At 38.8% G+C, this 121,896-nt stretch overlaps 7 protein-coding genes across 9 annotated transcripts; 5 read left to right on the top strand and 2 right to left on the bottom strand.

The window, feature by feature from the left end:
- Positions 1-286: 286 nt before the first annotated feature.
- On the bottom strand, positions 287-35,278 carry LOC120420670 (myosin-11). Its single transcript, XM_039583768.2, has 7 exons — positions 35,049-35,278; positions 8,313-8,388; positions 7,846-8,252; positions 1,621-5,523; positions 1,489-1,560; positions 1,308-1,430; positions 287-1,133 (listed from the first exon to the last, which is right to left on the bottom strand). Exons 1-7 carry the CDS (start codon positions 35,130-35,132, stop codon positions 1,107-1,109), a joined length of 4,692 nt encoding a protein of 1,563 aa, XP_039439702.1. The 5' UTR covers positions 35,133-35,278; the 3' UTR covers positions 287-1,106.
- LOC120420671 (uncharacterized) lies at positions 24,869-26,187 on the bottom strand. The gene is made up of 2 exons (XM_039583769.2): positions 25,117-26,187; positions 24,869-25,052 (listed from the first exon to the last, which is right to left on the bottom strand). Exon 1 carries the CDS (start codon positions 26,041-26,043, stop codon positions 25,126-25,128), a length of 918 nt encoding a protein of 305 aa, XP_039439703.1. The 5' UTR covers positions 26,044-26,187; the 3' UTR covers positions 24,869-25,052; positions 25,117-25,125.
- Positions 35,279-37,849: 2,571 nt separating the features above from the next.
- LOC120420680 (pre-mRNA-processing-splicing factor 8) lies at positions 37,850-46,329 on the top strand. The gene is made up of 7 exons (XM_039583777.2): positions 37,850-38,006; positions 38,196-39,201; positions 39,267-39,392; positions 39,767-41,453; positions 41,521-41,713; positions 41,982-42,706; positions 42,772-46,329. The coding sequence occupies exons 2-7, from the start codon at positions 38,204-38,206 to the stop codon at positions 46,183-46,185; spliced, it is 7,143 nt and encodes a 2,380-aa protein (XP_039439711.1). The 5' UTR covers positions 37,850-38,006; positions 38,196-38,203; the 3' UTR covers positions 46,186-46,329.
- A 9,464-nt stretch (positions 46,330-55,793) lies between these two features.
- Positions 55,794-56,731, top strand: LOC120420662 (dynein axonemal light chain 4). 3 transcript variants are annotated; one of them, XM_039583757.2, is made up of 4 exons: positions 55,794-56,021; positions 56,095-56,186; positions 56,324-56,407; positions 56,479-56,731. In XM_039583757.2, exons 2-4 carry the CDS (start codon positions 56,118-56,120, stop codon positions 56,641-56,643), a joined length of 318 nt encoding a protein of 105 aa, XP_039439691.1. In that variant the 5' UTR covers positions 55,794-56,021; positions 56,095-56,117; the 3' UTR covers positions 56,644-56,731. The 3 variants fall into 3 exon arrangements, with proteins under 3 accessions (XP_039439691.1, XP_039439690.1, XP_052565568.1); XM_039583756.2 differs by having other exon boundaries at positions 55,795-56,021; positions 56,092-56,186; XM_052709608.1 differs by lacking the exon at positions 55,794-56,021 and having other exon boundaries at positions 56,028-56,186.
- A 4,989-nt stretch (positions 56,732-61,720) lies between these two features.
- Positions 61,721-68,144, top strand: LOC120420674 (uncharacterized). The gene is made up of 7 exons (XM_039583771.2): positions 61,721-62,250; positions 62,323-62,455; positions 66,512-66,661; positions 66,727-66,854; positions 66,910-67,107; positions 67,273-67,349; positions 67,414-68,144. Exons 1-7 carry the CDS (start codon positions 62,188-62,190, stop codon positions 68,039-68,041), a joined length of 1,377 nt encoding a protein of 458 aa, XP_039439705.1. The 5' UTR covers positions 61,721-62,187; the 3' UTR covers positions 68,042-68,144.
- Positions 68,145-70,415: 2,271 nt separating this feature from the next.
- On the top strand, positions 70,416-76,867 carry LOC120420685 (glycine cleavage system H protein). Its single transcript, XM_039583780.2, has 4 exons — positions 70,416-70,747; positions 76,116-76,195; positions 76,262-76,457; positions 76,524-76,867. Exons 1-4 carry the CDS (start codon positions 70,633-70,635, stop codon positions 76,619-76,621), a joined length of 489 nt encoding a protein of 162 aa, XP_039439714.1. The 5' UTR covers positions 70,416-70,632; the 3' UTR covers positions 76,622-76,867.
- A 21,246-nt stretch (positions 76,868-98,113) lies between these two features.
- LOC120420652 (acetyl-coenzyme A synthetase) lies at positions 98,114-121,533 on the top strand. The gene is made up of 7 exons (XM_039583736.2): positions 98,114-98,944; positions 118,526-118,721; positions 118,787-119,020; positions 119,077-119,540; positions 119,597-119,765; positions 119,825-120,014; positions 120,073-121,533. The coding sequence occupies exons 1-7, from the start codon at positions 98,634-98,636 to the stop codon at positions 120,513-120,515; spliced, it is 2,007 nt and encodes a 668-aa protein (XP_039439670.1). The 5' UTR covers positions 98,114-98,633; the 3' UTR covers positions 120,516-121,533.
- Positions 121,534-121,896: the final 363 nt, after the last annotated feature.

Here is a 121,896-nt window from a genome sequence, read left to right as displayed (position 1 = left end):
TAACTCCAAACTCGAAACGATTCTTGCACTGTTTGTCTTCGTCGTCGGCTTCGTTCAAAGCCCAATCGTTGTTGGCGATGTCAATTACAGATTGCAAGAAGTAATAATCGTAACGAAAGCTGGTTTATTTTTTTCTGTTTCGTTGACGAACGTTAAGCGGTGAAAGAAGCACGCATCCTAGCCACAAAAGTTGGACGTTTGTAACTCCATGATAAACGTTACTACAAAGTATGCTTTTCTTTCACTAGAAACTATTTTGATAATCACAACTAAAAGTTTGCCTTCATTTTGTTCTCCAATCTTCTTGCTTTTTATTTGTTACAATACATAGTTCTAATAAAAAATAAATTTCACAATATTATGTTAATAGATACATCCCTTTTTTTTGAAAAAAAGCATTCGATAACAGAAAGTATACATAAAGTTCTTCTTCAAGTCACAGACGGGTAGAAAATGCACAACAGATAATTGCTAAATGTCAACTTAAAAACTACAACATAAAAAAAATAAGTTGGTTGTGTCCGTTTGGGGAACAGCAGCTTAAACTTTTTGTTTTCTGTGGGTGGGGGAATTGCACTACCAAGTTTAAATAAGGTTTTACAGAACGTGTGTTGAGTTTCTTAGAATTTGCCTAGTCTAAAGAAGTAACGCGCGCGTGGTGGTGCCTGAGCATGGCCATTGCAACGGAGGAACGAAGCGCAATAATCTGGGCCGTTTTTTTAGCAATATTTTAGCTAGTAATCGTGCTTTGAGTTTGATTTTGATTGGCTTTGAATTATGCTACGTTTTTTGACGGGGGGTACTTCTGCGTCAACTCTCGGTTGTGAGGGAGGGGTGGGGTCAGATTTTGTATGACTTGGTGAACACATTTGCTATGGGTAATTTAACGAGTTTAAAAATTTCATGAGAGGAAGGAACGCAAAATTCCACTCCGGAGAGATGCTGACGGTTCGCTGCTCAAAGTCAGTCTTCAAGTCACACACAAACACGCAGAATGCACGAACCTTGGCGGGACGACGTTCCTAGTAGAACCGGTAGCGAGTGGTGCTCGCGCTGGTGCGGGGATGAAGCAGCTGCTGCTGGACAGCGGCGTTGGATTTTTCCTGCTATAGAAGATTGTTGATTTGGCCCATCTGGAAGGAGGGAGAAAAATTGTTAGTAGGTCATGCTAACTACCAGCACTGTCAGTACAGTTTATTCCCAGCTACCCAACAAGTCGGACGCATTAAAGCCACAGTCACCTAGCCAACTGTCTTTCTCTGTAACCTAGCAACGGCTCTTCTGAAGACCCGCAAACAAGGACTTACCAATGACCGCCTGTGAGCTTCCTTTTCCAACACGACCTGCGTCTGCTGAGGAGTAAACTTGAGCACGGCGGCTATCACTTTGACCAGCGTGTTGTTGTTACCGTTCACGTTGCCGCTGAGGTACTGCAAGAATATCAAAATTAGTATCTTCATAAGATTTTTTTTTTGTTAAATCCCTCACCTGGAATAAAATGTTCCGGAGATACTCGAACTCGGTGTTGGCTGCGATACCCTCATTGTGATGCATTGAAACCTATCCAAAGAAGAACAAGTTAGCTCTCAGTTTCCAAAATATCTCCAGAAATCAACTCACCAAGGTTTCGTCCAACTGCCGTGACAGCTTGTCGTTCTGCAGCTTCAACCGCTCGTTCGACTGCTCCAGAATCAGATAGTTTTCGCACTTTTGCTCCAGGAACAGGTTCCGGTTGGACACGTCCTGCACCTCATGCATAATCTTCTTCAGCTTGTTCTCCAGCTCCTCCTTCTTGTTCCGCAACTCGTCGACCGCTTTGGTCTGATCCAGCGCAGATTCACTACTCGGCGTTTGTTGTTGCCGCAGCTGTTCAATTTCGGCTTGAAACTGTTGCACGTTCTGTTCCGTCTCTGCGCTGAAGTTCTCCAGCCGGTCCTTGAGCTGCGAGTGCTGCTGCATAAGCTCGAGCTTCTCGGCCATCGCAACGTTGAGTTCGCTCTTCAGCTCGTCCAGGTCGCGGGCGTAGTTGTCGTTTTCCAGCTTGAGTTCGTGCGCCTGCTGGAGTTCCTTGCGTAACCGCTCAACCTCTTCCTGGGCGGTTCCGCCCGTCTTGCTTCGCTGCTCCAGCTCCTCTCTCAGTTCATCCAGCTGGTCCTGCAGGCTCTTCTTCTCGTCCGTAAACAACGCCAGCACGGTCTTGTTTTTGTCAAGCTCGCTCTTCAGTTCTTCCTGCAGTTTTACCGCTTCCGCAAGCCGGCTTTCGAAGTCTTTCTTCTCTTCCGCGTATCGGTTCTGCTCACCCTTCAGCTCCTCACTCAACTTGTCGCATGAAGCCGCTCCGTCAGTCGCGCGCTTCTCCGCTTCCGTCTTGCCGTGGTCCAGCGTCAAAATCTTCGCCTTCATTTCGTTCTCCTTCACCACGAACTCGTTGATCAGCTTCTTAATCTCCTGATCCTTCCCTTCGACGATCGCCTCGCTTTGGCTGACCTTCAGCTTGAGTCCGTTGAGTTCAGTGTCTTTGCCGGTGGCAGCTGTCTGAAGCTTTGTCCGCTCGTCCTTGACCGTGTGAAGCTCTCCTTCCAACTGTTTGATCAACGTGTTGAGGTATTCGTTCTCGATCTTAATTTCCTCGTAGTTCTCCAGCTTCTTCTCAAGGTCGGTGGCGTTCTTGCTGAACGATTGCTTCTCTTCATTAGCCTTCTTGATCAACGACTCTAGCTCCGTCAGCCGGTTCTGGTTGCTGTTCTTCATCGCGTCAATCTCCTTGTGCAGCGTGTCGTTCTGTTCCTGAACGGCGTTCTTCTCCCGCTCCAGCTTGGCCTTCAGCTCGGTCTGCTTGCCCTTGAGGTAGTCGCTCTCCGTTCGCACCTTGTCGATCTCAACCCTCAACGCGTCGCACTCTTCCACCAGTCGCTGTTTCTCCTCCTCCAGTGTCTTGCTGCCGGTCTTGACCGCTTCCAGCTCTTCCGTCAAGCACTTGTTGTTGTCCAACACGCACAGTTTCTCCTTCTCCTTCGCTTCCAGTTCATCCTGCAGCGACCGATGCTGATGGTCGAGCAGTTCCTTCTCGTTGAACAGCTTGGCGTGATCTCCGGCACACTGGCTGAGTCTCTCTTCCAGCTCCTGGCACTTTTTCTTCCACTCCTCAACCTCTTTCCCTTTTTTCTTGTCGTGCTTGACCGCGCTTTCCGCATCCTGCAGTGCCGTCTGAAGCTTCTTGATTTCTTCGGCCGTCCGTCGCTGGCTCTCCTCCAGCAAGCAGTTCTTTTCGGCCAACTGGGAGTTCTCGCACTCGACCTGCTGCAGCTTCGTCTCACCTTCCTTTATCTTCGTCTGCCACCGGTGCGTGCTCTCCTTGTCGGCTTTGCTTTTCGCTTCCACGTGTTGTCGCTGCAGCCGCTCGATCTTCTCTTCCAGCGTTTGCTTCTCACCGAGAATCGCCGAGTGGGATGTTTTCACCTCCTTCAGCTGTTCCTCCAGTCGGCCAATCTCCTGCAGAATGTTTGTCACCTGTGCCTTCAGCTCGGTCTTCTCGCGGATCTCTCGTTCCAGCGTCTTTTCCAGGTCCTTCTTTTCATTCCGCAGCGATTCAACCTTAGACTTGAGCGTACCAGCTTCCGTAGCCAGATCTTCCTTCTCCTTCTGACTACCTTCAAGCTTTTCCGCCAGTTCGTCACGTTCCTCCAGCAGCTTCCGGTTCTCCTCCGACTTGAGTTCAATCACTTGGTTCAAGTCGCGAGTCGTTTCCAGCAACCGCTCTTCAGCTTGCGCCAAGCTCACTCGCATCGACTCCTGCAGCGACTCCAACGCTTCCGATTCCGTGTTTTCACTGATAATTTTGATGTTCCGAATTTCCTCGGCGAGCGCAGCCTTTTGCTGGTGCAAACTGTTTACCTCCTGCTTGCAAGCTTTGATGTCCGCCTGGAGCTGCTCGTTCTGCGACTTTAGACTGCCCTTTTCGTCGGTGATCTTCTTGAACTTGCCGTTCACCTTCTCCAGCTTATCCTTGAACTGTTTCAACTCGGCCGTCAAGTGGTTGTTCTGGTCGAAAACTTCCTTCAAACTGTTTTCATTGCTGGCGCGGTCCTTGTCGTGTATCTCCTTTTGCGCATCGAGAGCTTTGGTCACCTCGACCAGCCGTTCCTGGTCCAGCGTAATGGTTTTCTTCAACTCAGATATCTTATCTTCTTGCTCGATAAGTTTTTTGTTCTTTTCTTCCAGTTCTTTCTGAGTCGACTCTAACCTGACGCTGACCTCTTCGTGTTGACTCTTAAGGTCCTGAACGACCCTTTCCTTATCAGACAATAAGCTTTTCAGCGAGTCAACCTCCTGAACGCCTTGCTCACTCTCCGCAAGCTTCTGGCGATACACGTCAAGGTCCTTGAGCGAATTCATCACCGACTGCTGCAAATCGTCGCGAGTGGCGGTCAGCTCGTCGACTCGCTTCTTCAGCGCGTCGACTTCCGCCGTAGGCGTAAGATCCTTGGACTGGGCGACCAGCTGTGCAAGCTTCACCACAAGACTCTCGTTTTCTTTTGCCGCAGCGGTCAGCTTCACTTCGGATTCTTGCAACTTCTTCGACAGCTCAACCTTTTCCTGCTCGAAGGATTGGCTTGAGCCCTTCATTCGTTGCTTCTCCTTCTCCAATTCGAGTATCTTTCGTTCGAACTCGACAAATTTCGATTCCAGCTTGTTCTTCTGGTCGTTACATGTCGATACCGTAGCTTCCAGTTCCTTCACCCTAGACGCAGTCTTCTCGACTGCCGTGAGTTTCGTTTTCAGCTCGGTCACCTCCTTCCCGAGCGTATCCTTCTCCACCAGCACCTGCTTCATGCTCTTCTCGATGCTCTGCAGTTGTTCCTTCAGCTTCCGGACCTCGGCTTCTTTGCTTTCCAGCTCGGAGTGGATGGCCATTTTGTTTTCCGCGAGGGATATCGAGTGTTCCTCTTCGCGCTTCTTCAGCGCGACAATTTCTTCACTCAACGCATCCTTCACCCGAGCTTCTCCAGCCAGCTTTTCTTCCAACGCCTTGATCTTGGCTTCCCAAGTCGCTGCGCCGTCATCTCCTCCGCTCAACGATATCAAGTCCGGCTCGTCAGGTTTGACCGCATCCTGCTGCTCGCCGTCCACATGGTCACCAACGGCTTCCAGCTTCGTCTTGAGTGTCTTCACCACGCACTGCAGCTCTTCGATTTCCATGCGTAGGGCCGAATCTAGGTGGGCTTTGGCTTGCTGCTCCAGCGAGCACTGCTCGCGGAGTTCGCTAATTCGCCGCAGTGCTTTGTCCTGTGTCTCCACCAGGACCGAGCGAGCCTTGGTGTTGTCCTTTTCCAGCTCACGGTAGCGTCGCGCCAGTTCCGTGTACCGTTCGCGATACTTCTGGTACCGGTCGAGTGCTTTCTTGTACGCCTGAAACAGTTTGTCTTTGCTGACGAGGTCCAGCTGACCGTTGCTGGCGGCTGCACCAGAAACGGATTCCGTCTCGCTGGCCGATACGTCGACGTCGGTCTCCAGGTGGTAGATCTTTGGAGGGAGGGGTTGTGAATTAAGTTTAGGCATGCGCATCAACTAGAGATTGATGTAGGACTACGTTTGGTTAATTTTTTCTTGTAAATGTGAATTATTAAGGTAAAAGGCAAAAACGAATTTATAGTCTGATGGTTGCCATTTTGTTTTGAAAATATTGCCGTACCTATCCCGTTAAAGGATAGTACGGAGCTGGCAAGAAATGAAAAACTCCGTTTAAAGAATAGGGAACTAAAGCCTTAGGTAAATGAAAACCATTTATTATCACTTTTTTTTATGTTAATGCAAACAAAAAAAAATGACGAGACAACATTTTTTCGATGGATCAACTTTGTTCCCCTTGGAACGAGCTGTCAAGTAGGGCCGCGGAGTTAATTTTCAAAAATTGATTTAAAAATCTATTTTAAATCCATTGCGGTCGTACGAAGGGTTATTGTACTCAGAAAAATAAGAAAAATAATATCAAAAATTTAAGCTTAATTTTAGGACCCAATTGTACAATAGAAAAATTTAAGAATTGTGGAATGATATATTTTAAAGAATTTAAGGGGTTACATACATGTAAATCGGCAAAAATGTCAGAAGTTGGTATGAGCACACATTTAAATTTTTTTTAAATATGTTTTCAGGGCATCAAAGTACAAGTTGGTTGTATCATTGCTGAGATATAGCTATTTGACTTTCAAACTTTCAAAAAACGATAGTTCAACACTGCTTTGACCAAATCGGCTCAAAATTTTAGTGAAGACTCGTTAAACTGGTCCCGTGTGCATGACGAAGGCCGATTTTCAAAAAGTTTATATAAAAAAAAAGATAAAAATATTTTTATGTTTATTCATATAAAAAATCGACAGCTTTTGATTCAGAATTTTAGAAATTTATAAATTTAGAAATTTAAAAAATTAAAAAAAATTAGAAATTTAGAAATTAAAAAATTTAGAATTTTAGAATTATAGAATTTTAGAATTTTAGAATTTTAGAATTTTAGAATTTTAGAATTTTTGGAATTTTAGAATTTTAGAATTTTAGAATTTTAGAATTTTAGAATTTTAGAATTTTAGAATTTTAGAATTTTAGAATTTTAGAATTTTAGAATTTTAGAATTTTAGAATTTTAGAATTTTAGAATTTTAGAATTTTAGAATTTTAGAATTTTAGAATTTTAGAATTTTAGAATTTTAGAATTTTAGAATTTTAGAATTTTAGAATTTTAGAATTTTAGAATTTTAGAATTTAAGAATTTTAGAATTTTAGAATTTTAGAATTTCAGAATTTTATAACTTAAGAATTTTTGATTTTTTGAGAATTGGAATTTCAGAATCTTAGATTTTTTGATAATTGGAATTTTAATTTTTTGATAATTGGAATTTTAATTTTTTTGATAAGGCTGGTACAAATATTTTTAAAAGTTTTTGTCACCCCCCCCTTCAAAATTGGCCCGAAAAATCAGGGGGCAAAAAAAATATTTTTACAATAAACTTCAAAATTTCGATGAAAATTCAAGTGCAACCAGCTGAAATCAAATTAAAATACATTCTTCTGCGTTTTAAATCATTTTTAGCATGTTTGGGTTTATTAAAAAATCTTAAGATTTTTTGAAAATTTTCGATGCAAAATCTTTTTTTTCGATACAATTTTTGTTTTTGTCAGATCTTAGATTTTTTGAAAACTAATGATTGCAAAACAACTGAACAAGTGTAAAATGCATTTTAAAACACATTTTTCATTTAAATGTGTAGACTATGGCTTGTTATTTAAACTTTTATATTTTTTTATTTTTTTGCCCCCCCCCCTTGACCTCGGCCAGGGCCGAGGGACAAAAACTTTTTTAAATATTTGCATCGGCCTAATTGGAATTTCATATTTTTTTCCAATTTTTGTTTTCTTTGGACGTTCTATTTGTTAAAAGTACATTTTGATAAAAAACAATTGAGCATCGCAAATTGTACAATACGGGAACAGAATTGAATCGAGCACATAATATTGGCATATCAGACCATTGACGTTCAATAACAGCTTCGAAAAGAGAATTTTAACTAAAATCCAGAAATAAATATCTCAGTAGGAAGTGGGCAAGCAATTTTACATCAGAACATTTTCAAAATATGTTGTTCAAATAGTGAAAAAACAGCAATTTGCATGGAATTAAGTATTGATTTGCCAAATAAGTATTTTTTCCAAAATCAATGAAATTCTCAAATTTAGAAAATATTTTCAAAAGTGTCAATTTTGGAACTGATTTTTGAACAATGATTTTTTGACAATTAATCAACTGTCATAATATCGCACGTAGTCCAACGCCAAAGCAAGGCCCACTTACCGCAGGTGAATCGTACGACGGCAACCGGAACGACACATCGCTCGCCATCGACGAGTTGGACAGCCGGCGGACCCGAGAGGCGACGGTCGGCGACACTCCGTTATTGCTGGAACCATTGGCGGAGGAGCTGGTGTTGGTGGCGGCCGCATTTCCCCCGGCAAAGCTCGAGAAGAACGATCCGCCAAGGTTGATGCTATTGCTACTGGTGTTGTTGTTGTTGTTGTTGCTGCTGCTGGTCGTGGCATTTGCGGTCGAGTTGGAGGCCAGCCCCGAAAACGATGAAATGCTGCTGTTCCCCAAGGTGTTGTTGTTGATTTGATTTGGCGTAGCCGGCGGTTGGACCGGCGTACTGGTGCTGGTGCTGTTTAGGGCTTGCGATTTGCGTAACGGTGAATTTTGGGGGGTGTCTGGAAGCGTGAATTAAGAATTGAAATAATTTCTTAGAATCAAAATAAAGGACAACTTACCATCTTCTGTAATGCTGAAAAAGTTTTCACTTCCGGAAACCTCCGAAGTCGTCGATGAAGCCGAACTGACCGCGGCCTGTGGATGAAAAAAAAGTTAAAAATATATTAGTTTAAAATTCAAACAACGAAAATTGCGATTTAAAAATCATTAGAATAAGTGGAGCGCGAAATTTCTTTTTTTTTAAATAATATTTTTCCACAGGTTCCGCAGCGATACCTGAGCCCGACGAAGCCCCGCTGTTGACCGGTCGACTAGCCGTCGGTCGGGTCACGGTGGCTCCACTGCTGACCACCTCGTCTTCGTAAACGGAAGACGCCGGCGGATAGCGGTAGAAGGAATTCTGATTCGAGAACCGAATCCGACGTTGTTGCTGCTGCTGCGTCGGCTGAGGATCGTCCAGCGATTCCTCGTCGAAGCTTGAAATCGATCGGTGATTTGGTTTGCGGACTCTTTTGTACGTGTCGTACTCCTCTTGGAACGAAGCGTCCTCAATGTTGATCGAGGGCACCATCGCCGGCAGGTCAATCGAGGATTGACGGCGTTGCAGACGCGGCGGCGGGGGTCTTTTGTAGGTCACTCCGTTCATGATTGTAATGGTGTTGGAGTACGGATCCGTTGCCTGGGGGTTGTACATCACGGTGGTGGTGGCCTTCACGATGCCCTGCCTCGCTGGGGCTTGGTACGTCCACTTGCCGGCTCGGTCCGAGTTCTGGATGACCTGCATCAGTTCGTGCTCCTTTTGCTTCATGAACGCGAGCGTTTCCTTGACCTTGGGCTCATCCGAGAGTCCCGGTTCGGTGACGATCACGGTTTCCGCCTTTGTGACAGGTCGTTTGGAGTATGGCGTGAAGAATTCGGAGACGTACTTTGTGATGATGTGTTTTCGCGGGTCGATGACCTGGTTGGCCACGTTGATCTCCACCGTTTCTTGACGGGTGGTGGTCGCAGCCGGTTTGGGGCGAGGTTCCGGAGCTTTCGCAGTAACGGGGCGGTTCATATTCGCTCGTCTAGGTGGATCGTAGAAGGAAGAGTTGCCTGAGGCGGGTTTATGCGGATTGTAGGTCGGATTTGCCGACCGAGGCTCCTGAGGCGGATCGTAGAAGTCACCGCGGGATGTGCGGACACGATGCTGCATTCGCTGACGGAATTCTTGTTCGGCTAGCTGGCGCTTCCGTTCCTCCTGCTTCCGGCGGATGAGCTCCTGCTGGGCGTCGAACCGGGCAAAAGATCGCGCGCAGTCGTTCCACGACATTTTTAGATTTCTAATTATAACACAAAAATTAACAATTTCACAGAACACAATATCTTTTCGACCGGTTAAAGCTATTGTTACGACCGTTTCATCAAGAACACTTTTGTCTTGAAGATCTGTAGAGATTTTAGTACAAGGTACAAAATGGTTGATATCTGCTATAATCTATCAAGACAATACCAGAACACGTAACAAAATGGCACTTACCAACGAACCAGTCGACAGCCGAGATCATCCATTCTAGCGTTTCCCGAATCAGGTTTTTCAAAAACACAACTGATTCCCGGTACAACCCGGCAGCTATCCTCCGGCATCGCGCCCCTTTCGTAACGATCTGTCCAGAACCATCTGGTGTGGAATCTTCGCAATTCTCACCGAGGTCACCGGACTCGCCATCGTCAGGGGACTTGGGTGCTTCCTCGACAGTTCCCACCGAAGGAACTCCAGAAGCTCCCATTGTCTTGAACCAGGAAGTCACGCTACCAAACCATGTTCTCACAGACAGGTCCTCAAAGATCGTCTCATCCTCCACCGCTGAGAAATCGACGCTCGCTTGCTTCTCAACCGGGGGTTCCTTCACCACAATTTCTGCAGATCCAGTTCCATCTGCCACGGAGTTCGACTCACTCGAAGTGACCGCACAGACTTCACCAAACTCTCCCCCGGTAGTCTCCTTAGGAACCTCCTTGGGAATTCCCTCCCGTGGAACTCCGGGAGTTCCCGAACTCACAAGCATCTGCTTCACAGCCTCACTGATGGTGTACTTCTCCTTCTCCCCACCACGTTGCACCGGAATCTCGTTCCGCACGCGACAGTTGATGGCCACCGAACGGAAGGCACCCCCATTACAGCAGTCCCCGGAGAGTCGCATCAGGGCCGAAGTGTCCGCACTCCAGCGGCGCTTGCCGAGGCCGTACTGGCGGCGCACGTAGTCACCGTACTCCCGCCGCACTCGGCTGTGCCGCTCCGCGATCGATTCCGGCCGGTTCGGCAGCACCTCCGCGTACCGAAACTTGGGCCAGTCCATCATCCTTGCACCAGCAGGGGATCAAAAAAGTGGTAAAATTTGGGCGAACATTGAACGTAAAAAAACAAGATTGGACGTGCACTTTGCGGTAGGCGATCAACACATTCTGGATCAACGCGATCAGCAAAATGGAGATAGCGATCGGTTTAGTACACTCTGCAGAACAATGGGTGCAAAGCACCACCAAGTAGATAACCACTACAAACTCAAATAACTTTTATTCTGTTAAACAAGACCAAAACGGCCTTTCCTGGATGGATATTCTTTTTAAATCTTATTTTTTAGTTAGGAGTACTGTACCGCCCAAATCACAGTTTGGGCCCAAATCTGATATGCTCTAGTTTCTCTAAAGAGTCTAGAATACAAATTTTAATGAATATTATTTCATTGCTACGATTCATGCCCAAACTTAATCCATTTCTACGAACTATCTCTGCGGTAATTAATACGTAGTAGGCCTGGCCGCTTCATTGTTTACAACATTTAAATGCATTCATATGCAATGCTGAACTTTCCATAAAAATGATGCAGAATTTAAGCTATATTGTCTTCGGATGAGTTGTTACAAAAGGAAAGGGGCCATTTTTGACTTGGTTGAAATTTAGGATTTTTTGGTCTTCTCAATCTTTTTTTATATATTTTTTTTACTCGTCGTTATTAACTAAAAATTAAATTGTCAATGCACTTCTGCAAAAAAATAAAAGAGATTAAAAAAATCATTTAACATCCATGTTTTTTTCTTATTGTTTTTTTATTATTTTTATATTTTTTAAAATAGTTTTGGACACTTTCAAATAATTTTAAAATTTCAAGCAATGTGGCTTTCAAAGCAGGGTGACCACTCAAATCCCGTTTTTAAATTTCCGACTTTTCCAGAAACTATATTAATAGCTAAATTGATAGCCATTTCTTATCTAAAGAATAATTTCAAACAAAAAAATCTTTATAAAAAAATAAAATGAACCATCATACAGAAATTTTTAATGAATTTAAAAAAAAAAACAAATTGTTAACAATTTTCTTAAAACAGAAACAAATTTTCAAGAATACATCAAAAATAAAAGCACACACACACAATTCGAGCCAAACATTTCATTAGGCCACAAAACCAAAAACCGCGATTCGAGAAAATCGCTGGCAAAAAGTGGACAACTTGTTTCAGTTCCTATTTAAAAAGACAGCTTGACTGGTGGTATTTTTTCTGATGATACGATAAAACACATCATTATCCTGAACTCTGCTTAAATGGTTCTTAATTTATGTTGATTTTCGCAATAAAACTCATATTTAAAAAAAAATCTCGTTATTGAGCCCTTTTAACTTTCCAACTGTTGTTCATAATGGCCACCTGAAAAAAACAATGTTTATTTTAAAATTGGCAAACATATAGTTTTTGATACTTAGTTACTTAAAAAGTTTTTCTTGTTTTTTTTTTTAAATATAGCACGTTCAAATATTCAGGAATTCGATTTAATTTTTTTGCCAAGTTCCTATTTTAATCAGTATTTTATTATTATAACTTTTTTCAATGAAAAATTCAGTATGATAAGATTTCATGTTCTACCACTTAGTTATTTGCAATAACTAAAAATTTCTTTGATAGTTGAGCAGTTCTCTACGAAGTCGACCTTTTTTTGAATTTTAATTTTTGTATTTTTTAATCCGGCTGAAACTTTTTTGGTGCCTTCGGTATGCCCAAAGAAGCCATTTTGCATCATTAGTTTGTCCATATAATTTTCCATACAAATTTGGCAGCTGTCCATACAAAAATGATGTATGAAAATTCAAAAATCTGTATCTTTTGAAGGTAATTTTTGATCGATTTGGTGTCTTCGGCAATGCTGTAGGTATGGATAAGGACCACACTAAAAAAAATGATACACGGTAAAAAAATTGATGATTTTTAATTTAACTTTTTGCCACTAAAACTTGATTTGCAAAAAAAAAACACTATTTTTAATTTTTTTTTTATTTTTTGATATGTTTTAGGGGACATAAAATGCCAACTTGTCAGAAATTTCCAGGTTGTGCAAAAAATCTTATGAATTTTCGAATCAACACTATTTTTTTCAAAAAAATCGCAATATTGGTCGCAAAAATTTTTCAACTTCAATTTTCGATGTAAAATCAAATTTGCAATCAAAAAGTACTTTGGTGAAATTTTGCTAAAGTGCACTGTTTCAAGTTAAATACACTTTTAGGTGGCTTTTTTTGAAAATAGTCGCAGTTTTTCTTGTTTTTAAATTAGTGCCCATGTTTGCCCACTTTTGAAAAAAATATTTTTGAAAAGCTGAGAAAATTCTCTATATTTTGCATTTTTGCAAAAAAAAGGAAAATTGATGTTTTCTAAGTCTCACCCAAACAACCCATCATTTTCTAACGTCGCTATCTCAGCAACTAATGGTCCGATTTTCAATGTTAAAATATGAAACATTCGTGAAATTTTCCGATCTTTCCGGAAACAATACTTTTAAAATTTTCAAATCAAGACTAACATTTCAAAAGGGCCAAACATTCAATATTACGCATTTTTGTTATTGTTAAGTGTTAGTCTTGATTTAAAAAAAATGAAAATATTTTTTTCGGAAAGATCGGAAAATTTCACGAATGTTTCATATTTTAACATTGAAAATCGGACAATTAGTTGTTGAGATATTAACGTTAGAAAATGGTGGGTTGTTTGGGTGAGACTTAGAAAACATCAATGTTCCTGCTTTTTAAACCTTTGCATGGCAATATCTCAGCAACTAAAGGTCGTATCAACAAAGTTCAAAAAAGAACAATATAGAGAATTTTCTCAGCTTTTCAAAAATATTTTTTTCAAAAGTGGGCATGGAAAACTGCGACTATTTTTGAAAAAGTTACCTAAAAATGGCTATAACTTAAAAACGGTGCACTTTATGAAAATTTCACTGAAGTACTTTTTGATTGCAAATTTGATTTTACAGCAAAAAATGAAGTCGAAAATTTTTTTCGACCAAAATTTCGATTTTTTGAAAAAATTAGTGTTGATTCGAAAATTCATAACTCGGTCAAAGATTTTTTGCACAACCTGGAAATTTCTGAAAAGTTGGCATTTTATGTCCCCTAAAACATAAAAAATAGTGTTTTTTTTTGCAAATCAAGTTTTAGTGACAAAAAGTTAAATTAAAAATCACCAATTTTTTTTTACCGTGTATCATTTTTTTTCAGTGTAGTCTTTATCCATACCTACAACTTTGCCGAAGACACCAAATCGATCAAAAAATTCCTTCAAAAGATACAGATTTTTGAATTTTCATACATCATTTTTGTATGGCCAGCTGCCAAATTTGTAATGGAAAATTATATGGACAAACTAATGATGCAAAATGGCTTCTTTGGGCATACCAAAGGCACCAAAAAAGTTTCAGCCGGATTAAAAAATACAAAAAAAATCGAATGACCGAAATCTCAGAGAATTGCTCAGTTTTTAAATTTCATTTTTTTTTTTTCATGTTTTCTAAACGTAAAACAGTTCAGAAGTGGCCACATTTTGTGAAATGGAAATAGTAATTTATGCAAAAAGTTGCATAAAGAATATTTTTTCAGCACAAGTAGTAAATTTATCCAACGAGGTTCACCGAATTGAGTAAATACGACGAGTGCAAAAAAAAAAGTTTAACAACCAGTCGAATACAACATTTTCTGCAATTCCGAAAAACATACTTTGAAAAGAAATGTAAGTCGATTGTCCATGTGTTTAGTCCATTTAACGTTTAAATGAATATAATATTGAAAGATATTGCTTTCCCATACAAGTGATGAAAAGTGAAACTTTTCAGCCCTTGTAAGAAAAAGTATTATTTTTTCGATTCTGTTAGTTTTGGTAGAAAAAAAGAGTTCGATTTGCGATGCCTTTTCGTTGGGTCGCAAAATTTTTCGCGTCCGTCGCAGTGTGTTTTTCGTTTTTTTTCGCGTGCGTGTGTGCGTGTGAAGGTGCGGCTGGCTTTGGCTGTCCCGATGACAGTTAGCCAGTTCGATTTGCGTTGCCTTTTCGTTGGGTCGCAAAATTTTTCGCGTCCGTCGCAGTGTGCTTTTCGTTTTTCCTTTCGCGTGCGTGTGAAGGTGCGGCTGGCTTTGGCTGTCCCGATGACAGCTAGCCAGTTCGATTTGCGATGCCTTTTCGTTGGGTCGCAAAATTTTTCGCGTCCGTCGCAGTGTGCTTTTCGTTTTTTTTCGCGTGCGTGTGTGCGTGTGAAGGTGCGGTTGGCTTTGACTGTCCCGATGACAGTTAGCCAGTTCGATTTGCGATGCCTTTTCGTTGGGTCGCAAAATTTTTCGCGTCCGTCGCAGTGTGTTTTTCGTTTTTTTTTCGCGTGCGTGTGTGCGTGTGAAGGTGCGGCTGGCTTTGGCTGTCCCGATGACAGTTAGCCAGTTCGATTTGCGTTGCCTTTTCGTTGGGTCGCAAAATTTTTCGCGTCCGTCGCAGTGTGTTTTTCGTTTTTTTTCGCGTGCGTGTGTGCGTGTGAAGGTGCGGCTGGCTTTGACTGTCCCGATGACAGTTAGCCAGTTCGATTTGCGATGCCTTTTCGTTGGGTCGCAAAATTTTTCGCGTCCGTCGCAGTGTGTTTTTCGTTTTTTTTCGCGTGCGTGTGTGCGTGTGAAGGTGCGGCTGGCTTTGGCTGTCCCGATGACAGTTAGCCAGTTCGATTTGCGATGCCTTTTCGTTGGGTCGCAAAATTTTTCGCGTCCGTCGCAGTGTGTTTTTCGTTTTTTTTCGCGTGCGTGTGTGCGTGTGAAGGTGCGGCTGGCTTTGGCTGTCCCGATGACAGTTAGCCAGTTCGATTTGCGATGCCTTTTCGTTGGGTCGCAAAATTTTTCGCGTCCGTCGCAGTGTGTTTTTCGTTTTTTTTTCGCGTGCGTGTGTGCGTGTGAAGGTGCGGCTGGCTTTGGCTGTCCCGATGACAGTTAGCCAGTTCGATTTGCGATGCCTTTTCGTTGGGTCGCAAAATTTTTCGCGTCCGTTGTCGATGTGCAACAACAACAAAACCCTATCATACCATTTCATCTCGATACATCGTAACTCGTCGTTCGCAAAGTTAATCAGTACCTCACTAAACATCAATCATTCAAAACTCGTGAAATCATCTCAAGTTAAAAATTACACTGTTTAACCCTTCAGTTTTAATTACAAATGATTTTGGTTCTATCTTTCCACAGCCGGCTGTCTAAGACTAGACCATTTCATTTAAAATTTAACAACAGATAAACGGGAAATGTCTCATCCGCAGCCTCCGATTGCTTGCCTTGAGAATAATACAAAATACCGTTCAACAAACACTATGATTTTGGGTCGCATCATCATCTTCTATGATGAATCCTGACCAAACACCCTATCCTACTAACAAGTTTTCAGGTTCCTGGCGCTCGTGGGGTGTAAGCACAGAGTAAATCAGCTGCCCTAGTAGCAACCTGTGCTAACTAACATTCCCGTCCCTTAAAATCGAGGTCTACAAACTGACATGGCGGGCGCCGTTGGTGGCCAATGACTGTTACCTATTCGCAACTGATCTAGCTTTAGCAATCATGGTGTTTTATCTTTTCAGCGCATTCATACATGCTGTTGATAAGGGAAACACCACTAGATCGTCGAAGCCTATAATCAGTAGTGCTGAAAGGATATTACGGTTCTGTTCAGCAACGGAGGGGCAACCATGGGTGATCTCTCATGCTCATGCTCATGCTCATGCTCTGTTAGTTTTGGTAGAAAAAAAGTAGGTCGCTTCGACGCTCAAGAATGAAAGGAAAAGTCAGTAGTTTCACGACGAAAACTTCGATTTGGCTATGAATGGGAAGGGACTGGACTGAGACGTTTTCGCAGAAATGATCCCCGAGTTTAATACTCACCGAAATTCCTCTGAACTTTAAAATTTAACCGTTCTCTACGAGAACGCAAAATAAAGTCCAAGTGTCGACTCGTGCTTTGACTCCTTGACAAACACGCTGGTCTTGATCATCTCTTCGAAGCTGGCCACCGGCGTGATGCTTATCGCTCCGGAACCGGCCTCGACGATGACGTTCAGGTAAAGATGCGTTTTGGTTTTGGTAGCTTTGGCCCTGGCATCCTTGGTACTTCTCCAGCGAGAAACTACGGGAACCTGCAGCACTACCCACTTGGGTTTGGGAGTTGGATTTTTTGTCAGCATCCGTCCCATCCACGAGAGCATCTTTACTACCAGGAATCTATCGTCGTCGTCGTCGTCATCTTCTTCTTCGTGGGTTATTACGACCTCCTTCGGTTTCTCCGGGCTTTTGGTCTTTTCCGGCTTCGCCGGACTAACCTCTTCCGTGACGAACTTTTTACGGAGTTCTTCAACCTTCAACCGTTTGCAATCGCCGTCTTTTCCGGGCTCACAGCAACCACAGTTCGTTGGGACAGTCCAAATCTGCGACAGAGCTATCTGCGGCGAACCGATGACCTTCAACCCGAAATGACCCCCGCCAGATTTGCGGACATCGTTGACACTTTTCGACAGTTGTCGCTTCAGGACCTTTTTAGCGAGGACCACCGGTGGTGACTTTGGCTTCGCTTCTTCGTCGTCTTTAGATTCTGCAATCTTTGAGATTTCCGGAATCTTGGGCTTTGGATGAAGTTCAACAACCTTACAATCGTCGCGAATCTTCGATAGGTCACACAGCGATTCTGTCTTCGAGCAGCGAACCCCATCCTTGGTGAACATTACTTCGAAATTGTCGTCATTCGCGTGAAGACACATCTGCGACAGAGTCTGCTTTAGTTCCGACTTCCCAGCAACGACCTCCTTAACATCGTTGGCACTTTTCGAAAACTGACGATTCAGGGTTTTGCTCCTCCCGAAGGCAACCGCCCGATGACGATGGCTCCGGATTTGCTGCAGCAGGGATTGTCGGTACTTTTGAGTCACTTCCTGATCTTCGCGCGTCCATGGCTTGCGACGGTGGAGTCCTTTTGTCGTTGGTGGAGGAGGGGGATAGTCTTTTAGCATAATCACTTCGGTATTCGAGGACATTTTTTGAGTCGAGAATTAAAAATTAGAACTAACAAACACTTTGTATCATTCGGACAATTGAACACTAATGAGACAAAAATTGGAAGGTTTACATTTACGAGAACAATAGCGTTTTAGTACAGATTTTTGCTATAAAATGGCACAACGAATGGTTAAACACCATTTTGTAAGCAATACTTAACAACTCACAGTGGTACAGATCGCAAACTTTAGTGGAAAATGGATTTCCTGAAAAATTGAGAAGTTTTGGAGCTTTGGTGTCTTCAGAAGAGTTGTTGTAAATGAGTAATTTTCTACGAAATCGGTTCTTTTTTCTTCAATTTTATTTTTTGTATTTTTTAATCCGACTGAAACTTTTTTGGTGCCTTCAGTATGCCCAAAGAAGCCATTTTGCATCATTAGTTTGTCCATATAACTTTCCATACAAATTTGGCAGCTGTCCATACAAAAATAATTTGTGAAAATTCAAAAATCTGTATCTTTTGAAGACATTTTTTGATCGATTTGGTGTCTTCGGCAAAGTTGTAGGTATGGTACGGAGGTACGGACTACACTGGAAAAAAATGATACACGGTAAAAAAAACTGGTGATTTTTTATTTAACTTTTTGTCACTAAAACTTGATTTGCAAAAAAATACTATTTTTATTTTTTGATATGTTTTAGAGAACATCAAATGCCAACTTTTCAGAAATTTCCAGGTTGTGCAAAAAATCTTTGACCGAGTTATGAATTTTTGAATCAATACTGATTTTTTCAAAAAATCGAAATATTGATCGCAAAAATTTTTCAACTTTATTTTTCGATGTAAAATCAAATTTGCAATCATAAAGTACTCTAGTGAAATTTTGATAAAGTGCACCGTTTCCATATTAAATCCATTTTTAGGTGACTTTTGTTTCAAAATAGTCGCAGTTTTACATTTTTTCAAATTAGTGCACATGTTTGCCTACTTTTGAAAAAAATATTTTTGAAAAGCTGAGAAAAGGGTGTAATATTGGATGTTTGGCCCTTTTGAAATGTTAGTCTCGATTTAAAATTTTGAAAATATTCATTTCGTAGAGATCGGAAAATTTCCTGATTGTTTCATATTTTAACATTGAAAATCGGACCATTAGTTGCTGAGATATCGACATTAGAAAATGGTGAGTTGTTTGTGTGAGACTTAGAAAACATCAATTTTCCTGTTTTTAAACCTTTGCATGGCAATATCTCAGCAACTAAGGGTCGTATCAACAAAAATGAAAAAAGCCAAATATAGAGAATTTTCTCAGCATTTCAAAATATATTTTTTGAAAGTGGGCAAACATGTGCACTAATTTAAAAAAATGAAAAACTGCGACTTTTTTCAAAAAAAGTCACCTAAAAATGGATTTAACTTGAAAACTGTGCAATTTATCAAAATTTCACTAATGTACTTTTCGATTGCAAATATGATTTTAAATCAAAAAATGAAATTAAAAAATTTTTGCGACCAATTTTTCGATTTTTTGAAAAAATTAGTATTGATTAAAAATTCATAACTCGGTCAAAGATTTTTTGCACAACCTGGAAATTTCTGAAAAGTTGGCATTTTATGTCCTCTAAAACATATCAAAAAATAAAAATAGTGTTTTTTTGCTAATCAAGTTTTAGTGACAAAAAGTTAAATAAAAAATCACAATTTTTTTACCGTGTATCATTTTTTTAGTGTAGTCCATATCCATACCTACAACTTTGCCGAAGACACCAAATCGATCAAAAAATGTCTTCAAAAGATACAGATTTGTGAATTTTCACAAATCATTTTTGTATGGACAGCTGCCAAATTTATATGGAAAGTTATATGGACAAACTAATGATGCAAAATGGCTTCTTTGGGCATACTGAAGGCACCAAAAAAGTTTCAGTCGGATTAAAAAATACAAAAAAAATCGAATGACCGAAATCTGAGAGAACTGCTCAAATAAAAAAGTGCAACTTTTGGTTTGGTTGAAAATAAGGGTGATTTTGAGCATCTAACTTTTCAGGAATATTTTTGGGATTTTTTTCGTCTTCTAGAAAGTTGTTAAGCTTACCAATCCAAGCAACTTTGTCGAAGACACCAACATTTTATCTCGTAATCTACGTCTTCTACGACCAAATTTATAGAAAGCATCTGAGTAAACCTTCAAAAATCAGTTTTTTTAACATGGCAATTCAGGGTTAAGTTTCAGAGGAACAGTGACAAACAAATATTTTAATTTTTGCCGAGTCAATTTAGACTTAAGGGTCAAAAGTTACAGCCATTTTAAGGTAAAAGAGATGAAAATTTAAAACTCAAATATCTCGAAAAGGCGCAAAAAGCCGACTTTCGTCTATAGAGAACACCTAAGTACTCTTAACTTTGACATAGTTTCCAGAACATCCATATTAAATGCTCATTGAAATGGTCTTTCAATTAGGTATCGAAGCTCTATGGAAGTGGTCACTAAATTTAAAAAGTTTCTATTATAAAGAAAAATGATAAAAAATAATAAATTCAACGAAAATGTGAAATCACAGTTTAATTTCAATACCTACAATATTTAGAAGGATTTAATAATTTGAAACCACGATACTTAAAATATTGTTATTGTTAGAAATAATTTCCAACCTTTCTAAAAATCTGGTTAAATTCTGTAAACCACATCGGATCTCCCTGCAAATTCTAAAAATTGAATTCAAACCAAATCATCATTTCTGGACATTATAGGTCAAGGGAAAGTTTGATAACACGATGCTCAAAGTTAAATGCACTTAAAATGGATTATTTCTTGAAATCATGAGACTACTTATTTTTTTTAAATATCTCCTTTAACTTAATTTTCACTAGCGAATTAGGATTCTTTCGTACTTTTTAGATGTTAAGAAGAACACAACTGAATCGAATTTAAAATTAAAATAAATTCACCAAAAAAATAGGATAAACAAAACATTTTTTTAGTAGAATTAAGGCCGATGCAAATATTTAAAAAAGTTTTTGTCCCTCGGCCCTGGCCGAGGTCAAGGGGGGGGGGCAAAAAAATAAAAAAAAAATAAAAATTTAAATAACAAGCCATAGTCTTCACATTTAAATGAAAAAAGTGTTTTAAAAGGCATTTTACACTAGTTCAGTTGTTTTGCAATCATTTGTTTTCAAAAAATCTAAAATCTGTCAAAAACAAAAATTGTATCGAAAAAAAAGATTTTGCATCGAAAATTTTCAAAAAATCTTAAGATTTTTTAATAAACCCAAACATGCTAAAAATGATTTTAAACGCAGGAGAATGTATTTTAATTTGATTTCAGCTGGTTGCACTTGAATTTTCATTGAAATTTTGAAGTTTATTGTAAATAGTAGTTTATGCAACAAGTTGCAAAAAGAGGATTTTTTCAGCACGAGTCGTACATTTATCCAACGAGGTTCACCGAGTTGGATAAATACGAAGAGTGCTGAAAAAATCAAGTTTTGCAACGAGTTCCATACAACATTTTTTGCAATTCCAAAAAACACACACTGAGTGAAATTTTATGTCAAATTTTCATGTATTTTGTCAATAAATCGTTTAAATAAAAAAAAATGTTGAAAAGTGTTACTTTTTGAAACAAGTGCTGAAAAGTTCAACTTTTCAGCACCCATTTGAGTGCTGAAAAGTAGAACTTTTCAGCATTTATTTTGAAAAGTGTTGCTATTCGATTCTGTTATGTTTGGTACAGAAAAGTAGGCTATTTCGTCGTTCAAGAATGACAGGAAAAGTAAGTAGTTTCACGACGGAATTGCAAAAAATATTTTTTTGCCCCCTGATTTTTCGGGCCAATTTTGAAGGGGGGGGGATGACAAAAACTTTTAAAAATATTTGTACCAGCCTAAGTTTTGTTTAACAATAAAACATTCGTTAGAAAAACAAATTTATCTTTATTTTCCCGCACGGTGTAGAGTGCATAATTGACAAAGGGAGCGCGTGGTCGTAAAAAAATATTCGGAGTGAAAAGTGATTTCTTTTGTGATTTTTAAAGCCCTTCCTATATTATCGTTGATCGGAAGGCACGGGTGGATTGTGTTTAAATTTTTCGAATAAGGTTTTATTTTTTTGCGGTGAAAAAGCCATTTCTTTATAATAAACGAAAGACGCACTGACAATTTGGATCGTTGAGTTAATAGTGGAGCAAAATAACTGTGTGTGAGTGATTTTGTGTGTTAACCAGAAAGACCGTCCCATAGCATCGTTGCTCGGAAAGCTCGCCGACGGGTCTGTTATGAAAGTCCTCCCCATAGCGTCGTAGCTCGGGAGGCATCGAAAAGCCAATACCTTATCCTACTAACCCAAAAACAAAATTAATCACGTGATGCTTGAAGGAGATGCTGTGGATTCAACGGTCTCAAGCGGTATCAACAAGTATATAGCGAAAAACTATGTGCTTGATGAGTCTGCAACTTCATCTATCGGACTAACATTGAACTGCAGGCTTCTTGGGAGGGCGCCGGTATTGACTAATAAAGTCGGGGTCTTCAGAGGTTAAACAGTGAACGGATGGTAAGCTCCCACTGATCATTTTTGATTCATTGTTTAACTTCAGCTGATCTGACAATAACGGAGTAGCAGCTCATTGGCAGTCAACCATGCTCATGCTCATGCTCATTTTCCCGCACGGTGTATTTTTCTAAGAACAATTCGACAAGTTTGATACTTGGCACCATGAAAAAAGGGCTCTTTCCCGACATTTTGCGGGGTCCGGCGAAATATTTCGTCGGGGGGTCTAGAGCAACTTTTTTTTTTGAAGATTTTTTTTCGATTTGATAGGATTTTTCTTCAGAAAAGTCGATAGAAATCGATGGGTTCATGTTTATATCCATCAAATTTCTTATGAGTGTGCCTCAAGAGACTCTAAATTACAAATTTGACCTTTTACAATTTTACCAGATTTCTAACTTTCTTTGAAATAACCCTAACATCCAAGCTGGAAACCTCAATATGACCAAATAAAAATCCTTTCTTTATACAATTTGTCATAAAAACACAGTTATAATAAAATACAAAAATAAGTTTGTTCTAGGAAACACATCGTGTCCCGTAGAGGTGAGCGAAAACGCTCAAAAAATTTGTGAAGATGCTTTTTTAAAGAAATGTGTGATTTTTTAATGTTTATTTCAAGAGCTTTTTTGAAAACCTATTCAAAAAAAACTCTGAGTTTATTGGACTTTTATAAATTATTTGAAATAGCTTAAAAACGAGAAAAAATCGCTTGACAACCATAGGTCTTGGCGTTCTCTGTGTCAAAATTACGTTTGAGCCTAAGCGTTGAATAATTGGATTGGGAAAGCATCCAAAATTAAATCTAGTATTTTGGAGAACTTGCAATTTATTTTACGTAATTGCGCTCATTTCTGATAAAATTAAAAATAGTGTGAATATTGTGTTGAAATCGAGAAAGTCTATAAATGCCAAGGTTTAATAGGGCAGCAGGATTTTTTTTTGTAAAATTTAATTTGCTATTCAAATGGTTTTTTGATAACATTTTCCAAGCTAAGAATTTTGAAATGCTCAAATTTGTATTCGGGTAATACTTTAATGTAGTTACTTCGAGTTTAATAGATACGACGAGTGTTGAAAAACTCAAGCTTTGCCACGAGTTCCATACAGCATTTTTGCAAATCCTGTAAACACCCTTTCAATGGAATTGTAAATCAAATGTCCATGTATTTAGTCAATCCACCGGTCAAATCAGAACAATATTGAAAAGTATCACTTTTTAAAACATGTAATGAAAAGTTCAAAAGTTATACTTTTCAGCATTTTTTTCAAAAAGTGTTTCTATTCGATTTTTGGTAAAGAAAGTGGGCTGTTTCGTCGGGAGCGGCCGTGGCTGGCTGGTTACGGTGTTCGCTTTGTAAGCGAATGGTCCTAGGTTCAATTCCCATCTGAAATGTAAATCTTGAAACTCTGAACATGAACGAAAAATCAAAGTCACTCGAGTCGGGGTTCGATCCCCCGTCCTTTGGATCGGTAAGCAAAAATGCTAACTTCTTGGCCATCGCGACTTGGTGAGCTATGACTGGAATTAAGAATACTGTTACTATATACGTGCTGGGTTCTGGTCCATTTGAATCCGATTGGTGCAAACGTTCTTCAGGGAGGGGCTTGTCGACTCAAGCTGAGGGACCTCGCGCTCGGCTAGCCAGCGTAGAAATGGGTCACCGAAGCTCGGCAGAGCTAACACCTTCCCAATGCCTATGCGAGTTATTTGCATGTATAGAATGTAGATCTAAAATACATGGAAACAACTCAATTTGTAAGAAGCGAACGCGTGGTCCCGTTTGGTTGGTTGCACACACACACACACGCACAGACACAGAAAAGTGGGCTGTTTCGTCATTTGAAAAAGACAACAAAAATAAGTACACTCAAACCCCGATGATTTGACACCAACTGTTGTCAAACGAACGGGGTCACTTTATAGTTTGACACCCCTTTTACAGGGAGTTTACACACACTATCAAATGTTTGTTTTGATAGTGTGCGTGAACGCCGTGTAAAAAGTGACAGTTCGTCACTTTTTAGTTTGATTTTGACCAACCTACGGAGTACAAACTTAAAAATTGTCAAACGAAAAAGTGACCAACCAATGTGGTTGAGTGTGGTTTCACGACGGAATAGCAAAAAAAATCAATTTCTATGATTTTATTTTTAATGAAATGTGAAAATGTTGTGCTTTATTAAGACCCTATTCTGAAAATTCATTGAAATAACAAAACATTGAAAAGGTTAGCAAAATGCATCAAGGTGGAGCGTGAATTTAAAAGGACAAAAGGGATTTTCCAAGCAGAGATATGGATTTATATTCTGTAAAAATTTAAAAATAATAAATCATTGGTTGAAAATAAAAAAAAAAATCATCTTGGAAGCTTCGAAAATTTAAAAAAATACAGCAATTTTCTTTGTGTTTCACATGCAGCCCGAAATACTACGACTAATTGCCAAAATGGGCCGCGAGGTTCGGCTTCCGTTTGTAATTTGTCGATCTCGATGATTTTGCAATCTTTTTGAAGCAATTTGTACGTTTTTCGTAGATCTACGAAACTTTTTTATTGATTTCAGAGAATCCAGCAACGTGTTTTTTTCAATCAAACTTCAATACGGATTTGTGGTCACGCTCCAAACTGTACCAAATGGAATAAATCCGACGTGAATCCGTTTAGCCAGTTCCGAGATAAATGATAGACGTTTTTTGTACAATCACGCAAAATGTTGCATTTCTTTCGGTAAATAAAATTAATTAAATCGATGGAGTAAGTTTCAAACTGTCAACTGTTTATTTATCAAGGTATAAAACTCTACAATCAATTTAAAATTAACGAAAACATTCTTCCTATAAAAATTTACAACTAAAAATAAATTCTCGCCAAATCCACACCGCATAAAATCAGCATTTCATTCCGCGAACACCACGCCGTCTGCGCCGTCCGTATCGATCCTGTAAGAACAAGACATTCAATTTGAGACTAATCCCGACCCAATTTTCAACTCTTCAAACTAACCCCCGTCGACTAGTTGAACACCACTCGAACCTGCTTCTCGTCCTTCTGTCGCGAACTGACGGTGTCCTTGGTAGTCCCCTTCTTGGTCACCACCGTGGAAGCGCCCTGACGCGCCGTCGCGCTCTGCTGCATCGTCACCGTCATCTTCCCGTTCAGCGTGCGCGGCATGATGACCTCCGACATCGAGGGGCTTCCCTTGGGCGTAACCGACGACGCCGACTGGGCCTCGCTAATCTTCAGATACTTGGCCGCCGTGTCCTTGACGTACCCGTCGCGGGGTTGAATCGGCGCCGCCGGAACGATCTTCACGGCGTTGGACGCCGGCGTCGAACAGATTGCATCCTTGGCGGTTCCTGCCGGAGGAAGCGCGGGAGCAGCGGGTTCTGCCGGTTTGCCCTTGATGCCCATCCACTCCGCAATGGACGAGGTGACCTTCGCGTAGATGCTGTCCTCGTGGCCGCCGGTGTTCTTCACCGAGAACTTGGCACTCTTGATCGACTTTTGCTCCATGGTGTCCTTTCCGCCGCCGCGAGCGTACTGACGCGAGCTGGCCTTCATGGTGTGTTCCTCGGTCAGAATCAGACTCACGTCGTCCGCACTTCGCGACAGCTGCCTGTTCAGCGTCTTCTTCTTGAACGCCGCCTTCGGCTGAGCTTTGGACATCGCTTTCATGGTCGCCTTCAGCTTGCGCTGCTTTTCTTCGCACTCTTGGCACTCGCCGGTCGTGGGGCACTTGTGGGCCATCGGGACCTTCTGTTTGAGGGCGGCCAAGCGGCGCTGCTCGGCAGCTTCGAGGCGCGCCTTGAGGTCCTTGTCGAACGCGCTCAGGCCCTTGGCGTAGTCGGTCTTCATCTTTTCGTACCGGGTTTGCACCGTTTGGCGGTCCTGTTCCGCCTTGGACAGGTTTAGCGCGTTCTTCGTGGACATTTTGGTGGGTATTTAAAAATAACTATTTCGACACAAAGACACAATTTTACAACAAATAGAACATTCAATAATTAAAAAAGACTTTTTATCTAGCACTCGATATCCTTTCTGCTCAACAGATAATGGAGAATGAGCAATGGAGTGCGGAATATAAAATGGTGATGTATGCCAGATTTAGTACAGGAGAAAGTGCTATAAAATTGCTTTTAGATATTTTTCGACCATCCAATGAATACAAATAAAACAGTACATAAATAGATTCAATTCACATTTAAGGTAGAAGGCAACTTTATGGAAGAATTTCAAATATTTTTTTTTTCAGGAGATGTTTTCTTGTTTTTCGCAAAGCAAAATGCATTGATATTCTTATGTTTTATAAACATTTTATTTATATTTTTTCAAAGGATTGGGAAAAAAGGATCTAAGAAATTGTAAATAAAAAATAAGGGTTAAATGACACTCAGGAGCATTTCTACAAATAAGTGATAAAAAAAACTATCTTTTCATGATTTCTGCACCAACATATCAGAGGGTATAGCGAGCGTATGACTTATGCGTTCTCTTCTTTTATCTAGTGCCTTCCAGCAAGAGCATTATCTTTCTATCACCGCTTATTCTTTCCACATTCACAAATTCTCGCAAAAGATTTTTTTGTTTTCTCCGAAAACCGCAATGAACGAGGCAGAGGAATTGAGAATCAAACATGCATTGACTTGATTTTTCTTTTTCGATTTCAAAAATTACGCAGAACGGGACTTGGTATGTGAACATTTTCTTCATAATCCATCAAAATGTTAGCATACTGGCCCGATCGAAGCATGCTGTTTTAAAAACATGTTTAAATCTGCCTGTTTTGTGGTGTGTGTGTCCTGTAAGTCAATGGAAACCATTTAGAATAACCGGATTGAAAAAAAGCTGCCAAAATTGAAGAGTTCAGAAAGGTATGTTAAAGACTTGATTTCCAACGCGAAACTGATTTGAGAATATATTTACTATGTGACTCATATTTGAACAATTTTCAGATGGGACAAACAAACATGCCGTAAATTTTCAAATTTCTGGAACAATGTGATAAATATTATTAGTGTAGCTAAAAGTAAACCATAACATTAAGTTATTCCAGCATCTAACTCAAAATCGACCAAAATGCATATGGGTCATTTATGCGAACATGGGCAGTTTAGGGGACATAAAATGTCAACTTTTCAGAAAATTCCAGAACGAACAAAACATTATTTTTTTCATTCAATGTTACGCCCTTTTAAAATGTTAGTCTTAACACTCAAACGCTCGGGTAGTCATTTGACCCCTATTTTTTTTTTCTTAGAAATCCCATAACTTTTGATAGAATTGACCAATTTGGATGCTTTCGGTTGCAAAAGATCCAGATTTGTCTATATTTTGAACTGCCAGATGGGGGACAAATGTGGTCCATTTTTACCGGAGATATTCCGGATTCTGTTGGGGTACCTCGGCCCTCCTATATGGGTATTTGGCCAATATAATAAAAACTTTTCAACAGAAAAAATTCGGAAATGATGCAAAACTACAAGGCATCATCCTAATACATCATCCTGCAAAATTAATTGACATGGTTAAGTCCTACGGGGCAGCGGAGCCGGTTCCAGTTGGGCAACAATTGACATCAGCTCAGTGGACCGTTTCCGGATAGAACCCGGAAGCATCCAAATTGGTCAATTCTATCAAAAGTTATGAGATTTTTAAGAAAAAAAAATAGTAGTCAAATGACTACCCGAGCGTTTGAGTGTTAATTAAAAAAATAAAAATATGATTTTTGAAAAGATCTGAAAATTTCACAAATGTTTCTTATTTAGCATTGAAAATCGGATCATTAGTTGCTGAGATATCGACATTAGAAAATCGTGGGTTGTTTGGGTGAGACTACACAGAAAAAAAATCATTGTAATATTACATCTGGGAAGGGGTAAATCTTTTATGTCAGAAAAAATGTGTAATTTTATCTCTAAAAATGTGTAATATTTCCACTTTTCTGGTGTAATGTCACTTTTTCAGTTTAAATTGAGGTAAAATTTAGAGTTTTCAATTTCCCGTCCCGGGAAAAAAATTCCCGGGATTTCCCGGAAAAAAATATTTTCCGTTTCCCGGGAAATTTGTAAATTTCCCGGGAATTCCCGAAATTCAAGCAGAAGCATACAATTTCTTAACTTTTTGGAACCAATATTTTGAAAATGCTCTGAAAAAAAATTATGGAAAAACTTATCATTATTTTGTTCAATTATATTCATCATTAAATTCATATATGTATCAGATTATCAGAAATTTTGATATCGACATTTATTTCTGATGATATTAATTTCTGAAGCAACTAAAAAAGGATCTTGCACAATGAAAATGATTTACTACAACATAGATATGATTTTTTACAGAATTACTGGTGTTATTTCGTTAAAAAAAAGTCAATTATAAACCTGAAAATCATATGGTATAATAAAACCATTTGAAAAAAACATTAAAAGACTACTTTGTATGGTGTGAGAGGTGTTAAAAAATGAAAAAAGTTATTTATTCAAAACTTGAAGTAAAAAGCTGTACCATTTTGTTCAAGAGCTGAAACCTGTATGACTTATTATAGATACGATATTTGTCATAAAAAACATAATTTCTGCATGTTTTTTTTAATTTTCAATATGGGTATTGGTAAAACCACACTCTCTGAAACAAGTTTAAAAGAATTGTGATTTTTGAGTATGGATTCATTTTACTCACTTGATAAAAAACTACTTCTCATTTAAAAATACCTGAGATACTTTTTGGATTTATTTTACTTGATTTATTGCAATTTAGAAAAAAAATATTCATTTTCTTGTAGCTGTTTGATTTCTTACATGCAGTCAAGCAGTTATTAGACACTTGCTTTAACCGTTAAAGTTGCAGTCCTTTACAATTTTTTGCATAATATTAATTTGAAACAAGTTCAGAAACAATTTTCAATATATTTAAAATTTCCCGGGAATTCCCGGGAAAATTGATTGAAAAATTTCCCGTTTCCCGGGAAATCAGTTACCCCGGGAAATTGGACGCTCTAGTAAAATTACATCATTAAAGAGGTAATATTCAGCCATCCAAAATTACACCTACCAAATTTACACCTTTTTTTTACTGTATACACAAAAAAATGTGTAAATTTGAAGGTATAATTTTGGAAAGTTGAATATTACCTCTTAAATGATGTAATTTTACCTCAATTTAGACTGAAAAGCGACAATACACCAGAAAAGATGTAAAATTACACATTAGGGTGGGTACGTTTTTAAAAAAGTTCTCGGATCAAGTTTTAGTATGGTTCCCCTTGTAGGGCATGCCCATAGGGACTTTCATGGCAAATATCAGCTCATTTGGTTGTAAACTGGCTGCGCGCATCAGGGTTAAACTTTACATGGGAATTACTATGGGAAATTGGAACTTTTTGTTCAAACGCTCCTACAGATCTGGGAAAATCATGCTCCAACTTCTGGTATGGTCAGGCCTATGGGGAATGATCTGGAGACACTTTTCCCGAAGAGAGCATATGGATTCGTTGTCCCTAACCTGGCGCATCGGCAATCAATCCGATGTCTCCGGAATCAACGGTTTTCCCTCAAAAAGCATCAAATTTTCCTTAGCATGCTATGAAAGCTTGATGAACACCGCGACGCCATACGTCAGGCAGCTACCACGTGGGTGAGAAACGGCTGGAATATTAAATTGCAAACCTTCTTTTAACTAGAAAATGATCATTTCGAGTAATCCTGATATTATTTAGTCGAATTCAGAATATTTGCATAGCAAATTTAGATTTTTTGCAAATATTTTAACCACGTGTTAGCTGCCTGACGTATGGCGTCGCGGTGTTCATCAAGCTTTCATAGCATGCTAAGGAAAATTTGATGCTTTTTCAGGGAAAACCGTTGATTCCGGAGACATCGGATTGTTTGCCGATGCGCCAGGTCTAGGGACAACGAATCCATATGCTCTCTTCGGGAAAAGTGTCTCCAGATCATTCCCAGGGTTGTTACGGAAAAGTCGAGAAAAAATCCGCGCCAGATCCGCGCCGACCCCTAAACCCAATCCGCGCGAAATCCGCGCCATATAAAAAAAATCGCGAAAAACATAGAAGAGAGTAACATAATGAATGAAATTTTAAACGAAAAAAAGAATAATACAGAAGGCATTTGGATCAGTACCGTTGATCAGTTGTGGATTCATATCCCACCTGTACCAAATGGAATCTTTTTTTGTCATTTCTGAAACAATATGAGCATTTTTTGCAACACTAATATCATTGCTTTAAAAACAAATTCAGGAAAAAAAAAATTAAATTCTGAATTTTAAAAAATTTAAAACCATAAAATAAATCACCAAATTATAAAATCTAGGGATTTAGTACTTGATAATTTTCGCCAAAACTTTACTCTGGAAATACGAAACACAAAATTTCTATTATTTTTTTCTCTAAATTTCTCTAAACTAAAATATAATTCTAAAAATGATCCTAACTAAGAAAATGGCAAAAAATAATAATTTAATAATTCAAAAATTTAATAATTTTATAATTTTATAATTTGATAATTTAATAATTTGATAATTTGATAATTTGATTATTTAATAATTTAATAATTTAATAATCTAATAATTTAATAATTTAATAATTTAATAATTTAATAATTTAATAATTTAATAATTTAATAATTTAATAATTTAATAATTTAATAATTTAATAATTTAATAATTTAATAATTTAATAATTTAATAATTTAATAATTTAATAATTTAATAATTGAATAATTGAATAATTTAATAATTTAATAATTTAATAATTTAATAATTTTATAATTTAATAATTTAATAATTTATTAATTTAATAATTTAATAATTTAATAATTTAATAATTTAATAATTTAATAATTTAATAATTTAATAATTTAATAATTTAATAATTTAATAATTTAATAATTTAATAATTTAATAATTTAATAATTTAATAATTTAATAATTTAATAATTTAGTAATTTAGTAATTTAGTAATTTAATAATTTATTAATTTAATAATTTAATAATTTAATAATTTAATAATTTAATAATTTAATAATTTAATAATTTAATAATTTAATAATTTAATAATTTAATAATTTTTAATTTAAAAATTCAATAATTTGATAACTTAAGAACTTTCTTAAAAAATTAAAAATTAACAAAAAAAATTAATTGTAATATTTTCGTATTTTTTCAATTCAATAATTCGTGTTTTGACAATTTCAAATTATGAATTCTATTTTTTTTTATTATTTGAATGTGTAAATTCTGAAATTTCAAATTGTTGAATTCTAGATTTCTTATTTTTTTAAATTTTAACATTACATTTCGCTTTTAGACGGAGATTTTAGCAGATTTCTAGATGGATTTCGTGTGATAATTGGGAGTAGAATCAATTCTACCTGAATCAGAATGGCAACAGAGTTTTTAATTTTTTCAATAAACGAAAAATTTAAAAATTTAAATTTTTATATTGAAAAAAACATCGAAAATCTAAAAAGTTTCATAGCTTCAAATTTTTAATATTCTGTAATTTTTTCGAATTTTGTTATCTATATATATAAAGTTGATAACGGAAAAACGGATCGGAGCGCTCTTTGTTGCGTTGGGTTCGTATAAGCCCAAGGAAGGTTTTTACGCTAATATATTGACACTTTGGCCACTCCGGAACCGATTCCGGAGCATCGGCAAATTGTATGGAAAAAGATGCGTAAAATCAAATTTTGATCACAGGAGGCTGAATAAACGAAAAAGTAAAAAAAAAAGTCAACAAACGAAAAAAGGCAGAACGAAGTCTGTCGGGTGAGCTTTGTTTTTTTTTTAAGAGTTGTAATGTGATGTTAAATTTATATAACAAATCTTAATACATTAAAAAAAATCGCTCCTTGAAGATTATTTCAAAGTTTCTTATTAAGAAAAAAAAACAATCAATAATTTTTAGAAGAAAACATTCTTCATTAACAACTTCTTAGAAATTGATGTTTTCGCACTAAACGAAAAAAAAAAATTATTTAATTCCTAATAATATTTTCCTTTGTAATTTGAAAGAAAATCTATCGTTCTCAATTATTTTGTTTATCAATATTACAATCCGCGCGAAATCCGCGCCTGAGCAAAATTAGCCAGCAAATCCGCGCCAGATCCGCGCGATACGCGCCATCCGCGCGATCCGCGCCGTCCGTAACAACCCTGCATTCCCCATAGGCCTGACCATACCAGAAGTTGGCACGTGATTTTCCCAGACCTGTAGAAGCGTTTGAACAAAAAGTTCCAATTTCCCATAGTAATTCCCATGTAAAGTTTAACCCTGATGCGCGCAGCCAGTTTACAACCAAATGAGCTGATATTTGGCATGAAAGTCCCTATGGGCATGCCCTACAAGGGGAACCATACTAAACCTTGATCCGAGAACTTTTTGAAAAACGTACCCACCCTATTACACATTTTTAGTGGTAGAATTACACATTTTTTTTCTGACATAAAAGATGTACCACTTCCCAGATGTAACATTACCATGATTTTTTTTTTCTGTGTAAGTCGTATCAACAAAGTTCAAAACAGAAAAATACCTATAGAGAATTTTCTCAGCCTTTCAAAAATATTTTTTCAAAGGTTGGCAAACATGAGCACTAATTTAAAAAAATGAATAACTGGGACTATTTTCAAAAAAGTTACCTAAAATGGCTTTAACTTGAAAACGGTGCACTTTATCATAATTTCACTACAGTATTTTTTGATTGCAAATTCGATTTTACATCAAAAATTAAAGTTGAAAAGTTGTATCGATTTTTTGAAAAAAAAAAAAAAATCAGTATTGATTCAAAAAATCATAACTCGGTCAAAGATGTTTTGCCCGTTCTGGAAATGTCTGAAAAGTTGACATTTGATGTCCCCTAAACGTATTAAAAAAAAGTGTTTTTTTGCAAATCAAGTTTTAGTAACAAGCAGTAAAACTTAAAACCACAAAAAAAAATTTACCGTGTGTCTTATCTGTTTGTTTGTTTGTAATTCTGAAAAAAAAACCCTGAAACTTTGCCAAAACACTTTTTCAAGGTATGTAGTGAAATTTATGTTTTTTTCTGCTTAATATTTTTGTATGGAAAGACCTTGTTTTTATATGATTTTTATGGAGCTGGTGCAAAATAGCTGTTTTTAGCAAACGTTTTAGTTTAGTTGCAAAAATAAAAGTTTAAAATTAAATAAGACTTCTTTGCAAAATTGCTAAGGACTGCACAACTTATTTCTTTTGTTTCTGTTCTAATTTTCTATCAGGCAGAAACATCTGTATGGATTCTCTCTATAATCAAACGGTAAAACTTCGTCCAAGAACTTTAACCTAACGCCAAACTAAAGTATAAACAAACATCAAAGGGCGATTTCCCAGTTCACTGCACTGAGCACTGCAGCAGCTTCGTCAACAGTCCGGTGCACCACCAAAGAAAGCAAAAGCTGTGCAGCAAATTTTTTTTTTTTTTTTTTTTTTTTTTGGGAGGGTGGTCCAGCCGCACATCGTTGATGTTGAAACCTCTAAACTGGGCCCTCGTCCTGTCACGTCCGTCAGTAGTCTTGTCGTACATTACAACTAGAATCAGATCTGCCAATGAATTAGTACACTTCGACCAAATAAACACTGACGCTGTATGGATCTGACTCTAGAATAAATGCACAGTTGTGTGTTATTCATAAGTCCAAAATGTTCAATTATTCATGTAAGTCCAAATATTCATTTGCTAACTACTTTGGATTGAAAATATAAATTTTAATCTAAAATCCTCTAAACTTAATATTCAAAACTAAACGTTCCTTTAACTGTTGCAGTACTACTTCTATCAAAAAACCATAAAAATTTGTGAACTGATATACAAATAGGATAGAAATCGCGATTTGAAAAAGAAATGACCATTTACGTCAAAAGATCCGTAGTTCCTCGATTCGCAACAATGGTCGATACAACCATAATCCGAAAACCGTTAGTTCAACAGATCAACGAATTTTGTCCGATATCATAACATTATTGATTGATCGAGACTCTATGGACAATTTGACATAAAAGAATGCCTAGTATTCTACATCAATCAAAGTTTATTGACAGCATTACTCTTACTTAACAATTGCAAATAACTTTAACATCATATTGATTTGGAAAGGATACAGGTTTATTTTAAATGCTAATGCTAAGCAACAAATCAATTGTACTATCCTGAAGACCCAACCTAAATCCCACATTGTGATAGTGAAAAAGTCACAGAAGCAGCGGTGTCTTGTGCAATTGTGATATTTTCACTATCGGAGAACTACCTAGTTCACGAAGACAGCTTATCGGTCAACGCTTAAGCCCTGGGGCTGCGACAAAGCGAGTTCTCGTAGCATGAAGTGGTGTCCATAGTGCTTATAAAAAAGAATATATACCCAAATTTTAACTAATGCACTAGGATCAAATCACGCCCCTTGACTTTACAAGGCCCAGGGAGCAAAAGCTGTGCAGCAAATTGTTTGCAAAAGAAACAAGGAGTGGCCACAATCTGCAGGGCTGCCACAAACCGATAAGACCCAATAAAAATCACAGAGATCATCATCGTCGTTATTATGTTGGCATCAAGATTAAAGCGACTTAAACCTTTTAAGCGATCCGACTCAAGCTCCATGCTCAGTGCTGCGTGAAAAGTAGGCCTTGATGCGTATGAAAACAAACACGACTTTTTTGCTCTCTGTGCAAGAAATCTCTCCTTTTGGCGAAAGGTTTACTGATCCGCGAGGACACAACTTGGCGAGACGACGGCGCGTGGATGTGGCCAGCGCAGGTGGAAAGGGTGGGAAAAAATTACGAAACGCCAATTAGGTGGCACAATCTAGGCTTGCAACAAAAAAAAAAATGTCACTTTTCTTCTTTTCAGGTCAAAATTCCGAATCTTCCGCGCTCCACAATCTCAGTTCGGGGACAATCTACTCACCTGTAGGCCCTTGGACAGTTGCTCGAAGCGCTGGGGGGACTGTTTCACCTCCTCCGTGATTTTCTCCTTGAGTTTTTTAAACATTTTTGGGCTGTGGTCACACGGACATCGGACTCCGCTCTAATGCTGGAACATTCCTCGGGAAAACACTAGCACTTCTTCTTTCACAAACCCAACCTGCTGGCGAAAGAATGTCCCGAACAAACACCCCCGCACGACGACGTGAACACGATACGCGCGGCAGAGGAGAGAAAAAAAACGGTTCTCCGCCGTACGGAACTTGGCCAAAATCTACGTGTAAAAATTTCTAACTTTTTCAACTTGCGAAAAGCAAAGTGACTGACTGATGACAAGGGATAAGTTACGCCCACCCCGTTGACGGTGCAGTGTTGGCGTAGCGCTGGGAGGTATCGCTGGTGTTTCGGGACAGTGGGATATTCGACGATTTATTTTATAAATAGGCAAACAAACATTTTAAAAGCATTTCGCCAAAAATGTAAAAGTCTCGTACATAGCTTGAAAGGAACGCCAAACTCTAAATCAAAAGAAACGCAGTGTTAATACTACAAGGATAACCATAATGACGAAGAACTTTAGATTATTGAATAGCACGTCCCGAGATGGATAAGATGTTTCATATTCAAGGCTGAGACCAGCTGAGACGCAGATCGGAAGGAACGCAAAACTCCACATCGGGATTTTTTTTAAAAGGTCCAATAAACCAAATTTCCAGTTTTTGCTTTTTGGGTGTTTTTGAAACCGCCTTGAGTCAGGAGTATTAAAAAACACACAAAAAGCAAAAACAGAAAATTTGGTTTATTGGACTTTAAAAAAATATATATTTATTTATTGCTATTTATTGCTAGTACCAACTAGCAACCTTTGGATCATGAGTCCCTTGCGCTGTCCGACTGATCCACACTGGCGGGAAATAAAGCAAACCAGAGTGAAAATAAACTTGATAATAATCATACAAATATCTATTTTCAAATATCTTTGAAATTTCAATAATAATCTTAAATTTTGGAATTCAGCAATACAATCAATTCAAAAATAAAAAATCGAAAATATGTAAAAACAAACATTTCAGAAATTGTAAATAACGAAAAAAATAAAAAAAAAATTTCAGCAATGCTTAATATCTGAAATTTGGTGTTTCAAAATAAAAGATATGTAGAATTGAATAATTATTTTAGTCTTAAAGCATTAAAAAAATCAAAAGCTCAAAAAATTTGAAATTTGTAACCTGAAAAATTTAAGACATTTCAAGTTGAAATTTCAAAAGTTTTTATAATCTCAAAAAAATACAAATTTATAAATCCACATATTTAAAATTTGACACTTTAAAATTTCAAAAATTAAGTGTTTAAGAATCAAGGAATTTTAGGTTTAGGTCCTCAAATGAAGCTTACATTTGTGATATTATTGTTCACAGCGATAAGGCTTATTTTTCTGAGTACAATGACCCTTTGTACAATCGCAAAGTATTGAAAATGGATTTTTAAATCAATTTAAAAAAAATACTTCGCGGCCTTTTTTGACAGAAAAGGTCTTACTTGATAGCTCGTTCCAAGGGGCCCATAGTTGAATGAAAAACAAAGTTGAAATGGTTTTTAATCATGTTTTTCAACGTTGTACATAAAAAATGAACAAAATGAACCCTATTGACATTTAGGACCCTTTCCCAGAATTTGGGTTTTTTTTTATATTTTAAGATATTTGACCGACCATCAAAATCAGCATCAGAAATAAACTTATTCGAAAATTGGACAAGAAAAAATATTTCAAGCATTTTGGTGCACAATTTTCCCATATTTTTGGATGAAACCCGTAAATTTAGAAAAAAAATCAAGGAAAATTAATGATTTGAACTTGGATTTCTGGAGTTTTTTTAAAGGTCCAATAACCAAAATTTTCAGTTTTCGCTTTTAGGGTGTTTTTTTTAAACCCCTGACTCAAGGCGATTTCAAAAACACCCCAAAAGCAGAAACAGGAAATTTGGGTTATTGGACCTTTAAAAAAAAACTCCAGAATTGGGTCTTAAAATGAAGCCTAGATTGCTGATATTATTGTTTACAGCAATAAAGCTTATTTTTCTGAGTACAATGACCCTTTGTACGACCACAACTGCCCCTGATCCGTGCCCTGATCGCATAAATGTCCCGTATGCATTTTCATCAATTTCGAGTTATTGATGTAGTTTGATTCAAAATTGTGTGATCTTTCGAAAGAGCCTATAACATCCAGTACTTTGTTCTAGAAATCAGGAAGAAATCCAGTTTTTTCGCGAAAACTTAACCGTAGCCTTATGTATGCACTGATAATCAACATTACACACTGTTCAGTTCACTTTTACACACTTGTATGGGATTTTTCAGTTCAAGTATGATTACACGAAAGTGTGTAATCATACTTGAACTGAAAAATCCCATACAAGTGTGTAAAAGTGAACTGAAAAAAGTGTAATGCTGTTTACCAGTGTGGGACAAACTTCAAATGCGTTTTTCTCAGCTTGCTGTTTTTGCATATTTTGCTCGATAGGTACCTCCGTTTGACAGTTCTCGTGCTTCGATTAGTACTTTTGGTTTGAGATGTCCGTTCTCTAATAAGCTCCAGGCTCTCTAAATTGAACTATTTCGAAAGACCTTTACAAAATCAAATTTATGGTTAGTTCCACTTTTGCGTGTAGACACACTCGGTGGCCGTAAAATACCTCCCAGCTCTCCCCATCTCATCAACGCCCACCCTCGCAGCTGGCACCACTGCCGATCTGTCAAACTCGCACAACAGCGACATCTGCGCCGCGCCGAACATCGTCGCGAAATCGTTTTGAAAAGCTCCGTCAAGCAAAAACGCGTTCGGATTTCGAAAGTTTTTCCGTCGAATTTAGTGCTGCAAAAATCGCCGGCCGCCGATGCAAAAGTGCTGAATTTTGTGCATTAGTGCTCGGGGAATCAGGTGAGGGTGGATTTTGGGGCGGGGGTGTGTTTTTCGGTGGGGAAAAGTGCGTTTGAAAATTTTACTCCGAGGCCGGCCTTCGCCACTTTGTAATGGCCGACTTGGATGCCGGCAAGAAGACTACTTTGATGGGGAAGAAGAAAGTTGGGTTTGGGGGTAAATAAATAAGAGGTTTGCTTTTTTTTGCAGGTGACACGATGGCGATTCCACCGTACATGATTCCGCCGAACCAGTGGGCCGCCCACATGATGGCCCAGCAGCAGGCGTTTGCGGTCCAGCAGGCCCAGGCGCAGCAGCAGCACGCTCAGCACATGCACGCCCAGCAGCTGGCCGCGACGCAGATGCAGATTCCGCCGCCGATGGCACCGATTCCGCCGCCGGGTCCGCCCAAGCCGGATCCGGTGCTGTCGCAGGAGAAGTTGATGGAGAAGGCGCAAAAGTGGTCACAGCTGCAGACGAAGCGGTTTGCGGAGAAGCGGAAGTTTGGCTTTATTGACGCGCAGAAGGAGGACATGCCGCCGGAGCACATCCGGAAGATTATACGGGATCATGGGGACATGACCAGTAGGAAGTATCGTCATGATAAGCGTGTTTATTTGGGTGCGCTCAAGTACATGCCACATGCGGTTATGAAACTGCTGGAGAATATGCCCATGCCGTGGGAGCAGATTCGGGACGTTCCGGTTCTGTATCATATTACGGGGGCGATTACGTTTGTGAACGAGATTCCGTGGGTTATTGAGCCGGTTTACATTGCCCAGTGGGGCACGATGTGGATCATGATGCGTCGTGAGAAGCGCGATCGTCGTCACTTTAAGCGGATGCGGTTCCCGCCCTTTGACGATGAAGAACCTCCGCTGGATTACGCCGACAACGTGCTGGACGTGGAACCGCTGGAGGCGATCCAGATCGAGCTGGACACCGAGGAGGACGCCAGCGTGCACGATTGGTTCTACGAGCACCGTCCGTTGATTGGGACGCCGTACGTGAACGGGTCGACGTATCGCAAGTGGAACCTGGCCCTGCCACAGATGGCCTGTTTGTACCGCTTGGCCAACCAGCTGCTGACCGATCTGGTCGACAGCAACTTCTTCTACCTGTTCGACCCGAAGAGCTTCTTCACCGCCAAGGCACTCAACATGGCCATCCCGGGAGGACCGAAGTTCGAACCGCTCATCAAGGATCACAACGTCGGGTAATGAAGCATCTGGTGGATGAAATCGCGCCGAATTTAACGATACTCTTTCCGTTTCCTTTCAGGGACGAGGACTGGAACGAGTTCAACGACATCAACAAGATCATAATCCGGCAGCCAATCCGTACCGAATACCGGATTGCGTTCCCGTATCTGTACAACAACATGCCGCACTTTGTGCACCTCTCATGGTGAGTTTCAACGTTTCATCGACTTTCAAAATTGTACGCCATTGCAAATTAGAGCCCGATCGTCACACCCTGGATTGCGTTCTTATTCCCGATGGCAAGAGCAAACCCGCGTCGTTAAGAACCAACTTACTACTATATCACACCTTGTTTTCTGTACCCGTTTTGCTTCCTAGTAAAACACCCAACCTCGCTTCGAAAGAAGTAACTCTCAGTTCAATCGACGGTGACCGCCGATGTTGGTTGCCCCTTTTCCAAAGATCCATGGGAGGCAACCGTTGAAGGTCACAAACAATCTTCCTCAAAAGAAGCTTTTGCTTTCTGAACCCGTTACTATCTCTGTGTTTGATAGATGTTACTCTGTCCTCTCCCTTCAGGTACCACATGCCGAACGTGGTGTTCATCAAGACGGAAGATCCGGACCTGCCGGCGTTCTACTTCGATCCGCTGATCAATCCGATCGCGCACCGTCACGCGGTCAAGTCGGCGGAGCCGCTGCCGGAGGACGACGAGGAGTTCACCCTGCCGGAAGAGGTGCAACCCTTCCTGCAGGACACCCCACTCTACACGGACAACACGGCTAACGGGATCTCGCTGCTGTGGGCGCCGCGGCCGTTCAACATGCGCTCTGGGCGGTGCCGCCGGGCGATCGATATCCCGCTCGTCAAGGGCTGGTACAAGGAGCACTGCCCGCCGGGACATCCGGTCAAGGTGCGCGTGAGCTACCAAAAGCTGCTCAAGTATTACGTGCTGAACGCGCTCAAGCACCGCAAGCCGAAGCCGCAGAAGAAGCGCTACCTGTTCCGGTCGTTCAAGGCGACCAAGTTCTTCCAGACGACGACGCTGGACTGGGTGGAGGCCGGGCTGCAGGTCTGCCGCCAGGGCTACAACATGCTGAACCTGTTGATTCACCGGAAGAACCTGAACTATCTGCACTTGGATTACAACTTCAACTTGAAGCCCGTCAAGACGCTAACCACGAAGGAGCGTAAAAAGTCCCGGTTCGGAAATGCGTTCCACTTGTGTCGGGAGATTCTGCGCTTGACCAAGCTGATCATCGACTCGCACGTGCAGTACCGGTTGAACAACGTGGACGCGTTCCAGCTGGCGGACGGTCTGCAGTACATCTTTGCCCACGTCGGCCAGCTGACCGGAATGTACCGCTACAAGTACAAGCTGATGAGGCAGATTCGGATGTGCAAGGATTTGAAGCACTTGATCTACTACCGCTTCAACACCGGCCCGGTCGGAAAAGGTCCCGGCTGTGGCTTCTGGGCGCCGGGTTGGCGCGTGTGGCTATTCTTCATGCGCGGAATCACACCCCTGTTGGAACGCTGGCTGGGCAACTTGCTCTCTCGTCAATTCGAGGGTCGTCACTCGAAGGGCGTCGCCAAGACGGTCACCAAACAGCGCGTCGAGTCTCACTTTGATCTGGAACTGCGCGCCTCCGTCATGCACGACATCGTGGACATGATGCCCGAGGGAATCAAACAGAACAAGGCCCGTACCATCCTCCAGCACCTCTCCGAAGCGTGGCGCTGCTGGAAGGCCAACATCCCCTGGAAGGTACCCGGTCTCCCCATCCCCATCGAAAACATGATCCTGCGTTACGTCAAGATGAAAGCCGACTGGTGGACCAACACCGCCCACTACAACCGGGAACGTATCCGGCGTGGCGCCACCGTAGACAAAACCGTCTGCAAAAAGAACCTCGGCCGACTCACGCGTCTCTACCTTAAAGCCGAACAGGAACGCCAACACAACTACCTTAAAGACGGCCCGTACATCTCCCCCGAGGAAGCCGTCGCCATCTACACCACGACCGTGCACTGGCTCGAGTCCCGCCGGTTCGCCCCAATCCCCTTCCCCCCACTCTCCTACAAACACGACACAAAACTGCTCATCCTAGCCCTAGAACGTCTAAAAGAAGCGTACAGCGTCAAATCTCGCCTCAACCAGAGCCAGCGCGAAGAACTGGGCCTGATCGAGCAAGCGTACGACAACCCGCACGAGGCGCTGTCCCGAATCAAGCGTCACCTGCTGACGCAGCGAGCGTTCAAAGAGGTTCCAACACCCCCACCCCCAAAAACCATCAAGATCAGCTTAACAATCAAGACTCTTTTCATTTCAGACGGGAATCGAGTTCATGGACCTGTACAGCCACCTCATCCCGGTGTACGACGTGGAACCGCTGGAGAAGATTACGGACGCGTACCTCGACCAGTACCTGTGGTACGAGGCGGACAAGCGGCGCCTGTTCCCGCCGTGGATTAAGCCGAGCGACACGGAGCCGCCGCCGCTGCTCGTGTACAAGTGGTGTCAAGGTGAGAAATTTATGCTTGGTGTTCGCCTTTTCAGCGGTCGTCGGGAGCGGACCCGCTGCGGGTGTGTGCTTTGTGACAACGAGATTCAGCTTTGAAATCATCCCCTTGTTGCAAACCTCACGCTTGCGGTGGGGGCAAAAAACAGCAAGAAATAACAAGTAAAGTGTGCAAACTGCGAAGGAAATCGCACAGCCAACTATCGCGAGTGCAATTTCTCTTAGATCTTGTTCAATTCCCACAAACTAAAGCGAATCAATTCCCTTCCCAGGCATCAACAACCTGCAGGACGTGTGGGACGTATCGGAGGGCGAGTGCAACGTCCTGCTGGAATCCCGCTACGAGAAGCTGTACGAAAAGATCGATCTTACGCTGCTCAATCGTCTCCTTCGTCTGATCGTCGACCACAACATTGCCGATTACATGTCCGCCAAGAACAACGTTGTCATAAACTACAAGGACATGAACCACTCCAACAGTTACGGAATCATCCGCGGGCTGCAGTTTGCCTCGTTTATCGCCCAGTACTACGGGCTGGTGTTGGATCTGCTGGTGCTGGGTTTGCAGCGGGCCAGCGAAATGGCCGGACCACCGCAGATGCCGAACGATTTCCTCACCTTCCAGGACGTCGCAACGGAGACGACGCATCCGATTCGGCTGTACTGTCGGTACGTGGACCGGATTCACATCTATTTCCGCTTCACGGCGGAGGAGGCGCGTGACTTGATCCAGCGCTATCTGACGGAACATCCGGATCCGAACAACGAGAACATTGTCGGGTACAATAATAAGAAGTGCTGGCCGCGGGATGCCCGGATGCGGTTGATGAAGCATGACGTCAATCTGGGGAGGGCCGTGTTTTGGGACATTAAGAACAGGCTGCCGCGTTCGGTGACGACGGTGCAGTGGGACAACACGTTCGTGTCGGTTTACTCCAAGGACAATCCGAATCTGCTGTTTAACATGTGCGGGTTTGAGTGCAGGATTCTGCCCAAGGTGAGTTCTTACTGGAAGGTCCTAGAAACAATCTTGTTGTAATTGCTGATCTTCCCCCTTTTCAGTGTCGCACCCAGAACGAAGAGTTCACCCACCGGGACGGCGTGTGGAATCTGCAGAACGAAGTCACGAAGGAGCGTACGGCGCAGTGTTTCCTGCGCGTGGACGACGAGTCCCTCTCGCGGTTCCACAACCGCGTGCGGCAGATTTTGATGGCTTCCGGGTCGACCACCTTCACCAAGATCGTCAACAAGTGGAACACGGCGCTGATCGGGCTGATGACGTACTTCCGCGAGGCGGTCGTAAACACGCAGGAGCTGCTGGATCTGCTGGTCAAGTGCGAGAACAAAATTCAGACGCGTATCAAGATCGGGCTGAACTCGAAGATGCCTTCGCGTTTCCCGCCGGTGGTGTTTTACACGCCGAAGGAGCTGGGCGGGTTGGGAATGTTGAGCATGGGTCACGTGTTGATTCCGCAGTCGGATCTGCGCTGGTCGAAGCAAACGGACGTCGGGATTACGCACTTCCGGTCCGGTATGTCGCACGACGAGGATCAGCTGATTCCGAACTTGTACCGGTACATTCAACCGTGGGAGAGCGAGTTTATCGACTCGCAGCGAGTTTGGGCGGAGTACGCGTTGAAGCGGCAGGAAGCGAACGCGCAGAACCGGCGGTTGACGCTGGAGGATTTGGAGGACAGCTGGGATCGGGGCATTCCGCGGATTAACACGCTGTTCCAGAAGGATCGTCACACGCTGGCGTACGACAAAGGTTGGAGAATCCGGACGGAGTTTAAGCAGTACCAGGTGCTGAAGCAGAATCCGTTCTGGTGGACACATCAGCGCCACGACGGCAAGTTGTGGAACTTGAACAACTACCGTACGGACATGATTCAGGCGTTGGGTGGAGTTGAGGGCATTCTCGAGCATACGCTGTTCAAGGGAACGTACTTCCCCACCTGGGAAGGTTTGTTCTGGGAGAAGGCATCCGGGTTCGAAGAGTCGATGAAGTACAAGAAGCTGACCAACGCGCAGCGTTCCGGTTTGAACCAGATTCCGAACCGTCGCTTCACGCTCTGGTGGTCTCCGACGATCAACCGTGCCAACGTGTACGTCGGTTTCCAGGTGCAGCTCGATCTGACCGGTATTTTCATGCACGGTAAGATTCCGACGCTGAAGATTTCGCTCATCCAGATCTTCCGTGCCCATTTGTGGCAAAAGATTCACGAGTCGATCGTGATGGATCTGTGCCAGGTGTTTGATCAGGAACTGGACGCGCTGGAAATTGAAACCGTGCAAAAGGAAACGATCCACCCTAGGAAGTCGTACAAGATGAACTCGTCCTGCGCGGACATCCTGCTCTTCCCGGCTTACAAGTGGAACGTCTCAAGACCTTCCCTTCTGGCGGACACAAAAGACACGATGGACAACACCACAACGCAAAAGTACTGGCTGGACGTCCAGCTTCGTTGGGGAGATTACGACTCGCACGACGTCGAACGTTACGCCCGAGCGAAGTTCCTCGATTACACAACGGACAACATGTCGATCTACCCGTCGCCAACGGGCGTCCTGATCGCGATCGATCTTGCTTACAACCTTCACAGCGCCTACGGCAACTGGTTCCCCGGCTGCAAACCGCTCATCCAACAGGCCATGGCCAAGATCATGAAGGCCAACCCGGCTTTGTACGTGTTGCGCGAGCGTATCCGCAAGGCTCTCCAGCTGTACAGTTCGGAACCCACGGAACCGTATCTCTCGTCTCAAAACTACGGAGAACTGTTCTCCAACCAGATCATCTGGTTCGTGGACGACACCAACGTGTACCGCGTGACGATCCACAAGACGTTCGAGGGTAACTTGACGACTAAGCCCATTAACGGAGCGATTTTCATCTTCAATCCGCGCACGGGCCAGCTCTTCCTGAAGATCATTCACACCTCGGTGTGGGCCGGTCAGAAGCGTCTCGGCCAGCTGGCCAAGTGGAAGACGGCCGAAGAAGTGGCCGCGCTGATTCGATCGCTTCCGGTGGAGGAACAACCCAAGCAGATTATCGTCACCCGAAAGGGCATGTTGGATCCGCTGGAGGTGCACTTGTTGGATTTCCCCAACATTGTCATTAAGGGGTCGGAACTGCAGCTGCCCTTCCAGGCTTGCCTGAAGGTGGAGAAGTTTGGTGATTTGATTCTGAAGGCCACCGAACCGCAGATGGTTCTGTTCAACCTGTACGACGACTGGCTGAAGACCATTTCTTCGTACACGGCGTTCTCGCGTTTGATTTTGATCCTGCGCGCGCTGCACGTCAACACCGAGCGAACCAAGGTCATCCTGAAACCGGACAAGACCACCATAACCGAAGCCCATCACATCTGGCCGACGCTGACCGACGAGGAGTGGATCAAGGTTGAGGTTCAGCTCAAGGATTTGATTCTGGCGGATTACGGCAAGAAGAACAACGTCAACGTTGCCTCGCTCACGCAGTCGGAAATTCGTGACATCATCCTGGGTATGGAAATCTCCGCACCGTCCGCCCAGCGTCAACAGATTGCCGAAATCGAGAAGCAAACCAAGGAGCAGAGCCAGCTGACGGCGACCACGACGCGAACCACGAACAAACACGGAGACGAAATTATCACCTCTACCACGAGCAACTACGAAACGACCACGTTCAGCTCGAAGACGGAGTGGCGCGTGCGTGCCATTTCGGCGACCAACCTGCACCTCCGTACGAACCACATCTACGTCAGCTCGGACGACATCAAGGAAACCGGCTACACGTACATTCTCCCGAAGAACATCCTGAAGAAGTTTGTCACGATCAGCGATTTGCGTGCCCAAATCGCCGGCTATCTGTACGGCGTCAGCCCGCCGGATAACCCACAGGTCAAGGAGATCCGCTGTATCGTAATGCCACCCCAGTGGGGAACCCACCAGCAGATCAACCTGCCCAACTCGCTCCCATCCCATCAATACCTCAAAGACATGGAACCGCTCGGCTGGATCCACACCCAACCGAACGAGTTGCCCCAACTCTCGCCCCAGGACATTACCACCCACGCCAAGGTCATGTCCGAGAACCCCACCTGGGACGGTGAAAAGACCATCATCATCACGTGCTCCTTCACGCCCGGGTCCTGCTCGCTCACCGCCTACAAACTCACCCCGTCCGGCTACGAGTGGGGCCACAAAAACACCGACAAGGGCAACAACCCGAAGGGCTACCTGCCGTCGCACTACGAGCGCGTCCAGATGCTGCTGTCGAACAAGTTCCTCGGCTTCTTCATGGTGCCGGCGCAGGCCAGCTGGAATTACAACTTTATGGGCGTGCGCCACGATCCGAACATGAAGTACGAGCTGCAGCTGGCCAATCCGAAGGAGTTTTACCACGAGGTGCACCGGCCGTCGCACTTTTTGCTCTTTTCCAGCCTGGAGGAGGGCGGCGACGGGAACGGCGCCGATCGGGAGGATTTGTTCGCGTAAGGGGAGTGAATATGAAATATATCTTTTAGAGTTAGTTTTTAAGGTTTTTTTTTGGGTTTAAGTACTGATTATTTGTAAATAGTAACTTGATTCTGCAAAGCTACAGTCTATTATCTTCAATAAAGGTTTAACGTAAAAAAGGCACATTTTTTTTATTTCTGCATTCGAAATAATACATTTTAAGTTATGCGGCTTGGTCATTTTGTTGGATAAACTGATAAAGTCGACACAATACTTTCCACCAGATTTTGGCATATCCGTAGAACACGTTCCAGCGATCTTCGGCGTCCGAGTCGATTTTGTCGACATTCTGATAAAATTCGAACAGCGGCAATATTACTATTGAGCAATTCTCTACGAAATCGGTCTTTTTTCTTCAATTTTAATTTTTGTATTTTTTAATCCGACTGAAACTTTTTTGGTGCCTTCGGTATGACCAAAGAAGCCATTTTGCATCATTAGTTTGTCCATATAATTTTCCATACAAATTTGGCAACTGTCCATACAAAATTGATGTATGAAAATTCAAAATTCTGTATCTTTTGAAGGAATTTTTTTATCGATTTGGTGTCTTCGGCAAAGTTGTATGTATGGATACGGACTACACTGGAAAAAATAATACACGGTAAAAAAACTGGTGATTTTTTATTTAACTTTTTGTCACTAAAACTTGATTTGCAAAAAAATACTATTTTTATTTTTTGATATGTTTTAGAGTACATAAAATGCCAACTTTTCAGAAATTTCCAGGTTGTGCAAAAAATCATTGACCGAGTTATGAATTTTTTAATCAATACTAATTTTTTCAAAAAATCTAAATTTTGGTCGCAAAAATTTTTCAACTTCATTTTTCGATGTAAAATTGAATTTGCAATCAAAAAGTACTTTAGTGAAATTTTGATAAAGTGCACCGTTTTCAAGTTATAGCCATTTTTATGTAACTTTTTTGAAAATAGTCGCAGTTTTTCATTTTTAAAAATTAGTGCACATGTTTGCACACTTTAAAAAAAATATTTTTGAAAAGCTGAGAAAATTCTCTATATTTTGCTTCTTCGGACTTTGTTGATACGACCTTTAGTTGCTGAGATATTGCAATGCAAAGGTTTAAAAAGTCAAAGTAGTTATGTCACAGACATAACCGGAATGGCGTAGACTACGTAAAGTTTTGAGATGTGGACATAGAGTTTTCCATATTTTAATTTTGAAGAATTAGCTAGATACTTGAAATACATTAACGGAATAAGATCGTAAATGGGAGATGGGCCCCCCGACAAAACAGAACTTACACACTCCAGTCAACTCAATCGGACCGCAACTGCCATGTAACCATACTTTGAATGTGTTGGTAAATCTTTGACTAGAAAGCCTTATTTAAACAATGGAAACATCGAATGGAGAGATTAACGAAAAACGATTTTTTCGCGAACCGAATGAAAGTTTGGTAGCATAATGTGGTGGAGAGAGAGGGGTTCAGAAAGCTGTGCAATCCGGCACCCCCGAAGACCAACACTAGTTCCTGAAAGGCATTTCACCGACTCATCACGGGTGGGACGAGAGACGGGGAGTGAGGCAACTCCGAAGAGTTGGGAAGTCTTCACCCCCTTCCTGATTGTTTCACAACCACGGCTTGACCCACGAGAGGCAACTGTTTGGTGAGACGGCAGCAGGCGCGTGCCTCATCCTGTTGCTGCCTCGTCCCGGGTGGGACGAGGGACGGGGAGTGGGCAACTCCGAAGAGTTGGGAAATCCTCACCCCCTACCACGAAAGATCCAAACGGTCCGGCCCCCAAAGACCAAAATTTGTTCCTGAAATTTAAATTGAAATTAGCTCGCTGCCTCGTCCCGGGTGGAACGAGGGATGAGGGCAACTCTTTCAACAGTTTGGAATTGGACACGACGCAATTCTTTCAGAAGCGCTCGCCGCGAATGCGACGAGCTAGTTGTTGTTTCACAACCACGGCTTGACCCACGAGAGGCTCTTCAGCGGAAGGCAGCAGGCGCGCGCCTCATCTCGTTGATGCCTCGTCCCGGGTGGGACGAGGGATGGGGAGTGAGGCAACTCCGAACCACGGCAACCACGAAAGATCCAAACGGTCCGGCCATCGAGAGGCAACTGGCTGACGGTGACGACGAGAAGGCGATGCGCGCTTCTTTTCCAGTTCTGGTCCCTCTCTCTCCTGCTGTTGCTGCTCTGGGCTGAGCTTTCCTGCTGCTGCTGCCGGTCCGACGTCTGAGACGTGAATGATAGAATGGGCTGAGCGCGCGTTCTTATATATGATTCCGGTCTGCTACTTCCCCTCCTTTTTCGCGACCGACACTCGGTCGCGTTGCTCGGATGATTTTCCCCTCAAAATAGGTACTTGACATTCCCGTCCGTGAGTGGGAAGCGCTCATTTTGCTTGCAAAATCTGTGCATTTTGAAAACATTTTAAAACATTCAATTGTTTCAATAGTTAAACTATTTTGCCAACAATGAAATTTTAAAGCAAATTGCTGAATAATTTTCGAATCGATTGGAACATAAATCGTGTCGATTCGATTAGAGGGAAGGAAGATATAAGCGTTTGACGGATGACGCAGTAATCCAGGGCCTTCGGCCCGGGTTTTTTGAAATGGCACCCCAGTACCTTCGACAAAGACGTAAGTCTACGTCAAAACAGGAAAATTGATGTTTTCTAAGTCTCACCCAAAAAACCCACCATTTTTCAATGTCGATATCTCAGCAACTAATGGTCCGATTTTCAATGTTAATATATGGAACATTTGTGAAATTTTCCGATCTTTTTGAAAACAATATTTTAAAATTTTTCAAATCAAGACTAACATTTTAAAAGGGCGTAATATTGAATGTTTGGCCTTTTTGAAATGTTAGTCTTGATTTGAAAATTTTGAAAATATTGTTTTCGAAAAGATAAAAGATTCGATAAAGAAATTTCACAAATATTTCATATATTAACATTGAAAATCGGACCATTAGTTGCTGAGATATCGACATTGAAAAATGGTGGGCTGTTTGGGTGAGACTTAGAAAACATCAATTTTCCTGTTTTTGAACCTTTGCATTGCAATATCTCAGCAACTAAGGGTCGTATCAACAAAGTCCGAAGAAGCAAAATATAGAGAATTTTCTCAGATTTTCAAAAATATTTTTTTTCAAAAGTGGGCAAACATGTGCACTAATTTTAAAAAATGAAAAACTGCGACTATTTTGAAAAAAGTTACATAAAAATGGCTGTAACTTGAAAACGATGCACTTTATCAAAATTTCACTAAAGTACTTTTTGATTGCAAATTTGATTTTACATCGAAAAATGAAGTTGAAAAATTTTTGCGACCAAAATTTCGATTTTTTGAAAAAATCAGTATTGATTAAAAAATTCATAACTCGCTCAAAGATTTTTTGCACAACCTGGAAATTTCTGAAAAGTTTGCATTTTATGTTCTCTAAAACATATCAAAAAATAAAAAAAATTAAAAATAGTGTTTTTTTGCAAATCAAGTTTTTTTCAATTCAATTCAATTTATTTTGTCAGTAAATAATCAATTTACAATTCCGTATTTCTTATAACCTAATAGAGTTTTGGAGTTCCTTTCAACTATGGTTTGTGTGTGTGTGTGTGTAACCAACCAAACGGGACCACGCGGTCGCTTCTTACAAATTGAGTTGTTTCCATGTATTTTAGATTTACATTCTATCGAGAAATTAAAAGTGCAACATGGAGTTAAACTTTCTGTCAAGCAACTGTGAAGTTTTCCATGACACTTAAAAAAGTTTCACTCCATGTTACCGGCTCACATCTCTCTTTTTAATTTCTCGATACATGCAAATAACTCGCATAGGCATTTGGAAGGTGCTAGCTCTGCCGAGCTTCGGTGACCCATTTCTACGCTGGCTAGCCGAGCGCGAGGTACTTCAGCTTTATCGACAAGCCCCGCCCTGAAGAACGTTTGGACCAATCGGATTCAAACGTTATTTAGAACTTCCGAACCCTTGTCAAATGGACAAGGACCCAGCGCGTATATAGTTGATAGTAACAGTATTTCTAATTCCAGTCATAGCTCACCAAGTCGCGAAGGCATAGTGGTTAGCATTTTTGCTTACCAATCCAAAGGACGGGGGATCGAACCCCGACTCGAGCGACTTTGATTTTTCGTTCATGTTCAGAGTTTCAAGATTTATATTTCCTATACTTTCTCGTTGGGAGCAGATGGGAATCGAACCCAGAACCATTCGCTTACAAAGCGAACACCGTGACCAGTAAGCCACGGCCGCTCCCGAGTTCCTTTCAACTATGGTTTACACTATAATTCATTTTGATGTAATTGGATATTCTAACAATGGATTTGGCAAGAGAAGGAAAAATTAAAAAAAAAACCTTCTAGGTTTGCTAAGGAAAAGGATAGAAATAGAAAAGCTTAAAACTAAATCACAGTATGTTTTGTCTATTGACGTCGAAAAACTTCGCTGCACAAGGCAGCTTATCCGTTGTAGATGTACTTCATCATCAGCTCACTGAGAGCTTGGAATTGTTCTGCCTTGTTTCGGCAGGCACGAAAGCGCGTGAGCATCTCTCCAGCAAGGGCGAAAAACTCAGGAAGCGTGAAGAGATCATCACCGGTAACATCAGCTTGTCCCGGGGGAGAACCGCCCCCAGAAGCGGCTACTCTAGCGTACGAACATCCCCAACCGGGAGGGAACGCTGGGTTGGTCGATGGAGCCGCTCCGCCGCCAGCTGCTGCAGCGGTCGAGCTCGAAGTCTTCGGAGGTTGGCGGGACGCTGGCGCTTTCTTCTTCTTGTCCTGCTCCTCGATGTACTTTTTCCGCGCGGCACAGCCACGGAAATTCACCGTGTGGTTTCCACCACAATTGGCGCACTTGACACGTGCTTTGTGCTGCTGGGCGTTTTCCCCCAGTTGGTCTTTCCGCGGAAGACTGCACCTTTCGGTGAAGTGGGTCTCACCGCACTTTACACACCGGGGTGGGAGATTGCAGTTTCTTGAGCCGTGTCCGAATTTCTGACAGCGGTGGCATTGGGCTGCGTCGGCCGGATTCTTCGTGTAGAATCGCCACGTCACAAAGAAGCCGTCCAGTGCTTTGATCCGCCGTAGGTCCTGGATTTTGACGGACCCGCGATCGAAGTACAGGAGGTACAAGGTGTACGTACCTGTCACCGTAGTCGATTTTGAGAGCACCTTTATCTCTCGAGGCTTAACCTTGACGCCCGTCAGGTGTTCTTCCAGGTCGGAGATCGGGCGGTCCGGATATCCCTGAAGGACGATCTTCACTGGGACCTTCTCTGCAGGATCAAATGTGAAGAATTTGAAGTTTCGCAACTTCAACTTCTTCACCACCAAGTCGAAATGCAGCTTTTTGTGGGTAATCACTTGCACAGAAGTTTTGCTAATTTTGAGACAATATTGGAGTCCCTCAAGCAACTCGTCAACATCGTCAGCCAACGTATCCAAAATAAAAATTGGAGGTGGTCGTCGTTCCTTCGGAGAGTTACCATTTTTCTGCTTTCCTTGCTTGCGCGCAAGTTCATCATCGTCATGGAAGTGGTTGTCGTCGTAGTGCTGGTGGACTGCTGCTGCTGCTGCTGCTGGCCGGAAGTGCTTCCGGATGCCCGGGTCGATTGTCTCGTCCGTACCGGGGACTCACGTGGACGGTATGACACGTGTAAAAATGAAGGATCGGTGACGTCACCGGGCACGCTCCCGTGCGCGATGGCGGTCGATGCGGCATTGGTGTGTTTACCTTTCTGCACTCTGCCGTAGATGAACTTCGCGGGTTTTTCGAGGCCGCACTCGAACTGCCTCGGCCACGGCCGGCCCTTGGCATGCTGGAGGAGCAAACTCGCGGGTAATCACGGTAAATTACGGCGAAAAAATCGAAAAGTCTGAAGAGCTCCGAACACTTGACTGTTGCTGGCTGGTGTTGCCTGTCCCGATGAAAATCAAGTTTTAGTGATAAAAAGTTAAATAAAAAAATCACCAAATTTTTTTTACCGTGTATCATTTTTTCCAGTGTAGTCCGTATCCATACCTACAACTTTGCCGAAGACACCAAATCGATAAAAAAATTCCTTCAAAAGATACAGATTTTTGAATTTTCAAACATCATTTTTGTATGGACAGCTGCCAAATTTGTATGGAAAATTATATGGAAAAACTAATGATGCAAAATGGCTTCTTTGGACATACCGAAGCCACCAAAAAAGTTTCAGTCGGATTAAAAAATACAAAAAAAATTGAATGACCGAAATCCTAGAGAACTGCTCTATTGAGAAGAATTGTACAGCACCGTTGAAAATTTGGTTTGCTACTCTCCTAAAAAAATATTTTTCCTATTAGAAATAGAAAACCTGAGATTAAATTAAATTACCAACCTTGGAGATTGCACGTGGTTGCGGATCCCTGCCGGAGATTGCAGCGAGTTGTTCGGAAGGATCTACAGCGGGACTTGGCCAGTCCCCGGTCCAGTACTACCCGGCAAATCTTCCCGGTCAATCGGAAGCAACAGTTCTCACCTTTTTTCGTAACAGATTTGCACACACAAAAAGTGATGTTTCTTGAAGATTTGGTGTAAACAAACAGACAACACCAATACTGCTACACTCACATAGCCCACGCAGCAGTATAGAGCTATCTACGTGCGCATGTATTGCGTGTACGTACACGATGGATTTTTAGGTTAAAATTTGTGGTCGCCAGCAAAAACAAATGGTAAGCTGGTGTGCGTGAGATCGGGCTTAGATAACTCTATTAGTGAAGAGCCCACGATAAACAACGTGGGCTCTTCACTAATCCAGGTTTTTAAGCGAAGATGGCGTTCGAATAGAGTTATCTACGTGCGTATGTATTGCGTGTACGTACACGAAAAAAAGTGAGGTTAAATTTTGTACCGTCCAGCAAAACAAATGGCGTGCTAGTGTGCGTGAGAGCGGGCTTAGATAACTCTATAGAGTTATCTAAGCCCGAGCTCACGCACACCAACACCCCATTTGTTTTGCTGGTGGGTACAAAATTTAACCTCAATCTTTTTCGTGTACGTACACGCAATACATGCTCACGTAGATAACTCTATACTACTACGTGGGCTCTTCGAGGTTTTGGTGACTGTCAAACGTTCTAGCCATTTACAGTGGTGCCAGAGGGTTGGGAACTTGATTGGGAAATTCACAAAAAATCATCTGCAGATTGTTTTTTTTTGGTGAATTTCAAAAGCAATTTTCTTTTGCGTGCCTCCTCTCTCTTTCGCGGGTGAAGAAAGTTGCGATTATTCCATCCCTGTTCACAACACTGTCAGATTTTAGTGAATTTCACTCAGAATTCAACGAGAACGATTTTCACTTAGAAATTCAATTTTCACTGTGAAAAATTTAACTTTTGTGAAATGTTCAGTTCTTTTTAATAACAAATCTAGAGTTTTTTTTAAAAGGTCCTATAAACAAAATTTTCAATTTTTGCTTTTTGGGTGTTTTTAGAACCGCCTAGAGTCAGGGGTATTCAAAAACACCCAAAAAGCAAAAAGTGAAAATTTTGTTTATAGGACCTTTTTTTTAAAAAAAACTCGAGAAATACTTTTGAATAAATAAAAAAAATCAAGCCTAAAATAATCAAAGGAAGCGGTATGATTTTCAGTGTGAAAATCTAGAGTTTTTTAAAAGGTCCAGAGTTGTTACGGACGGCGCGGATCGCGCGGATGGCGCGGATCGCGCGGATGGCGCGTTTCGCGCGGATAGCGCGGATTTGGCGCGGATTTGCTGACTAATTTTGCTCAGGCGCGGATTTCGCGCGGATGGCAATTTTGATGAATAAATAGATAGAATTACTTTCAAGTTATTAGGAAAAATAATATCAAGAATAGCGAGAATTTGTTTTTTTCTCCATTGAGTGCAATTTCAATTTCTTATAAATAGATTTTTTTCCTGGAAATGTTTGTTTGTATTTTCTTAATACGAACCGTCGAAAAATTAAGATGAAGATTATGTAGAGATGATTTTTTAAATGTATGGTTGAGATTTTCTTAAATAAAATTATTACTACATTTTACTCATTTCTTAATATATCCGGCTCTGAATATGTAATTTCTTTTGAGTTTTGAGTAATGTTTATTTCAATCTTATTTATTTTTAATTTTATAGTGGATATATTCAATTTGCCTTTGAATTTTAGATGGGATTTACCCGTAGAAATATTTTTCTAAATTTAAACATTCTTGGCGAAAAATAAAAAGATCAGAACATTCAATAATTAATGCTCCATCATTCAAAATTCAAATTTCAAAAATTCGAAACTTTTTTTTTATCATAGTTTAAAAAAAAATTTAGATTAAAAAAAATTCGCAGCAGCTTGACAGAAAGTTTAACTCCATGTTGCACTTTTAATTTCTCGATTAGGCCAATTCTGAATTACATGCATTTATGTACAAACCCGTTTTATTTGATCAGCCCCCAAAATGGTATGGGTGAACCCTGGGGGTTGAAAAGAGAGATGCGTAACGTGATTTTCGAATGATCCCACTTTGTTTACATCCGACGATATCGAGATATCGAGAAATTAAAAAGAGAGATGTGAGCCGGTAACATGGAGTTAAACTTTCGCAACTATCATGGTAAACTTCACAGAAGCTTGACAGAAAGTTTAACTCCATGATGCACTTTTAATTGCTCGATTAAAAAGAGAGATGTGAGCCGGTAACATGGAGTTAAACTTTCGCAACTGTCATGGTAAACTTCACAGAAGCTTGACTCGATACTTTTATTTTGCCTTCCTCACCTCAATGAGGAAAGGCTTTAAAATCACTCGAAAATGAACTTCTTTATTCGACCTCGTAGACCCACTTTCACGTATACCTATCGACTCAGAATCAAATTCTGAACAAATGTCTGTGCGTGTGTATGTATGTAAGTACGTGCACCGAAAAATATGCACACGTTTATGCCCGGACTGGCTGAACCGATTTGGACCGTTTTGGTCTCATTCGTTCCGTCTTGGGGTCCCACAAGATCCTAGTTAATATAATGCAGTTAAGAAAAGTACTTCAAAAATTATGCCAAAAAAACGATTTTAGCTAAACTTTGAAAGATTGTAAAAAGGTTGTTTTTTTTTGTAAGACAACCCGTCATGCTATACATTGTTAGAAAGGTATTTGAGAGACCTTTCAAACGCATTTGAAAGATTGAAGATCTGTCAACCCCATCAAAAGTTATGAGCACTTAAATGTTATTTATACACTTTTTTGAGGCTTTGTAGTGTATTCACTTTATGAATGTTAGGAAGGCACTAACCACGTTTTTCTTCGTTTTTTCCTTTATATTTTGAGAGTCATGTTCATGTTTTGTTTTTTTTTTTTTTCAAACATTTTACAGTATTTTTCAATTAGCTTTCTGTGTTATTTCGTTTTCCAATAATATTATTTTAAAAGCTTTGTATTAATATTTACCTTCCTCACTGAGAAAAGTCTTTTTGATAGATCCAGTCCTTCCCAAAGTAACCCCAGCCCACGTTGCCAAAACCATGTGGTAAGGATGCGTTGCGCATGAGCGTTGGGCGCGCACACACTCCGACCCGGCATGTCTTTTCTAATAATTCTCCAAGTCAGGTTCGAACATTTCGAGAGGGGGAGTGCATAGAAATGTCCAAGCAAAGCAAAGCAAAGGAAGGAAGGAAGAAAGGAGGAACACAAATTCGCATACTTTTATGTGGAGGGTGACTTTGATGATGAATCACCATAGCAATCAGATAAACAGTTGGGGACAATATCCGAACCAGACTGGGTGCATTTTCCGTGGTAGTTTTTCCTCCTGGTGGCAGGTTGAAATTTTGTGGAAAAGGTAGGATCTTTTTCGCATTTTGAGGAAATGCTAGAAAGCTGGACGTGATTTTTGAATTTCCATCAACAAGTAGTGTCCGGTGACCGTTAGACCACGATGGATGACCAACCGAAGGCGGAAGGAGAAGCGGACAAGAAAATCGTCCATGTTTACCCTTTGGTAAAGGTAAGTCGTCCGATTTTGATACTATTTTGGGCACATTTTGCACCTCACTCAAATCTCGAAGAACACTCGCTTTAATTGGCTTCTCAAATGCTTCATTCTCACACCCCAAACCACTCCAAAAAATCACGCTGGACCAGTTTTCCGACATGAATGACGACGTTCGGGCAGAGGCGATAGAACTGAGCATTACAGCCTGTGAGAAATACGCACAAAACTACGAGGTAAAGCTTATTTTGATGTAATTTTTGTACAAGAAGAAAAACATCTTTAAAAAATCACAAAAATCAACCAGCACGCGGCCAAGGCGATCAAGGAGCTTATGGACAAAAAATTCGGCACATTTTGGCACGTGGTCGTTGGGGAAGGATTCGGCTACGAGGTTTCGTACGAAACGAAGAACATCCTGTACCTGTTTTTCGGTGGAAATCTGGCCATCGTCCTGTGGAAGTGTTCGTAGAAGCAAACCGGGCTCGGAGTAGTCGAATTGGTCGAAAAGTTGGCGATTGTAATAAAATGTAAATTAATTTTCCTGTATATAAGCATTATTTTTTTGTAACCCTTTCAGCGAAATGAATCTCTCAAGTGTTGCTGAAGGTTGAAAAGAATTTGCACACTTTGGATATCCATTTCACATTGTACATAAACGAAAACATGATATTGTTGTACATAATTCCCCGTGTACAGTTTGATTGGTTTGATTGCATTGAAAATTACACTCTGTATCCCTTTCTGTGTGTGTACAATGTAAATAAATAGTTTCTCGCGATCTGCAATGCTGTTCTACTCAAATCTGGTACAAACAGCGTCATTTGGGCAGTGTAAAAAGGGGCTGCGCTTAGCTGAACGAGCAGAAACCCGTCTGAAATCGAGGTCCTGTAATTGTGCTTTGCATGAACTTTGCTTACATCTGGCATATTTTCCGAAAAAAAATAAATGCATGTTTTCAAAAAATCATCTAGTCTTTTTCAAAGTAAATGTTTACTTTTTATATTTTGAGCACTGTTTCCAGACATATTCATTATATTTCTCAATACAGTCCAAAGTCCTCGTTAAAACTTTACTTTGGATGATCGAATCTAAAAAAAAAAAAAAAAAATGTTGTCTTACTTTAGGTTTTTAGTCGATGACTTTTTGTCAAATTCAACATACCCTACACGTTGCTTCAAACTAATTTTTGAAAAATCGCTTTCTTTTCCTGGATATCGCAAGATGTACTTGTGACATTGATAAATTTCTCAACAAAATGATTCTGCTTTTTTTGACACTTCATACAAATAGTTGGAATATGAGGATTTTTTTCTTATTTTTTTATTTTTTTACACACACATTTCACAGATGTGACAAGTAGTACATTTTTCACTTTCACACGTGCTTTTCATTTTTTTTTTGCATTATTTTTCAGTTTGAGTTCAAAACTCCATCGAGGATCTGCCGAAATGAGTAAATACGACAAGTGCTGAAAAAATCGAGATTTGCATACTTTTTTGCATTTAAGACAGAAAAAGGAATTATTCAATCTTTTTTAGTTTGTACCCCGTTGGTTGGTCAAAGTCAAACTAAAAAGTGACGAACTGTCATTTTTTACACGGCGCTCACGCACACTATCAAAACAAACGTTTAGTAGTGTGTGTGAACTCCGTGTAGAAGGGGTGTCAAACTAAAACGTGACCCCGTTCGTTTGACAACAGTTGGTGTCAAACCATCGGGGTTTGAGTGTATTATTTTTTGAGATCATAAATAGGGCATTTAATCGCTTTATACACAGTAAGTACAGTCCAGACTGGATTATCCGAAATTTCGAGTATCCGAAGGTTTGTATGAGACTTAGAACAATCAAATCGCGAACCTTTAAATTTTTTTTTCCTATTTTATCCAGGTTTTTAAGCGAAGATGGCGTTTGAATGGTGAACGCCCGAAATGTCAAAATCGCGCAGTAGCACCAACATTAGAAAAAAATGTGGCTGTCATGCCATGGCACACTTGTTGCGTAATGTTGGTACCACTGCGTGATTTTGACATTTCGGGCGTTCACCATTCAAACGCCATCTTCGCTTAAAAACCTCGATACTTTTTTTATATTACTAACATCAAATTCGAGTTTTGCGATCCCATTTTAGTCAAATTTGAATGGTTGGGGAACGTTCTTTTATTACGTAACGCAAATAAAAGATTTTTGGACCCCAATCGTAACACAATTTTCAAACAAATTTTAAAAAATTTGTGTGGAGCGTAACACGCCCCCTCCCCATTGCCTTACGTATTGAAAAAATGCTCCCTTGATTGCCCATTGTATCCAGGTTTTTAAGCGAAGATGGCGTTCGAATGATGAACATCCGAAATGTCAAAATCGCGCAGTAGCACCAACATTAGAAAACAAATGTGGCTTTCATGCCATGGCACACTTTTTTCGGAATATTGGTACCACTGCGTGATTTTGACATTTCGGACGTTCACCATTCGAACGCCATCTTCGCTTAAAAACCTGGATATAAACCAAGGGAATGATGGAAAGAGAGGAATCACAAATCCGTATAGGGGAACTATACCCTTTCTCAGCCTATTTCTATTATCGGCCTATCAGCACTTTGATCATGAATTACAGCTTTCATAAAGTGTTTTTGACGGTTCCAAAGCAATAAATAGCTCAAACAAAAGTGAGCAAGCAACTCTCCATTGTTGATACATCTGAAAATGTTGATTTTATAGCGAAAAACGGCAAAAGTGATGAGAATTGGTCGAACGGCTTAGAGTGATTAAAATGGGCATATTTCCCCTAAATAATTTCAAGATTGTTCAGGTGTAAACCGAAAACGCGATCAAAAATTAAAATGGAAGAATAAGGCTTTTAACTGCTTATTTAATTGTCGGTGTACAGGACGCCGCACTGTTTAATCATTTTCTGACGTACATTAAATTTTGCAGTCCAAACCCAGCCATTGAATTGTAAAAATATTTTTTTTTTCAAATTTTCTTTTCTTGATTTGTGCACCTACGTCGAAGACCAAAATTTAGAGGTGGGCAAAATCGCTCTTTTTTAGGAGCCGCTCATTTTCGTTCGCTCATTAAAAAGAGCCGCTCTTTTGAACGGCTCTTTCGCTCTTTTTCAAAATTTGGATGAAAAGGTTTTTTTTAAGAATCGTGTGATTTTATAACACATTGGACTTTTATAAATTATTTGATAAAAAAATTAAACTGAAAACGAGAAGATGCCCTTGAAAACCATAGGTCTTGGTGGTCTTCATGTCAAGATTTCTACTCGAACCTAAACTTTCGAGTAATAGAATGGCATCCAAACCTAAATCTAGCATGCCGGAAAAATTGCTTGTAATTTTAAAATTGTATTAATTTCTACATGAATTGAAATAATGCTCATATTTTATTTGTAGAAAATATTCTGTGAACTTTTTAGATAAAATATTCAGTATTCGGTACATTTTTGGTAAGATTTTAACAAATCATTTACTTTTGGGATTATTTTTTATAAGCATTGACATTTTTGAAATTGCATTTCCAATTCTCAAAAACAAATTTAATACTAATTTTTTTTTTTTTGAAAATTCAATAAATTATATTTATATCAAAAATCATGCCATCTTGAAACGGTTCTTTCAAAAAACCGGAGATAAAAAAAGAACCGCGGTTCTTTTTTTGTGAGCCACGATTCGTTCGCTCTTTTCAGTGAACTGGCTCTTTGAACGGCTCGTTTTTTTGCCCACCTCTACCAAAATTGTTTACTTTTTGCTCTTTGGTCTGACAGTCTTGGTCTGACAGATTTGTTCTGTCAGTTTTATCATGGATTTTGGTCTGGTCTAGGCGAGGATAGGACACAGCACCTTCCTGATAAAAACAAGCTTGTATTAGATATTTCATCACCGTCATTTTTACCGCCATCTTGGATTTAAAAAAGCAAAATAAATAAATTAAGCTCAACAATCAAAAATAAGACTACTAAAAAACTTTTTTCTGTGATTCGATTATCTGAAGTTAAATTTTGCCATGGCCTTCGGATAATAGAGTCTGGACTGTAATTTCTAAACTAACAATAATTGCATATAATAAAACATATCAGCGATTCCACGTCAAACTAGCAGGTTCCATCAAATTCAAAAATGCCCCGATAAAAAAAAATGCAAAATATCATATTATTTTTCAAATATTGAATCGATGGCTTGTCACTTTAATATCTAAGCTTTTTATTTTTTCCCCATCGATTTTGGTTAGACTCGTGGCCTAATTTATAGTGCTGCTAAGAATAAAACCGTGCTTTCTCCTTTAATCTTATCAAACTGTGCACAGTGGGCGAAATGGAACCCAAAATCGGACTTAATTGAACGCGGCTGGTTCCCTGGTATAAAACATAGTGTTTCTTATGTAAAAAAATCCGGGGAATCGATTGGTGATGGATTCATCCACCGCACGAAACGGCAAAGGGTCCATTTTGCCCCAATTACTTATTTTTTAACATTTTTTCTTGAAAATCGGTCTGTATTTAGAGCGGAGGCTTTTTGCGGCCTTTCAAAATGCACTTAACTTATTTGAAAATGTCCCAGGAATCCAGTAAAAATAACCACTTGCACCGCAAAAATCATCTAGGGTCCATTTAACCCCAATTCCGCTATAAAAGCATTTTTGGCCGTTTTCAGATGTTAGGTCAGATTTCAAAAATCTGAAAATATTTTCATCGTAAAGATCAGACAATTTTACATAAGAATGACGATTTGCACTTGAAAGTTTGACACATTTATGTTGATATAGAAATTAAACTTAATAAAAAGATTGAAGAATCACTTTTGGGCCAATTTTCCCAAACGCAGAATAAACTGCCTTTCACATACATTTTATTTTTATCAACATAAATGTGTCAAACTATCAAGTGCAAATCGTTATTCTTATGTAAAATTGTCTGATCTTTACGATAAAAATATTTTCAGATTTTTAAAATCTTACCTAACATTTGAAAACGGCCAAAAATGCTTTTATAGCGGAATTGGGGTTAAATGAACCCTAGATGATTTTTGCGGTGCATGTGGTTATTTTTACTGGATTCCTGGGACATTTTCAAATAAGTTAAGTGCATTTTGGAAGGCCGCATAAAGCCTCCGCTCTAAATACAGACCGATTTTCAAGAAAAAATGTAAAAAAATGGGGAATTGGGGCAAAATGGACCCTTTGCCGTTTCGTGCGGTGGATGAAACCATCACCAATCGATTCCTCGGATTTTTTTACATAAGAAACACTATTATTCATACCAGGGAACCAGCCGCGTTCAATTAAGTCCGATTTTGGGTTCCATTTCGCCCACTGTGCTGTGTCAGTAAATTCTGCAACAATGCGCCAAAATCTGGATCATCCACGTCATCGTTTCATCTCTCGGAATTATCACCAGCAAGCAACAACATTCCACGCAGATGTATGTACATAGCTTGACGAGGAAGTAAACCTTATCAAGACTGTAAAAATTTACCACCAATCATTGCCGGCTTGCCACTCAGTCAAAAAAACTGCATGATTTTTTTTTTTGGAAATCTATATCGCTATACAGTACGCACCTGTTGGTTGGATGCTTGTCAGTTAGTTCACGTTGCGTCACATTTTAAGTTGTATTTATTCACTCAGCACAGTCACACGCGGCCGATAAATTTAAGATAAAGCACGCGGGTTCGATTTGGGCCGTTATCAGTAGCTAAATATGTATGTACATCGCAGGGTTGGAATCGTAGGTGGGGAAGTGGGGGAAGTTTAGATAAGATATATATTTTTCTGATGTTCGTTGTCAATGTTCGACCAGCGGCGGCGATTCGGCAAACTTGTATGATATCGGTCAGTCGAATTTGGCCCGGCCACCGGAACCGTACTATTAACCGAGGAATGAGCTCCTGAAATTGCATAAATGTTGTTAAACTCAACTATGTGACAGTGAATTGTGCCTCACGAAAATCGTGATAATTATGAAAGTTTATATCAATTAGAAAAGATATTGGATACAAGATAAGGAAAAATCATGGTGTTTGCAAATTACAGTGTTTTCAGGGCTTTCGCCATTTTTGCAGGAGTTTTCGGTATCGTAAGTGATTCACCTAGAACGCAAATGTGACAAGCTCAAGTGGTAAACGTCTTTCCTTTTTTGTTGAAACAGTTCCAATCGTTGATATGGATTGGATTTGCCATAACCGGAATAGTGGCATACTACTGTGACATGGATTTCTCCGTCCAAACGGATACGCTGGGTTCGCTGCTCACGTTGACGTTCTTCCATCAGTACTTTGAGGGTAAGTATTTAGGAATTATGATGAGTTATAAAACTAATTTAGACTTTTTTAAAGTAAAATAATATGAAGCAAATAAAAAAATAGTCATAAACTTCTGACATACCTTTTTATAAATTTCAAAAGTTTGCAATTATATGATGTTTCATTAAGCTTTATTATGCTTGATTTTTTACTACTTATATCAAAAATAGTAACAATAAAATAAAATGTTGTCTTTATTTCAAAGGCGGTTAGTTTCGTAACCTTACAAACTCTTTCAAACAAAACCTAATTCTTGTTTTATTATGGATTATGATAGCAAGACATAAGCCGAAGATAAGATTCCCCAGTGTTAGTCAATAGTTTCATACTATCAAGTGCTTGTGCTTTAATGCACTGCTTATGCATTAAAAATACTCGAGAAACAACAGAATCATAAACATAAACAATTATTTGAAAATCGACTTAAAAAATACATTTTCATCAGCAAACAAACTGTCTGCTTAGTGATTCACTTTACCTTCCCAAGAAATCCCCATCCCGAACGTTGGTATGCGCTTGATTTTTTTTTCATATCAATTTGGATTAATCCACCACGCAAATCCCGTTAGCCGAAAAAAAAATCTTATCTGATCGCTAGCCTCAATGACTGTGTGCCGACGAAAGTGGCGATAAGGTCTGAGAAATCTGGTCGACTATCACTAATTTGGACTCTTTCATCACTGTTTTTCAATCTGTTTGGGAAATTGCGGTCACGGCCCGATATTTTCACCAAAAATGTTGATGAATTGGTTTTGTTAGTTTATTTTTACTCAGCAATAGCATTCATGCTCATAAACACATAATTGTCTCACGAGCAATTATAAAGAAATGAGAAAAACGTCAAATTTATTTTGAAATTCTTCTAACAATTAGAATTTCAAACTGTTCTGGAGTTAGGCTGGTACAAATATTTTTAAAAGTTTTTGTCACCCCCCCCCCCCCTTCAAAATTGGCCCGAAAAATCAGGGGGCAAAAAAAATATTATTACAATAAACTTCAAAATGTCAATGAAAATTCAAGTGCAACCAACTGAAATCAAATTAAAATACATTCTTCTGCGTTTAAAATCATTTTTAGCATGTTTGGGTTTACTAAAAAATCTTAAGATTTTTTGAAAATTTTCGATGCAAAATCTTTTTTTTCGATACAATTTTTGTTTTTGTCAGGTCTTAGATTTTTTGAAAATTAATGATTGCAAAACAACTGAACTAGTGTAAAATGCATTTTAAAACACTTTTTTTATTTAAGTGTGAAGACTATGGCTTGTTATTTAAATTTTTATATTTTTTTATTTTTTGCCCCCCCCTTGACCTCGGTCAGGGCCGAGGGACAAAAACTTTTTTAAATATTTGCATCGGCCTTATGATATTTAAATCATACATGTTAATAAAAAACTGAATCAATTCAGTAGTTTGCCCTACAGAAATAAATTCAATTTCACATTGCTAAATCATGTGCCGGGACTCATGGTGTAAGCGTGGTTGCCTCTCACCCAGTCGGCCTGGTTTTGATCCCAGACGGTCCCGGTGGCATTTTTCGAGACGAGATTTGTCTGACCACGCCTTCCGTCGGACGGGGAAGTAAATGTTGGCCCCGGTCTAACCAAGTGGTTAGGTCGTTAGCTCAATCCAGGTGAAGGAATCATCTCCCTGGGTCCTGCCTCGGTGGAGTCGCTGGTAGGCAGTTGGACTAACAATCCAAAGGTCGTCAGTTCGAATCCCGGGGTGGATGGAAGCTAAGGTGTAAAAAGAGGTTTGCAATTGCCTCAACAATCAAGCCTTCGGACACCTAGTTTCGAGTAGAAATCTCGAAATCGAGAACGCCAAGGCAATGCTGTAGAGCAAATAATTTGATTTGAAATCATGTGCTACAAATGAAAAAAAAAAAAAACACCTGAAAAAGTATATTTAATCTTATTTGAATGATTTTGATAATGTTTTACAATTCTTGAATGAGTCATGAAAATAATATCATTATTGTACTACACTCAAACCCCGATGGTTTGACACCAACTGTTATCAAACGAACGGGATCATTTTTTAGTTTGACAACCCTTTTTCACGGAGTTCACACGCACTACCAAACGTTTGTTTTGATAGTGTGTGTAGTTGACTTTACCAACGGGATACAAACTAAAAAAGTGTCAAACGAAAAAGTGACCAACCACCGGGGGTTGAGTGTTAAAAGAATCAAAATGTAATTCTACACTGAGCAAAACTCCCACAGCGCATCGAAGTGTTTCGCACTTGATCTGGCCCTGCTGTACAGAGCACTCAAATATAAATCGTAAAACACTTGAAATTTCGGTGATTGGCCATGAAATAATTTCAATAGCCTAATACTTGAATTTTAAATGGTGTTGAAAAATAATAGTACGTACAAGCGATATACAGGTTCTCGCTTGCTAGTCGTGCACGCTACCACTGCGCCGGCCGGCCAGTTGAAAACGGGAGAGTTTTTTGTGCTACTCGTTTTAGCCTTCGATAAAAGTCGCGCTAAAATCAATCAGTGAAACATATTAAATTCAAGAGGAAAATCACGTTGACTTTGAACAGTGCCTGTTTTGGGTAGATCTTAAGATCAATTTCAAGTGTTTTCCTCATCACTTTGAATAGTTCAAGGCAGTGGGACAAATTCATGAGCAAAACACTTGAAAAGCTTGAGCCACCCCAACGACAATAACATGTCAAAAAATACCAAAAAAGTCAATCGCCCAAACACTTGCATTTGATAGTGGTTTGGATTGATGTTGAAACACTAATCAATTAAATCTATGATGTGGCTTTATTCAATTATTCAAGTGTTTGGGCACTTGCATTAAACGTGTGGCGTATTTTCAGTGTAAAATTTGGAAGTTCGATTACACTGAGCAAAACTCACACAGCGCATCGAAGTGTTTCGCACATGATCTGACCCTGCAGTACAGAGCACTCAAATATCAATCTCAAAACACTCGAAATTGCGGTTATTGGCCATGAAATAATTTCAATAGCCAAACACTTGAATTTTAAATGGTGTTGGAAAATAATAGTACGTACAATCGATATACAGGTTCTCGCTTGCTAGTCGTGCACGCTACCACTGTGCCGGCCGGCCAGTTGATAACGGGAGAGTTTTTTGTGCTAGTCGTTCTAGCCTCGCTTCTAGTTATCGATAGAAGTCGCGCTAAAATCAATCAGTGAAAACATTAAATTCAAGTGGAAAATCACGTTGAATTTGAATAGTGCTTGTTTTGTGTAGATCTTAAGATCAATTTCAAGTGTTTACCTCATCACTTTGAATAGTTCAAGACAATGGGACAAATTCATGAGCAAAACACTTGAAAAACTTGAGCCACCCGAATGACAATAACGTGTCGAAAAATACCAAAAAGTTAATCGCCCAAACACTTTCATTTGATAGTGATTTGGATTGATGTTGAAACACAAACCAATTAGATTTATGATGTGGCTTTATTCAATCATTCATGTGTTTGGGCACTTGAATAAATAGTGTGGCGTATTTTCAGTGTATAATTAGTATGGGACTTCGGATAATCAAATCACGAACATTTTTTTCTTTTTTAACATCAAATTAGAGTTCTGCGATTCATTTTAGTCAAATTTGAATACAGTCCAGACTCGATTATCCGAAGCCTCGATTATCCGAAGTTTCGATTATCCGAAGTTTCGATTATCCGAAGGTTTGTATGGGACTTCGTATAATCGAATCACGAACAAAAAAAAAGTTTTCGTATTTTTTCATTTTTTTCTGTTAAAACATACAATTTCTAACTAGGATTTTTTCATTTACTTCCTCAAATTTAAATAAATTTCATTAACAGTAAATAAACTTAGTTAAACGAATATATAATTCCATGTTTTTAAATTAAACATTTACTGAAACCTTACCAATGGTTGACTTGGCGTAGTTAATTCAATGTGATCAGGGGGAGGCTTAGGGAAACTAAGGAAATTTATCTGGGTTTAAGGCATGTGAAAATAAAGTGGATTATTCGTCTATAAAAAACATATTAACAATTTGTAAACCCTGCAGGAACCTGCACCATGACCGACATCCCGGTGATTGACATGACGGCGGTTCGGGAACTCAACCTTCTTTCGCCGGGTGACCTGCACGCCTGGATCTGGGTCTACCTGATTTTGCACATCTTCTGGGCGATAAGCTCTCTCATCCTGCTTACAAGTATTGTATCAAAATCATGAAATGTTCACGCAATAAGCTGAAAAAAGGACTTTGATCACTTTCAGATGCCCGCAAGAAGTACATCCGGTACGTGAACGTCTTCCTGTACATCTGGATCGTATTCACCGTTACGATCAGCATCCTGGACCTGGCGTTGGGAATTCAGTTTGCCGTCGACTACGACACCATTATTGTAAATGATTTTTTATTTTTTTTTTGTATTGGGTTATAACTATTGATTTTTGCAGAACGCTCTCTTCCTGCGGATCGCGCAACCAACGGTGACTCAGGCGGACCACGTTCTGTCCCTGGCTGCGACCGTTTCCGGAATCATGCTGGTGATGGCCTTTCGCGGTTGGATCTTCTGGCTCGTCAACGTTGGACTGGCGGTGTATTTGTTCACGCAGACGTTTAAAATCTACGACTACAACCAGCTCAGGAGAAAGGTACGGTCTTTTGGATCATTTGAACTGGGTGATGTCACGAATGCTTGTCTGAGAAACCAATCCATCAATCAAGCAGTTGATGGTGGCGCTTCTTAGCTGGCATGCGATAAAACGAATTGGTTGGTTCTACCAGTTATTTTATCATTTCCTTTCTATGTTTGACAGAGTGCCGGAATGGCCAATGGAGGATTCGTTGGAGACCAGGGAGCACGGCGGGCACCGATTGATGCGTATGATTCGAGGTAATATTTGCAGAAATGTACCATTGGTGCAAGAAATGGATTTGAATTTTTACACTTTTCCTAGTCCCCAACCACATAACGCCGAGCCCGAAGACTATCGCCGTCCTTACAACGGCCCTCCGGTAACCAACTACCGCCGTCCGCTGGATCGCATCAGTGAACAGCCGCGGGAGATTATCGAGCGCCCGATTCAACACCATCACCAGCCCGATTGGAGATCCAATAGTCCGCAATATCAGCCCCAACAACAACAACAACAGCAACAGCGTCCTTACACTCCCCAGCAGCCCCAATTGGTGCCACCCCCGCAGCAAAACTTCACGGCAACGCGAACCTTCGAACCGCTGGCCCGGGAACAGTCCTTCACCGAACCGGAAGTGGAAATCCGACCGGATCCGCCAAAGCCGATTCCCCCACCTCCACCGCCCAAGAATTTTAACGCGATGAACACCGTCGTCCGGAGGGATCACGCCGCGGCCAAGGTTGCCCAGGAGCTCAACTACCGGAACAGTATCAACGCCGGCGGCCCCAGTGGAAACGGACTGCGAACGTTTGGACTGGCCGCGAGTTCAAACGGGGGAGACGCCGGTGAACTGCCGACGCCGAACTATAGCCCGCCGATGCCCCGGGTGAACCCGTTCGAGAATCGACCACCGCTGAGGTCGGTACTAAGGAATTCAAGATATCAGTAGGGGACCACGTTTGACAATCTTTCCCCATCGAAACTAAGCTCGTTTATATTTTAAAGTTAGAAATACTGTACAATAGGCCGCAATAAAAAATACGTGGATCACATATTGTTTAGTTTTCTTCCACAAATCCATCAAATCCAATTCCGCTGTGAAACTGTCATCTTTTCCTGTTCTTCTGGAGAAAAGAAATAGCCTACAGTCATCCGTAATATTCGGAACAGTTTACAGAACGGCCAACGCTGCACATAATAATTTGCTTGCGAAAGCTTTTCTTGTGATCTTTCGATTGATGTATTGACTGACTGTAAATTACCACGTTTGATATATTTTTAAAGAAAAACATTGACCCTTGAAATCTACAAATTAGAAACTCTTTTTTCTTACGAATGTAAACAAACTTTGGTTCACTCCAGGGGTAAATATTTTTTACAACATAATGACTTAACACACTGAAACCAATGTAGAGGAACTATACCCTTTCTAAGCCTATTTCTATTATCAGCCTATCAGCACTTTGATCATGAATTACAGCTTTCATAAAGTGTTTTTGACTGTTCCAAAGTAATAAATAGCTCAAAGAAAAGTGAGCAAGCAACTCTACATAGTTGATACATCTGAAAATGTCGATTTAATAGCGGAAAACGGCAAAAGTGATTAGAATTGGTCGAACGGCTTAGAGTGATTAAAATGGGTATATTTCCCCTAACTCAAGCTTAGTCTGGTCTGCTAACATTTGTGTGTGAAAATATCAGTTTAATTCAGGTATTCCACAATTGTGGGAGGCACAATAACATCCCACAATCATGGAACAGGCAATTGGAGGCAGTGTTTTGCTGCTCTGGAAAGGATGGTCTTGAAATGCAGTTGTTTGTTTAAAAAAATACTACTTTTACTTGTGAAATAGCAAGATGTCCAAATATAGGTCTAAAAATAATAACAAAATACAAAATTAATACTTTTCAATACCAGTTCTGAAAAGTAGAACTTTTCAAATGGGTCCATAAAGACCAGGATGTTGAAAAATAAATTATGTATTATTTAATGAAATTTTATGTAATATTTCTGGCAGACTTTTTGCTTAAAAAGCAAAATTAAGCTGGTCATTGTTTTCTTTCTTCAATTTACAAATTTAAATGTAATGGAGAACAAACACCACGTACATCCCATTTTCAAGCAATGTTTCCGAAACCCTTTCATCAATTCGAACCTCCGCACATTTTACAGTCAGGATGATAAGCAACCAGCAACACTCTTGGGGATTGTAGCTTTAACCCCCCCTACGAAGGGTCATTCGGTTGGCCTGCTGCTGACGCCCGGCATCCTTTTCTTGCTGCTGATAGTGCGCGTGGAGTTCGCGCCCACAGAATTGGTGTCATAACAAATTGTGTTCTGATTCGTCTTGTTCCGATTTGTGAGCGTGTTGTGTTCTGGACGAGGGTCAAACTGCAAGGCCCGACGACGACTTGAACACTAGGAGTGCCAAGCTTGAAAAAAACGTTGATTTTATTTCTTGGGTAGTTTGACGAAATTCAAATAAGGAATAGTTCAGCTTTTGATTTATTTTATCATCCTAACACTGACTTTTCCTATGTTGATATTGTAGGTGTTAACGCCTCTTGGCGCAATAGAGTGGCGCTGCACATTTTGCCTACATTGTCTGTGGATGGTTTACGTAAAATGTAAGCTTACGAATTAATTGTGCGTATATTTAAAAAAAATCTTAGCCTCGGAGTGCTGATAAGTGCGCCGTTGTGTTGTAAGGACTGACGAGATTACACAGCAGACTGCGCGGTCAATGTCAGCTGAGCGGGAAAAGGGAGTGATTTCGCAAAAGTTCTGAGGAATTTTTGAACGTTAATGAAAAAAAAAATGACATTGCTTATCACTACAATGACGCCGCACATTTTTGTCTTTGAAAGCGTTTATTAACCCTTATTTTATAATAAATGAACAGATGTAGTTCCGTTTCTAGCAGGCAATATTTAATTACAGTCCAGTCTCGATTATCTGAAGTTTTGATTACCCGATAGATCTCCATGCAATCTTCGGGTTATTTAGTAACGATTTTTGGAGTGGTTGCCTGTACGGTACCAAATGAATATTCGCATAAGTCCTTAATGAAAAATGTATTTCGAGCATCCAGCAGTTAGCTTTGCGTCTGTTCAACAATAAATATTAAATTTCTGAAAAAACTCTTTCTTTTACTTTTTGAATCTGCCAATAAAAATTTAAAAAAGAACTACCCTGCTTGAGTAGCATCCAACAAAATCAGTCATACTTCATCATATGTTTTCAAAACATGTTTTAGAGCTTTTTTTATTCCTTTTTGTCTTCGTCATTTTACTATTAACGTTATCAGCAATCAAGGCAGAGGCTACCAAGGGAAAGTTAAAAATTGTAATAACAAAAAATAAAGTTAAAAAACACACACAGTTCAAATCGTCTTGATAACGACAGTCCTCCCAGTTGGTTCGAACGGTTTGGTGGTTGTTTGGCGAGCTGTTGGCACGTCAGTAGGGCGTACAGATTCACCGAGATCGGTTGTTCGTCAGCTCTTCTTTTCGTTCAGTGTGAGAAAAAGCAACAGCAAAATGGTGTTATGTCATATTCGCGCGACGTTGCGGCTTGGCCAACTGGTCGCCAGCAGGTCACAGCAGGCCAGGCACCAGTGTCGATTCCTCAGCACCAGCAGCTTCCTGTTGAAAGGTAAAAGGGCTGGGGATGGCTTTGATGTGGTTGCTAGATGAAGGATTTGGATAGTGCCGGTTTTTTAGAAGGTTGCGATATAAAGTGGGGTTAGGGGCGAAGAAGTGTGTTACCAAAACAAAACAAAAAGTTGACGATGGGAAGAGCTATTTATATAGGGTGGTTCGTAGCATGAATGAATAACTTTCAATAACGAGTTGGAAAACGTTGAACTAAAAAAATTAAATCATGTGTTTATAGTGTCTTATATAAAACAGATGAACAAAGGAAATGAAAAAAATAATAATAAGGTGCTTAGTCATGTTGAATAAGTCATCCATGATTGTACCATGGGTATTACAACATAATTTTATGTACAACGGTAGAAAAAACGATTAAAAACCATTTCTGATCACTTTTTCTTTAATTTTAATGCAAAAAAAAATTGACAAGACAACATTTTTTCAATGGATCAAATATGGTCCCCTTGGAACGAACTGTCAAGTAGGATTGATTTAAAAATCCATTTTAAACTCCTTGTGGTCGTACAAAGGGTCATTGTGTTCAGAAAAATAAGCTTTATCGCTGTAAACAATAATATCAGCAACCTAAGCTTCATTTTAGGACCCAATTGCCGTTATGTCACAACATTCTTTAGAGAAGCCATTTTGAGAGGCTGTCAAGCGCTCAACTAACTCCCAGTCACGGCGTTCTAGCAGGATTCTAGCAGAGTTCTATCAGAGCTGGATATTCTTACAGAATACTAGCAGAAATGTTCCACCGTTCTAGCAGGATTCTGACAGAACCAGCTCTGCTAGAATATTTCGTGACTGGGCTACTATGCGTCTCCACTGTGATACAACAAATATTCTCTATTCTTTAGAATTTCCAAATGTGAGTTAAAAAAAAAGATTTTTTTTTCAGCGCGAGTCACACAATACGACGAGTGCTGGAAAAATCAAGTTTTGCAACGAGTAGCGTACATTTTTTTTTGCGTTTCCTTCGTGAAACTACTGACTTCTACTGATATACTGACACGACGGAAGGGGCATATTTTCCTCTACTAAACATACCAAAGTTCTACTTTTCAGCACTGAAATTGGTACTTTTTTCTGCACTTGAATCGAAAAACATTGACTAAATACATGAACATTTGACATGAAATTGGTTCCATCGGAAGTTTTTCGGTATTGCAAATGCACGACTCGAGCAGAGAATTCCCTATTCCTTTTTAATTGAAAATACCTTTTGAATGGAATTTCAAGTCAAACATCCATGGAAAGTTTACATCCATATCGAAACAATATTTGAAAAAAGCATAACTTTTAGATACAAGTGCTGTAAAGTTCAACTTTTCAGCACCCCGTTGAGTGCTAACTTTTTCGCTAATTTGAATGGAACTGCATTTGAAAGAGCGAATCCAAATTCGCTAATTGGAACGACTGACAACTGTCAAAAACTTGAAACCACGTGTTCAGAAATTGTCGAACAATGGTGTTTGACAACTGGTTTTGACGGTTGAAAAAAAAAGTGGACATTCGAAGTAGCGAAATTTGAATTACCGAAACCAGGCGATGTTTGGAAATATAAAGAGCTTGCAGGCTAAATATGAGGTTAATGGTAAGTGGGGCAAATTTTGATGGTCAAAAAAGGTTTAAAATCTTAAATTTCCTCATTTTCGGAATTTTGGAATTTTTAATACGCATGAATGTGCTTATAAAATTAAACAAAATTAGTATTTTTGAAAAAGAACCAGATTCGGAGATTTTTTTTCCAATTTAAGGGTTTATACCCTATAATTATGTTCAATGAAAAGAGTGGGCAATTTCTCAATAATTTCTAAATAGTATCTTAAATGAGACTCAACTATATTTTTTAGAAATGTCACGAAAAAAAATTAAAACATATAAAAAATCGACTAGTCGAGAACAAAACACTGATGAAGTCTGCAAGTAGTAGACGAAATACGTAGCTGTCAAGATATTAAAATATATAGCGGAATTAAAAGGAACAACTCGTCTCTTTGTATAGTAATGGATTCTGTTAAAACGCTCAACCAAAGCACAATAAAAAACGATTATTCTATTGATTTGTCTTTTTGAAAATTCAAAAAAATAAAAAAAAGCTAACGTCATGATTCGAATTCCCGGACGCTTCGAAACCCGGACACCTCATCTTGTTTTACCAATTATTTGGATATAAGTTCACATTATGAATGTCAAAACTATTTTAACATCAACTTTAATCTAAAGTTTGTTTGAATGCTGTAGTTAATGTCAAAACAATAAAATAAAATAAAATTATAAGATTACCAAAAATGCGAAACATTTCACGTGAAATATTTCATAGGCGTCCGAAGCACCGGGAAGGCAAAGCAGAAATTTATGGTTTTGATTTCCTTAAACTCTAGCAAATTTTTATGTAAACTATCGATTGTTTTAATGTACCGTAAACAGGGGTGACTTTGATAGGATTTCAATTTGTTTTTAGAATATTTTCCAACAGGTAAGGTTTTTCTCAAGATTATTATTTTTAAAAAATGTACTGGGGTAGGCCACACAAAGTCCATGCACTATTTTGGAAAAAAAGTTTTTTCAATAGTGTTTAGAAAAATAGTTACGTTAAAAATTCTTGGTTTTAATTCCGGGGTGACTTTGATAGTCATAGTTTTTCTTTTTAAAATCATATTTAAGATGTTCAAACTTTATTTGTACGTTAAATGTACCATCACTAAAGTAGCTGATATAGTTTGTAAGAAAAAAAACAATGTTTATATTAAGTTAACTAAGTTTATAAGCTTTTTAACAAAATACATATAAATTTTAGGTAAAATTGTTAAAAAGTCGGAATTTTGCCTGAAATTTGTTAAAAATAGTTTTGTTTATAAAATTATCGATTTATATTGCATTTTAAACTGAATTCGAAGCACGAATCACAAGTTTTCACATTTTACATGAAATTTGTTCAACTGAATTTGCCTATAAATTTAGAGATTTTTTTTAATTGTGTTTCAAAAACACATATTATTTATTATTTACAAACTTATTTAACCTTCTCCTAGTGGAAAATTGTCCAAAGAATCCGAAAATGCATTCCGTTTTCCGATTAAAAATCATGTTCATTGAGAAAATCATGACACTTTGAGAAGTTTAAAATAATGACTTTCATCCACATTTTCTTAACTATAGTTAACTAACTTTATAAACTTTTCAAAAATTTATGAAAAGTTCTTCATGAGGTACTTTGAACACATCTCTACCACGGTCAGTATGTTTCTGAACCATTCCTTACGTATTTTAATTGTACTCTTCATTTTGCGGAAAAATCGCAAACCTATCAAAGTCACCCCGGCTATCAAAGTCACCCCGTTTTACGGTAATGATTTTTCGCACGAAAGATTCGTAAAAGGAATCTAAAAAAAATCATCATCTTGATTATTCGGCGGAACATCTTTTTCATTACTAAACTTCCAAGTGTAACGTCACACGTCGAAAAATGACCTGTCACATTTTGTAGATGGACAATGTGTGTAAACAAAGTGAAATAAATGATTTTGAGTGGTGCTTACAAGGATATTCACAAAAAATCATCAGCAGATTGATTTTCTTGGAGAATTTCGGAAGCAATTTTCTTTTGCGTGATTCGCCTCCTCTCTCTTTCGCGGGTGAAGAAAGTTCGCAAGCGAAATTGATTGTTTTGCGATTATTCCATCCCTGCACGTACATATTTTCAGACACAAAATCTGTCATCATTTCCAGATGCAATATTAGATACTGGTATTGATAAGGTACTGGTATTGATAGGATTTCAATTTATTTTTGGAATATTTTTCAACTGTTTAGGTTTTTCTCAAGATTATCATTTTTAAAACATGTACTTTTTTCAATAATACTTTTAAAAATAGTTGCGTTGAAAATTCTTATTTTTAATTCCGGGGTGACTTTGATAGTCATAGTTTTTCTTGTTAAAATTAAATATAAGGTGTTCAAATTTGATTCTTTGTCAACTTTACCATCGATAAGGTGGGTAAAATAGTTTTTAAGAAAAAAAATCAATATCTATTTTTAGTGGGTCTCGTGGCGCAGGGGTAGCGGCTTCGGCTGCCGATCCCGATGATGCTATGAGACGCGGGTTCGATTCCCGCCTTATCCACTGAGCTTCTATCGGATGGTGAAGTAAAACGTCGGTCCCGGTTTCTCCTGTCTCGTCAGAGGCGCTGGAGCAGAAATCCCACGTTAGAGGAAGGCCATGCCCCGGGGGGCGTAGTGCCAATAGTTTAGTTTTTTTTTTATTTTTAGTTAACTATGTTTATAAGCCTTTCAACAAAACAAATATATATTTTAGGTAAAATTGTTAAAAAATCACAACATTGCCTGAAATTTGTTAAAACAAGTTTGGTTTATTATATTATCGATTCATATTGTATTTTAAACGAAATTCGAAGCATGAATCAAAAGTTTTCACAATATAAAAAAAGTTCTTGAAGATTTTGTCCAAAGAATCTTAAAATGCATTCCGTTTTCTGATTCGAAATCATGGTCATTGAGTAATTCATGCAAGAAATCAAATCATCATTCGTTCGTCAACAGTTTCTTAATTATAGTTAACTAACTATTTAAACTAATAAAAATTGTATGCAAACTTCTTCTACTTTAAGTACATTGAACACTTCTTTACCATAGTTTGTATGATTCCACAGCATTCCAAACGTATTTTATTTGTACTCTTCATTTTGAAAAAAAAAATCTCAAACTTATCAAAGTCACCCCGTGGTAACATGATGTTGTGTTTATTAGTTTATTAGTGGCTCAAATATCAAGTTTGAAAACTATGGAATAGATAAATATAATGTTCCCAGCTTAACGTGTTATCACTATTTTTTTTTTAAAATTTTGATGCTGAAATACGAGTTTACCAATTTTTTTTTTCAAATTTTGTGTTTGGATACCAAATTTTAGCAAATATTCTTAACATCACTCATTAGCAACGTGATGAAATCAATGCTTGTATTGCATCATTTTTCGCAAATAAAGCGAATTAAAAATATTAAACAGCAGTCCAAGATCCGGAACCTTGCTCATTCTGCGTGATTCCAAACGTATTAAAGCAAAAGTCCGATAACCCGAGAGTTGTAAAATTGCTGAACTCTCGACACTGAATTCACGGCACTGAATTAATCTAATCTGCGTGCCTGTTCGTGGTGGAGCTTTCCGAAAAAAAAATGTTCTCGACACTTGTCACGTATTTGGGTGGTGAGAATTTCCTGACCAACTCATGAGGAATTGATGACGATTTGCTTTTTGGATTCACGAGGTCACCGTGCGATTAACACGTGCTCTAGGGTGGTACTTATGCGAGTTTTGTTCTTTTCTTTATTTTTCACTTTCAGAGAGATTGTTCACCGACAAACACGAATGGGTTGCCGTTGATGGAGATATCGGAACGGTTGGAATCTCGAAATTTGCACAGGTAATATTTTGGGCTTGAATTCAATTTTTGTATGAAAACTTATGATGTCTTCATCGTAATTGGCAGGAAGCCCTCGGTGACGTCGTGTTCGCCCAGTTACCTGACGTGGGAACGAAATTGGCCCAGAAGGACGAATGTGGTGCCTTGGAGAGTGTGAAAGCGGCCAGTGAGGTGTACTCGCCGGTGTCGGGAACCGTTACAGAAAAGAACACCGCCGTTGAGGAGACGCCTGGCCTGGTGAACTCGTCGTGTTATGAAAATGGTAAAAATAACAAAACGATTCCACCTTTAGTTTAAATATTAATAGAAATATTTTTAAAACTTTCAGGGTGGCTATTCAAACTGCGACTGACCAAGTCGGAAGAGTTGTCCAAGTTGATGAATGAAGAGCAGTACGCCGAGTTCCTGAAGCATGATGCCCACTAAAAGTAGTCACAGGTCGTTCGTCATAATTGCGAGAGAGCGAGAGAGAAAGTGATAGATTCAACCCAGAGATGCATCCAAACGGATTCAGTCAGTCGCTAAGCAGGGAGGAGTTATTGCAGCTAATCAGTCGAAGCATTATGCGCGCACGATCACGTGCAGTAGTGGATAGTTGCTAGGCCAGATAAGTCTTGTGTAAATCGAATGTTTGTAATTTAAATATAAAGTAAATACGTTTTTCCTACTCAACTTGGGTGTGGCTTTTCAATGCTTAGAAACAATCCGAAATTAAACAGGAGAATATCAAAAGATTTTGCTATTTTCGATTCACATTATAACACTTAAAAAAAAATATGAGTTATTTCTCCTCCCCTTTATGTGTGTTTTCCTCCCATTTTGTGTATTGTAAAATGCAACATATTTGTTATAGTCGACGATTTGCTATTGCACAACTCGATATTTTTGAAATTGATGTCAGTAAACGCGTCAGTTTCATCAAGTTATGATAGATTTGGGCACCCTGAATACGCTCTAATCAACAAAATTGAATGTAAGTGGATTCCCTGCCAATGCATAAAACTGTAAATTTCGGGTATAAAATCTCAAGAAACCATGCGCACCCACGTTCGTCTATGTGGGTAGAAAAAATAAAGGGGTCGTCTTTTCTGAAGCAACATTTGAATAGGGCGAATGAAAATGAGCATGCAAAAACAAAAGAAATGAAAATGAGCATGCAAAAACAAGACAGCGCGTCCCCGTGGTCAGCGCACTAATCTATGGAAATTAAAAATTTCTATGAAAGGAAAAATCAGAAAATTTTGGAAGGTTGAGTATTTGGTCTAATTTAAATCACAATTCTAGATTACATTTTCAAAACAACCTATCCCTCATGGGTTTCCTATGCAGATAGAACCTTTTGAAAATTTAATCTAGAATTCTACTAAGGTTGTTGTTATTTCGACGCCAACATTTCAAAAAGCATCATATACAAACCATGCGTTTTGAGAAAAACGCATTTGAATGTTGAGCATCATTTTTCAATTCCCATTTTAATATAAAAGCAAAAGAATATATTCTAATGATAAAAAACGATGAAAAATGTTGCTTTTATTGATCATCCATTCATCCATCCATTTTTATCCATTTTCAAGACATTATTTTCGTTCTTATACATAACTTCTTTTTAAATCATCAACGTCTATAGGGGCAGGGGGGAGGCAGAATGGACCATGGGAGCAGAATGGGCCACCCTTGGTTTTGGGCTTTAGAATGGATTTAGACCAACTGTAAGGCAAGGGTCTTATAAAGGACTTCAAATAGCATCACCATACCGAAAACGACGTTTGAATTCATTGTATTTTTCGAATTATGAGCAAAAATGTAAGTTTATTGACAAAACCACGCAAATGTTGTTTATTTCGAGGTTCTTAGATAACACTACTCGACAAAACAAAACTTGTGTCAAGGGATTGACGATATCTCATCGGTTCCTCAGAGAAAAGGCATCCCCGAATCCGATGCAATCGACAGAATTTGATTTTATGTCCACGCGGACTGACGAGAAGCTGGTAAATTTTTTAACATAAAAAAATCGAACAATTTAAAAAAAACTTGCGTCTCCTCCCAACTATATGAGCCATCTACAAAAATATGGAGGCGCCTGGTGCATAGCCATTTCCTTTAAGCACAACGGAAACAACCAATACAAATGTATAAAAAAGTTGTCAAGTTCGGGGGGTCCACAGCTAGCATTTTTTGTACGATTATAAAAATAAATATTAAAAGTTTAAAATTAAAATATTTGAAAAACATTTTTTTTAAATATATTTGTTTACTAAAATTTTATGTTTCTCAAAGGTCTATGGGTACTTCGGGATGTCCATGGTAATCCAAGGACTCCCTAGAGTTAAGATCTATGAGTCTACCGCCGTAACAAGCAAGAGGTCGTCGGATTTTGACCCCGGATTATGTGCGTATAGCATCAGTGGATATGGTAGACTACTATATGAATGTAATGGGATGTACATGGTCATCCAAGGACTCCCTGGAGTTAAGATCTACGAGTCTACCGCCGTAACAAGCAAGAGGTCGTCGGATTTTGACCCCGGATCATGTGAGTATAGCATCAGTGGATATGGTAGACTACTATATGAATGTAATGGGATGTACATGGTCATCCAAGGACTCCCTGGAGTTAAGATCTACGAGTCTACCGCCGTAACAAGCAAGAGGTCGTCGGATTTTGACCCTGGATCATGTGCGTATAGCACCAGTGGATATGGTAGACTACTATATGAATGTAATGGGATGTCCATGGTCATCCAAGGACTCCCTGGAGTTAAGATCTATGAGTCTACCGCCGTAACAAGCAAGAGGTCGTCGGATTTTGACCCCGGATTATGTGCGTATAGCATCAGTGGATATGGTAGACTACTATATGAATGTAATGGGATGTACATGGTCATCCAAGGACTCCCTGGAGTTAAGATCTACGAGTCTACCGCCGTAACAAGCAAGAGGTCGTCGGATTTTGACCCTGGATCATGTGCGTATAGCACCAGTGGATATGGTAGACTACTATATGAATGTAATGGGATGTCCATGGTCATCCAAGGACTCCCTGGAGTTAAGATCTACGAGTCTACCGCCGTAACAAGCAAGAGGTCGTCGGATTTTGACCCCAGATCATGTGAGTATAGCATCAGTGGATATGGTAGACTACTATATGAATGTAATGGGATGTACATGGTCATCCAAGGACTCCCTGGAGTTAAGATCTACGAGTCTACCGCCGTAACAAGCAAGAGGTCGTCGGATTTTGACCCTGGATCATGTGCGTATAGCACCAGTGGATATGGTAGACTACTATATGAATGTAATGGGATGTACATGGTCATCCAAGGACTCCCTGGAGTTAAGATCTACGAGTCTACCGCCGTAACAAGCAAGAGGTCGTCGGATTTTGACCCTGGATCATGTGCGTATAGCACCAGTGGATATGGTAGACTACTATATGAATGTAATGGGATGTCCATGGTCATCCAAGGACTCCCTGGAGTTAAGATCTATGAGTCTACCGCCGTAACAAGCAAGAGGTCGTCGGATTTTGACCCCGGATTATGTGCGTATAGCATCAGTGGATATGGTAGACTACTATATGAATGTAATGGGATGTACATGGTCATCCAAGGACTCCCTGGAGTTAAGATCTACGAGTCTACCGCCGTAACAAGCAAGAGGTCGTCGGATTTTGACCCTGGATCATGTGCGTATAGCACCAGTGGATATGGTAGACTACTATATGAATGTAATGGGATGTACATGGTCATCCAAGGACTCCCTGGAGTTAAGATCTACGAGTCTACCGCCGTAACAAGCAAGAGGTCGTCGGATTTTGACCCCGGATCATGTGAGTATAGCATCAGTGCATATGGTAGACTACTATATGAATGTAATGGGATGTCCATGGTCATCCAAGGACTCCCTGGAGTTAAGATCTACGAGTCTACCGCCGTAACAAGCAAGAGGTCGTCGGATTTTGACCCCAGATCATGTGAGTATAGCATCAGTGGATATGGTAGACTACTATATGAATGTAATGGGATGTACATGGTCATCCAAGGACTCCCTGGAGTTAAGATCTACAATCGATGTAAAGTTATCGAAATATTTAAGTTTGAACGATGAACAAAAGTCCTTGCTTACCACTTTAGCCAAACGGCGACCTCTTTTTTGTTACGGCGGTAGATTCGTAGATCTTAACTCCAGGGAGCCCAACACATTTATATAGTAGTCTACCATATCCACTGATGCTATACGCACATGATCCGGGGTCAAAAGCCGATGACCTCTTGTTTGTTACGGCGGTAGACTCGTAGATCTTAACTCCAGGGAGTCCTTGGATGACCATGGACATCCCATTACATTCATATAGTAGTCTACCATATCCACTGATGCTATACGCACATGATCCGGGGTCAAAATCCGACGACCTCTTGCTTGTTACGGCGGTAGACTCATAGATCTTAACTCCAGGGAGTCCTTGGATGACCATGGACATCCCAATACATTCATATAGTAGTCTACCATATCCACTGATGCTATACGCACATAATCCGGGGTCAAAATCCGACGACCTCTTGCTTGTTACGGCGGTAGACTCGTAGATCTTAACTCCAGGGAGTCCTTGGATGACCATGTACATCCCATTACATTCATATAGTAGTCTACCATATCCACTGATGCTATACGCACATAATCCGGGGTCAAAATCCGACGACCTCTTGCTTGTTACGGCGGTAGACTCATAGATCTTAACTCCAGGGAGTCCTTGGATGACCATGGACATCCCATTACATTCATATAGTAGTCTACCATATCCACTGGTGCTATACGCACATGATCCAGGGTCAAAATCCGACGACCTCTTGCTTGTTACGGCGGTAGACTCATAGATCTTAACTCCAGGGAGTCCTTGGATGACCATGGACATCCCATTACATTCATATAGTAGTCTACCATATCCACTGGTGCTATACGCACATGATCCAGGGTCAAAATCCGACGACCTCTTGCTTGTTACGGCGGTAGACTCGTAGATCTTAACTCCAGGGAGTCCTTGGATGACCATGTACATCCCATTACATTCATATAGTAGTCTACCATATCCACTGATGCTATACTCACATGATCTGGGGTCAAAATCCGACGACCTCTTGCTTGTTACGGCGGTAGACTCGTAGATCTTAACTCCAGGGAGTCCTTGGATGACCATGGACATCCCATTACATTCATATAGTAGTCTACCATATCCACTGATGCTATACTCACATGATCCGGGGTCAAAATCCGACGACCTCTTGCTTGTTACGGCGGTAGACTCGTAGATCTTAACTCCAGGGAGTCCTTGGATGACCATGTACATCCCATTACATTCATATAGTAGTCTACCATATCCACTGGTGCTATACGCACATGATCCAGGGTCAAAATCCGACGACCTCTTGCTTGTTACGGCGGTAGACTCGTAGATCTTAACTCCAGGGAGTCCTTGGATGACCATGTACATCCCATTACATTCATATAGTAGTCTACCATATCCACTGATGCTATACGCACATAATCCGGGGTCAAAATCCGACGACCTCTTGCTTGTTACGGCGGTAGACTCATAGATCTTAACTCCAGGGAGTCCTTGGATGACCATGGACATCCCATTACATTCATATAGTAGTCTACCATATCCACTGGTGCTATACGCACATGATCCAGGGTCAAAATCCGACGACCTCTTGCTTGTTACGGCGGTAGACTCGTAGATCTTAACTCCAGGGAGTCCTTGGATGACCATGTACATCCCATTACATTCATATAGTAGTCTACCATATCCACTGATGCTATACGCACATGACCCGGGGTCAAAATCCGACGACCTCTTGCTTGTTACGGCGGTAGACTCATAGATCTTAACTCCAGGGAGTCCTTGGATGACCATGGACATCCCATTACATTCATATAGTAGTCTACCATATCCACTGGTGCTATACGCACATGATCCAGGGTCAAAATCCGACGACCTCTTGCTTGTTACGGCGGTAGACTCATAGATCTTAACTCCAGGGAGTCCTTGGATGACCATGGACATCCCATTACATTCATATAGTAGTCTACCATATCCACTGGTGCTATACGCACATGATCCAGGGTCAAAATCCGACGACCTCTTGCTTGTTACGGCGGTAGACTCGTAGATCTTAACTCCAGGGAGTCCTTGGATGACCATGTACATCCCATTACATTCATATAGTAGTCTACCATATCCACTGATGCTATACTCACATGATCTGGGGTCAAAATCCGACGACCTCTTGCTTGTTACGGCGGTAGACTCGTAGATCTTAACTCCAGGGAGTCCTTGGATGACCATGGACATCCCATTACATTCATATAGTAGTCTACCATATCCACTGATGCTATACTCACATGATCCGGGGTCAAAATCCGACGACCTCTTGCTTGTTACGGCGGTAGACTCGTAGATCTTAACTCCAGGGAGTCCTTGGATGACCATGTACATCCCATTACATTCATATAGTAGTCTACCATATCCACTGGTGCTATACGCACATGATCCAGGGTCAAAATCCGACGACCTCTTGCTTGTTACGGCGGTAGACTCGTAGATCTTAACTCCAGGGAGTCCTTGGATGACCATGTACATCCCATTACATTCATATAGTAGTCTACCATATCCACTGATGCTATACGCACATAATCCGGGGTCAAAATCCGACGACCTCTTGCTTGTTACGGCGGTAGACTCATAGATCTTAACTCCAGGGAGTCCTTGGATGACCATGGACATCCCATTACATTCATATAGTAGTCTACCATATCCACTGGTGCTATACGCACATGATCCAGGGTCAAAATCCGACGACCTCTTGCTTGTTACGGCGGTAGACTCGTAGATCTTAACTCCAGGGAGTCCTTGGATGACCATGTACATCCCATTACATTCATATAGTAGTCTACCATATCCACTGATGCTATACGCACATGACCCGGGGTCAAAATCCGACGACCTCTTGCTTGTTACGGCGGTAGACTCATAGATCTTAACTCCAGGGAGTCCTTGGATGACCATGGACATCCCATTACATTCATATAGTAGTCTACCATATCCACTGGTGCTATACGCACATGATCCAGGGTCAAAATCCGACGACCTCTTGCTTGTTACGGCGGTAGACTCGTAGATCTTAACTCCAGGGAGTCCTTGGATGACCATGTACATCCCATTACATTCATATAGTAGTCTACCATATCCACTGATGCTATACTCACATGATCCGGGGTCAAAATCCGACGACCTCTTGCTTGTTACGGCGGTAGACTCGTAGATCTTAACTCCAGGGAGTCCTTGGATGACCATGTACATCCCATTACATTCATATAGTAGTCTACCATATCCACTGATGCTATACGCACATGACCCGGGGTCAAAATCCGACGACCTCTTGCTTGTTACGGCGGTAGACTCATAGATCTTAACTCCAGGGAGTCCTTGGATGACCATGGACATCCCATTACATTCATATAGTAGTCTACCATATCCACTGGTGCTATACGCACATGATCCAGGGTCAAAATCCGACGACCTCTTGCTTGTTACGGCGGTAGACTCGTAGATCTTAACTCCAGGGAGTCCTTGGATGACCATGTACATCCCATTACATTCATATAGTAGTCTACCATATCCACTGATGCTATACGCACATAATCCGGGGTCAAAATCCGACGACCTCTTGCTTGTTACGGCGGTAGACTCATAGATCTTAACTCTAGGGAGTCCTTGGATTACCATGGACATCCCGAAGTACCCATAGACCTTTGAGAAACATAAAATTTTAGTAAACAAATATATTTAAAAAAAATGTTTTTCAAATATTTTAATTTTAAACTTTTAATATTTATTTTTATAATCGTACAAAAAATGCTAGCTGTGGACCCCCCGAACTTGACAACTTTTTTATACATTTGTATTGGTTGTTTCCGTTGTGCTTAAAGGAAATGGCTATGCACCAGGCGCCTCCATATTTTTGTAGATGGCTCATATAGTTGGGAGGAGACGCAAGTTTTTTTTAAATTGTTCGATTTTTTTATGTTAAAAAATTTACCAGCTTCTCGTCAGTCCGCGTGGACATAAAATCAAATTCTGTCGATTGCATCGGATTCGGGGATGCCTTTTCTCTGAGGAACCGATGAGATATCGTCAATCCCTTGACACAAGTTTTGTTTTGTCGAGTAGTGTAAGCTTTCTGAAAAGTTGGATTTTTTTGAAAAACGTTACTAGATGCTACTACCAAGGTATACAAACAACAACGGAACCTTAAAATCATTAAGAGGCTTGGTGGTGGATGTGTTAAATTAAAATCCACTTGGGGGCAGAATGGACCACCCTTTTTCTGCCTTATAAAAACAATCAAAAGTTAAAAAAAATTGAGCTAGATGGATTATTTCACTCCTGGTAGCTTCACAAATCACGTTTAATGCAACAAAAGTTGATTTTTTTAGTTGTTTCGACGCTTAGTTGTAAAAATAGTGTCTTTTTTCGACATATTTACACTATTTTCAAAAATCTTTGTTTTTTTTAGGTTACTATTTTTTAAAAGTGATGAAATTTCATGGAAACTATAATGGAAAGGTCCCTCAAGTAATTTTTTATCACCCTTCAACGTTGTATTAGAAGAAATGGTTTGTTTTCTAAGGTGGCCCATTCTGCCCCGCACCCTGGAAATTTAGTCGAAATTTTTTTTTGGCTCAAAAATAGTTTTAAGTAAAAATTTTTCATCATACAACATTGAAGGGAACATTCCAAAGCATAAGCCTACTACACTGGATTCATAAATTTTTATGTTTTTCTATGGTTTTTGGTGCATTTCCCTTAGGCGGTCCATTCTGCCAATATCCCCTCCTGCCCCTATCACCCTGCTGTCATTGGAGGGAGCGCTTTGTTATGATTCGTTTTTCTTCGCCGAATGTACATGGCGCTTTTTGCAAGTGGAGAGGAAGTTTTGTTATGATTCGCTTTTCGTCGGCAAACGTACATGGCATCTTTTTCATGATGCTTTTTTTTTCGTCGCAAGGTTCATGTAGTCTTTTATTTGACAGGTTGACAGGGCATTATAAGCAGGCACTGCTGATGCCAGAGATTTTGTTAATGTTACTTTATTTAAAATCATTTTTAAACAGAATTTACTGAAGTAACTTTTGTTCATTTTTGGTGGAGAGGTAGCTAATTAAGAGTACTTTCAGAATATTCAATAACCCAGATAGTGTCAAAATGTACAAGATGCCTTTTGAAATGTTGCCGTCGATTTGATATAGTTAATTTGATAGTTAAAATTCTGTAAAAGCTGAAATCGATCGTCAAAGCGCTAATGATTCCACATTGGGAGCCCAATGGACATACACACAGCTTTATTTGTTGATAATTTAAGTTTGTCGCACTTTTTTCCCTATGAATGTTAATTTTTTTGGAGAGTATTTCAAAGGGAAGGACAAAACATTAAATATAATGATGCCTTGCTATATATTTCTCAACGTGCAAAATTAAATTTTCATGTAAAAAAAATAGGTTTCACCCAAAACTTTACTGTTTTTTTATTTATTGAACTCTTTTAAGGGGTCTTAAATTGTGACTGCTAAATTAAATTAAATTAATCACATAAAAAAACATAATTCAAATTCTAAAATATCAACTCTGCTACTGTATGTCATCCTTGGTCCAAGTAGCGCTGCTAGTAGCTCTAACTAGTGGTTAGTAGCGCAACCACCGTCAGTAAGGTAAATTAACCAGCTTTGGACGCAAAAAAAATAATAAAAAAAGAAATTCATGGTGTATTTTTGAACCTTGACAAGATAATTATTTTTCAGAAATTCCTAAGCAATATTTTTTTGAAAAATGAGATTTTTGCAAAAAAAAATCGAAGCAATACAGGTTTTGGACTAACACATCTAAATTTTAACCAACCTCAACCTTACGCCGATGCACTTTTTATTTTAAGCTTTCAAATGTACCCTAAAAACGTCAGGGAGCAAAAAACTATTCCTGAAAATTATATTTTTGATTCGAACAACTTGTAAAACCGATTGTAGGTGGACCCAAGCATATTTTTTTCATAAATTCATCGCTGGGATAAAGTTACGTAAGCCTTAATTACTCTCATGAACCAATACCTGCGGAAATGATAAGTAAGCTGCTGATTCATTTTCAATTAATTCGTCTAAGTCACCTCTCCGACTATCAGCTGTAAGGAACATTGATTCTGTCGTCAGGGAGCGCTGGTGGACACACCTCTCCTCACGTAATAACTGATGTCGTCGTATCAGCTGCGACCATGCTCGACGCGAATGCTAAGCTGATCACGAGCGCTCCCTATCTTTCCGTTGACCAGCGTTCCCAGTCAGCGTGCTGTACTGAAGGTGTTCCCCTCACCACAGGCTCGCCATGACCTTCGCCGTGATTGCATGTGAGTTGAATGCGCCAAATCGCGGTTCGCGCAGCGGAATATGATCCGAGTCGCGTGGTCAGCGAGCAGGTTTCCTTGTGGAATGATAAGGAAGTTGCGGGATCGAGATCTTTGCTTGCTTCAGGAAATTGTTAAACAATAAACTCAACTGAATGAGGCACCTGTCGATAAGATAATTCTGCAAAATCAGGCCACCATCCAATGAATGTTGGAAGAGTCCTATCACCTAACTTAAAAAATATTATGCATAAATGGAGCTTACATTTGACCAAATCTAAATTACTCAAAAATTATGCAACTCCACAACAACACACTTCGAACCTAGAGAGATTACCCGCTCAGAACATCGTTCAGATTCTATCATCGGTGAGCCATGCGTCAAACATGTGTGCATCATCATCGTTTCGCGAAGCAAAAAAAAAATCTCCACGACGAGAACGAGGAAGAAACCCCTCTTCGTGGCGTGTGCCTCTTTTCCCATTGGTTCGGCGAGACATCGGACGATTTCGCGGCGGGTATCAAATCGGTTGGTCAGCTGTTGCCAGAGTGAGTGATTATTTACGCAGAGGGGAACCATGCGATGCAGTCGCAACTGAGTGAAAACGAAAGCTGGGGGACACTTTTCCTCGTGAAATTCTCGCTTGATTGTAGTTGATGCAATTGGTAGCACAATGAATTTGCTCAATTTGCGGGAATTATGTGAATTTATTTTGGATAACATACAATTTATTTGTTTGTATTTTTTCTGGAATTTTCATTAAATATTTGGAAATCAAAAACCTTGTCAGAAGTTCTCTACAACTTCGCAATTTTTCGTGATTTTTATTTTTTAATTGGATAAAACATTGTCAATACATGGACTACAATTATGCCTCGGTTTAGCACCGCACATGGGATATGCAAAGCACAGAGCTTATGGAATATGGGCTATACGGAGACATTGGCTATAATCCTATGAAAAATCATCCAAACTTCAAATAATTATGGAGCAGTTCTCTAGGATTTCGGTCATTCGATTTTTTTTTGTATTTTTTAATCCGACTGAAACTTTTTTGGTGCCTTCGGTATGCCCAAAGAAGCCATTTTGCATCATTAGTTTGTCCATATAATTTTCCATACAAATTTGGCAGCTGTCCATACAAAAATGATGTATGAAAATTCAAAAATCTGTATCTTTTGAAGGAATTTTTTGATCGATTTGGTGTCTTCGGCAAAGTTGTAGGTATGGATACGGACTACACTGGAAAAAAATGATACACGGTAAAATTTTTTTTGGTGATTTTTAATTTCACTTTTTGTCACTAAAACTTGATTTGCAAAAAACACTATTTTTAATTTTTTTTATTTTTTGATATGTTTTAGAGGACATAAAATGTCAACTTTTCAGAAATTTCCAGGTTGTGCAAAAAATCATTGACCGAGTTATGAATTTTTTAATCAATACTGATTTTTTCAAAAAATCGAAATATTGGTCGCAAAATTTTTTCAACTTCATTTTTCGATGTAAAATCAAATTTGCAATCAAAAAGTACTTTAGTGAAATTTTTCATAAAGTGCACCGTTTTCAAGTTAAATCCATATTTAGGTGACTTTTTTGAAAATTGTGGCAGTTTTTGATTTTTTTAAATTAGTGCACATGTTTGCACACTTTTGAAAAAAATATTTTTGAAAAGCTGAGAAAATTCTCTATATTTTGCTTCTTCGGACTTTGTTGATACGACCTTTAGTTGCTGAGATATTGCAATGCAAAGGTTTAAAAACAGGAAAATTGATGTTTTCTAAGTCTCACCCAAACAGCCCACCATTTTTTAATGTCGATATCTCAGCAACTAATGGTCCGATTTTCAATGTTAATATATGAAACATTTGTGAAATTTTTCGATCTTTTCGAAAACATTATTTTCAAAATTTTCAAATCAAGACTAACATTTCAAAAGGGCCAAACATTCAATATTACGCCCTTTTAAAATGTTAGTCTTGATTTGAAAATTTTGAAAATAATGTTTTCGAAAAGATCGGAAAATTTCACAAATGTTTTATCTATTAACATTGAAAATCGGACCATTAGTTGCTGAGATATCGACATTAAAAAATGGTGGGCTGTTTGAGTGAGACTTAGAAAACATCAATTTTCCTGTTTTTAAACCTTTGCATTGCAATATCTCAGCAACTAAAGGTCGTATCAACAAAGTCCGAAGAAGCAAAATATAGAGAATTTTCTCAGTTTTTCAAAAATATTTTTTTCAGAAGTGTGCAAACATGTGCACTAATTTAAAAAAATCAAAAACTGCCACAATTTTCAAAAAAGTCACCTAAATATGGATTTAACTTGAAAACGGTGCACTTTATCAAAATTTCAGTAAAGTACTTTTTGATTGCAAATTTGATTTTACATCGAAAAATGAAGTTGAAAAAATTTTGCGACCAATATTTCGATTTTTTGAAAAAATCAGTATTGATTAAAAAATTCATAACTCGGTCAATGATTTTTTGCACAACCTGGAAATTTCTGAAAAGTTGGCATTTTATGTCCTCTAAAACATATCAAAAAATAAAAAAAATTGAAAATAAAGTTTTTTTTGCAAATCAAATTTTAGTGATAAAAAGTTAAATAAGAAAATCACCAATTTTTTTTTACCGTGTATCATTTTTTTCCAGTGTAGTCCATATCCATACCTACAACTTTGCCGAAGACACCAAATCGATTAAAAAATTCCTTCAAAAGATACAGATTTTTGAATTTTCACATATCATTTTTGTATGAACAGCTGCCAAATTTGTATGGAAAATTATATGGACAAACTAATGATGCAAAATGGCTTCTTTGGGCATACCGAAGGCACCAAAAAAGTTTCAGTCGGATTAAAAAATACAAAAATTAAAATTGAAGAAAAAAGACCGATTTCGTAGAGAATTGCTCTATGGTGTTTTAGAATTGGGACGATGTCAGCTTTCCATTGCAATTATAATTACATGAATTTTTACACAAAAATACGTATTTTTCCTGTACTCTGAAAATGCATTTTATTCTAAAAAAAACTCGAAATCTTTCTCGGACATTTTTCATACATTTGGAAGGTTATAACACCATTTTTTTGAAAATACTCAAAATTTTCACAAAACCACGTATTTTCTAATCTAATCTAATCTAATCTAATCTAATCTAACCCTAGCGCAGCCAGTCTTTCGAGGGCATCCTGTAAAATGCCTTAGGTTGATTAACGCCTAGCATCCTCTTGTCATTATTAACAATTGCAGTGCCCCAATGCAATAAATTGCTTTGAAACATCACAAACGTTAAAGCGGCCAGGCCAACTGCGTAAAGTTTACCGCAAAGATGATTCGTTGAAGTGGGTTGAGTTTGAGCACGAATGTTCAAACAACAACGCAATTCTGAATCTACAGGGGAGGAAGAAACGTGGGGATCCCCCGCTCACGTTCCTGTTAGTTATAGCAATTAATCGTTGGGAGCACCATGCTAAGAAGTTTTGGTGCCCCGAGACCCTCTGGGATGGGACATTGTATTTCCACAAATGCCCTGGACACTTTTGCCATGGTTATAGCGCCACAACTCGCTCAACATTTTCACAAAACCACGTATTTTCGAGTAAGAAGTACTAAAAATTTCAGTGTTTTACAATATGGGTATCAAATTGTCGGTGTTTTTCTCATAAATTTCGAAATTTATAATATTTTTTTTGTGAATCCTCAAAATTTTCACAAAACAACATATTTTCGGAAAAAATAAAAATTTTATTTTTTTTATTGGGACTTTTCATAAATTCCGATAGTAATAATATTTTTGTGGAATGCTCAAAATTATTGTCGAAAATACGTAGTTTTGTGAAAATGTTGAGTATTCCACAAAACATATTATCACTATCGAAATATATGAAAAAATCCCGATTGTTTGATACCCATATTGTAAAAAAAACTGAAAGTTTAAGCATTTTTACGAAAATACATAGTTTTGTGAAAATTATGATGATTTCACCAAACAACATTCGAAAGGTAGGAAAAATCCTGATCATTTGATCCCATATTGTAAAAACCTGAAATATTAAGTGCTTTTTCGAAAATACGTAGATTTGTGAAAATTTTGAGAATTAAAAAAAATCGTAATTTATGTAAAAATTCCGATCATTTGATACCCATATTATAAAAACTGATATTTTGAGTATGCTTTTTTTTAAAAATACGTGGTTTTGTGAAAATGCTGAGTATTTTCAAAAATTTGTGTTATAACTTTGAAATGTATGGAAACATCCCGATCAGTTGATACCCATATTGCAATAACGAAGCTGGACGAATCATAACCGGGGCAGTGCAAAACCGGGGAATGACTGTTTGTCAATAGAAGTCATTTAGCTTCATTGGTTTTTCCATACAAGTCCCCATACCATTTTGTGTGCTCGTCATAAAAAATGGGTATGTAAATGAATAAAGTTCTGTATCTTGAGGATGGACTTTCTGATTGATTGATTGAAGACATCAATTCGGCAAAGTTGTAGACACTTCAAAAAAATAGGTATACGGAAAAATTCCACTTTTTTTTCTCAATTTGTAATCACTAATAGTTGAATTCCCAAAATACATACTTTTTCAGGGTACTAAAAATTACATATTTTCATGGTGGTGCAAAATCTGGTTTAGGATATTATTTTTTTTGAAATAATCGCGTTTGAACATAAAAATACCTAAAAAAATGTTTTTAAAACAGAATCGAATTTTCAATGGAAATTAACTTCACAATTTTGTTGATAACATGTACAATTCTTAAAATAAAGCTACTTTTGGGTATTTATTTTCGTTTTTTCTATATTAAAAAATACTCCCGATTTTTAGGAAAAAAATGCAAAATTTCCTATAATTTTCTCTCTGGAACTTTGAAAATCGGGTTCTAAGTTTCTAAGATACAGCCTAACATAGAATTTCTTGGATTTCTCTAAGTGTCACTTAACAGGCTTGTAATTTTTTAACTGACGATATCTCGGAAACTATTGGTCGGATTTTTAAGGTTTTTTGTTTTTATTTTTTTATTATTAGATTGTTGATATAAAACAGATCGAAAAAATATGAAAAAGCGTATGAAAGACATTACAGGTCTTTAACATAGGAAAACCAATAGCACAGAGATTCTCAAAAAAATATCTAGATTTGTTTTATTTTTTCATAATTGTCAAACCTTTACAACGCATTTCCATCGAATGTTTCGTTATCACTTAATGACAAATCGTCCAACTCAACCGAAAGCAAAACACTCATTCGATGGCTACGAAATGATAAGAAATTTGGCGAAATTCGCCACAAATTGAGGATTCCCCTGAGCTCAAAGTTCACCGATTGCGATCAAATTAAGCACACTTGGTATCGCTGACTCAAATCAATCACACCAGGATTTGACCCTGAGCTGGCAGGGAACATTCGCTCTGACATCATTACACGTCCAAGGTTCGCCAACAGTGAGTACGTGCCTCCGAAACTCCCGAAGCTGCAATTTGTCACAAACCCCCAATAAAGTACAACGGAATTGTTTATTGTTTGAGAAGGTTTATCGCAAACTGCTGTTGGTCATCAATCTTGGACATCCTATCGGCTTACTTTGGAACCGATAGCCTGATATCATTTCCTTCCAAAAGTTGCAAAAGTACTGTATTGCTAAATTAAAATAAGTACTTTAGTATAGTCTAGTTGATAGTATTAACGAGAAAACCACACCGAGACACGAACTAAGCCGATTATAAACCTAGCAAAACTACACGCGAAATAGACTCACGTTTTATAAACAAAAACTAGAATCACCGCAAACAAAAGAATCTCCTCCCCTGCTACTCGGCAAAAACGATTTCAAGCGCAGGTCGTCGTTGCCGTCACGAGAGGGTCAACGCTGTAACACCGTAACCTGAACGAACCCACTCTAGTGAAATCGAGCTTGGCGCTTGTGTTGTTTTATTTTTCTGCAAAAATTTACGAAGGAACTCACGAGTAGTAATAGTTTGTCTGATAGTAGGAACATTTGGTCGGATCGTGGATGGTGACGTAGGACGATTAAGAACAAATCACGTTACAGTGTGAAATGTAAAAGGAAACGTTGACTTACATGCCCAAGTAACATTTTTTTTCCAGGAGTTCTACAAGAGCTCTTCAAGATAGCTACAGCATAGCAGTTTGGACCGCGGTAGGATAAAATTCTATTCAAAACATCTTCAGGAGTTTGGAAAAGTAGTTGAAGAGAGTTTTATCCTACCACGGTCCAAACTGCTATGCTGTAACTATCTTGAAGAGCTCTTGTAGAACTCCTGGCAAAAATGTTACTTGGGTGAGTAAGTAAATTTGCTTAAAAGGTAACAAGTCGGGTCAGGTGTCGCTGTAAAGCGACCTTTGCACATTTTGATAATCTTTGGTAAAAATGCTACATATTGCCTAATAAAATAATACTAGATCCAAAGTGTGTCTACTTAAGTCACCGTACTGATCATACAATTTGAACTTAATTTTTTTACTAGTTTTCTTATTTAATCTCAAAAATGCCAAAATTACATTGTGGAATCAGTGTCAATAACGGTTAGTTTTTCGTCACTGACTGGTAGACCTCGGATTCGTGATCAGGGACAAAAGTTACCCCTTAGAACAAAGTTTCACGCAAATCGAAGAGGGGTCGGGGCAACTTTTCCCGATTTCGTGTGAGTTGGTAGAGAATTACCCATAAGCTAATAAAATATTGTTTTCAATATACCATTCGTTCGTTTGCCGTGTCAAAAGTCAAGCAATCTTGAAAAGTATTACTTTTCCATACAAGTGCTGAATAGTTCAACTTTAAAGCACTTATTTGAGTGCAGAAAAATAGAACTTCGATTTTGTTTTTTGTACACTCAACCCCCGGTGGTTGGTCGCTTTTTCGTTTGACACTTTTTTAGTTTGTACCCCGTTGGTTGGTCAAAGTCAAACTAAAAAGTGACGAACTGTCACTTTTTACACGGCGCTCACGCACACTATCAAAACAAACGTTTGATAGTGTGTGTGAACTCCGTGTAAAAGGGGTGTCAAACTAAAAAGTGACCCCGTTCGTTTGACAACAGTTGGTGTCAAACCATCGGGGTTTGAGTGTAAATAAAAATGAGCCGTTACGTCATTTGAGGAAAAGACATGAAAATAAAGTAGCACAGCGGAGTTGTTGAAATTATTGAGATGTTAACATTAAGTTAAGAAAAAGCCACTGAATCCGCTTTGCAAATGCGGTCCCGATACTCTTCACGGGTCATGAAAAAATTTACTTACTCAAGTCAATTTGGCTCGAGTTCGACTCAATTTGGCCTAAATCGACTCTTGGCGCGAACCAAAATTCTACTGGGCTCCTTCATAGTTTTCCTGAAAAATCAAGAAAACTAATTTTTTATTTTAACTCAAAACATTTTTTTTAAGTTGAAAAAACGAAACTATTGGCACTACGCCCCCCGGGGCATGGCCTTCCTCTAACGTGGGATTTCTGCTCCAGCGCCTCTGACGAGACAGGAGAAACCGGGACCGACGTTTTACTTCACCATCCGATAGAAGCTCAGTGGATAAGGCGGGAATCGAACCCGCGTCTCATAGCATCATCATTTTTAAGTTGAAATAGATATCTAATTGTTTGAAATACAAATTTCCCAAGCAAAACATTCTGACCCAGGACGGTACAGAAATTCTCAACACTAACAGTGACAAATCTCAAATTTCAGACTAGGGACTAGGAATCGGGCTTTCATATTGCAAGAGGTGGTTTTTTTGTCTTCTATCTGACCACCATATTTTTCTCCCCTGCGGGTTAAACCGGTTTCGGGACAATCCGGATTTTTGACCGTATTTGTTCCGAAACAGTATTTTTGGGCAACAAATGTCAATAAAAAAGATGAAATCAATGTATTGTATCAATGTATACTCTTACAAAATTAAAATAGCATAAAAACCTAAATTTTGACAAATTTTTAATACACGGAGAGACCGTGCCCAGAAATTTTAACAATTAAAATTGTTGATTTTACTTTCGTTAATTTTAACAAAAACGTACTTGTTACTGCCAATATTTCGTTAGAATAACTAAAATTTAGTATTAATTTAATAACCTGTTTGTTGAAAATGCTAGAGGCAAAAAGCTAACAGATTTCCCGAACTCGAATGAACGTGCTCGACTGTTAGCTTTGGTTTTAGGAAAATCAAAAATTTTGTTGGTTGAATATAATTTACATTTGGTTGAATATTTAAAAGATGAACTTGGGTTTGTTTACGTCTGGTCATTTGAAGTCAGGATTCGAACGAGAGCGGTCGATTTGTTGAGTTTGTGTTGTTAATTATGAAGTGAGAGGATGTGAAAGGTGAAACTTACACTATTTAGCTAATGTTGAAGTGGCACATCAAAGTGTTGCAACTGGGGAGGTAGAATTGGTGAGTAGGTTTGTTGATGATTTCTTTGCAGGTGATAAACTATGAAGAGCAAGAGGACGATTTGCCATGAGGACCTCCAATGCGAGTGAGTTGAACATTTTAGAAGAATGTTTGATGGAACGAGAGGGCAATAGAAGGGAAATGCGGGCCGACTCTTCACGGATAGAGCAGCTCGGGCAAATTTAACAAAATGTTGGTTAATCCAAGTAAGTATGGGTTTATTTTTGCACAATAATTTATCTAATGTGATTCTTATTAGAAAACTGAATCATTAAAAAGCTTCGTGCTTACGACGGATAAAATCTTAATGAACCATTATTTTTTTCCAGAATCATCAATTATTAAATACATAGAAATGCCATGTGTAAGCAACATAAACAACATAAAAATAGAGATGAAGTAAAATATAAAAAAAATAAAAATATATAAAATATATAAAAGAAGATAATTATTATCTTGAAAGTTTTGTTGCAAATACGACTGCTCAATAAACTGGTAAGTAATTGTTAAATTAATGCAACTTTGGTAAGTAGCATTATTGATATTTCTTCTTTCCTCAATATAATTTCATTTATTTACGTTCCATTTTTCAGTTTATAGCCGAAATTAAGAATTTTGTATTAAATTAATGTCAAATCCATTGTTAGAATATCCAATTACATCAAAATGAATTATAGTTCAAATCATAGATGAAAGGAACTCCAAAACTCTATTAGGTTATAAGAAACACGAAATTGTAAATTGATTATTTACTAATAAACACTAATTGAATTGAATTGTATTAAATTACTAATACATTTCACATGTCTATTTGCAGCAAAAGGTTCACTTTAGTGAAAATTCTGTTTCCAACCACAAGAAAAATAACTAAACCTGAGACCATTGTAGATGATGATGACTTATCGGATGATTTCACAGTGATGGTAAGTGGATACAACACTTAATTTTATACAACATAATAAAAATATAAGCTTAAAACTTGGTGAAAATTTTGCTCGATTTCTATTTTTCAGGAATTCATGTTAAATTAAACATCTTTTTTAAATATGTTTAACAAAATTTGTAATATGCTTTTCATTATTTTTAGTTTAATGCAACGTAATTTTTTAAAACATTAATCAAACTTTACATGTTTTATAACAACAGTTAAAAAAAAGTTTTGTTTTGATGCTTTTAACAGTAACTTAACAACTTCATGCAAAAAAAAAAAAACAAATTAGTACAAAACGTTAAATTTTTAGGCAGATTAAATGCGAAAATAAAAACAGTCAGCATTAATTTGTGAGGCATTATTACAAAATTTACTGCAAATTCAATAAAAATATCGCTAACAACTGCTAGTTATTGACTACATGTACGAATATTTTTCTGAATTCAAGTAAGACAATAGTTAAAATATAGCTAGAAATTCGGCCCAGCCTATATCGTTAGATAATTAAAGAAAATATATATCAACACTTACATAAATTATGTCTAATTAAGAAATGTTTTGTTATAAAAATACTAATAATTTGCTGCATGCAAAAATATTTCGGTTGATACAACGAAAAAAAAATGTTGAAAAAAAGTTGAAAAACATTTCCCAGCCAGTCTTCAACAGAATATTCCACAATATTTCAGCTGAAAACAAGAAATTTTTAGTTAATTTTCTGAAAAAAATATTCTAGCAGTCGACTGCTAGAATTTTTTTTCGGCCATTTAACCAACAAAAATGGCAATTCCAAGTATTTTTTTAGTTAATTTTAATTATCGGTGGTCAGCAATTTTGGGTTAACAAAATCAACAATTGATTGTTGAAAAAAAGCTGTGTAAAAAATTAACCCATACTTTTAGTTAAATTAACCAAGATTTTCTTAGATTTGCCCCGGCCGGTCTCTCCGTGTATAAATTTAATAAACAAAGTTATCGGAAGTTCAAAATTGCTGGCTAGAGATACTTGTATTTGACACAGAAACAACATTTCAGAAAAGAATTCACTTAAATCGATCAGATTTTGTACTTTATTAGGGGTATGGACAATTATTTGACCTCTTACGGACAAATATTTGACTCACTGTATCAAATTGTTGTAAAATGACAAGGCTGAAGCAGCTGTCCCAATTCACCCCATGTGTCTTGTTTCACCCCAGATGACGATACCACAAAATACTTTTTTAGCCAGATATAGTTTTTTTTCCGTTAACTGCAACTTCAATGTTTAGCTCCTTTTTTTCGACTTCGGAAAAAATGTTAAATTATGAAAAAATAAACTTCCATTGCCAAAGAAGTGAATACCATGACCTTTTATTGCACAAAATTCCTTGAAATCTTATCAAAGGAGGTATGAGAATTGGAGGCTGTTGCAAGAAGTTCTTAAAATGTCCGTTTTTAAAGCATTTGCTAAAGCCACGAAAAAATGTGTTGCTATTCCAGGAACTTTCTGACATAATTCAAAGTGCTTTAAAAGACCTTTCAAACTCACAAAAAAAGTAAGATTTTGTCAATGTTCACGGAAATGCGTAGAAGGCTTGTGTTCGGTATGAGATCATCTCATGTATAGACAAACAAATGCTTAAGGTTAGTGGCATCTTGATTCAAACACTAGAAATAAACGAAAAATGAAAAAAAAACTTTAATCAAACTATTTGATAACATTAAATAAGTGTCAAAAACTGACGTGAAACAGTTGCACGTAGAAAGAAAGTGTAAACACTCCAAAACTTTCAAACCCAAGTTTAATTTTTCTTAAAATCTTGATTATACTTTATTTCAAACAATGTATCATGCCGATTTCAACACTTTTCCACTTCCTTTCATCACAGGTGAAATCATCGTACGATTCGTACGTACTCACTCACTCACGCTCACGCTCTCTCGCAATCACTTCCCGTGATAAGGATTCACCAGCACGCGAAAAAATCCCTCATTTCCCGACGCTCTTGCTCTTTCCTTCTCCCTCGTGTATCGACGACGACCACGAACGGCCCGAAGTGATTCGCGTGGCGAGCGCGCGCGAGTAAAAACAGTTTCGCGAGCAGAACGTTTCCCTCAGTCAACTAGAATATCCCACGGCAAACGGTCGTCTACAGTGCGAAAGGTGGTGCTTTCCCCTCCCCTCTGAACGTGGATGAGGAGACCGTTGTTTTCTTGTTGTTTGTGCAGTGTGTAGAGTGTGAGTAATAATCGGTGTTTATCACGAAAATTGGGACTTTTTCTGTGCGAAGTGAAAACAACGAGCGAACATTTTCGTGAGTGAATCAGTGAGTGAGCGTGTTTTTCGTGAGTATCGCGTGATCCAGTTCACATGCGCGGTCGCATGTTCGGGTGTTCTGCTGACATTCTCCAAAGAACAACGGCGACGACGACGGTGGTGTGAATCGATTAGTTTCGGGAAAGCAATCGACCCCAGTAGTGGTAGCAGTGGACGAAAGTGCACGTGAATCGGTGTTTGTGTGTGTTCCCTTCCAGCTGTGTGTGGAGGGTAGTTGATGGTGTAATTCTAGAAGAAGCACTAAACTGTTGTAAAGTGTACACCCGAAAAATAAAAGAGAGGCCCCGCAAGGCAGAACACAAGTGACACAATGCCCTCTGAACCGAAACTGTTTAACCCGCACCCGGATGTGGCCGAAAAGGCGTACATCAACAGCATGGACCAGTACCGGGAGTACTACCGCCAGTCGGTGGAGAATCCCGCCCAGTTCTGGAGCAATGTGGCCAAGCAGTTCCACTGGGAGACCCCGTACGACCCGCAGAACTTCATGTCGTACAACTTTGACATCTCCAAGGGACCGATCTTCGTCAAGTGGATGGAGGGCGCCTCGACCAACATCAGCTACAACCTGCTCGATCGGAACGTCCGGAACGGCCTTGGCGACACGGTGGCCTACTACTGGTAGGTTACATAAGGAATCTGTGGGATCAAGGACAAAGTCGGGGTGGTGGAAGCCCCTCGCTCGATGCAGCTGAGAAACCCACAGCAAAACAGTGGGCGCTTACGTCAGCCACCATTGATTTTTCCGCTTTTCATCCGAGAATGGAACTTCTTTATTTGCGCTTTTGGAGAATTTTGTTTGTTTTGTTTTTCTCTCGAGTGGTACGCACTCAATCAATGGGGGAAGTCAAGATAAAATGCCACTCGAAAATGAACGGAACAAAAAAAAATAACACATTCTGCCAGATATAATTACAGAGAGGGTGGTGCGATTACTTTCCATTTTTAGAAAATTGCTCCAGTTTGGACAAACTGACGTGCGTCTCCATTGAAATTTAATTATTGATTTCTTTGTTTGGTAGCCCTTGTCAATCGATGGCACAGAATAGACTATTTGTAGCCACATCCAATTTGGACACTTGACCGTTTTGAGCAACCAAAAAGGTAGGCCAAATGGGCTGGATCGATTTTTATTTGGATAAAAACCGCAACATTGATGATGGTCGTGGCTCTGTGGTTTCTTCAGATTTTTTTGTAGTTTTATTCAGAAGATTTTCATAGCATGATTGCTTGGTAATCGAACATTATGACACATAGGAGCGATCTTTCTAATAACAAACAAATTAATTAATTTGTGCAATATTCGAACACGGAATGGTTTATTCTCTTTCATTTAATTTATTTCGTTTTTCAATCATGCTAAATTGAGATGTGGACTACCTTTCAACAGCTGATTAATTTAAAGTTGGTAACAGAGTTTCCCGGTGCTTGAAGAATCGAATAAATTTTCCAAAGAAGAAAAGTTAAAACACAACCTTCGAAAATGAATGTTCTATAGCAGCGATTCTCAACCTTCTTCTAGGCCGGTACCCCCTGCCATGTAAATCAAGTAGGCCCAGTACCCCCGTTGAGAATCGCTGTTCTATAGGGATTAGAGTAAAACAAAAATGACTTTTAGGGAGCATTCAGGGGTTTGTTCCAGTTGGCATACTGAGCCCAAATCCCAAACATAAGCTTTGCATTTGAATTTTAAATGGGATTTAACCCATGCGCATCTTTTCGTATATATAACATTGAAATTTGGCGCACTGTGATGCTCAGTAGGGGAGAGTGGGGAGACTTGATCCCCTTTTTTGTATCGCACATAACTCTGTCAATTTCTCACAAAACTATGATCTTTTTGCATGAATTGAAAGCTTAAACATTCTACTATGTTTGGCTGATAAGGGTATTTCTTCAGATAAACTCTTCGAATAAAGCCAAGCTTTTTTAAAAAATATTTTAAACCGGCATTTTTAAAATGTTGGGGGTAATTTGATCCCCCTTTCAACATTTTGAAGAAATCTTAATCAAAATTTTTCATTTTCATCCAAACTTTTAATTTTCTATAAGATACAGCAATTTCACAATAAACCTGTACGTTTGTGTTCAAAATATAACAAGTTTAGCATGTAAAATATTTAAAAACTTAAAATTTTCTTTTTTAGACCAAAATTGAGCATGTTTACAAAAGCTGGTAATTTTTGTTTACACAACTTTTGAAAAATGGTTCAAACTGCAGTTAGTTATGTACAACTATACTAAAGGAAACCATCTACGAAAACCCAGCCAAATTATTTAATCTTGAGGCTGATTCCAGTGACTGTAAAAATGCAGGGATCAAGTCTCCCTTAACGCACTTTTTTAAACAATTGATTGTAAAAATAGTATGACGATAAATTTAACGTCAAATGCGTAAGGGTTTTGGAGTTGATATGTTTATCAAACAATTCATGTATAAAAAAATATTATTTTGAATTATTTTTGAGTGTTTTCTATACTTATCAAAACAGAGAAAAAAGATCTCTTGGAAGTTTTTTGCAGCACTTCTTAGAAAAATGTGTGTAACTCAATCTAAACATTTTTTAATTTTTTCTTTGTTTTCTACAATGAGATTTAGTCAATTTCGCACAACTTTCTAGAACAAAGCTAATTTTTTTACCCACATGCTGACGAGATACAGGCTTGGGATCAAGTCTCCCCACTCTCCCCTACACCTCTTCAAATTATGGCATTTTATTTTTCGAAGAATCGGTCCCAGAAAATTCAAATGGCGTGTCTTGGGCGTCGCGATGTGTGCATCTTTTTGTAACCTCGCTATCTTTTTGTTATATAAACTATCATTTTGTTCCATAAACCTATCTTTTTGTTACATAAACCAAAAGATGCGCAAGGACACGCCGTGATGTTGAAAATAAACGCTTCAGTGGCCAAAGTGCCTCAAAAATTGTCATTTTTGAAAACATCTTTTTTGACGGGTTGAATCCCATTTAAAATTCAAATGCAAAGCGTCAGCTCCTGTTACGTCCAATCATGCTCATATTTGGGATGTGTGGGGTTAGTGAATTTTCACCATTTCGCGGACAGCGTGAAATTTGAAGATTTCCGTACAATATTGTGAAATTTATGAATTTTCATCCACTATTAATATTTGATTTCAATTGAAAAGTGTGATATGAATCAATTGAAGAATTATTCGCATAAAATTGACATTCAATTGTAACAATATTTATTGTTTAGTGAATTTATCAAGAATTAAATGCTTCGAATTGGCTTACTTGGCTTACTTATATGATGCTAACAAAAATCAGTCAAAGTAAAACACATATTTTTGGAATCATCTAGTTACTACAAGAATAGTTTATCAGTTTTTTAAAGGAAATTTCATAATTCAGAAAGATTTTCATGCGCATAACAATTTCATACCTGTTTTATTTGAAATAGATATTTTGATTTTTTTTTAATTCAAGCTTGATTTATTCAAGATTTAATAAGTAGATTTTTGATCTTTAACACCTAAACTCCTAAGCTCGAGAAAAAGGGGGAATTTCCATATAAATTCCCCTTTTTCCTCGAAATTTGATTATTTGAGTGGATAAATACCACTTTTTTTGTTTTTTTTTTGTTCTGATAATGCATAATGTATTTTTGCCTATTGATTTTAAATTAAGTTTTTTGAAAAGTCAGGTGAAAACCACTATATCCAGATTTTTAAGCGAAGATGGCGTTCGAATGGTGAACGCCCGAAATGTCAAAATCACGAAGTGGTACCGTAAAACGGGGTGACTTTGATAGCCGGGGTGACTTTGATAGGTTTGCGATTTTTACGCAAAATGAAGAGTACAGTTAAAATACGTAAGGAATGGTTTAGAAACATACTGACCGTGGTAGAGAAGTGTTCGAAGTACCTCAACAAGAACTTTTCATAAAATTTTGACAAGTTTAAAAAGTTAGTTAAGTATAGTTAAGAAAATCTTGATGAAAGTCATTATTTTAAACTTCTCAAAGTGTCATGATTTTCTCAATGAACATGATTTTTAATCGGAAAACGGAATGCATTTTCGGATTCTTTGGACAATTTTCCACTAGGAGAAGGTTAAAAAAAATTGTAAATAATATATAATATTTTGTTTTTGAAACACAATTTAAAAAAATCACCAACTTTATAGGCAATTTCAGTTGAACAAATTTCATGTAAAATGTGAAAATCTGTGATTCGTGCTTGAAATTCGGTATATAATGCAATATAAATCGATAATTTTATAAAAAAAAATTTCTTAAAACTATATCAGCTACTTTAGTGATGGTACATATAGCGTACAAATAAAGTTTGAACATCTTAAATATGATTTTAATCTAATCTAATCTAATCAGACCCTAGTGCAGCCAATCTTTCGAAGGGATCCTGGAGAGTGCCTTAGGTTAGATGACGCCTAGCACTCTTCTTGTCATTTATTAACATTTGTAGTGCGCCATTGCATCGGAATGCATTGAAACATCACAAGCGTTAAACCGGCCAGGCCTACTGCGTAAAGCCATATCGCAGAGATGACTCGTAATTGGGTTGAGTTTGAGCACTGAGTGTTCGAACAACAACACAATTCTGAAACGACAGGGGAGAAAGAAGCGTGGGGACACACCACCATACGCTCCGAGATTTTGATTGTATTCGTTGGGAGCACCATGCTAAGAAGGTTTGGTACTCCGGGACCCTCTGGGATGGGACATTGTATTTCCACGAATGCCCTGGACACTATTTGCCGTGGTTATAGCGCCACAACTCGCTCGAACATCTTAAATATGATTTTAACAAGAAAAACTATGACTATCAAAGTCACCCCGGAATTAAAACTAAAATTTTTTAACGTAACTATATTTCTAAACATTATTGAAAAAACTTTTTTTCTGAAATAGTGCATGGACTTTGTGTGGCCTACCCCAGTACATGTTTTAAAAATAATAATCTTGAGAAAAACCTTACCTGTTGGAAAATATTCTAAAAACAAATTGAAATCCTATCAAAGTCACCCCGGTTTACGGTACCAACATTACGAAACAAGTGTGACACGGCATGACAGCCATACTTTTTTTCTAATGTTGGTGCTACTGCGCGATTTTGACATTTCGGGCGTTCACCATTCTAACGCCATCTTCGCTTAAAACCCTGGATAATATTTTTACTGGGCCCATCCATAAACCACGTGGAAACTTTTTTGGAAATTAGAAATAGTTTTTTTTGCGTTTTTAGTTTTTTGAAAAATAATATATATTGAAAAATAAAAAGTTGTTTCTGAGATTTTCTGAGTTATTTAAATAGTTTACATGTTCTGTGAAATTTCCGTGAAATTGGTGTTTTGAAATTAAGGTCCCCATGAAATTTGCCATTTTTTAGCGTGAAAAATCACTAAGCCTAGGGATGTGGGCTCAGTATGCCCACCGGAACAAACCCCTGAATTCACGCCAAAAAGTCATTTCTTTAAAATTCTTACTTTCGGGACCAAATGGCTCTCGGCTGAATATATTGTTCTATGATTATTCAGGATGTTTTGCGTAACATTTCCAAAACTGGTGAGTATCAATTAACACAATTCTGAGATTGAGATGATTTTTTTTTAAAAACATGTGTTTACGTAACATTTAAATTTATTGAACATTAGGAAGATTTGCATGCGCATAAGAGAAATTAATTTATCAAATGGGAATATACTAATATGGAAAGTGAATCCTCCACTGGCGAAAAAAAATCACTGATTGGAAGCCGAATTTGAACCAATAATAATTGAACCAATAACTGAAGGTTAAGATAAAACTTTTTGCTGCTTCACGTAATAAGTTGGTTTTTTATCTCAGTATTAATGGGTCAAATCCTCTGTTCTTTTAAAAAAATAAAAGAAATTAGGCCATTTGACAAAAAAAAAGTTCGAAGAAGGTCAAACTTGATCATGACTTCTAATGGTACAAAAGTCGCAATTTAACAATTCACTTTAAGTGTGATACAAATTGAAAACGGAGAACGTATAAAACATGTGATAAATACTTTTCTCTTGCAAAGCTTAATAGAAAAAAAATAATTTATATTTTGGAAAAAAGAGTTAAAAACGTTTTTCTTGAATTCTTGTTACTTACTTTTATTTTTAACTTTATCGAAGACACCAAGTCGCTCAGAAAATTGCTTCTCAACAAAGATATTTTTCAAAAAACATTTGCTAAGCATGTTAGGGTTCGCACCCCTAAAATTTTTATTGAAAGTCGGCTGATTTTTTGCCGTCCTCACGTTACTGGAACATAACAAAAGTTATGTTTAAAAAACGATTTTAACAAATGTCCGGAAGATTGTAAAAAGGGTGGTTTTTGTAAGAAAACTCATCATATTATACATTTTCAGAAAGGTATTTTTTTTCCAATGCGTCCAAGACATTGAAGATCTGACAAATCTATCAAAAGTTATAAGCACTTAAGTGTTATTTATACGCTTTTTGAAGGCCGGTAGATATGTTGGTGAACACGTTGTCCGGATCTCTCATGCAACCTATCGTTGGATGAGTATTCAAAAGACCTTTCTAACGCGTTCAAAACATTGAAGATCTGACAACGATATCTAAAGTTATATGCAATTAAGTGTTATTTACGCACTTTTTGCATTTTGGATATCACCCTTTAAATGTGAGGAAGGCGCCAACCACCTAAGGGTGGATTAAGTAACGTTTTTTTTTCTGGTTTCAGCAGAAATTTCACTGCTATTGTAGTTTTTTGCCCATTCAGCGGCGTTTTTGACGGAATCTTCTATATTTTTTAAATATTTGTTGGACTTAAGGGAGCGAATAACCCATGAGGTTAAAGTTCCCCTAATAAAATCAACAACAACTTGTTAGACTAATGAGGGCAAAAATTGCTGCAAATTAAAATTTGCAAAGCATTTTTTTGTAAACAATTTGAAATACATTGTATAACATATAATTTTTTATCAAACAGGCTTTTTGTGATAAGTTTTGTCTCACAATGTTAAAAGGAATGCTTTTAATAACCATTTATTACCATTTTCTTCCAAGGTAGCAAAGAATTACGCTAGTTAAGCTCCAAAAAATCGTCAGATATTTTTGGTTGTATTAAGAGTAAACAAACCAAAACAACAACGTTTTACGCGGGTGTTGGTTTCAGCGAAAAAATATGCTGGATCAGCAAATTTTCAGCAAATGTCAGATAACTCTGCAGTGTTGCCAATGGATCCCATATTAACATACGAACATTTATCGATTAGGTATCCTTGCTTTGAATCATATGTTAAAATTACACAAGACAACTCCCAAAAATCAATGTTCGCCATTTCTCCACTGTAGCCGTTGTGTGGGCTCTTTAGAACGAACAAACGGTGTGCGCGTGAGTTTGACGTAACGTGTAACGAAAGCACTTTTGACGCTCAGTTTCTCAAAAGGTAATGAATTATTGAAAAGTGCCGTCGCAAGCACCACCACCACTATGGTGAAATGCTGGATTTTCGCTTTCGGATCCAGGTCGGTTACAAAAAAGAAGCACAATCTGTCGCAAATTTCATACGGGCACGAATACTAGCCGGGAAAGTTGTACGTCAACTTTGTATGTATCGCCTTTACTTTGCTTACTGTGGAAGGTTAGGGTAAATGCTTAATTGAATTGAAATGTTGGCAAATGAGCTTCATTGAAACAAGCGTTTGAACTTTTCATTTTATTGTGGAAGTATCAGTAAATTACAAATCTAATAATAATCAACAAATCACAAATCATCTGAACAACTTTCAATAAAAGCAGTTGAATGCCAATTTTGTGTATTGAAGGTGCAAGCCTGGTTAGTCAATTTTATTTGCTTGGCGACCTTGTGCTGTCACTAGTGCTGCAAATAGTAACTTGATGCAGTGAAATGTGCAGTACTAATTCCGTTACATGAATTAAAAGCGGTGTGAACAGGAGTTTAAGGTTAAATATTTTATAGTCAACTACAAGTTACATGAGTACTGATTTAATTCTATAGAAATATATTTGAACAAACGGATATATAAATAATCAAATAAATAATAAAAATTCTGCAACCTGTTTGTTTACTAACCAACGACAAATAATGCTGATAACAATCGACTGGCGGTGCCGAATCCAATCGCGAGCTTATAAAAACAATTACTCGCCACTTTTTACGGCGTTTCTGCTTATAAGTATGAAACGTGCCTCTGTTTTTATAACATTTCTTCCAGATGACCGCGCCAAGGCAAAAAGAACAAATCGTTCGTCCGGGTTCTACGATTCCGTCCAGCCCAAGCAATGACGCAGATTTACGCCACCGCGCGCCGTGTTTACACTTTATTATCATACCGTGGCTGCAATGGCCAGACGCTGGGCTCGAGTAGTTTCACCTTGACCAAAAGTTTGCTAATGAACTCATCGCGCGAACTAGTACACACTTTCATCGAAAATTAGCATTCTTAGAATGAGTTCGCTAATTTTAGCCACCCTAAATTTCAACCAACAGCACCTGAAAGTCTACAAAACAGAGGTTTCAGACAACTTTTAAAAGAATAATAAAAGCTTGCAAAAAGATCAAGTTGAAGGACCGACATTCATTTCCTGAACCTACATTAGAGTGTTGCGCACTGTTGTCAACCACGCTCAGCAGCACGTGCGGCCTGATGTGAGCAAGATTTATTCCCTGTTCCCTGAGCTGAACAACGGCAAAGAACGAGTAACAGGTGTTGTTACTGGTGCACAAAAACCGTGCTGCACCCCGTCCAGGGTCAAAGTCGTTTGCGCGCGCGCGCTCGAAAGAGATCACCTGGATTGACATGTGGCATTGGCGGTTGCGATCAGATTTTAATAGGACGTTGGCGAGCAAAGGTTTACGATTACGTTGCCTTAACAAAGTTTGTTTGTTAACTTTGTGTCAAATTTAAAAACTCACCGTTTAAAAATTGCTTAACAAACAGATTTTACGGCCGTTGAATAGCCTAATTGGATCACCATCGGAACATGGTACTAAATATCGTGCAACCGGCTGTGAAACAGCCGATTTCACTTAATAGCTAAAGTGAACTGCAAGCTGTCATTCATTAGTCTGCGACTCATCATGTGTGCACTCCCTGATAGGTTCGAGGTTGTGGGTTTGTTGGCAATGCTAGAGTAAAATGGAAATTAACATTTGAAATCAGTTAATTGCTTTGTTAAAAAATGGAGACCGGGACCCGTGGTGTAGGGGTAAGCGTGGTTGCCTCTCACCCAGTCGGTCTGGGTTCGATCCCAGAAGTTCCCGGTGGCATTTTTCGAGACGAGATTTGTCTGATCGGCGTGGTCCGTTGGACGGGGAAGTAAATGTTGGCCCCGGTCTAACCTAAAGGGTTAGGTCGTTAGCTCAATTCAGGTGTAGGAGTCGTCTCCCTGTGTCCTGTCTCGGTGGAGTCGCTGGTAGGCAGTTGGACTAATAATCCAAAGGTCGTCAGATCGAATCCCGGGGTGGAAAGAAGCTTAGGTGTAAAAGAGGTTTGCAATTGCCTGGTGCCCAAACCTAGTTTCGAGTAGGAATCTCGCAATCGAGAACGCCAAAGCAATATGCTGTATAGCGAATTATTTGATTTTTTAAATGGAAACAAAATAAGGCACCTTTATCTGCTTTGTTTAGAACAGACAGCAGACAATTTCTAAATGTTAAGCATTGAAGTGCTCTAAAAACTGCTGTCCGTCTTCCATACTGTTTTCCAGATTTGCCTCAGTTGACGCGATCCTCTTCAGCTAATTTTATATAACTTTTATCAACCAAAATGAACGCAAAAAAGTTTAACAACGGAATTGCAAAATTTACAATAAAACAAAAGTTTAAAATATTTAAACTCTCTACTACTAAACCTCCAGATGGGTTTAGAACTTCAAATTTTCAAAAAAAAAAACGTTACATAATCCACATTTAGGTGGTTGGTGCCTTCCTCACATGCTATCCAAAATAGATACAAAAGGGCGGACCTTTCAGTGTTCTATGATTCATTATTCATACCATCAGATTGGGTAGTCAGATCTTCATAATTCAGGGCTCTTATGTGCTTATAACTTTTGATAGGGTTGTCAGATCTTCAATCTTTTGAACTCGTTGAAAAGGTCTTTTAATTACTAAAATGTTCATAAATAACACTTAAGCGCTTATAACTTTTGACAGGATTGCCAGATCTGCAATCTCTTGAACTCGTTGGAAAGGTCTTTTGAATAGCTTTCTAAAAATGTATAACATAACGGGGTTTCTTACAAAAACCACCCTTTTTACAATCTTTCGGACTTTTGTTAAAATCGTCTTTCTAGCGTAACTTTTGAAGTACTTAACTAAACTTTATAATTTTCAATAGTGACTTATGGGACTCCAAGACGGATCGAATGAGAACAAATCGGTTCAGCCAGTGCCGAGATAATCCAGTGCAAATTTTTGTGATCAACATCCCACCACACATACAGACATTTGCTCAGAATTTGATTCTAAGTCGATATGTAATACATATTATGTATACATGAAGGTCAAATTAAGAATTTCGTTTTTCGAGTGATTTTATAGCCTTTCCTCAGTAAGGTGAGGAAGGCAAAAACAATTTTTATCCTCCACCTCAAAGCACTTCAAAGCATCTACCTAAAGTTAGATTTTTTAGTTTTTTTTTGAATTTTTTCGAACATTTTCAAAAGTGGTTTCCCATGTCTGAAATAGTAGTTTATGCAGTTGCTAAACTAAGATCATGAGTCGTACAACCAGGTTTACCGAAATACGATGAGTGCTGAAAAATTCCAAAAAACACACTTTGAATGGAATTTTTTGGTCAATTGTAGAGGTGGGCAAAACCGCTCTTTTTTAGGAGCCGCTCATTTTCGCTTGCTCATTAAAAAGAACCGCTCTTTTGAACGGCTCTTTCGCTCTTTTTTTTATTTCTGCAAGAACTGAACTAATTCTGATGTTTTATTTGAAGAAAATATTCTGTGAACTCTTTCCTTCATTCTGATTTAATCGATAAAGTCTATAAACGCTTAAGCTTAATTGGACAAAAGAGTTTTTTTTTTAAATCTCTAAACTATTCAGTAGATTTTTGGTAATATTTTACAAATTATGCAATTTGAAATGCTCAAATTCGTATTCTGGTTAAACTTTAGTGTACAATCAGTTGTACAATGATTTTTTTTTTCATTTTGTTCAGACAATCATTTACTTTTGAGATAAATTTTTATTAGCATTGAAATATTTGAAATTGCATTTTCAATTCTCAAAAACAAATTTAATACTATTTTTTTGAAAATTCAATAAATTATATTTATAACATAAATCATGCAATCTTGAAACGGTTCTTTCAAAAGACCGAAGTTTAAAATGAACCGCTGTTCTTTTTTCTGAACCACGGTTCGTTCGCTCTTTTCAGTGAACCGGCTCTTTGAGCGGCTCGCTCATTTTTTGCCCACCTCTAGTCAATTGTCTATGTTAAACACATTTAATTCACCGATAAAATCCAAACAAAATGTACAGCTTTTCAGCGCTGATAAATAGAACTTTTCAACACTTGTATCGAAAAGTACTACTTTTCGATTATTTTTTTTTGTTTTGTTTGTAAAATTATCGATACATATTGAATTTTAAACTGAATTCGAAGCACGAATCAAAAATTTTCACATTTGAATAAAAAAATTTCTACTGAAAATGCCTTCAAATTTGGAAAACAAACAATTTTTATTATTCAATAACTTCTTTTACCTTCTTCTAGTGGAAAATTGTTCGAAGAATCCGAAAATGCATTCCGTTTTCCGATTTGAAATCATATGATATATGTTCATATGTTCATTGAGAAAATCATGACACTTTGAGAACATGAAATTAATGCTATTGATCAACGTTTTCTTAATTATAGTTAACTAACTTTTTAAACTTTTCAAAATTTAATGAAAACTTCTTCGAGAAGTACCTTGAACCAATCTCTAATCCGGTCAGTATGGTTCCATGCAATTCCGTACGAATTTTATTTGTACTCTTCATTTTGCGAAAGAATCTCAAACCTATCAAAGTCACCCCGTTTTACGGTACTTCTGTTCGACACTGTTTTGGTCCTTGAGTTGACACAAACACAGGGAAGCCAAGCTAAAGTGAGAAAAAAAAACGTTTTACCGAGAAATCCAACTGTGTTGTAAGGAAAATATGCCCTTTCTCGGCCCATTTCTAGTATCGGCCTATCAGCAATTTTATGCTGAATTACAACTTTCATAAAGTGTATTTGATTATTCCAAAGTAATAAATATCTCAAATAAAAGTGAGCAAGCAACTCTCTATTGTTGATGTATCTTCAAATGTTGTTATAATAGAAGAAAGCTGCAAAAGTGATGATTATATAGGTCGAAAGCAGATTTTGAAAAGTTCACATTATTTCCTTTGATTTGACTATGAATGATTTGGCCTTCTATGTAGAGAATAAGACGAGGAAATGCAATATTGTGCAAAATTATATTCACGATTCTATTATTCTTCGGAAAAATATGCTTTAAATTATATTTGGCCAATTGGGTCCTAAAATGAAGCCTAGATTGCTGATATTATTGTTTACAGCGATAAAGCTTACTTTTCTGAGTACAATGACCCTTTGTACGACCACAAAGAGTTGAAAATGGATTTTTAAATCAATTTTGAAAAATTAACCGCGCGGTCCTTCTTGACAGAAAAGCTCCTACTTGACAGCTCGTTCCAAGGGGACCATAGTAGATCCATCGAAAAAATGTTGTCTTGTCAAAAAAAATTTTTGCGTTAAAATGAGAAAAAGTGATTAGAAATGGTTTTTAATCGTGTTTTTTACAGTTGTACATAAAAATTGACATAGGGCTTTAGTACCCAATTGAAATGTTGGAGTCGAAATTCGACTGTTGTTGTTTGCTGAGATGCAACGGCGACGCACACGAAAAAGGACAGCAACACGTGAGTGACCGTACTAGTGTGCGTGCGTCGACCAAGTTGAGCTTGTCTGTCTGCGCAACGCAAAGCGATGTGAGTGAAATGAGAGAGAGCGACAACGACCGAAGTCATCGATTGCTGCGATGCTTGCACGTTGGGCGCAGACGATGAGCGTCGGGTCGGTTGCGCGTGTGTGTGTGCGCTCTTGGAATGATCGTGAAATAGAGTTATCTACGTGCGCATGTATTGCGTGTACGTACACGAAAAAAAGTGAGGTTAAATTTTGTACCAGCCAGCAAAACAAATGGTGTGCTAGTGTGTGTGAGATCGGGCTTAGATAGCTCTATGCTCGGGGGTCCTCAGTCTGGTTTGGAAATTTGCAGTGGTTGGTCGTTTGACGACATTTTGCTAAAAAAAAGCTTTGTTTACTACATGGCGCAGTCGGTGGGTAAGTTGGGTCAGGATTTAAAGAAAGATATGTTGAATGGTAGAGTGAAATGAAGTCAGTTGACGAATGCCTCAACTGGACTAATAATAAACAGTACAAAAACAGTTGACGAACGCCTCAACTGAACTTATAAAAAAAAACAGTACAAAAACAGTTGACGAACGCCTCAACTGAACTTATTATAACAACGAAAGTTGACGAACGCCTCAACTGAACTTATATAAAAAAAAAACAGTTCAAAAACAGTTGATGAACGCCTCAACTGTACAAAAAAAAAAGAAAAGTAATAATGTTGACGTATGCCTCAACCACTTGAATCTGAAATAAAAAATAGAGTAATCTTGGACGTAATTTAGTGTGACTTCACAGAGATTGGTTTCATGGGAAAGAAAGCAAGATGGCGATCATGAAGATGCATCATGAATTGCACACATTGCATGGTGTTTTGTTGATCTATTTGCTAAAAGCAAAATGAAAACATGAAAGAAGAGTGTGGTGCGTCACGAAGATCAGAAAAAAAATCATACAAATTAAAGAGTACAAGCTACAAATGTGATAAGAAAAAAAAAGTTCTTATCAAATATTATATGAGAGAGAAAAAAAAATAAAAAAAAATTAAGAGAAGCAAAAATGTTTCATTAAGTTGTTGAAATAAACAATGAAGAAAAAATAACAGAGAAAAAGAGGAGAGTTAAAATGTTAAAAAAAAAGTTTATATTAAAAAAAAGCAGAAACAAAAAAAAATAGCTAAGCACAACAGTAAGTAAAAGTTGAAGAGTAAAAGCCATCAAGGTGATAAGATTTGGTAAAATATCAAATATTATCATGGAAGATGCAAAAAAAAAAAAAAAACAAGAAAAAATTAGTTGAACTCCAAAAAAAAGAAAGATTCAGAGAAAAGTATGGTGCGCCACAAAGAGCGAATTAGAAAAAAAAATACAAATTATGAAGAAGATCAAATGAGAGAGAATGAAACAAAAGAGGAAAGTGTTTTTAATATATTATGAAAGGGATAAATAAAGAAATAAAGAGAAGCAAAAATGTGTTATGAAGTTGTCGAAATAAACAATGAAGATGAAAAAAAAGACAAATTATTAAAAAGATCAAAATAAGTGAGAATAAGAGAAAATAGGAGAGTTTAAATGTTAAAAAGTTTGGTGATTAATCACAAACTGGTTGAGTAAAAAAAAATAATAATAAAAGTAGCTAAGCACAACAGTAAGTAGAAGCTGAAGAGTAAAATCCACCAAGGTGATAAGATTTGGTAACATACCAAATTCTTATCAAATATTATCATGGAATTATTAAGAAGATCAAAATAAGAGAGAATAAAAGAAAATAGGAGAGCTAAAATGTTTAAAAAATGTTGGTGATCAAACTGGTTGAGTAAAAAAAAAAGCAAAAAAAAAAAGTAGTTAAGCACAACAGTAAGTAAAAGTTGAAGAGTAAAAGCCATCAAGGTGATAAGATTTGGTAAAATATCAAATATTATCATGGAAGATGCAAAAAAAAAAAACAAGAAAAAATTAGTTGAACTCCAAAAAAAAAAAGAAAGATTCAGAGAAAAGTATGGTGCGCCACAAAGATGAAGAGAAGCAAAAATGTTTTATGAAGTTGCCGAAATAAAGAATGAAGATGATAAAAAAAAAGACAAATTATTAAGAAGATCAAAATAAGTGAGAATAAGAGAAAATATGAGAGTTAAAATGTTAAAAAAAAGTTGGTGATTATTCACAAACTGGTTGAGTAAAAAAAAAAAGCAAAAAAAAATAATAATAAAAGTAGCTAAGCACAACAGTAAGTAAAAGTTGAAGAGTAAAATCCATAAAGGTGATAGCATTTGGTAAAATACCAAATTCTTATCAAATATTATCATGGAATTATTAAGAAGATCAAAATAAGAGAGAATAAATGTTTAAAAAAATTTTAGTGATTAATCACAAACTGGTTGAGTAAAAAAAAAAAGCAAAAAAAAGTAGCTAAGCACAACAGTAAGTAAAAGTTGAAGAGTAAAAGCCATAAAGGTGATTAGATTTGGTAACATACCAAATTCTTATCAAATATTATCAAGGAAGATGCAAAAAAAAAACAAGAAAAAAATAGTTGAACTGCAAAAAAAAAAGAAAGATTCAGAGAAAAGTATGGTGCGCAACAGAGAGCGAATTAGAATAAAAACAACAAAATAAGAGAGATTTGAACGGGAGAGTGCTTTTTGTAGTCATTCACAACATGGTTCAGAGAATGTATAAAAAAAATGCAACCGCGAAACTATAGATTAAACAAAAAGAAGAAATAGCAACTAAACAAAACAGCAAATAAAAAAAAATAGGAGTGAAACTCACAAAGGTATTCAGAAATGTAAGAGAATGTTGGTTTCCACGTTTTATATTTTATCATTGTAAATACTTCATTAAGAAAAAAAAACAAAAACTAATTGAAGCGCATAGTTTGGGTAAATTAAGGATTCTGTTTGTTAATAACAGATATAATGACAATATTGTTTGAAATAAATACTGAACTTAAGAGTTAAAAAAAAAAATTATCATGATTTTTTAAACAGAGAAACAAATAGTTAAGAATTGTTTGAATGTTTCTGAACTAAATTCTTTAAAAAAAGAAGTGATTTTTCTCATGGAAAGAAAAGTATGAAATAATTGAAACTGATTTCAAATCTCTGACATTTTGAGAAGTTGTTGCAAGAAACATTTTTTTTTTTGGAAATCTACATGCCTTAGATGTCAGTTTAAGAAAAAAAATGGATATATGATGTTTTGCAATTATCATCAGATAGAGTTTATGAAGAAAATAAAATAAAAGTTATTATAAAAGAAGAGAGAAACAAAAACATATTGATTGTAAGGATTTTGAATGTTTCTGAATTGTTATTTTTTCAAAAAAAAAAAATAAAAATAAAATAAAAGATGTGATTTTTTAAATTTATGAGTGTTCAGGGAGAAACAACATAATTTGGTTTGAATTCCTGTAGAAAAAAGCAGTGTTTTTTTTTTTCAAGCAAAGAAAGGAGCAAAATATTGCTGACTGGCAGACTTGTTGAAAGATGTATTTGTTAAAAAGTAAATGAAAGATAAGATCACTAGACGGAGTTTCTGGAGGAAATTATATCAGAGATTTCCATGCATAAAAGAACAACGTAATTTGAAATGTTGGAGGCTTATGAACTAAATTTCTGAAAACAAAGCCTCGATTTTTTTAAACAAACAAAAGTGTGAAATAGTTTGAATTGATAGAGTTTGCATCACTTAAAAGAGTAAATATAAGCGATGTCAGTTTGAAATGATCATTAGTCTTAGTCTAAAAAAAAAAAAAAAAAACTTAAATGAAAGTGATTGTTTTTCAAGAAGATAGAAAAGAATTTGTTTGAATGGGATTGGAAATGTTTTTCGCAAAAAAAAAAAATAATAATAATAATAATGGTGCGATTCCTATCATTTCTGAGAGAGTAAACGCAAGTTTAAGAAAACAACGTTAGAAACGGTAGCTTGCTTTCCTTAAGATTTTATTGAACATTGAATTGTTATATTTTTTACTGAAGAAATTGTACTTTTCTTAATAAATAAAAAGTAAACGGTAGTTTGACAAAAATAGAATTACTGAGTTTCTAAAAAAAAAAAAAAAATGAGCAACATATTTTTTTTAAAAAAAGGGAAGTAAATCAATTTGAAATGTTTTTGATTGTTTTGAACTGAATTCTTAAAAAAAAGAAATGGATATTTTATCTCAAGAAAAGAATAGTGCAAGATTAATCGAAATGCTTTGAAACTTAAACGTCATTGATCATTGGACTAAATTTCTAGAGAAAGTGAAGAAATAATTTCAGATCAAAAAAAAGTAATGAGCAAAATAAATTGTATGAATTAATTGACTACAATTATGAGCAAAAGTTAAATAAAAAGTAATTGTCTTAATTTGAAAAAATAGGTAAAAATATCGTTTTTTTATAAGCGAGGAAAAAGGTTGATAATTTATTGAATTGGTAAGAGACATAGATTCCAGGTACGTCAAAGAAAGACAGACGCAAAAAAAAAAGAAAAGAAAAAAAAAACAAACAATTTGCAACTCTTGTATTAAAATTCACACACAAGAAAAGAATATGTGTTACGTGTACGTACACGGAAAATGTGAGAGCATATGAGTAAAAAAAAAAAAACTGACCAGCTACCAGCTTACTCGACCAAATTGAATAAAATTTGTATGGTTATAAGCCAACAATCTATATAAACTAACGCAGGTTGAACTAAATTGAAAAATGCATGGTTGCAGAGAAATTTAATTTTGAAGACAAAAATTAGTGGTGCTCTGGAGTAACCATGGGCGTCAAAGGGTTAAAAGAAACAGAAAAGAGTAGAGAAGGGGGCGAATGTAGAGAATAAGACGAGGAAATGCAATATTGTGCAAAATTATATTCACGATTCTATTATTCTTCGGAAAAATATGCTTTAAATTATATTTGGCCAATTGGGTCCTAAAATGAAGCCTAGATTGCTGATATTATTGTTTACAGCGATAAAGCTTACTTTTCTGAGTACAATGACCCTTTGTACGACCACAAAGAGTTGAAAATGGATTTTTAAATCAATTTTGAAAAATTAACCGCGCGGTCCTTCTTGACAGAAAAGCTCCTACTTGACAGCTCGTTCCAAGGGGACCATAGTAGATCCATCGAAAAAATGTTGTCTTGTCAAAAAAAATTTTTGCGTTAAAATGAGAAAAAGTGATTAGAAATGGTTTTTAATCGTGTTTTTTACAGTTGTACATAAAAATTGACATAGGGCTTTAGTACCCAATTGAAATGTTGGAGTCGAAATTCGACTGTTGTTGTTTGCTGAGATGCAACGGCGACGCACACGAAAAAGGACAGCAACACGTGAGTGACCGTACTAGTGTGCGTGCGTCGACCAAGTTGAGCTTGTCTGTCTGCGCAACGCAAAGCGATGTGAGTGAAATGAGAGAGAGCGACAACGACCGAAGTCATCGATTGCTGCGATGCTTGCACGTTGGGCGCAGACGATGAGCGTCGGGTCGGTTGCGCGTGTGTGTGTGCGCTCTTGGAATGATCGTGAAATGCTCGGGGGTCCTCAGTCTGGTTTGGAAATTTGCAGTGGTTGGGCGTCATCCATAAAGTATGTCACGCTCTAGGGGGGGAGGGGGAGTCTGGACGAGTGTGACATTGCGTGTTATAAGTATACGAAAAGCGTGACAAAGGGGGGGAGGGGGGGTAAATTTTGGCTGATTTTAGCGTGACGTACTTTATGGATGAAGCCTTGGTCGTTTGACGACATTTTGCTAAAAAAAAGCTTTGTTTACTACAGCCTTCTATAATTGAGAACTGCCACAAAAATAAAAAGTATCGTAAAAGGGGGTTATTTGGTTATCACTCAGTTGTCGAATGCAGGTTTCTCGTGATATTTCTAATAAAAGTTATATCAATATTTTATGTTCAAGACTAACCTTTGAAGGGGTCGTGACAACCGTCCATTTAATGTCATTTTTTTGTTTAGTTTTTTTTTCAGTGGAAGCCAATTTTACGATGTATAAGCAAATACTTATAAAAAAAATAATATTTATACAAAAGAAGTATAAAAAGGTCACACCCACCCTGAATCAAACAGTATAACCTAAATCACCATGCGTCTCCACAGAAAACACAACTCTTAAAATCTAAGGCATTGCACTTCACTTTTTTTTCAGCTATTCTCATCTTGCACTCTTCAAGTGTATGGTCTAGGGTTTGCTTCAGGAAGTTTTCCCTTTCTTTGAACTCGATTATACCTGAGCACATCTCTTTTGACTGACATTTTATGAACAACCACGTCCCTAACCTTGAACCATCCCTCAAAGTAGTCACTTTCCGTTTGAAGACTCTCTGGTGTTTCCTTGTAATCCAGTGATACTGTGGTCCCCTTACTTTTGCACAACAACTGAATGAGCTTTTTCCAGTTGTTCCAAACTCGAAATTTCACACGATTCCGTGCTTCAGTAGTGTCCGTACTCATCACACCCTGACCGACTTCATTAGTCGCCATCGTGGAGGTGTTTAACCTTTTTGTACATTCCTTGGGGCGCTATACACGTGCGCGCGAGTGTGTGAACACCAAAGGTGCGAGCGCACTTATTAGGGGAGAACCCTGCGGGTGACTGACGCAAAACGGCGCGGATTTCGCGTCCCAGTGCGCAATTGACACGGTGATGTTCGGTAAACAGCTTTTTTGTTTGCGAGAGGGAAATTGGCAAATTATTGAGTAATCTCTTAATGAGTTTGTTGTATGGTTAGATGCAATGACGGCAATGATCATTTGTGACAAGTCATTGTTGCTTGAGGAAGTTCTAAATACCGGCATTGTTCTCAAACGATAATTCAATAACTTTTCTTGCATCTAAAACAAACAAGTCTTACAAAAAGCGCCATAGCTTTGAACGATGTTTTCCAGTACATGTGGTTGGGGTTTGACACCAATATCACATTACAAAAGATGCTTGCTTCAAGCGTGTTCTAGACCTTACACCTTTCCAAAAACCGTCCAACTCCAAGCGAAACTTACTTGGGGATACCGTGGAGATTTTCCCTTATCCCCTTGAAAAAGTGGAGCATCAACACTTTCCAGTCTTTGAAATCCCTTTCCTTGTCACTGGTGCGCGATGGACATGGGAGCGGCCCAATTATCAATATCTAGGCAATCTGTTTTAGAAAATCACCACACCACATGGCGAAATCCAGTCTGCAATCTGCTTAAACCACCGTCTCCTAGCGAAGCGAATACCACTTTACAAAAGATGACTTATGCTGATTATTTGTTACCATATTATCGAAGACCTTAAGACCTAAATTTCCCCCTTTAACTTACAGGGAAGGCAACCACCCGGACGACTACAGCCGGCTGACGTACCGCAAGCTGCTCGAGGAGGTATGCCGGTTCGCGAACGTGCTCAAATCGCACGGCGTCCAGAAGGGTGACCGCGTGTCGATCTACATGCCCATGGTCATGGAACTTCCGGTGGCGATGCTCGCCTGTGCCCGCATCGGCGCCGTCCACTCCATTGTGGTTAGTAATTGGGTTGATGTTTGATATTTTGGAGCAATTACTAAGAAGACATTTACTTTCAACAGTTTGCCGGCTTCTCGTCGGACTCGCTGGCCGAGCGGATGCACGACTGTCAGGCCAAGGTGCTGATCACGGCCGATGGGGCTTGGCGTGGCGAGAAGATCTTGCACCTGAAGAACATCTGCGATGAGGCGATGACGAAGGCTGAGGAGATGGGACATCGTGTTGGCACGTGCGTTGTGGTGTCGCACATCAACCGGGTGACTCCGGGAAATTCCGCCTGGGATGGGGAGTTTGATGTAGGTTGGCTAAAGTTTGGAGTGCTGGTTCAAGATTTAACGTTTGATTTCTGCAGACCCCATGGACGGACGATCGCGACTTTTGGTGGCACCAGGAGATGGAAGAGGCCGACACGTCTTGCTATCCGGAGTGGATGGCGGCCGAGGATCCGCTGTTTATGCTGTACACCAGTGGATCAACGGGCAAGCCCAAGGGTGTGCTTCACACCACCGCTGGGTATCTTCTGTACGCCGCCACGACCTTTAAGATCGTGTTTGACTACAAGCCGCACGATGTTTACTGGTGCACCGCCGATATTGGTTGGATCACCGGCCACACGTACGTGCTGTACGGACCGCTGGCCAACGGTGCGACCTCGGTCATGTTCGAGGGTAGTCCATTCTTCCCGGAGAACGATCGCTACTGGGAAGTTGTGGACAAGTACAAGGTCACGCAGTTCTACACGGCACCGACGGCGATCCGATCGCTGATGAAGTACGGCGATGAGCCGGTCCTGAAGCATGATCTGTCGACGCTGAGGTGAGTTGGTTCGTGGTCGAGTTTGAGTGAACCGGTTAACGAGATGTCCATTGCAGAGTCCTTGGAAGTGTTGGTGAACCAATCAACCCGGAGGCATGGATGTGGTACTACAAGGTGGTCGGCAAGGAAAAGTGCTCGATCGTGGACACCTTCTGGCAGACGGAGACCGGCGGACACGTGATCACCCCATTGCCGGGAGCAACCCCAATGAAACCAGGATCTGCTGTAAGTTTCGATCGTTCAATGCGTTGGATGTTAGGTTTAATAATTGTTACAATTTTCAGAGCTTCCCATTCTTTGGCGTGAAACCAACCCTGCTGGACGAAAGTGGTAACGAGGTCAAGGGAGAAGGTGAGGGTTACCTCGTGTTTTCTCAACCATGGCCCGGCATGATGAGGACCTTGTTCAACAACCATCCCCGCTACGAGTCAACGTATTTCTCCAAGTTTAACGGATTTTACTGCACCGGAGACGGTAAGATCGGGATGGTTCCCAAAGGTGATCTTCAAGTAATCACAAATGATCTTTCCAGGTGCTCGACGTGACGCCGACGGATACTACTGGGTTACCGGTCGCGTCGACGACATGCTGAACGTTTCCGGCCATCTCATGTCGACGGCCGAGGTCGAGTCCGTACTGACGGAGCACACGCGGGTGTCGGAAGCCGCCGTCGTGTCCCGACCACACCCCGTCAAGGGTGAATGTCTCTACTGCTTCATCACGCCCAACCAGAACGAAGTGTTTGACAAGACCCTGATCAACGAACTGAAGGTTCTCGTCCGGGAACGGATTGGTCCGTTCGCCCAGCCGGACGTGATCCAGCACGCGCCGGGACTTCCGAAGACACGCTCCGGCAAGATTATGCGACGAGTGCTGCGCAAGGTGGCGGTCAACGATCGCGAAATCGGCGACACTTCGACCCTGGCGGACGAAGCGATCATCGAGCAGCTGTTTGCCAACCGGCCGGTAGCTTAAGGAAGGTTCTTCGCCCTGCAAGCGCACACCCACGTGTGATCTCTCTCTCTATCGGCTGCTGTTGTGGATGCAGAAGGTTGGCGCATTAATCTTGTGTAGTGTTTTGGGATAAGTTTAGTTATTATCGGAGCAGAAACTAGAAAGGCACTGGCATTTAGCCCACCATTTGGGGCTAACGAGAAAGACTTATTTGAGAATGGTGCTACCAAAAGGAACTATTATGAAACAGAACACGAACATTTAACTGTACCACTGAGGATGGTCTAACACACACACAAACACACATTGTTGAAATGATTATACACAAACTTTGTAGAATAACCAGATACTTACCGCGTACAGGATTCGCGAACACTAAAAAAATGGTGAAATTGTGTATTTCAGGACATCACATTCCGCGTACACAAAAGTGAGTGAAAAACGGTGAATCTTTGCGAGAAACTCGTCGATCTAGATGGTACATGTGCTTTACAAAGTGTATGTTTTAACTCTTAGGTTTAAGTATTACTTTGATGATGCAAAGTTGTAAAAGAAAGCATTTCGTTCAAAACGAAACCCAATGGCTTAACATGTTTTGAACAAACAGGAGAAATCAAGTAGAACACGAAATCCTACAAAAACACACACACACAAAGAACGAGATCATTTGTAGCTTCTAAGCATCCAAATCGTGCACAGATATTTTATGTATGTTAGTACTTGCGTCTTTTATGTTTTAAAAATACCTTCTAATAAAACACAAATATTTCAACCAACACAACACACATTTCTTCAAAATGTTTTGTTTTTCTTCATTTCCCTCACTCCGTCAACACATGGACACTTTCTGCATCCACCATCACCTCCCAAAGACAGCCATTTCCCTTAAGCTCACCCGTACAAGATGGTTTCTCCGACATTGAAAAAATAATAATAATAAAAACCGCCCAATCGCGATACATATCATTTCCTTTGCTTCCACACCGGGTAGAGGAAACTATTAGTTTGTTAAGATATTGCGTCACTTGTTTTGCAGATAGTAATCCAAAAGTGGCATTTTAAACAAAAAATTTAGTCACTAATATTTGAAAAATGCAAAGTCCTGGTGGGCGCTGCGCTCAACTTAAACCACATACATATCAAGCAAACGCTTTTTGGGATAGATTTCAACTCAGCAATTTGCATTTGTTAACATAGTTTCACAAAAAAAGGTATACTTATTATTCTAGGTGGCGCCGTTGTAAGTAAGAGAAACATACCAAACAGTACTATTAGAATGTTAAATTAAAACTTGAACGAGAGCTGAACTAAATGAAAACAAAAATCACTATAATCTGTTCGTTGTACCATTGACTATGATTCAATAAAACATTTACTGGATGTAGAAGAGTTATCGGAAGCG

The sequence above is a fragment of the Culex pipiens genome, chromosome 3 (genome assembly GCF_016801865.2).
Source record: "Culex pipiens pallens isolate TS chromosome 3, TS_CPP_V2, whole genome shotgun sequence".
In the NCBI taxonomy this organism is placed as follows: domain Eukaryota; kingdom Metazoa; phylum Arthropoda; class Insecta; order Diptera; family Culicidae; genus Culex; species Culex pipiens.
Note: the sequence above shows the minus strand (reverse complement) of the source record. Positions and strands in the feature narration are given on the sequence as shown.

Bases quoted from the DNA above. Each gene is read 5' to 3' on its own strand.
- LOC120420674 (XM_039583771.2), top strand. From the start codon at position 62,188: ATGGTGTTTGCAAATTACAGTGTTTTCAGGGCTTTCGCCATTTTTGCA. The intron at 62,456-66,511 runs GTAAGTATTTAG...TAAACCCTGCAG, and splicing joins CTTCCATCAGTACTTTGAGG to GAACCTGCACCATGACCGAC. The intron at 67,350-67,413 runs GTAATATTTGCA...CACTTTTCCTAG, and splicing joins ATTGATGCGTATGATTCGAG to TCCCCAACCACATAACGCCG.
- LOC120420662 (XM_039583757.2), top strand. From the start codon at position 56,118: ATGGATGACCAACCGAAGGCGGAAGGAGAAGCGGACAAGAAAATCGTC. The intron at 56,187-56,323 runs GTAAGTCGTCCG...ACGCTGGACCAG, and splicing joins ATGTTTACCCTTTGGTAAAG to TTTTCCGACATGAATGACGA. The intron at 56,408-56,478 runs GTAAAGCTTATT...AAAATCAACCAG, and splicing joins AATACGCACAAAACTACGAG to CACGCGGCCAAGGCGATCAA.
- LOC120420680 (XM_039583777.2), top strand. From the start codon at position 38,204: ATGGCGATTCCACCGTACATGATTCCGCCGAACCAGTGGGCCGCCCAC. The intron at 41,454-41,520 runs GTTCCAACACCC...TTTTCATTTCAG, and splicing joins CGCAGCGAGCGTTCAAAGAG to ACGGGAATCGAGTTCATGGA. The intron at 41,714-41,981 runs GTGAGAAATTTA...TTCCCTTCCCAG, and splicing joins CGTGTACAAGTGGTGTCAAG to GCATCAACAACCTGCAGGAC.
- LOC120420670 (XM_039583768.2), bottom strand. From the start codon at position 35,132: ATGTTTAAAAAACTCAAGGAGAAAATCACGGAGGAGGTGAAACAGTCC. The intron at 8,253-8,312 runs GTAAGTTGTCCT...TCACGCTTCCAG, and splicing joins TTTCAGCATTACAGAAGATG to ACACCCCCCAAAATTCACCG. The intron at 5,524-7,845 runs GTAAGTGGGCCT...CTCCCTCCAAAG, and splicing joins CGTCGTACGATTCACCTGCG to ATCTACCACCTGGAGACCGA.
- LOC120420652 (XM_039583736.2), top strand. From the start codon at position 98,634: ATGCCCTCTGAACCGAAACTGTTTAACCCGCACCCGGATGTGGCCGAA. The intron at 119,021-119,076 runs GTAGGTTGGCTA...TGATTTCTGCAG, and splicing joins CCTGGGATGGGGAGTTTGAT to ACCCCATGGACGGACGATCG. The intron at 119,766-119,824 runs GTAAGTTTCGAT...TACAATTTTCAG, and splicing joins CAATGAAACCAGGATCTGCT to AGCTTCCCATTCTTTGGCGT.
- LOC120420685 (XM_039583780.2), top strand. From the start codon at position 70,633: ATGGTGTTATGTCATATTCGCGCGACGTTGCGGCTTGGCCAACTGGTC. The intron at 70,748-76,115 runs GTAAAAGGGCTG...TTTCACTTTCAG, and splicing joins CAGCAGCTTCCTGTTGAAAG to AGAGATTGTTCACCGACAAA. The intron at 76,458-76,523 runs GTAAAAATAACA...TAAAACTTTCAG, and splicing joins CTCGTCGTGTTATGAAAATG to GGTGGCTATTCAAACTGCGA.
- LOC120420671 (XM_039583769.2), bottom strand. From the start codon at position 26,043: ATGTCCACGAAGAACGCGCTAAACCTGTCCAAGGCGGAACAGGACCGC.